At 42.7% G+C, this 144179-nt stretch overlaps 3 protein-coding genes across 6 annotated transcripts; 2 read left to right on the forward strand and 1 right to left on the reverse strand.

The window, feature by feature from the left end:
* The first annotated feature begins 7425 nt into the window (after positions 1 to 7425).
* Positions 7426 to 27912, forward strand: CPA5 (carboxypeptidase A5). 2 transcript variants are annotated; one of them, XM_066366168.1, is made up of 11 exons: positions 7426 to 7541; positions 9410 to 9491; positions 10519 to 10653; positions 18443 to 18541; positions 19729 to 19830; positions 21006 to 21107; positions 21445 to 21555; positions 21963 to 22053; positions 26669 to 26868; positions 27152 to 27236; positions 27689 to 27912. In XM_066366168.1, exons 1-11 carry the CDS (start codon positions 7426 to 7428, stop codon positions 27874 to 27876), a joined length of 1311 nt encoding a protein of 436 aa, XP_066222265.1. In that variant the 3' UTR covers positions 27877 to 27912. The 2 variants fall into 2 exon arrangements, with proteins under 2 accessions (XP_066222265.1, XP_066222266.1); XM_066366169.1 differs by lacking the exon at positions 27152 to 27236.
* A 12023-nt stretch (positions 27913 to 39935) lies between these two features.
* CPA1 (carboxypeptidase A1) lies at positions 39936 to 46445 on the forward strand. The gene is made up of 10 exons (XM_066362671.1): positions 39936 to 40093; positions 40561 to 40642; positions 41093 to 41326; positions 41564 to 41665; positions 42177 to 42278; positions 42405 to 42515; positions 43201 to 43291; positions 43808 to 44007; positions 44471 to 44555; positions 46187 to 46445. Exons 1-10 carry the CDS (start codon positions 40029 to 40031, stop codon positions 46372 to 46374), a joined length of 1260 nt encoding a protein of 419 aa, XP_066218768.1. The 5' UTR covers positions 39936 to 40028; the 3' UTR covers positions 46375 to 46445.
* Positions 46446 to 55607: 9162 nt separating this feature from the next.
* CEP41 (centrosomal protein 41) lies at positions 55608 to 99018 on the reverse strand. Of its 3 annotated transcripts, none has more exons than XM_066362673.1 (11): positions 98838 to 99018; positions 86696 to 86759; positions 73688 to 73735; positions 69462 to 69523; positions 68153 to 68222; positions 62783 to 62906; positions 60979 to 61130; positions 60494 to 60561; positions 59015 to 59129; positions 57774 to 57989; positions 55608 to 57124 (listed from the first exon to the last, which is right to left on the reverse strand). In XM_066362673.1, the coding sequence occupies exons 1-11, from the start codon at positions 98868 to 98870 to the stop codon at positions 56976 to 56978; spliced, it is 1101 nt and encodes a 366-aa protein (XP_066218770.1). In that variant the 5' UTR covers positions 98871 to 99018; the 3' UTR covers positions 55608 to 56975. The 3 variants fall into 3 exon arrangements, with proteins under 3 accessions (XP_066218770.1, XP_066218769.1, XP_066218771.1); XM_066362672.1 differs by having other exon boundaries at positions 62783 to 62927; positions 98838 to 99016; XM_066362674.1 differs by lacking the exon at positions 73688 to 73735 and having other exon boundaries at positions 62783 to 62927.
* Between the last annotated feature and the right edge of the window lie 45161 nt (positions 99019 to 144179).

The following is a 144179-nucleotide window of genomic DNA, read 5'->3' on the forward strand; positions in this document are numbered from 1 at the left end:
TGTCACTCTCTTTCTCTGAGCTTTATTTTTAAAATTTATTTGGCGTGGTAAAGTATATGCAACATCAGCTTCGCCACTTTCTTCATTTTAAGTGTACAGTTTAGCGATGTTAATTACATTCACGTGGTTATACAAGCATCAGCACCATTCATCACCAGAACTGTTTCATCCCCTCCCCCCCAAAAAACACACTGAAACACTGTCCCCATTAGACACTAATCCCCTTCTGAATGGCCTTTCATGTTTCACCTCTCCCCACCAGCCCCCTGGCCACCACCGTGCTATTGTCTGTCTCTGTGCATTGGACTGCTACTCTAGGTATCAGACACCACTTTTTAAACTTCACTTTTATTTTAAGCAGTTATACAGATAAATTGTTTAAAGAGTTATATCTTTCTACAAGATGGTATAAAAAGCGGTGGAGTCTGGCTCCTCTTCCTTTTCCTCACGTCTTGCTCTCCAGCAATAACCTTACTGAATTCTTTTTAGCCTTGACATTCACATCCATAAACCTAGATAAGGTGCTTCTATCGCGACTTCTTGGGGTTTTTTTTTTTGTTTTTTTTTTTAGGTTTAGGCATTTTCTATTGATTTTTTTAAAAATTGATTTTAGAGGGACACAGAAGGGAATGGAGGGGGAAGCGTCCATTTGTTCCACTCAATTGTGTGTTCATTGGTAACGTCCTAAGTGTGCCCTGATGGGGGTTCAAACCTGCAAACTTGGTGTTTCAGGAAGAGGCTCCCAATTGAGCTAAGTGGCCGGGGCCTCTATTGATTTTTCACTATGAAAAATAAGAATTTAGCTGTCCAATATTTTCTTTAAAATATAGTTTATTGTGAAGTGTATCAAACACTCAAGAGCCTGAATAAAACTTCCATATCCTGTTAAAAATAAAATTAACATCCTTTACCCATCCTTCAGCTTAAGAGCAAGAACAGAACTCCCATTTAGAAGCTTGCCCCTAAATTTCACATCCTTCCTTTCCCCAGATGAGACCATTGATCCATGCTAATAATTTCCTTCCTTTTCCTCATATTTATCATATGTGTACATATTCCTAAACTGTTGTTTATATTCCTACCTATTGTACATATAAACTATTGTTTATATTCCTAAACTATTGTGTATTCCAATCTATTGTTTAGTCTTACCTGTCTTTGAACATATATAGATGGAAACATACAATGCGTATTCTGATTTTGTTTACTCCACTCAGCATTCTGGTTTCAAGGGTCATCCACCGGATGCATGTAGCTGTGGTTGACTCATTTTCTCTACTCTGTTGTATTTGGTAGGAGTACAACTCCATCTCCATTTATCCCAGTTTTGGTCCTGCATCTTGGTGTACATATGCAATTTTCCCTCCAGAACATATAGATGGGAGGGAAACAGTCAGGACACAGGGTGTAAGGTACATTTTTAACTTGGTGACAACTGTTTTCCAAAGTGATTTAATCAATTTACAAAGCTCTCCAAGGGGTGGATGAGAAATTCTACTGCCCCCTGTCCTTGCCAACAATAGATATAGACTGACTTTTTAAATTTTGCCAATTTGGTGGTGTGAGATGGTGATTTCATTCTAGTTTTAATTTGTTTTTCCCTGATTATTAACTACTAATTTTTGTATGTTTATGGATCATTCCTGAGTTCTCTTCTGTAAAATGGTCTTTCATGTTTTTTGCCCATTAAAAAAAATTTATTCATATATGTTCTTTATATGTCATGCATATTAATTGTTGACCAGTTTTATGTGTTGTTAATATGTCTTCTCCGCTTGAGATCTGCCTTCTTCTCTCTGTCAAGGGTCTGAAGGACAGAAGTTCTTAATTTGAATGTAATTGATTTCAACCATTTTTCCCTTTGGGGAAAACCTTATGCTTTTTGTGTGTGTGTGTGTGTGTGTGTATGTCTTATTTAGAAAAATGATTCTCTATCCCCATGTCATAAAAATATTCTCTATATTGTCTTCTAAGTGTGTTCCAGTTTTTTCTTTTTTGCCTTTTATATTAAAATATTTTAATCTACCTCAAATTGATTTTGGTATGTGGTGTGATAAGGATTTAATTCCATTTTCTCCATATAGATCTACAATCATCCCAGCAACACTTATTGAATTGTCAGTCTGCTCCACAATGATCTGCTGTGTCAAGTCTGCCCGAAATAAAATTTCCTGTGCTTGGTTTGTTTCTGTGTCATGTTCTATTTGTCTACCTGGGCCAATATTCTACTCTCTCAATTACTATAGCTTTATAATTAATGTCTATTTAAACATTTTTATTTATTTATTAATTTTAGTGAGAGAGGGAGGGAGAGACACACAGGAACATCGTTCTCTTCCTATATGTGCCCTGACCGGGGATCACACTGGCAACCTCTGCCCTTCGGGACAACGCTCTAACCAACCAAGCTATCTGGCCAGGGCTATAATATGTCTTAATGTCTCTCCAAGTGGGAGGAATTTCTATACCAACTCCCACTTCAGGATTGTCTTGACTCATCTGTATGCTTGTGTATATGTTTTTATTAACTTATGAAGTTATGTGGAAGCTTAGCATTTTTCAATAAGTTTTATAAGTGTTTCCTGGAAGAATTGCACATTATTTGGTAGAATTATTCTTGAATATTTTTATATGTTAAATATTCTTGGGAAATTGAAAGCAGTATCATTATGAAGTGACCCTCTTATTTCTAATAATGGCTTTAAGTTTATTTTTTATTAATAAATCTACAGATGCTTTCTTTTTGGTTAGCATTTACCTGGAACATCTTTTTTCCATTTTTAAGTTTCTCTTTGTTCTTATTCTTTAAGCATATCTTTTATGAATACATATAGCTAGATTTTTAAAAACTCTATTCTGATCATTTTTGTCTTTCACCTTTTATATTTGTATGATTGAAAATTGATTTAGGTGAGTTTCTTCTTTTTATGTCCTTTGTACTTGTCTTACTTTTAAAAATTCCCTTCTTAAACATTCCTTTCTCACTTTCTTTTGTTTTATTCCCCTGCCCCTATTTTCTCATTTCGTCTTCACCTTCTTCCTGTTTGGAGTCTTTTTGGTTCTTATTCCAGCAATTTGGACATTGCATACTCATCAAGATCTAGAAAATAATCAATATCTGCCTTTTTTCCAAACAATTTCAGGACCTTAAAACACTAATTCTGATTACCCACTTGAAAATAATATGTTACTATTGTCCAGGATTTAAAATCTTGGTGTTAGGTGGTTGGGAAGAAAACATCCTCTGAGAATTCATAACAACACATAAGCTGAGCTCCTGCACGTGTTTGTGATCTAAATTGGTGCTAACTATGCAGAAAGAAAGAAGAAAGAAAGAAAGAAAGAAAGAAAGAAAGAAAGAAAGAAAGAAAGACCTCAAACAAATATATATATTTTTAAATTGAATTTATTGGGGTGACACTGGTTAACAAAATTATACAGGTTTCAGGTGTCCAATTTTACAACACATCTTTGTATACTGTATTGCGTGTTCTCTCCCCACAGTCGTCTTTGTATATCACCTTTTATCGCCCACCTCATTCCCTCCTTCATGCCTCCCCGCCCTCGCAATCACCACACTTGTTGTCCATGTCCATGAGTTCTTTCTCTTTTTTTTATCCTTTTGTGCTCAATCCCCCAACCCTTTCACCCAGGAACCCTCCCCCACCACCACAGCTGTCAGCCTGCTCTCTATCTATGAGTCTGTCTCTATGTTGCTTGTTAGTTCATTTTGTTCATTAGATTCCACATATGAGTGAAATCAGATGGTACTTGTCTCAGGCAAGTAATTTAATTTAGACTGGTCTCAGGTTTACCAACCTGAGTTTACCCCCCAGGCGACTCACAAAAGTAAATGTAAATCCTCTCTGGAAGAAATCAACTTCAACTCAGGCCTCAAGAATTTCTACAGATAAAGGTCCAAAGGAAATGACTGATTCACAGATAAATGGCACAAGAAAACAATGCACTGTGAGTGAGAACCAGCACAAACAATATGCAACAGAAATAGACTTCTGATTTTGCAATTATCTGACATATAATATAAAATAATCATACTTTATAAATGAAGGAAATAAACAAGGAGCTCTAAAATAGATAAGAAATTTAAGTCATTTGGGCTTGAAAAAGAATCAACTAGAACGTATGAAAATGAACACCATATTGTGTTGACTATAAAACACAATTGACTGTAAGATGCACCGCAATTTTATGTGCCATCAGAAACATAGCCAATTATCATTGCAAGATGCCACTGATTAAAAGATGCACCCTGGTTTCAGAGATATTAAAATGTGAGAAAAATAATTGTTTCAGAATTGATGAACTGTAGAAATTAAAAATTTAAATTTAGCAGATTGATTAAATTACAGATTAAACTCAGCTGATGGGAGAATCAGTTAACAAGTATAAAGAAACAAATATTTGATACAAATAAATTATCCAGGATATAGTCTAGAGAGACAAAGAAATGGAAATATAACAGAATGATTAACAGATATGGAGAATAGAATGAAAAGACCTAACATAGCTAATCAAAAGTTTTAAAAGGTAATAAAGAGAGTGAAAAAGAGGCAAAGTGTGAAAATATAATGACTGAGAAATCTGTGAAAATAGTGGAAAGAAAGCCAACCTCAGACACAGGAATCTAAATGAATCTTAAGCAGAATAAAATCAAAGAAGTCTATACTTAGACACATTATGATGTATCTGAAGAATACACGAAGATAAAATTGCACAACATCAAAGACAAAGAGATCTTCAAAGCAACCAGGGCTAAGAAAAGATCACCTACTAAAGAACAGTAAATGGACCAATGATTACCTTTTAAAAGCAAAAAATGGAGTCTAGAAGACAGTGGGATGTTTTTAATGTGTCAAGAGAAAAATAATAATCAACCTAGAATTGAAAGCATGCAAAAGAAATACTTTTCAAGCAAATAAAAACAGAGAACTTCACTGAAAGAATGTTCTAAAATGTATACTTCACATTAAAGGTAAATGATATTACTACATCCAAGGAATATTATTCTAGGAGGAAGATCGGCAACTCCAGGGTTCAATGAACTCTTTAGGGAGAAAATTTGCCTACCTCTCAGATATCTGGGTTTGCTTCTTTTTGGGATCTGTAGAGTCTTACTATCATGCAACTGAGTGATAAAACTTAAAAACTTTTAAAAAATATTTTTTTACCAGCATTTTAGTTGCTTCATCTGAGCAGGAGATAAAAGTCCTCCAACAAACTTCTTTAGGGTAACTCTTCAGTCTATATGGAATCCATGCTACCTGTCCTCACAGCACATAGTAGCAAATATACTGGTTATATTTTTATATTTATCTGTATACTCTTCAAATTAATTTTCTACTTATCCTATTAGAAATCTAAGGGCTGGGTCCATATCACTGTTTTAATCCCAGAGTTTAGCAAGTGTCTGTCACATAGTAGGTATTCAGTAGACATTTATTGAATAAATGATTAGATGAGTAATGAATTTGAAAGGAGATGCCAATATTAGTTATTAGATCAGACACAGTTGTGTGTCTCTGCTCTAAATCCAGCTATTGGAGGCAGTGTTTTGGGGACGGTGAATTTCCATAGAACTATGCTGTGACTATGGTAGCTGTTACCATCTGTGGCTATTAAAATTAATTAAAATGAAATAAAAAAAAATTAATTCCTCAGTCGCACTAGCCACATTTCAAGTGGCTAGTGGCTATCTTATTGGTCAGTGAAGACACAGAACATTTCCATTATCACAAAGTTCTATTGGAAGTGCCATAGAATTCTTGAGAATTCTTAACTACTCCTCTCTCTCTCTTTTGCTCTTGCTCTTAAACTTTCTCTTTCTCTCTCCCCAACCCCAAACCAAGCACAGGGATAGTTGTCCTATGATTAGTGACTTAAAATGATGCGTTTGAATAAGAAGATGCTGGTGACTAGCACCATCCTTGCTTTTTTCTTTTAAATCCTTGTGCTATTGTATACTAATATATTTTTTTATTTCTATTTCTACTAATGCTGAATGTTACTCAGGTGGAAAGCGTAATTGCCTTTTTTATTTACGTCCTTAAACCCTTTGCTAATGTTTCTGTCTGGGAGTTCTCAAAGCCAGGGTTCTAGGAGAGTTTGGCGTGCCTGAACAGAGCTGACCCACGAAATAATGGAGTAGGTCCGGCAGGGTGTGGGAGCAGGGCATTCTGTCAATAAAAGAACTCTCCTCTCTGCACACATGGCCAGTTAATTGGCCATTCTGGGAAGGTACAAATGGGGAGTGGGGCTTCAAGAATCGCTTGTGACAGTTAAGTGACATCCTCTGCTGAGCAACTTTGTTGGATTTCATCTCGGCCTTGCCTCTACCTCCTGTGGATTTTCTGTTAGATTCATCTTTACCATTTGGGCATCATCTTGCGGTCTCTGCTTCCAATCTGACTGCTTTGTGTACTGGCCTCTGCTTTATTCCTACTGTTTCCAGACCTTAAATGGGGCTGTGTAGGGCTTTAGCAGGACCGAGCAATGGACTCAGCTCTCTGTTGAGAACTATACTATACTAACCACCACAAGGACTCCCTGTCCAGGAGTAAACTCACTACCTACCCCAGCATTATGGGGACCACCTGAAGATAGAGAAAGGGGACCCTTCATTGAATTCCTTCTCATGCAATATATTTCCTTTGTCCCCTTCTCCATTGCAACTGGAGTACTGACCTAAGATATAGTTGTGACTAAGAGTTAATGCGTTTGAAATAATAATACATTTTGAAGGATTTGCCAAGCCAATTCACCCAAGTTGTCTTACCTAAATACCCCCACAAGAAAAACCTATGAGGCAGGGAGGGCAGGTGTTAATAACCCCATTTGACCGATGAGTAAATGAGATTCAGAGAGGTTAGGTTAATTGCCCCAGATCTTTCAGACAGGAAGTAAGCACCTGGGTCTCTGATGCTAAACCCTGAGTTCTTTCAAAGGCGTCCACAGCATGTTGTGTAAAAAGGAAATGGCCCCAGGGGAAAGTGTGAGTGGATAGGGAAGGAGAAGGAGAGCAAAGAGCAAAGGATTAAGTGAGGAGGGAGGAAAGGAGTGATTTTCTTGGGTCTCTAGTTACTCTCATCTTTCTCCCAAGATGGAAGATTTGATGTTCACAAGACGCTGGCCTTATAAACCTCCAGGGAAGAAAGAAAGCTAAGGGCCTTGGTTTCTTCATTCTCTCTTTCTTCTCCTCTTTCTAGGAGAGGATCTGGCTAGAGGCAGGGAAGGGCGGCCTGAGCTGTCCCAAGGCCAGTGTGTGGGAGTCACAGACTGGGCCTCCCCAGACAGAGCCTAACGCCCATTCTTAGGCCGGGCCCTCACCTCTAGGTGCTGCACTGCCCTGAGGCCTGGGCCCTGCATGCGTGCGAGGAAAGCCCCTGAAGCTCACCTGGAAGAAGAAGCATGCTGGGCACCCTGGCAGGAGGCCTGGGCCTTGGGCCGGCTCTTGTGGACGGGCGGATGCTCCTGCTCTGCAGTTTCATCCTGGCAGCAGCTTTGGGCCAGATGAATTTCACAGGGTGAGTGGCTGCTCCACAGCAGAAAGGAGGACCACCAGGAGCTCAGGGACCGGGTGTCCTAGAGGGAAGGAGGCAGTCCTCCCAGGGCCTGCTCAGGGCGCAGAGTCAGGGCTTCGGTTCTCATCCTGAACCCACTTCCAATTCCCTAAAACCCCCACTCTCATGCTCCAGCGTAGGACATGCAACTGTATTACTGTTTCTCTCCAAACCCAGAATATTTTTTAAAATTTTTATTGATTAATTTTAGAGAAAGAGGAAGGGAGAGAGAAAGTGAGAGAGAGAGAGAGAGAGAGAGAGAGAGAGGGAGAGGGAGATCGATTTGTTGTTCCACTTATTTATGCACTCATTGGTTAATTCTTCTATGTGCCCTGACCAAGGATCTAACCTGCAACCTTGCTGTAACAGGATGGCTTTCTAAGCAACCCAGCCAAAATTCTTCTTCTTCTTTTTTAATGTTTATTTTATTGATTTTAGAAAGAGAGAGAGACAGGAATATCAATCTGTTCCTGTATGTGCCCTGACAGGGAATCTGCTCTTCCTGAGGATGCTCTAACCAACTGAGCTATATGGCCAGGCCCCAAATCCAGAATTATTAATTATTATTATTATTATTATTATTTTTGTATTTTTCCGAAGTTAGAAGCGGGGAGGCAGTCAGACAGACTCCCACATGTGCCGGACCAGGATCACCCGGCATGCCCACCAGGGGGTGATGCTCTGCCCGTCTGGGGTGTTGCTCTGCTGCTGTTGGAGCCATTCTAGCGCCTGAGACGGAGGCCATGGAGCCGTCCTCAGTGCCCGGGCCAACTTTGCTCCAAAGGAGCTTGGCTACAGGAGAGGAAGAGAGAGACAGAGAGAAAGGAGAAGGGGAGGGTGGAGAAGCAGATGGGTGCTTCTCCTGTGTGCCCTGGCTGGGAATTGAACCCAGGACTTCAACATGCCGGGCCGATGCTCTACCGCTGAGCCAACCTGCCAGGGCCCAAATCCAGAATTCTTAATCGGGGGTTCTTTGGTAAGCTTTCAGGGCTCTAAGAATCCCCTGAAATCATACATACATTATTTTGTGTATGTACTTTTTTTTCTAAGGGGCAGGGTAGGGTTCCTAGCTTTTCACAAAGTTAGTAACCTTCAAAAGACTATGCACCCTACCACAGATGGAGGTGGTATTGTACTCTTTTAAATAACAACAAGCACCTGTTGTCTTCTCAGTCTCCCAAAGTTTCTGCCATAGAGCTTAGAGAGCAGGTTCATCATCCATGGTCTCAGAACCAGTCAGAGACAGAGCTGATGCCATCTCAGGCATCAGACCCCAGTGGTCACACTGCAGGCTGCTCAGTTACACCGTCTCCCACCCCCTTCAGAGGGGCATGGTAGAGCTCAGCTTCACTGGAAGACAGAATGAGGCTGACCCCCCCTTCTTCCATGTCCTCAAACTCTTAGGAGAAAGCAGGTCAGGGCAATGAGCACTTGGGGCCACTGTTTGGCCCTGTAACCCCAGGATCAATTCCTCTCTCCCCTTAATTCCTTTTGTTCTCGCACGCTCCTCCCCACTCCACATTCCTTCCCTATCTTGCCCTCTCTTGTCCTTGGGTTCATTAGCAGTATTGGCAGGTTTGATTTAGTCCACTGGATGGTCTGTTCTCGGGGGTAAAGACATTGCTGGCCCCAGGATGAAGGACATGTGTGCTTCTCAGAGTGACAAGTCCTTCTGTTCAGGGGTCCCTCAGCCTCCCGGAACCAGGTGCCTCCTAGCCTTCCCACCAGATCTCCTCAGCCTGGTCTCTTCTCCACGCTGCCTCCTCCATGCAGCACAAGCTTCCAGGAATCAGTCTTAACGGCTCCCTCCGCCCCTCCCCGTTTCTTTCCAGAGACCAGGTTCTTCGAGTTCTGGCTAAAAATGAGAAGCAGCTTGCACTTCTCAGGGATCTGGAGGGCCGAAAGCCCCAGAAGGTGAGGACTCCTCAAGGCTTGGGGACATGTTCTCTACTCCCTCGCGGTGGCTTGTACCTTCGGCTCCCTGTCCTATTGCCCCCACCCCAAACCTGCTCTCTGAGGGCTCTGCCAAAGATCACAAAAGTAGGGGCAAATCAATGATGGCTTCTCAGGAAAGGTTGGGAACACCTGCCCAGAAGGTTGGGCGGTTCTTGTTGGCTTTCCCCTCTGTCCTGGATAGGGGGATGCAAAGGAGACCCTGGCATCGGGAAATGTGAAATGTCCTAAAGCCACATGGGAGGAGGGGGACATATGTCTCTGGGTGGGATGCCTTGCAGCACGCAGACTGGACACATCTATCTGCCAATTGAAAGAATCAAACAGGCTTAGCTTGGCAACCCTGTGTTTTATTTGGGCTTGTCTCCATCAGCCTGAGAATTGTTTTCCAAGAACATTTGTCCTCAGCAAGTATTCCACAATGGAAAACATTTTCTTCAACTATTATAATGGAAGGGATTTTGTGTGAGGGCTGTTAAAACAACCAGATATTTCTGGATGTGGCCCAAAGTCCCTGTTCCTATTTGTATAAGTGCCTGTATTGTGAGTCTTTCCATTTTATAAACTGGGAAATGGGCATGGCATTCTGATAACCTGGGAATCCAGATTAGGCATCTCCTACTTCGGCAGGTTCAGGGCAGTGATGTCTTTCTCTTCTGTCCAGGGTTCTTCTCCATGTTAATGTCCCAGATGATGAGCAGACTCACTTTTAGCAACTTTTTTGGGCTCTTTGGATCAGGCAAAGTTGTACTGTGAGCCTGGGTGATGAAGGTGCCTGAAATTAGGGACAGAAACTCAATGACTTGGAAAATTTTTTTTTTTTTTTTGCTTTTGCCTATCCTTCTGCTTGACTGTAGGGTTTTCAGTATGGAACTGGGGCCCTTTTATCTCTGTGAAAGAAGATTACTTGTTTCTCCAGGGTCCCTCCAGGGTTGTGTGTGTCAGGACACGTGATGAACACAACTGTTTTTCTTTTCTTTGTGAACAGGTGGACTTCTGGCGCGGCCCAGCCAGGCCCAGCCTCCCTGTTGACATGAGAGTTCCTTCCTCTGAACTGAAAGATATCAAATCTTATCTGAAGTCTCACAGCCTTGCTTACAGCATCATGATAAAGGATGTTCAGGTGGGGTCCTCTCCCCACCCCAGCATTGCCTTTCTGGTTTGGGCTCAACTTGGATGGAAAAGACCCAGGGCTAAACACGGATAGGAGGAAATAGCTTGGGCGTTAAAAAACTTTTTAGTTTATTTATTGATTGGAAAGAGAGGGAGAGAAGCATCAACTCGTTGTTCCACTTAGTTGTTCCATTTAGTTGTGCACTCATTGATTGCTTCTCCTACCTGCGGACAGGTTGGATCCTGACCTGGGATTGAACCGGTGATATCAGTGCGCTAGGATGGTGCTTTATCCATTGAGCAACCTGACCATGGCTGGCATGGTCTTTTTTAAAGCATTGTGGGGAGGCAGCTCTGGAGGACCCCTTTTGCCCTCTAACTGCTCCCTCCTGTCCCTTTTGTGACAGCCATCCATAACCAGGGACTTCCTTCATTCCAGAGAAGCCCAGGGTGAACTCTGCTGTGGCTTCCCTGCCCTTATCCCCATCGCAGCGTGCAGGGTGCTGGACACTTCTCCCAGACAGGATTCTCCTAGAGAAACTGCTTTGGGAGAAGTGGTTGCAGACCTGCGCTTGGGTAGGGCGGAGGGAGACTTTATCTTGGGGACCCCTTTCCCCCTGGCCCCCTGGTTGCTGGCTGCCCCTGATAGTGTCTTTTCTGAACACTGTGGAATTCTATTTCAATTGTTTTGTCTTCAAGGAGCCTGCTTCCTCCAGCGATTTTTGGGGGGCGCCCCTCTGCAGACAATATAGTGTACCTGTAGCATGGTATCCACAGAGGTTCATTCCCAACCACGATGAGCTGCTGCTAATCTGGTCTCTGGGCCGCAGTGTGGGAACACAGTCTCCCGGAGCGCACACACTTGACACCACATGGCGAGGGATAAACGCATTAGGCGGCATTCCTTTCCCATGCAAGCGCGGGGTCGGGGCACTTAGGTTCATTCAAAGACTTTTATCCTCATCAGGCACATCTGTTTCCCGCTCTGCATGTGGGGGGTGGGCTATTTCTCTAATTAAATCCCCACAAACAAAAATGGGGAAACTCCCACAGACAAGAGGGGCCGCCACATCAAAAGAAAGAGCACTCCGTTCTCATTGTAGCCCAGGCCTGCATTTTGAAGTTTGCATGTCCCTGCTCCTGCTCCGTCCAGGAAACCCCGTCGCATTTGGCAAACAGACATGAAAAGGTCTCTAAAAAGTTTCTGTTGATTTCTGCACATCAGGAATGGCTCCAGAGGCACCTCCGACCCTCCCCCTGGCTCCACTGGAGCTGAACATCCTCATTCTCCATTCTCATCCGCATCTCCTCCCCCCACCGGGGTCCCCAGCTCTGGAATCCTTGGAGGTGGGGGTTGGGGGAGGAAGGGGGCGGGGTTTACTCTCAGTAAATGCTCTGTACTGCCAGAGCTAACCCAGCCAGGCAGGATTTTCACCAACTCGCTCTGTCTGCAACGCATCAAGTTCTGATTGTCAGATTTGAGATCCGATGTGGGTTTGGAGAGAGCTGGGACGGGGGCGTCTGCTGTGTTGAGTTGATTTGTGGTGATGATGGGGAAAGGTGTCCAGCAGGAGGACAGCTCAGAGGCGCTAACTGGAGGGGAAGGGACTTGCACCATTCGGGTTTTTGGCCTCTGGTCTGATGTTTTAGCTATTAACGCGTAGGCCTGGTTTCTCCCTGTCTTCTGGATCTTCTCAGCCCCAATTTTTGGCATCGCCTTTCCTACACGGTGGGCCCTCAACTGTCCTCTGAATTACTCCGGCAGGTTCAGGATGAGCATGCGCAGAGAGACACCTCTCCCCTTGGGCCTCTCAAGGTTCAGCGTCATGCCCCTTTCCCATCTTTATACCCCAGCACCTACTGTAGAAACTGCCACTTAGCTGGGGCTTAATAAATGTTCGTTGAGTTAATGGATGTGAGAAGGAAAGGAAAGAGGGTGCTAGGCTGGGACAGGGCAGGAATCCCAGGGGCACTGGAAAGTTTTGAGGCGGGATGTGTCCCACCCTCCATCCCTCCATGATCGGAGGGATACTAGAGATAGAAGAAGTGGGTTCATTCGTTCTACCCACAGAGACAGAGATGCCTACTGTGTGCTGGGTATCGGGTAAGGTGCTGGAATACAAAGATGAGAAATTGGTCTTGTATCCAGGGGAGCTGCGTGGTGGGAGCGGGGAGTGGAGGGAGCGCACCAATGATGACAATGGAGTGGATGAGCGCACTGAGGGAGGGGGCAGGTTGCTATGGGAGCGAGGACAAGAGGCCTGGCAAATCTCTCTGAAAAGGTTGTAATTATGGTGTGGCTGAAGAGGGGAAAGCCCCCCGCCTCCACTGGCTGTGGGGCCCAGCCACCTCTTCAGGGTGAAGGGGTCAAGATTTTATCCTGAACCCCGTGGGGGAGCCAGTGGGGGTCTCTGACACGATCAGATTTGCATTTAAGAAAAATTCCTCTAAAATTGACAATGTTGAGTTGGGGACAGGAGCCTGGAGAGGCTGACAGGCGGGAAGGTGGTGAGGAAATTGCAGTGGGCCAGGCAAGAAATTATCTGATTCCAAGTGAGCTCTATTTGCATTTAATTTTTGTTCACCTCGTCATTCTTTTCAGCCTTTTGGTTTCTTTCTTTCTTTCTTTTTTTTTTTTTCCTTAGGATGAGTCACCGTGGAAAAGCTTCACTTGAGCAATCAGCTCTGTGGATTTTAATGGCTTTTTTTCTGATTACAAAATTAATAAATATTCATGTTAAGTAATTTGGAAAATAGAGGAAAAGCACAAAGGAGAAAACAAAAATCACTCGTGCTCTGAGCCTCCACAGCAAAATACAATTTAGGGTAAATATTGCTTGACCAATCTCCCTTCTCTACTGAACCACTCCCATTAGCATACAAATATAGAGTTATTTCTCCCATCTTCAAAAAAAATCCTCTTGTGATCCCTTTCCCCTCACCTCCCGCTATCACTCCATTCCTCCGCTTCCCTGTAGAGCAAACCCAGAGATCTGCGCTCGCCTGGGGTGCCCCCCATCTTACTGGCCACTCCTTTGCATGTTGTCCTCCTGTTTCCCAGCTCTGTTCCTTGACCTCTTTTCTGTCCCCTCATCCAGGATCATGGAATTGAATACTTTCAACCTCCTGACCACACCCATATTTACATGTCTGGCCAGACTCACCTATCTACCCCGAACTCCAGGCTCTTGTAGCTTACTACCTACTCAGCATTTCCACCTGATGTCTCATGGGCATCTCTAACTTCACAGGTCCAAACTGAGCTTCCCAGCCCCCCAGCCTCTAATCTCTTCCGCAGCCTTCTTCATCTCTGGAAATGGCAATGCCAGGCAAGAAACCTGGAGTCATCTTGACTTCTTGATCACATCCCATATCCAATCCATCAGCAAATCCATCAGATCACCTGTCAACCTGTATATTGCCACACTCTCTTCTACCACCTAGGCTGACACTCCATCAGCCTTCACCTGGATTATTCCAGTAGTTTTCTAACTGCCCTCCCTGATTCCATCCTTGCCTTCTTATTGCCTGGTCTTACAAAGCCGCCAGAGGGGTCCTTTAAAAATACACAAATCTGACTATATCAATTTTTTGCTTAAAACTCTCAATGCCTTCCCAAATTGGTGTAAAAGCCAAACCCCTTATGATCTATGTCCCAACCCACATCGCTGACTATTTCCCCCTTGCTTGCTCTGCTTCAGACACCTGGACCTCCTTGTTGTTCCTCAAACTTGCCTGACCCAGTCCTGCCTCAGGGCCTTTGCCCATGCTGGTCCCCACAGCTGGAATGCTATTTCTGCAGATATCTGCATGGCTTATTCCCTCGCTGCTGTCAAAATCTTATTAGCACACCACCTTTTCACCTTATGATATTTACTGAGTTTTATTTTTATTTTATTTAGAAAATTTTTAATTGAATTTACTGGGCTGATACTGATTAATAAAATGATATAGATTTCAGGTGTACAATTCTATGATACATCATCTGTATATTGTATTGTGTGTTTACCACGCAAAATCACGTCTCCTTCTACCACTATTTCACCTTATTTTATTTTGTAATTTTTAAAAAGTTTATTTATTGATTTTTAGAGAGAGAGAGAGAGAAGAGAGGCAGACAGAAACATCAGCCTGTATGTGCCCTGACGGGGACCCAAACGTGCAACCCTTATGTGTCTGGAGTGGACAATGCTCTACCAACCAGCCACCCAGCCAGGGCTCCACTTCACCTTTATTTAAATTGTACCCTTCTTCCCCACACAGTTCCCTCCCTCCTTCCTCTGAATCACTTCTCTCCTTGGCACTTCCTGCCTTCTAATACCCTATGTAAAATAACTGACTTAGTTATCTCGTTTATTGTCCATCTCCCCTGCTAGACTATAAACTTCATGAGGGCGGGCTGTTTTGTTTTGTTGGCTGCCGTGTCTCTAGTGCCCCATGTGTGCTCAGCAAACACTTGTTTGGAAGAGATTCAGAAGTGGAATGCTCTTGCCTTGGGAGGGGGGCAGCTCTAAAGAGGAGAGGAGGCTAGTTTGGGATGAGTGCAGGAGAAGACAAGGGAAGGAGGAGGCCATCGTGGGTGAGGCTATTGTGGGCAAGGCCCCGAGGAGGGAGAGGCCGAGTCTGGCTGCACCCAGGGGACAGGGACAGAAGAAGGGGCAGGTTCTCACTGACTCACCCGAGTGACCATTAATAAGGGCAATCTGCCATCCCAGGTCCTACTCACACCACTTCCCTCTGCAGGAACCCAGACTTCCTGGTCATGCCTTGCAAGGACTAGTCCACCAGCAAGTCCAGAGTCATCCCAACAGTTACGATTGTTGTCCTGTCACTGTCACCATCACCCTCATCATGGCTAGTATTTACTGCATGTTAGGCAATGTTCTAAGCATTTTACATGCACTAACCCATCTAATGTTTATGAGAACATGTGCTAGAGTATGTGATAACATGACATTTTATGAAGACACAGAGAAATGAGTAATTTTTCCAAGTTAGTGACAGTGTCTCAGTTTCATCTGAGACAGTCTGGCTCCAGGCCTGGCACCCTGTGCTCTTGTGCCATCTGCCTCCTCAGAGGTTGTCCCTGTTGCTGGTGCGGCGTTTTAAGTTTCTCTTTTGGGCACTGAAGTCACAGTTCAGCCTTCCTCTCTGAGGGGAGTCCATTCTGACACCTCCGATCTGTAGGCATGGACTGTAGCCGCCACTGGTCATGTAGCTGCTGTTGCAAATGTTAGGCCTAGAAGAGAAGGCTGGGGACAAAGGAGGAGAGGTACTCCTGTTGTCCTGGGGTGGGCGTGGGGGTGGAGCTGATCTCTTACACGGCGCCCACTGTTTCTGTGAACTGTGTGCTTTATGTCTGTGGTTGGAGTTCCTCTGCCCAGCATGAGTTCCCTCAGGTGGCAACTTCTTTTTCTGGGACCCTCAGTCTCCTCCCCTCCCCCTTCCTGGAGGTGCTGTTCTTTGCTTAATGTCCCCATCCTTCCTTACTCCTGTCATAAATCAATTCACACCCAAGTATTACTTTCCCTGTCAGGTTATGGCTTCCAGGGAGGCAAATGGCTTGCTTCTGAGATTTGCTTTTTTTTTCTTCTTCTCCTTCCTTTTCTTCTCTGAGAAGCCTGACAAGGCTGTAATTAGGCATTCCTGAGCCTGTGGCAAGACTGCATTCTTAGTTCTCCCAACCCCTTTCCTCAGCCCTGTGAGGGGAGCAAACATCTGTGTCTTTTTCAGGCCAGGGTAGATTAATGTTCCTGGAATTGGGGCCCAGCTGCGAGGACTGAGCATTCCCAATTTGTAAGCGGGTGTCATATCCATTCACAAGGCTGTGAGGGTGTTTGGAAAGATATTTGCAGTGTGGTGCCGACTTCCCATTTGCCTCCAAGCTGTTGTGTGGAACAAAGGACAGGCTTAATGGGAGCTGTCTTCCTGTGGGTGTCCCTGAGCTGTGTGGGAAGTGCTGGCCCCACTGCGCCTTTCCTCCCAGTTTCTCCTCCCTGGCCCGTACCTCCAACCCACTGCCTCAGGCCCTCCGACGGACCCCAGGAAGTTAGACTCGTGGACCTTTGGCTTCATTCTGGTGCGACCAGAGCCGGATCACATGGGCCCTGACTCTGGGTGCCCCGGACTCTGTCCCCTGCAGCTTGCACCATAGCTGGCAGTGACAGGCACACATCGGTGGGCTGCTGAGACTTCCACTGATTTTCTTGGGAGAAGACACATTCCTTTTGTTAGAGCTTCCCAGGGTGGTGCCCGTGCCAGCGAGGGTCAGGACTCTTCCGGCCATCCTTCGCTCCACCAGCAACCCAGCTTCGCCCAAGGGGGACCGTCTTCAGCCGGGCTAGTTCCGTTACAAAACACTGCCAGTACAATGGCCTCATGTGTTGTCGGGTGTTCAAAAAGAAAATAAAAAGAGCCCCAAACATGGATTTCCATTCCTATTTTAAAACCCGTGCGCTTGAGCAAGACTGTGGGTGAGCCGACTGGGGCAGCCATGCCAGGTGGGCCGGAGGCGGGCGTGGAACTGCAGACTCCATGGCTGCTCCCGTCTTGTCGCCATTGGGGCTTTTGTTTTTGTTTTAGTATTATTTATCCATTTCGGAGATTCTGCTTAAAGGGGTAGTAGAACGATGTAGCCAAAAATGTAAAAGCAGAGATGAGAAAAAAAAAAAAAAGTGTCAAATCATAATCCTTCCATCCTCACAGGCGTCGTTAGCATTTTGGTATATTTCTTTTGGCATTTTAGTATCTTGTTCTTGGCTTAGGGTATTGCTCTTTAATTATGTTACAACACTTTTTAATTGCAAGAATAAGAGGACAGGCTTTTCACCTGTTGTTAACGTTCTACACATTTGCTTACTCTCTGTGTGTACACACAGACACAGAGATGTATCTATATACATAGTATATCTGTATATCTATGTGTGTATATCTGTATTTATATCCATATCTCTCTAGATATAATTCTTGTTAGCTTGGATAGCGAGCTAGCCTCAAGGAACCCAAGGCTGGGAATAAGGATATGTGGTTTCTTATCTCCACTCTGCCCCTTGTTAATTTTGCCATCAAGTTTCTTCACCTCTTTAACTAGCTTTATCTCTAAAACATGACTCATTCATTCTTGCCCAGTCCTCTGGTCACCTGACCAGATCAAATGACATAACTGAGGTTAGAGAAGCCCAGTAAACCAGTCGGCTCCGGCTGAAGCAAGCCATCAGCAGGACTTACTTGCAGGCCACACGCTGGGGACTCTGGGCTGAGGTCCTCAGCTTTCCCAGCAGCCTCTGTGGTGAAGGGGCTCAGGCCCTCCTCCAGCCGCAGTCCGTGCTGAGTCCTAGGCTGCCTTGGTCCCCGGATGCCAATGGAAGGGTATATAAACGTGTGGGGAAGGGCACCTGCTCACCTCACAGGGTCCCAAGATGGGAAAAATGTTCCAGGATAATGTGGGAGGTCAATCCAACCCAGGCACGATGCTGCCCTCTCTGTGGTCAGTGGGAAGTGGCAACTGAGGATAGAGTGCCAATGCCAAATTGAGAGCCAAGGGCATTGCTTTCCACTCGCCTACACTTGTGCTTGAGGAGCAGTTAAGATGGTGAGTGAAAGTCTGTTGTGTTGGTACTATAATCATATTGATTTGGGCTGGCTTTCCAAATGGCTTGGATGCCAATTGTCTAGGCCACTTCCTGGGGGGAAAGTGGGTGACGTGGGTCGGGAGCCCTCTGTTCCCCCCGGGGGTCAGTGTTCACAGCTCAGTGTCCCAGCCCACCCCTTCCCGTCTGACCCGAGCTCCTGTCACCTAGGTGCTGCTGGATGCGGAGAGGGAAGCCATGGTGAGATCGCGCCGGCTGGAGCGCAGTGCCAGCAGCTTCAGTTACTCCTCTTACCACACCCTGGAGGAGGTAGGGCTGCCCGGTGAAGCTCTGGGCTCGATTTTCCCTTTGGGTCCTTAGGGAATCCAGATTCAGAACTCGGGGGTCCCTGGGAGACTGTGAACTGACGCTGGGGAGTGCGGAGCGGACAAGGGAGGAACATCTGTCAGGTAGACAGGTCTGCTGCAGAGACCCAGAAGCCAGGATTCAGATAGAGGGGACCACTGTCAGCCTACGGCAGGTACGGAGCCAGAGTGACAGGCCTGCTCTGTGGAATGCTGAGGCAGGGTCTGTCACTGGCCAGAACAGAGCATGTAGAGGCACCTTCATATCTAATGCTCTGCCCAGGGATCCAGGGGTCTTGACCTCCCCACAACCACTCCTGGTGTTAAGTGGCCCCAGCTGTGGGTACCGGAGTGTCGAAAGGGCAGGAAGCCAGGCACACTGGAGAACTATTTTGTAGAACAAACAGAGTTGCCTTCAGTTGGAGAAAATTCATGGTCACAGTTACAGCCAATTAGGGCAGGCATGACTGATTGTGACTTGTCCATGAAGGAGAACATGCAAAGGGAGACAGAGACATCCAGCCCAGAAAGAAACTCAAGGAGCAACTCCCATGCCTTGATGGGACAGCTAGGCATTGTCCACTTTATCATATCATCTCCACTCTTCCCATTTCACAAGGCCCATAATAGAGGACCTATTCTCTTCCATAATTAATTAATTCAATGATATGTATTGGAAGAATAAGAGAATAAATTAATATAGCCTGTCAGTATTTATTGATATCGGAGATAAATAACCCTGCTTTCAAGTGGCTTAGAATCTAAAAGGAGCAAGAAGACCAAAAACGACACTGTGAAGTCTATGAGATCTGTCAAATGTCTTAAATGGAAATAAGAGAAACTTCCATCCTGAGAGCATCTTGCAGGTCAACCCTAGGCACTGATAGGCTGAGCACATGCAGTTCTTGCAGGCAAAGGCTTAGTTAGCTCCGCATGATAGAGAGAAGCCTGGGAACCCAGGTCTATCACTGCTTGTTGCCTTAAGCCTGGAGGTTGTCTTCTTGTGGTTTTGATCTGGGTTCTTTCAGGTCCTTATGGGAGGTGGGAAAGCACTAAGGAGGGTAGGGTGGGAGAAGGAGACTATTCCAAGAGGTCCTGGGGCCCACCCTCTTCTTGCTTCACTGCCCATCTGATAAACTTCATTGCTTTCAGATATATAGCTGGATTGACAGCTTTGTAACTGAGCATGCAGATATTGTCTCAAAAATTCAGATTGGCCACAGCTTTGAAAATCGGTCCATTCTTGTACTGAAGGTAAAAGCTATCAGTGTTGACCACTGGACTCTATAAGGAGAGCCCCTGGCATAAGATTGAGCTCATGTTGGGTCGCAGCTAGGTGGGAGTTTTAAGGAAAGACAAGATGTGTATGCTCCTGTCCTGAGGTGACCCATACACATTGGGATCATGGAGATCAGGGACTCACCCTTGTAGGCATGGGCATGCCTGGGTCAGGAAGTAGGTGGGAGGGTTGCTATGAAGATGGAACATAGAATGCCAGTCGTCACCCTGAACTTGGAGTGTGAGTGTGGGTGAGTCAGCATTCTTTCTGTTTCTTCCATTGCTGCATCTGTTAGATGGGAAGAGAGGTGCATAGAGGCCTCGATTACAAATGATGGAGGTCATCTGGCTCAGGCAGCCCCACAGATAGGTCTGAGTCTGTGGGGAGACCTCCCAGCTCTTTACAAGGACCAATGAAAACAGAGTTTGAGCAAACTTGGCAGCAGTGGTGCCCTTGGTCATGAAGGAGGCCGGATAGAATGTGGAACCCCTTGAGACAATTCTTAGGATGTGCCCCAAAGGGCACTCCGCAGTATAGACTGTGCAGGGCATTGATATCCAGCAATCAGAGAAGATAGCACTGCTGTGCCTGCTACAATGTCCGGGGACCTTTCCGGAGGGCCAAGATCTCACCAAACTAGGGACCTGACTTTGCCTGTCCTGGTGGTGATTTCCCCAAGGGGTCGACCATGTTCTCTCTTTAATGTTGTCTCAGACCTTGTTACTCAGAGTGTGGTCCTTGCACCCGCAGCAGCGGTATCCCCGGGAAATTGTTAGAAATGCCCAATCTCAAACCCCTCCCCAGACCGACTGGATCAGCACCTGCATTTTAGTAGGGTGCCCGGGGGATTCCTGTGCCCTTTAAAGTTTGAGAAGGACTAGAAGTATCTCAGAGACTTTCAAACCTGGGAGATTCTATGCTTCTAGCTGGATCTCTTTGCTCTCTGGGAGCACCACTGTGTTGGTAGGGCTCCAACACATGCACCCTTCACGGGTTCACGCATAGGTACCTGCATGTACAGCTTCCCTTTTGGGCACCAAGGGCCACCCCGAGCAGTGAGGAGACACCCAGGGCTCCTTCCAGGCAGCCTAAGGACAGCACAGTGGCTGTCTTGGTTCAAACCTGTTTGGCTCCTGCTGTTCTTCCCCAGTTCAGCACTGGAGGCTCCCAGCGCCAGGCCATCTGGATCGACGCTGGAATTCACTCCCGGGAATGGATCACCCATGCTACCGGCATCTGGACTGCCAAGGAGGTCAGCATGGCAGTGGGGGCGGGGGCTGCTTGACGGTGTAAGGGTTCCTCCAGTTGAAATATTATACTTGGTTTTTTTAAACTCAGGATGCTCTCTGCCCTCCTGCCCTTTGGAACAGCTGCCAGCTGGTCTTGTGCAGCACAGAGCTCACATCTAGCCTCTGCCTTCTAGTTGCTTAAAATCCAAGCCCTCGGTTCTGTGTGAAGGATGCACCTAATGGCCAGATGTCCCCTCTGCCTGTAGCCACTGGCTGTGCAAATGTCCTGCTCCACCGTGGAGGAGAGCCCTGTAGGGCCTCCCAGCCCTCACCCTCCACCCATTCTGTCCTTTCTTGCAGATTGTCAGTGAATATGGCAAAGACCGCATCCTGACAAACATCCTGAACGCCATGGACATCTTTCTGGAGATCGTCTCCAACCCTGATGGGTTTGCTTTCACCCACAGCATGGTGAGGGCACCTGGGAGGGAGGGGTCAGGGGCCAGGGGTCCCATTGGGTGGAGGGAAGAAAGGTTACTTTGGCTTTGGGAAGCTGGGAGGAGGTTCCCTGGGGGTCAGCCCCTTGGGTTCCTTGCCAAGCCTCACTAAGGCCGATGGGCTGCTCAGTCCTGAAGTCGTGGTTCTTGTCTGCGACCTCCCGCCTGCTGCCCAGAGGAGACCACTGCTGGCCGCCTGTGCTCAGGCATCTGCCCTCACCCCGGCTTTAACCACCAAGAGTCTGATCCAGCCTTGGTCCAGCCCCATGGCAGCCCCATATGCCCTAGAGAATCCCTCCCTCACCAGACCCCCCAGCCAATCCGCCTTCCTAGGCCAGGACTGGGCCCGGCAATGAGATCATCCGTCCTGGGCTTTCTCAGAACCGCTTGTGGCGGAAGAACAAGTCCAGCAGACCTGGGATCCCCTGCCTTGGTGTGGATCTGAACAGGAACTGGAGGTCAGGCTTTGGAGGTATGACAACCTGCCGGACGCAGGGGTAGGGCTGGCGAAGGGCTTTCCCCTGGACGCGTCTCCCACACAGTAGAGTTATGCTGCCTCTTAACTTAGGAGGCACCACAGTTAACTCTCACAAGTGAGCCACGGCCAGGGACAGGCACGCACGTGCCTAGGTTGGCCGTGGGATCTGGAGACAGGCTGCACACATGTGTGAAATGTATATACATGCTAAGCCTTCATGAGAAACATGGAAACAGCGTCTTGCGTGGGGACTAACTGCCAGGGTCAAATCTGAACTATGGCAGAGAAGGGCTTAAGGAGGTACACAGTAATCTTGTTGGTTATTTAAAACCCAGAGTTTATAAGGCCCCTCAAATGCCTCTAGCCCTTCCCTGAAGAGAGCAGGCCACAAGAAAATACCTCCAAACTCATTTCCTGAGAGCTGTGACCTGAAACGTGCCCTCTGGGGAGGCCAGAGCAATACTTCAAATATAGAATAAGCCAATTCCTTATCATCAACACCACTTGAGCCTGGTTTTGATTTTGACCCAATTACTTTGTAACCCTGGGCTGACAGGATGGGGGGAGGGTATCTGCCGGGCTGTGTGACTCCTGGGAGGGGTAGTAGTGGTGGTGGGGAGTATCTGCCGGGCTGTGTGACTCCTGGGAGGGGTAGTAGTGGTGGTGGGGAGTATCTGCCGGGCTGTGTGACTCCTGGGAGGGGTAGTAGTGGTGGTGGGGAGTATCTGCCGGGCTGTGTGATTCCTGGGAGGGGTAGTAGTGGTGGTGGGGAGTATCTGCCGGGCTGTGTGATTCCTGGGAGGGGTAGTAGTGGTGGTGGGGAGTATCTGCCGGGCTGTGTGACTCCTGGGAGGGGTAGTAGTGGTGGTGGGGAGTATCTGCCGGGCTGTGTGATTCCTGGGAGGGGTAGTAGTGGTGGTGGGGAGTATCTGCCGGGCTGTGTGACTCCTGGGAGGGGTAGTAGTGGTGGTGGGGAGTATCTGCCGGGCTGTGTGAATCCTGGGAGGGGTAGTAGTGGTGGTGGGGAGTATCTGCCGGGCTGTGTGACTCCTGGGAGGGGTAGTAGTGGTGGTGGGGAGTATCTGCCGGGCTGTGTGAATCCTGGGAGGTGTGGGCAACTTCCTCCCCAGTCCCTGTTCATCCTGATTGTCTCCTTTACTGCGCCAGGGGCATGGAGACTAGTTGAGGAAACTGAGGCCTCCAGGAAGCCCAGAGATAAATGCGCAGACCTGGAAATGCAGCACTTTAATGGGCGGGATGCTGGGCCTCAATGAGCCATTGTCTAGAGGAGAGAGTTGTACGGGCAAAGCCCTTGGCCTCCGGATATGGCACCATCACTCTGTTGGGGGATCGGGGTTTGGCTCCAGAGGAGACAGTTGCCTTGCTGTTGCAAAGCAGATCCACAGATGGGTGGCTAAACCAATGAGGTAGAACATTCTAGAGCTGGATGCCCGTCACTTTGAAAATCTGGCTTCTTTGAGTCTGTTCTTATTGAAAAATACAAACGGCTCTGAAGCATCCAGAGAACAGTGTGACCCCACCCCCTCAGACCACAATGTAGAGTTTCCTGAAATTCCGAGGCTGTGTGACGAGCCGCTTCTGTTAGGGAACACAACTGTGTAAAATCAGGCATTTCCACCTCCAAATGACCAGACAGCTGCCCCAAGTGATCATCTGGGTGGGCCCCTCGGAACTGGCTGCAGTGCGTACCCACAGACCCTGGGGCGGACTGGCTAGTGAAAAGACAAATTAGTTCTTAAAGAAAATAATGTTTGGGGTTTCACCACAGGAAAAAACATCAGTATACACACCTTGTAAAAAAAATATGGAAAAGAAAGCCCAGAGGGGACAAAAAGCTCCCATAATCCCACTACCCCAAGATTACAGGTTTTAATAATTTACCATGTCCTTCCAGAGATCTCCCCTTGCTCCAAATTACATTTTTAGAGAAGGAAAAATAAATAGCTAATGAATCCATTAGCAGCTACTTGGGAAACAGACGGACTCAGAGGGCTTTGTGAACGTCAGAGAAAGGCAGGCAGCTAATTCCTATTTGGTCAGGGCAAGATTGGTTTATTCTGCTTAGCTCAAACCAGAACTAATGGCCTGAAGTGTTCCTCCATATTTGGGCAAAGCCACCTGGTCCTTGGCAGGGGGGCCGCTTTCCATGCGTAGGCTGCAAACACAGACAAGGCTTTCAGCCTCCCCCACTCTGCTCATCTGTTGCTATTTGTCATTCATCAAGTGTAGCAGGTGCAGAAACTTGGGCAGACACAACAGTCAGGGCCACTGTTCACTGGGCTGACTCCAGCCATCGGACTGCTCCTCACCCCTTTGCTCCTTGAAGGCACATCCCCTTCTAACCAGAGTCCTCTACCCCAGGTGAGGACCTGCACACCAAAAGGGGATGTTCTTTCAGGGGACAGGATTGCCTCTGGCTGGGAATAATGAGTGTCTGGGTTGGTGACTCAGGCAGGAAGATTTTGTTTATGGTTTTATTCTTGCCTTAATTTAATTGCTGTGCAATGAGTAATCTGTAGATCATCCCACCCACCTGAGCTGCCCTTACCTGCGCTCTCAGGGAGGAGTGGTTTGCTCCAGCTCTCTGGCCAGTCCACTGCCCTGGGGGTCAAGAGGGGTGCTCTGGCACCCCTCAGGAAGCTTCAGAAATTGGGGTGACCCCTGGCCTCTGGACCAGGCTTGTTTGCAGTCATTTCAAGAGGAGGAACTGGAATGGCTCTTTGCAAATGTGACCAGCCAGCCCGGCCCTCCACAACATGGCCCTTGGGGAGGAGAGAAAGACGGAATAGGAGGGAAAGAGGAAGGAAAGAGATGGGGAGCAAGAAATTTAGGAGGAGATGGGAACAAATTAAATTTGTGAACAAAATGGAGGCACAGCTCCTCTTGGCCCTCTCCCCCAGTGTAGGTCCCAGAGAAGAATTTTCAAAGACTTGTACCTGGGTTCCCAGACCAGCCTTGGGCAACCATGGAGATCGGTTCTATTCTCCTGGCCCCCAGTCCACGTGGCTTCTGGGGCTGTGGCTGTGGCATGGCTGGAGCAGACACTGAGTTCGAGCATTCAACTGACCCAAGCCCTCCCCATAGTAGTGGAGGGTCGGCAATGAAGGGGCAGCTCAAAGAGGTCTCTGCTCATAGGGGAAGCCGGGTTTGGAGACCTAGAGTTTTCTCTGGAGGCAACTGCTGAGGCAGGATCACCTCTCTAATGGAGCCACAGTTAGGACTTAACCAAAGGACAGGCCCAGGGAGCTCCTTATGGGGCCCTAGGGTTGCTGAGTCACAGTGTAGCTACGCTCCCCTGGTATATTAGACTAGGGCAGTGGTTCTCAAACTTTTTGAAGTCCAGGCGCATTTAAAATCCTACAAATAATTGTAGGCGCACTACATACAAATTTCTGAGAAATATGTTATAATAATTAAGTCAAATATTAAAGAAAAAATATAAAGTCCAAGCGTGCTTTTATGGTAATTAAACAAAATAAATACGACAAAATTCAATTTATTCTGACATTAAAAAACATTTTTATGTTACATTTTTTGAGTTATGCTGTTTAGAATTCATACAAAAAGAGGGGTTAAAAATTAAAAAATGACCAAAAAGTTATCTTTTTATATATATAGATACATTTTTAGTAAGATTTAGTAAATTTGGCAGGTCCCAGAGCAAATGTGTTAAGTTTTTTCATTCTTGTGTTTATGAGAAACATGAGCCTGATGTGTCCTAGCGATTTCTTCAATGTTTGGGCATATATTTGAAAGGCAAATTCTCATTTCTTCATCAATACATTGAAGAATTCCTCTCTTTTTACTCTTAATTGTGTTGAGTGCAGAAAACCCCCACCATATATATCATCTTAACTTTACACCAAACAAAGGATAGAAGAAACTTGCCTCCAGTCTTTCTAGGGAACATGGAGGGTAGTGTAAACAACCCAGCACCACAGCTTAACAGCCTTTTGCAACCTAATCAGGCAAGTGAGGTGGGGGGTTGGGCAGACTGTCAGCTTAGAGCCAATTCCCCACACCTCTGTCCCCCAAAAATCTAAACTCCAAAAACCCTGTTGGTGGTTTGGTCCCCAACAGGCACATATTTCTCTGGAATGAATGCCATAGGGCACACCTGGAAATCTTCTAGGGTGCACCAGTACACCCTGGTGCACACTTTGAGAACTACTGGACTAGGGTATGTGGCAGTAACATACACCCCTCCCAATCTCAGTGTCTCAACACAATAAAAGTTTGTTTTCATGCACACAAAGTCCAATGTGGGCAGGTGACTCTCTTCGGCAGGTCTTTTCCAATGGTGACAGAGGGATCCAGGACAATTCTTCCATCTAGAGTTTTTTTGCTGCCGACCACACAGATAGAAGAGAGTGTGGAGGAGCCATGTTTACTCTTAACAGCCTTGAGCTAGAGGTGGTGAGTCATTACTGTACACATTCTTATTGGTCAGGAGTAGTCATATGGCCTCAACCAAACTGCAAAGGAGGCTGGGAAATGTAGAGGAATATACATGGATATTTTGTGAGCACTAAGTATCTCTCCCAAACCTGGGAATCTGAACAGTTTGGTGGTTTTATTTTACTTCTAGGAAATGGTTCTAATGACAACCCATGCTCAGAGACTTATCGTGGGCCCTACCCTCACTCGGAGCCAGAGGTGGCTGCTATAGTGAACTTCATCACAGCCCATGGGAACATCAAGGCTGTGATCTCCATCCACAGCTACTCTCAGATACTCATGTACCCTTATGGCCAGTCACTGGAGCCTGTTTCAAACCAAGAGGAGTTGGTGAGATTGGCTGCTTAGGGCTTGGGGGAGGCATCTGGCAGATGGTTCAAGCCCTCACTCTGAAACAAGGGTCTGCACCGAGTGAGCCTATGGTAGGGAGGAGGGGGGAGGTTGTTTTCATATGTGACCAAGTCCAAAGCTGCAGGTGCTATGTTCCCTTCTCACTGAAAGCCATCTACACATGCAACCTCTAGGTCTCCTAACTCCCTGCTTCTGAGCAGCTGGTGGGGGTGTGGGGCTGAGGGGTGACCCGGCCTCTCAGCCTCTGGATGTCATCTTGCAGCACAGTCTTGCCAAGAGAGCAGTGCAGGCCCTGTATGAGGTCCACGGGATCAAGTATACTTACGGCAGCATCAGCACCACCCTCTGTGAGCGAGCCTTCCCCTGGCTGCTTCTCCAGGCACCGCGTCCACCTGGGCTGGGACAGGTGCAGGCGTGCTGCGGACTGGCAGGCCTGCATTGCCAAGGGCAGTGTCATGGTCTAGCTGGGCTGAGCCCGATCTGATTTCCTCACCAGGGAATGGCTTCTTTGTAGCACTCATCAGTGCATGGTGCCCAGTGCCTGGCTTTCTGCAGCATTCCTGGAGGGCAAAGATACTGCACCTAGTGTCTTCAAAGAACTTTCTTTTTGCTGGGGCAGAGGATGGGCTGAGTGGGCAGGCTGTGGCCTGGGTTAAGGCCTGGTGGGGAGGCTTGGTGTGGTCTGGGGTGGGCAGGGGTTTGGCTTCCAGGGTTCACTTTCCACTCAGGATATCCCTGTACTGTGTGGCCACACCCTGTTCTTCCATTCAGGGACATTTCTGTGCCCTTTTGTATCCAGATGTGGCCAGTGGGATCACTATCGACTGGGCCTATGACAATGGGATCAAATACTCCTTCAGCTTTGAGCTCCGGGACACAGGGAACTACGGCTTCCTGCTGCCTGCCGCACAAATCATCCCCACGGCCCAGGAGACGTGGATGGCGATTCGGACGATTATGAAGCACACCCTGAATCACCCCTACTAGCGGCACAGCCGAGGGCAGAGCAGGACAGTTCATCCTCTTCTCCACGGCCTGGGGCTCCTCCTGAACCCTAAGTTATACACCCCCTCCCCAAACCCCTGCTCCAACCCCTTAGAAAATAAAAGCAAGTTTGAATAGTCTTGGCAGCTTCTTGTACATGGCCACCTCCCTTTTGGGCTCAGCATTGAGTGATAGCTCGAAATACCTTTTCTCTCTGCAGGGATTCAGGAGGAGGAGGGGCCTGCAGGCCTTACTTTTCTTCCTCCTGTGGCATTCTCAGGGCCCAGAACAGACAACTCACCCCCTGGGAGCTGCTGACATACACATTGTCCCCTTGGTGGTATTTACATCTTAAGATGACCGGGGAGGGAACGATGTTTGATGGAAGAGAGGGTCTCCGGTGTTGGCACTTCCAGCCCCTTGAGGGAGAGGTGGGCACAGAGAGGCAGCCTCCTTCTCTTCCTGCTTCATGCCGCACACTCGTTGGGGACCAGGGCACATTTCAGAGACCCCCACTCAGTAGATCCCACTTACCCCATAAATGGAAGATCACCAGCCATTGGATGTGACCTGCTCTTCCTGGGCACCCTCATGACTTCCCTAGCTAGACTTGGGACCACAGTCACAGCCCCCCATAGCCCGTGCAGCAGGGCGCCACACAGTCAAAGAGAAGGAATTCTTTTTTTCATCCTCTTCACTGTGGTCATCCTGGTGGTCACACACTGAGTTGTTAGTCTAGGCCAGGTCATGTGCTGAGTAGACACTTTCTCAAAGGGAGAGAAAGTGGTGATATTTTGAGATGCAAATGAGGTGTCTTCCCCTCATCCTTGGGCTTCCTTGTACTGGTTGACTTCCCTCACCACTAGGGAGCAGAATAATAAGTCTATTTGCCCTTTCCTCAGGGGAAGGCAGATACCCCCAAGCAGCAAGAGATCAACTGGAGAGCCGAATGATTTTGTGTAAGGCTGAAGCAGAAAGCACGACTTTTATCACAAGAGTCAGACTTTTGTTGTTGCTGTAAAAGAAAAGAATTGTGGGTATCCATGAGTTGGCCCCTGCAGGACGCTGAGCACAGGATTTTGTTATAAACCAGACAAGGAAGAAAGCAGGGTGAAATCAGAACAAGTCCCCCTTCCTACCCAACCTGTAAAAGAACACAGAGGTTGGACTAGTTAACGGAAGGTGGAGATCAGTAGTGATTAAAACTCTAGGTGAGACCCATTCCAATATAGTGCCTGAGCAACAGATTAACAGTGGTTGAGTAAGGGGACTGGGCAGGTGATTAGAGGAAGCCCTGAGCCTGGGTACACCTTAGCAGAGCAGCTGCTGAGAGCTCTGAGCAGAGAAATGAGAAGGTTCCAGGTAAGGAGGCAAGAAGGCCAAGCCCAGGGAAGATGGCCATGCCTAGGGCCAGCAGTGCCACGTGGGAGGCCTGAGGAAGTCAGGGAAATGAACCCCCGAAGAACCCTGATCATCTCGAGGGGATGAGCCAGCAACATAGGAGGAGAGACTCTCAATTCGGGCTGCAGTTTCCTAAAAGAGACGTAGTGGGGTTTTTTTAGCTGGAAGTTGTGTGAGCGATCTAGGATTTCAAAGCTGAAGTTCTCTGCTGTGAGCGGAAGTACGAGGTTATGGGCTAAGTTAATATAAACTGTGGATAAATAAAGCAAGTTTTACCTGCACACACTGGAGCCTGTGATTATAACTTTTATGCCCTCTGCATAAATATTTTTATTTCATCCTCATGGGGAGGATATTATTGGTATTAATAAGCTCATTTTTTTTCAGATAAGAAAAGCACAATTTGGAGAGGTTTTAAAAGCCATGCAAGCCCACACGGATGGAAAGTTGTTGAAGGATCTTTGAACATGGGTTTGTCTAAAAACAAAACCACTGTCACAAAACCACCATTTGGCCACACCTGCAGCAGAATCCATAAGGAGTTATTTCACATGAATAATTTTGGGTTCCACACCCAGGCTGAAATAGAATCTCCAGTCTGCACTTCTACCATCTGTGGCAGGAGTTCTGAGGTCCCTCAAAGCCTGAGTACCACCGATCCCTGCTTTTCTGTCTCCCAGAAGGAACACGTTTGCATCTTCCAGGGAGAGTTGGGGTTTTGGGTAGCCCACCCTCTGCCATGGCCCATTAGGGCAGTCTAAGGTGGGCAGTTCAGGCTCGTTCAGTGCTTCCTTCATGCCCTGGGGACCCAGACCCCTCTGGATTATTCCGTGATGCCATTCTGTCATTGCTTTGACCCTGAGTCTACCTCCACCATGGGACTGAATTCCTGAAAGGAAAAGTAAGGGTCAAAAATGTAAACCAGGTGAGCAGGCCCACCCCTGGATTTAAAATCACATCTTATTGGCTGGGAGTTTGTTTGGGTGACCACGCCCAGATGCAAAGGAGGCTGGGAGATTGTTTTGTAGCTGGGCACCTTGCTGCCCCCCATAAGAATTGGAGTTCTGCTGGGGAGAAGGATGGGGAGCATGGATGTCGGAAGGCAGTCAGCAGCATCTGCTGCAACTTCTCTGAAGGGGCCTCCAAATCCATTCCTTTGCTGTAATTTATTAAGTGACTGACTTAATTATAAAGCCACTGAACTCTCCAGATGAAAGGGTCTTTTAAAGCTTCCAGTCCAGCTCCTCCCCTCACCCCTCACCCACTTTGTAGTTATAAAGACTGGGTGCGCCCTGGCCGGATAATTCCGTTGTTAGAGTGTAGACCCATGCACAAAAGTTGCCTGTTTGATCCTTAGTCAGAGCACATACAGCAGGGGTCAGGATCCTTTTTGGCTGAGAGAGCCATGAACACCACATATTTTAAAATGTAATTCCGTGAGAGCCATACAATATGTTTAACACTAAATACAAGTAAATGTGTGCATTTTATGTAAGACCAACACTTATAAAGTACAATAACTCTCTGAATTTTTTTAATAATGTTGTTATGCTGTTGCTAACCAATGATGAATAAAGTACTTCTTACCATTAATGTGACTTCTGGTGCTACATGGTTTTGCTGATGGCTTTGTAGTCTGGTTGATACATGGTGAGGTTAAGCTTCATGCAGGCGTTGAGACTTCCATCCATTAAACGTGATCGTAGGTTGGTCTTAACGTTCTTTAGATGTGAGAAAGACTGCTCACATGCATACGTAGAGCCAAACATTGTCAGTACAGCAATACTCACACGCTGCAGTGTGTGGCATGTGACAGGAAGTGCATTCCAAGTTTTGACAATCAGCTGGTCCGTGGGTTGAAGTTTTTTCATTTCTCCCCACTTGTGTTTGCTCGCCAACTCTGCTTGCTGTCGTGAAAGTCTTCCCAAATCTTCATTCAGTGACTTGAACTTATTCACCCACATGTCTGAGGCCTTTGGGTCAGCAGCTTGTAGCTCAAAATCTCTGACGGAGACACCGGGGATGTAACTCAGGTCGGCGCTGTCCACTGCACACTGGTGTGGATGGGTGATGAACTTAAAAAGACGAGTGCGCTCACGAAATTCTCCAGTGTGCGCTTTGAATGACTGCAGGAGTTTAGATGTGAAGCCCACTAGCTGCTGGAGATCAAGATGTTGAGCAGGGTCACTTGCTGTGCATGCATCTTTAAACTCTCCCAGTTTTTCAAAGTGTACTAAATGACCTGTTTCAATGTCAGCGATGAAGAGTTCCAGCTTGTTTTCAAATGCAAACACTGCTTGTTGAAGGGATAAGACTGTATTTCCAACGCCTTGCATTTTCACATTGAGCTGGTTCAGATGTTCAGTCATGTCCACGAGATAGTAGAACTTCAGGAGCCACTCAGTGTTAGCTAACTCAGGATGTTTGACGTTTTTCATTTAAAGAAAAGTCTGGATTTCGCTCAGACAAGCCGTGAAATGGCCGAGCACCTTCCCTCTTGACAACCAACGCACATTGCTGTGTAGAAGCAGACCAGGATAATTATTCCCAACTTCATCCAGCAGTGTTTTTTAAACTGGCAATCATTTAAAGCTCGGGCAACAATAAAGTTGACCACCTGAATGACCAGCGACATCACCTCACCAAGCTGCTCGCCATACATCTGGGCACAAGGCGCCTCCTGATGTAGGATGCAGTGAAAACTTAGGATGGGTCTCTTTTCATGTTCACTAAGAAATGCTATGAATCCTCTGTTTTTCCCCACCATGCACGGAGCACCATCAATACACACTGATATAAGTTTATCCATTGGTAGATTTTTTTCTTTAGCGAACTCAGTGAAAGACTTGAAAAATCCTTTTCTCGTTGTCTCTTTCATAGGCAAAACAGCAAGACTTTCCTCACATAGAGTGTCACCAACAGCATACCTTGCAATCACGCTGAACTGGGATAAATGGCTTACGTCTGTTGACTCATCCAAAGCAAGAGAAAAGAATGGTGCTGCATTTATGTTCTTCACTTGTGTTGCCTCAATTTGATTTGCCATCATGATGGTACTATCGTGAACAGTTCTTGCCGACAGAGGCATGTCTTTTATTCGTTTGATTATCTTGTCTTTATCAGAAAAGTCGTCAAAAAGTTCATTGGCAACATCAAGCATGAATGTTTTGGCATACTTCCCATCTGTGAATGGCTTTCCGTTTCTCACAATTGCTAAAGCACCAGCAAAGCTAGCCGAATTCCAGTCACCTTGTTGGGTCTAAACACGGAGTTGCTGCTGACTAGCTTGCACTCTGCACAGTAGCTCTTGACATGTTTTCTTCCTGCTGTCCCCTGCTGGATATTTCGATGCAAATGTAGTATGGTGTGTGTTGAAGTGCTGCTTTATATTTGACCATTTCATCGATGCAATTTTATCATTGCATATTAGAAACACTGCAGAACCTGCTCTCTCCACAAAGACGAATTCCTCTGTCCATTCCTGCTGAAAAGTACAATACTCCTCATCTTTTTTTCTTTTAGCCATCTTCTTTGTCAAAAGGGTTTCTGCAATTAGCTAGCTACTTGATTAAAAGGAGGGAAGTTTACTTCCTGACCTCACAACGACCTGTGTACGTTATGCATTATCCCATAAAAATTTGTTGTTGTCCCAGAGGACAGCTGTGATTGGCTCCAGCCACCTGCAACCATGAACATGAGTGGTAGGAAATGAATGGATTATAATACATGAGAATGTTTTATATTTTTAACGTTATTATTTTTATTAAAGATTTGTCTATGAGCCAGATACAGCCATCAAAAGAGCCACATCTGACTCGTGAGCCATAGATTCCCGACCCCTGACATACAGAAACTCTTTCTCTCTCTCTCTTTTTCTCTCTGTCTCCTTCCTCTCTCTCTCTCAAATCAATAAATCTGGTGTAAATGAAAAGAAAAAAAGATTGGGGGCCTCCAGAGCATCCAACTACACAAGGTCCAACATGAACCTAATGGCTGAGAGAAATAAAACCGGGGGTCTTCTTGGGGGAGGGGGTCTCCCAGGAAGCCCAGGGAGGTGATGGCTGGGGGGATTTAAGTTCATCAGATAAAAGTTCAAGACTTAGATATGCAAGTTTTAAAGATAACGACAGCATAATCTCTTTTTTTTTATAACTTAAAATTTTTTTATTTCTTAGGTATCTAGTGCTAAACAGGAGTTCAGTTTCTCTTCATTCAGCTTAGTTTTTAATGTTTTTTTTTCTCTCCCAACAAAGTGCTCTTTTAGGTATGTTTTTTCATCCTTTTCACCAGTAAAATTTATGAGCATTTATTTAAAAGAAAAAAAAACACACTGGAAAAACTGAAGAGAGAAAGAGCGATTATACATATGGAAAGCCCTAAAGAACCGCAGTGAATGTGCTGCGGTGATTGCTTTCTTAAAAAAACAAACCCGGTCGGCCCTTTGGAATGTGAAAGGGCCCTGTGTGAGCGCAGGGCGGGCAGGGGAGGGGTAGGGGTGGGGGGATGGGCCCGGGCCCGGGGCCAGGGCAGTTGGATGGCCTCACCCCCACCATCCTCCTCTGTTTCCTCTCTGACAGCCCCCGACCGGGCCAGAGAGAAAATAACTTTACAAAAAAATTTTTTTAAATTTAAAAAAGCGTCCTATTAAAAAAAAAAAAAAAAAAGCTTTAGAAACATAAGACCCAGGCAGCCATTTATGTAGTTCAAGCTGAGACTCCAGCGAACGCAGGGCCTGTGGGTGCGTCACAAGCTGGTGAAGCCTCAGCACGTCTGGAGCTTGGGGGTGGAGGGGACAGATAATGTCTTCTGGGGAGGGGTGGTGTCTTGAAGAACAACTCCAGCCTGTTGAGCCTTCGGGGGTTGCCCTTCCCTGAGTACTTGGGACAATTCTTGGGACTGAGGCCACGTCTGCAAATTCATTCCGCGGGCTCGCCCCTCCTTGGCTCCTTGCGCCGGCGTCTGGAGTGGGCCTCCCGCTCTCCCCTAACCAGCGTCGCCAAGCTCTGCGGCTCTGCACCCACTCTCCAGTCCCCAAAGCACAGCTAAGCCACAGAGTGACATTTCACAACAGTTTACTGGGAATACAGAAGGGAAGGACGGCGTAGAAAGTGGAACACGTGGACTGGACCGTGGTGCTGGAGCGGGTCACTGGCCTTTCGTGAGGCATGCCCTCCCTGTGGCCGTCATTCTCCTTGACCCTCCGCCTGCTCCAGTGTCTCAGGGGCAACGCATCCTGCCCCCCACGTCCAGGAGCAACCGGTCCTCCCCAGTTCCTCTCTCAGGCCTGTAGGAAGCGAACTTCCCCTCCCCCTCTTTTCCTTCCCGTCTCGTGGGACATCCCTGCTTAGTTCCTCTCACTGCCAGAGCTCTGTTCAGGGGTTTGGGCTCTGACTTGACATTTCCTAAGGACCCACCGGAACACTTCTCTCCCTTCAGGTGACTCTTCCTTCAACGGAGAAATCTGGCTCTCTGGCTCGGTTCTGGTTCTGGAAGACGAACACCACTGGCCACTTTAAAGCGACTGTGCTGCAGCTTCAAAGGAAACAGTAAAAACAGGCTCTGGGCACTCAGGAAAGCAAAACTCAAAGAGGCCCCTGTCCCTCCACACTTCCTCCCCCAGCCCTCCAAGCCCCCCCCCCCCCCCCCACTGATCTCAGCAGGATGTGGCCCCTCTTGACCTCCACTGCCCTGGGAACACTTATCATGCCAGCAGGCCGCAGGGCCCCTGTGGCTCTGCTCTGATCTCCCCACAAACCAGTAACCGCAGCTGTTAATTTGTTTGAGGGTAAAAAATACAAATGTCCTAGAATCATAAAGTGTCACTGCTGGAAGGGATCATGGAGATCATTCTGACCAACTTCCTCATCGCACAGATGAGGAAACTGAGGCCTGGGGTTGGGGGGGGGGGAGGTGCTGTTCCTTGCCCAAAATCATGTGATGGGTTTGTGGCAAACTAGTTTTAGGAGGCATTCCTTCTCAGACTTTATTCTCTTCGGAAGTTAGAGACTGTTTTCATATTAGCAGTTGTAATGCCAGTATCTGCAGCCGCCATCAAAGCTGCCTGGCCAAGGCAGGTTCAGGTTTGATTCGGACGGTAAGGAGTCAACAGAGCCAAAACCTGGTGTTCCATTTTCCTTTAATCCTAGCTTGCACCCAGTGGGTAAGAAAGTACACACAGTGGGAAATACTTCCCTTTTCATTCAGGGCTCCCAAAGCCACTGACTCATCCGAGTTTTCCTAGAATCAAAGGCTTCCACCTCACCAGTCTTATTCACCTCTGTTCCCCCTCTCCTTCTCCTGCGTAAACTGGCTTCTCCTTCAGCATTCCGCCATTTTGACTGCCTCCTCCACGTGGCTTCCCTGCCCTGCTACACCATGGGCTCTTCCTCTCTACAAGAACAGGATCACTCTCCCTCAAATGGCCTCCTAGCTCCTCCTTTTAAAACTTTTTGGTGCGGAAAGCCCTCCCCCAACACACATTAGTATAACCACGCCCCTTCTCAAGCAAGAAGGGCATTAATATTATCACTTGGGCGATGGGCAGCACCATCTTTAACAAAAACAGTGAACAAAACCAGAAAATACAGATTTTATCATTCATTTGCCCAACAGCAGTGTATTTTTTCAGTCACATGGGACAGAAAACCAACTTGAAAATGCTTGAGGAAAATAAAAAGGAATTTGTTGGCTTTTCCCTAGAGCTGGGGTGGAGGTGGGTGGGTAGGTCCGTCTGAATCACATGGCCTCAGAGTAAAGGAAAATGGAGGGACTGTTATCAGCAGGAGGAGGGGGGAATGAGATGTCCCTGACAGCCCACCTCTTGGCTGCCCTAAATTCTTCTAGATGTTTCTATACAAAAATGAGTCACACTTGCCTTAAACACACTTGCCAGAGGGAGACACCTGGAGTCCCGCCCAGTTACCGGCTCCGGCCGTCCTGACTGGTCCGTCTGTGCTCTGTGGGAGGATCACCCTTGTATATGGTTCCCCTTCATGGTCACCCTAACATGGACACGGGGGATCGGTTCTTCTTCTGACTCTTTCACAGCCTAGTCTCTAGGTTTTGGTTTGAGGGTCTCCGAGCATTGTCTTGGAGCCTCTGTTCACCGTGCCTGGGCATTCTCTGGCCACAGGGCTGTCACGGACAGTTGTCCAGTTTGGGCACTTGAGCAAAGGCATTCTGCTGAGAGGGTGAGGGACTGTTCCCAGAGGGCAAGGGGTCTTCCCCATTCACAGAAAGGTTCTGTAGGCGTAAAGCGGTATCATCTTCCGACAATACAAGTACTTAACAAGCTTACTAAGTGCATCAGCTGGGATATTTTTTACAGCAAAAATGAAAACTTCAATGAGTAAAAAGAACATCTATTTCTTTTCTATTATATAGTCCAAAGGAGGGGCAACAGACTTGACAATATCTAGAGAAAGGTGTCCCTTTCTCAAGAGTGAGGAAATGCTTTCTAGAAACTTCCTTGCTGGCCTCCCCTCACATCTCATTGGCAAAACTGGGCCACATGCCCCACCGCTAAACCAATCACTCGCAAAAGAGAACAGGATTCTTTGACTGTCTTAGACAGATCTTGGGGACAGATCTTGGAGTTAGTCCCTGAGCTGGGAATGGGGTGACTTTCCTGAGAGGTGACGCCAGCACACAATTGGGTTTGTTCAGCCAGGAAGAAGGGAGGAACACTGTGGACACTGGTCAGTGTGGCCTCTGTCTATTTGCATTCAGGCACTTGCCAGGTCACGTGTCCTTGAATCTCGATGCCAGCCTAGTGGGTTCTTTCTTGTGCTCATAGGTCCTGGTTCTCTGCCTGTTCCCCAGCTTTCAGCCTAGTGCCCTTCATCTTCGTTCTTGCTTTGGGCCAGTGTGAGACAAGCCCATGGGATGGGAAGGCGGAGCTGTGGCCCTCTGTCCCGGGTTCCGTTCTAAGCCAACTGCTGTTTACCAAGAGGTGAATTCCAGCTTCCTGAGGTGCTTCGGGAAAAACAGGGGTATTAAGCTTAGCCTCTACCAGAGACCCAAATTCCTCGGCTTCCTGCCAGTGCACGCCCTCATTTCAGCTTGCAGCATTGAATTCATTTTCTGCAACTTTGCAGGAAAATAGATCATATGACTCCTGGATATCTCCGATTGCTGGCTGGAGGCTGCAAGAGGCCCTCTTGTGGGGGCTGCGCCCTTTCTCACCCCTCCCCTTTCTCCCCTGGGCTTATCTTTTCTGGAATTCACAGAAGGCTCAAGAATTAGCCAACACCCAAACACGTGCAGTGTGCATGAAACAGAGTCAAAATTATAGGACTGCTTTAAGCTTAGACATAGAAAAAGAAATGTTTTTATAATGTAGACCAAAGAAGGGCTCTATACAACCTTTGTTCCTGGTGGGGAACAGATTAGAAAGCCCCAGGAGACTCCAGGGCACTAAGAGATGACGAGAATATGAGGAACAGGTAAGAGGTTTCTGATCTGAGGAGATTTTATTTATTTACTTTTTTAGATTTTATTTATTCATTTTTTAGAAAGAGAGGAGAGAGAGTGAGAAAGAGAGATAGAAAGAGAGTGAAGGGGGGAGGAGCAGGAAGCATCAACTCCCATATGTGCCTTGATCAGGCAAGCCCAGGGTTTTGAACCAGCGACCTCAGTGTTCCAGGTGATCTGAGGAAATTTATAGCCTCCCTGGAGAGCTAGGATTAACACTATACCAATGATTAAAGAGAAATAAGTGTGTGTTGGTGTTCAAGCACTGATTAGTGTGATAAGCACCCCCTTTTCTTCCCTGCCTGGCAAAATCCTGTCGTGAAGACACAGGTAAAATGTCACCTTGGTTAAGTTCTCCCCGGACCCTCCTGTATGGACCCATAGTGCGTGCCACATCCCAGGTGTGCAGCGAGGAGAGCAGCTCCAGGAAGTCGCTTGCACGTCTAACTCTGTCTTGTCGACAGCTTCTTATAAGACCTGTTAGAGAACCAGCACGCTAGTTGAGGACTTCTGTCATTTCCCATCAGACCATGAGCTCTCTGATATCAGGGACCAGTTGGTGGGGAGCAGATTTGATTGATGGCTGTGTTGTGATGAGGCCACACTTCCCACGGCTGTTCCCAGCTGGCGACTGAGTGTGATGCACACTAGTGCCAATGTTCCCGTGGAACGCAGGACTCCCTTGATTACAGTGTTGGCTCAAAGATTTCTCATCAGCCCTGCCGAAATGCTGTCAGAACTGTGCTGTCGTCTGAGTTTTTCCTGCCTGATCCTCCTTCCTTCCCCCTCTCCGTTCCCAGGTGTCAGACCTGGCACCTGCTGAGGGCTCTCCCGCCTTCTCCTGATCCCTGCCTTTTATCCTTTGTGGGCGTTTCTCCCCATGAATCTCTGGTATGTCTAATCTTGTCTCGGTGATGGCTTTTTGGGGGACCTGTGGGAACAGAGTTGGTCACTTCTGTCTTCCCTGCAAGACCGTGAGCTCCCTGAGGTCAGGGACCAGTCTGTCTTGGGCAGCATCCCACAGCAGAGCATGGTACCTGGCCCAGAAAGATGAATGAACAAAGGGAGGAGACTTTAGAGAAGGGGCAGATAAGTGAGAGACAAGCCAAAGGAAGCTTCAGGGAGGAAGTGAGCCTTGCCTGGGGCCTGTCTTCATGGAGGCTCAACCTCTACGGAGGATGAGTTTAGTGTTTCACCATTTCCCAGAGCTGGGTTCAGGAGAGAGCTGTGGGTAAATATCATGGGTCATACTGCCCTGGCATAGGAGGGTTGGCCAGTTAGGGGTGGGGCCGGGAGGCAGAGGGAACAGATGGAAACCAGAAAGAGGGCCACCTTGGCTGTTGTCAGCACCCAAGCTTGAGCTCTGACACAGAGCAGGGCCCCCAGATGGTGCTGGGAACCCCGGGGGCCCTGGTGGATTAGGGAGGATTTTCGTTAGATGTCTCCACAATGAGATCAGCCTCCAGAGCTGGAGCAAATCCCCCTGTGAGTTCCAGTGTCTCCTGTACACTGTGCAGCCCCAGCGGGCCTGGCCCTGGTTCCCACCACCACACCGTCTGCTCAGATGACATCTGTTTACAGTTCCCATCAAGGGCAATTCTGCTTCCAGTGGTGGGGGTGGAGGGAAATGCTGGGAAGAGTTGGGCTCCTGTCTCAGCTGCTAGGAATGGGGCTGGGAGGCGCCCTTCAAAGGGCCGTATCCCAGAGGAGGGTGCGCCATGCGCATGGCACGGAGAGCCCAGGACAAAGCCAGTGTGGCGAGGAGCCAGCAGGTGCAAGAGCTGGGTGGAGTAGAGGACCCCAGCTTGCTCTGTCAGAAGAACAAAGGAGCTGGTGCTCAGAGGCACAGAAGAAGGGGACGCTTCGCACGAGGCCCCAGCTGGTGTAGCTACTCTAGAGTCCTGGCTCCTTCTCCTCTGCCCAGGCCAGCACGGGTGCCCAGGGGTGTGGGCTGCAGCACTGCGGGCTGTGGGCGAGCAGGGTTCCAGATTGGGGGGGGTGCCTTTAAGCCCCAGCTGAGCGTCAGGCTCAGCTTGGCCCTTCAGGCCAAGGGATGGAGACCCAGCTTATCTCACCAGCTGCCCGGTTCCCTGCTGCTTTATCAGGAAGGGTGAGAAGGTCCCAGCGCTCAGAACCCCCACTCCTCCCTCCCCGTGGGACAGTGCCCAGGTGCAACGGGGAGGACAACTCTTGGGCACAGCCAGGGGACCTCTGTCCTGGGAGTTTAAAAAGGCCCCGGGACCTTTTCTTAGTCTCAGTTGACCTTCCCAATTGGCTGCAGTATGCGGGGTCTGCTGATTTTGAGTGCCCTGCTGGGGGCTGTCCTTGGCAAAGAGGACTTTGTGGGGTAAGGGTGTGGGCAGGAGGAAGAGGTGCTCAGTGGGGAGAAAGGGAGGACTCAGCCTCCAGCCACTGTCTGGAGGGGATGGACAGACAGACACATGGGAAATGGCCAGTAAGGAGCAGACTAGCACCTACCCCGGGAGTCAGGCTGACTGGGGACCAGGGCTCGGACCAAGACTGTCTCTCAGGACAGCTTCCTGAGTCCTGGAGATGTCTGAGCTCAGAGGAGGAATTTCCAGGGAGGAGGAGACCTGGCTTTGGAGAAAGACATAGGGTCTAAACTGGGGACAGCGACAGGGTCCAGACGGTTCTAAGGAGCCCAGACCATCTCTTGCTAGACTTCCTGTGCTTACCTGCTCAGCCCAGAGAACTGAAGGTTTCTAGACCCTCCACCACCCCCCTCCCACCTGGGGAAGGTGCATGGCCAATGGGGGCTTCTCAGACCCTCAATCTCCCCTTCCCCTCTGCCAGGCACCAGGTGCTCCGAATCTTTGCAGCTGATGAACCTGAGGTCCAGAAGGTGACAGAGCTGGAGGATCTGGAGCACCTGCAGGTCAGAGGACAAAGGAGCTCTCCCCCCCACCGTGAAGCCCCCCCCCCCCCATACCTCTCAGACCAGCTGGGCCCACTCTTGGCCCCACCAAACCCTGGAGCCTGGGCTCTCTCTCCCACGCAACCCAGAAAGGAGTCAGGGGACTGATCCTTGTTAGGAAGTGATTAAACCCCCAGTTCCTGAACCTTGGTCCCCTGAGCATCTGAGCAAAGGGGGAACCCCCATTCCAATACTGTTTCCTCCCTGGCTGTCTCACAGTACCCCCCAACCCCCACTCCGCTTCCTGGGCCATTTCTCCGGCTGCACTGGACTTTGCCCTGCACCTAGGGGTTCCTTTCGCCCTCTGCCCCTAACATTCTCAGTTATACAGGAAATTCTGGCCCCAGCACCCCCTCCCAGGCCGGCCCTCCTCCAGTCCGCTGTGACAGTGCTGGCTCTTGTCTTCTCCAGCTGGACTTCTGGCGGGGCCCTGCCCAGCCCGGCTCCCCCATCGATGTCCGAGTGCCCTTCCCCAGCGTCCAGGCTGTCAAAGTCTTCCTGGAGGCCCATGGCATCAAGTACACGATCATGATTGAGGACCTGCAGTCACTGCTGGACGAGGAGCAGGAGCAGATGTTCGCTTTCCAGGCCCGGGCCGCCTCCACCGACACCTTCAACTACGCCACGTACCACAACCTGGATGAGGTGAGGGACTTCTGGGACCACACCCCACAGGCAGTCGCTCTTCATCAGGCTGGTGGGGTTTGTCCAGAGCCTGGGGTGTGCGTGGTACCTGCTCCATCTCCACGTGGCCTGGGTGGTCTGGTCCGTGGCCCTTCCACGTTGTAGGGCTAAGAGCTGGCTGGTTAATGGAGCTGTTAAGGGAGGCATCTGGACACCTGGAAGCCATTAAAACTGGTCTCCTATCCTCTCCCTTCACAGATCTACGGCTTCATGGACATGCTGGTGGCTGAGAACCCACAGCTTGTCAGCAAGCTCCACATTGGCAACACCTATGAAGGCCGTCCCATCTACGTCCTGAAGGTAATGGCCCCCTGTATATGGGTGTACATGGGCACACAGGAAGAGTGGACACCCACATTGTGTGTAGGGTGAGCCTCTGGTCACAGGGAACCCACTGCTTACCCACTCCCTGAGTCAACATCTGGGAAGGTCTGAATTTCCATGTGAGTCTAGGTGTGCGCCTACCTGTCCACACAATTAAAACTTTTATGTGACCCAAGTGTTTCTAACCAAGTGTCACATTGTGAAAAGTATTCTGGAATTGGGGTAATCCAGAAAACACATTTTGTTTGTGACCCCCAACAGAGGAACAGGGCGGGGGCTGGAAACCTGGCTGAATCACATTTGCCCCAAGCCTGGGCTGAGAGCAAGAGGTCCCTGTCCAGCCCTGTACCCCGCCGGAGAGATGGCCCCATACACAGAGCCCCAGCCTGTGACACCCAGAGAGCAGGGGACCCCTGGCCCGGGGGTCTCCCTTGGAGGAGGCGAGACCGGGCCCCAAGTGGACCATGTTTCTGCTCTTCTTGTCCAGTTCAGCACGGGGGGCAACAACCGTCCGGCCATCTGGATTGACACGGGCATCCACTCCCGGGAGTGGGTCACTCAGGCCAGCGGGATCTGGTTTGCAAAGAAGGTAAGCCTGTGGAGCCTTCCCATGCCCAAACAGTGACCACAGAGGGGCCGGCAGGTGTCTATTGCTCCAACCTGGTGGGTGCCTGACGTGGCCCACAGTGCCTTTCTGCCCCCAACACCCCACCAGATCACGCAAGACTACGGCCAAGATCCAGCTTTCACTGCCGTTCTTGACAACATGGATATCTTCCTGGAGATTGTCACCAACCCTGATGGCTTTGCCTTCACCCACAGCACGGTACATGTTGTCTCTTATTCTGGGGGAAAGCAGGGTGGGCCTCTGAGACCAACAAATTATTCACCCATATGCCCAACCCCCCAGAAGTCAAGGGAAGGGCAAATAGACCTGACCCCTCGATCGGTGTTCTTGCCATTTGGAGCAGATGACTCTTTGTGTGGGGAGCTGTCCTTTGTATGCAGTGTTTACCACTTCTAGACAAGTACTCACTAGATGCCAGTAGCAACCCCCCAGCTGAGACCACCAGAAAGGGCTTCAGACATCCTCAAATGTCTGTGTGTGGGGGGAGAAAACTGTCTGCAGTGAAGACCCACTGCCCCAGACCTTACTTCTTGGTTGTATTCTATTTTTATGGCTGGTACAGCATGCTGCCAATCAAATGTGTGTGTGGGTGGGGGCACCTCGTGATTTTTTCACTTCCCACCAGCAGAAACCCCTGGTCAAATGTCATCCATTGTCTCTTCCATTTTCCTTTATCCAAGAGCTAGCTAGCTCCAATTCTAGATCTTCCTCCCTGACAACTAGTTGAAAGTGGTTTCTGATCTCGCACTGTGTCCACACCCAAGCTCCAGGTGGGGGTGCTGTGCGTCGATTGAGGCCGCACCAGCCCACGCTGCTCCCTGTGGGCCCTGAGACCCAGGCTAACCAGTGATGGTGATGGACAAGGGTCTGATTCTTTCTCTAGAACCGCTTGTGGCGCAAGACGAGATCCATCTCTGCCGGCTCTGCCTGTGTGGGCGTGGACCCCAACCGGAACTGGGACGCTGGATTTGGGAGTAAGGCCCAGTGTGATCTGAGGAGCGGGGATGGGACAACTTCTTCCCCTCCTTTGGCCTGTTACCCCTGTCCCTGTCCTGCCTCAACAATGAGGGCTGGGGTGGGGGTGGAGGGGGTCAGGGGTCGGAAGGGCAGCCCCTCCTCCTTTGAGGCTCTCAGGGCAGAAGGTAGCACTCGAGGCTTGCGTGACCCTTGTCGGTGACAGGAAAGCTCCTCCCATTGGGAATAAGGTCTGAAACCTACCTAGGGGTTCTCAGCTTCTTCCCTCTGTGGTCACTTTCCTGCAAGAACAGGTCTGGCTGGAAGAGACTTCTCACCTCCCTGGGCAGGTCCATCATCTGTGCCTAAGCCTGGCTGGGGAGGGAGCTGGGGCCCCAGGGTATAGGAGGCCTCTGGTTCTTCCTTAATCTGAGGGTGGGGGTGAGCCCTCCTGTGTCCTACCTCACCCACATTTCCATGCAAGGGCACACTGCTTTGCTGTAAGGAATGCCAACTAACCCTCTCTCCTCCTACAGTGGCCGGAGCCAGCAAGAACCCCTGCTCAGAGACTTACCATGGCAAGTTTGCCAATTCTGAATCGGAGGTCAAGTCCATCGTGGACTTTGTGAAGAACCATGGGAACATCAAGGCCTTCATCTCCATCCACAGCTACTCCCAGCTCCTCCTCTATCCCTATGGCTACAAGTCCGAACCCACGGCTGACCAGGCTGAGCTGGTGCGTGCTGATCGCGGCTTGCCCTTCTAACCCAAGGGCAGCTCTGGGCAGGCCTATCGTTTCACCCGTCAGCCCTGCTTAGGGCACGAGGCCTACACAGTGCCTGGTACCCTCTTCCTCCCTGGACCCCTGATGACTTGGGAAGACTGGCAAGACAGACTAACTAGCCTTACTTTTTGTTTGGGAAACTGAGGCACAGAGTAGCTGAGTCCCATCTGTCATACTTGGAGCTGCAGTGTGACCAAAAGGCAGCAAAGTGCCAGCCAGACATCCTGCAGGGTCAGAGGCTCACGGGGCTGCTGAGCTTCAGTGCTGACCCTGTAGGACCCGGCAGGCCCCGCGCTCTCTGCTGGGTACCTGCTTCTGTAGGGTGCATGCTCCTGGGTCACCCTGCCAGCCCCCGGATGACCCTGGCCCAGCTGTGCTGGCCATGACAGGTGGTCTTGCTTGGCATTTTCTCCAGGATCAGCTGGCCAAGTCTGCAGTGACAGCCCTGGCCTCTCTGTATGGGACCAAGTTCAAGTACGGCAGCATCATCACGACCATTTGTAAGTAGGGGGAGGGTCTCTGCAGGTGGCCCCAGAAGGAATCTCAGTTGGTTTTTCCTACCCCAGCAAGTGTCCCTCCTGGAGGAGGTGCCCAGATTGGGGGACATGGGCAAGGAGAATGCCCCCTGACCCAGCCTGATAACTGTGGGCTCAGAGGGCAATGCTACCCTTTCTCTGCCTTCTTTGATACCTTCAGACGGAAATGTCAGTTCCTCTGAGAATTCTTGTTCCTTGCCTTGGGGTTCTGCTGGCATTCGTAGATCACTGAGAAATTCAACTTAGAAAGTACTCCTCCCACAACGACCTTTAACTGGAGAATACATCCTCTTGTCCCAGCTTACTTGTATATGCAATGCCCATGGCCGGAACACTGCTACACAGAATGGGAATCAAGTCAACACGTGTTTATTGAGCATTTATTATGCCCTGGACTTGGTTTTACATACTTGGGAATAAATAAGCGTAGATTTACAAAACGGATATTCTAGCCAGGGATGAAGAGGAGTCAGTGATACAGTATGTTAGGTGACAAGTACTAGGGAGAAAGAGGAAAACTGGGACAGGGTGAGGGACTCAGGAATGCTGGGGGCGGGAATGGGTGGGTGGGTTGAAGGGAAGGCTTCAATGAGAGAGTGAATGGTGGACAAGTGCTGAAGGAAATAAGGGAGGGAGCCAAGAGGCTATCTATCTGGGGAAGAGCTTCCAGACAGAAGAACCTTCTAGAGCAAAGGCCTTTCTGTGTGCCTGGCCCAGTGTTGCGGGAACAGCAGGAATAGCGCGGAGACCCTCAGGGCCGTGGCCGAATGAGAGCACAGAGCTGTAGAGACAAATGGGGTGCAGGCAGGCAGATCTGTGGGGTCCTGAGGGGTCGCACCATGTTTGCCAGCTGACAGGAGGCAGGGCCACTGGAAAAGCAGGGGACAGGGACAGAGGTGGGAGGGAGGGTGGCTCATACTTTGCACATGCTTTCTATGTGGGGGGGGGGGGGCTGGCAGGTTTTGTGGGTCACAGTCTTCTCCAATGCTTGCTGTGCTTTTGGATTCCAGGCCTTCTTTGGAAACTGTTTCAACCTGGAGTCAAAGGTTTTTGCTTTGTTCAGTGTTGTCAAGTTAAATTCTGACCTGCAGACCCCGCCCCCCCTTCCCTGCCCAGTTCAAAAGCAGCTTCCTAACTTGCTTGGTCATTGCAAATCGGTACAAAGTTTCTTCTGAACACAGACAAGGAGTTTTTGCTTTGACTCGGGCCCTTTGCACTTTGCCCTGCAGACCACAGCCCTGGGGGACAAATCCTGGTCACCCAAGTGGGTAACTCTAGTATATTTGGAGGCTTGACCAAGTGGCCCCATGGGGACCGAGGTGGTTTTCAGTTGGGCTTTTGCAATCACAGGAACTTTCTTGCATCCCCCAGGGAGAGAACCACTACTGGTCCACCTTTCTGGGCCCTGGAGGCTGAGAACCTTCAGGGGAATCTCTGGGGTGGAAGCCAGGCTGCTTGGTCAACAGCAGCACTGAGTAGCTGCTGACTCCAACCAGCACTGCAGAGGCTGTGAGCTTTGGACTGTCAGCTTGGACCATAGAAATAAATGCTTTCCTGTTTCAAAGTTCGCTCTCCCGTTTCTGTTCCCGCCGCAGACCGAGCCAGTGGAGGTACCATTGACTGGACCTACGACCAGGGCATCAAGTACTCCTACACCTTCGAGCTCCGGGACACTGGGCGCTACGGCTTCCTGCTGCCTGCCTCCCAGATCATCCCCACGGCCCAGGAGACATGGCTGGCGCTCCAGACCATTATGGAGCACACCCTGAAGCACCCCTACTGAGCCCGCCCTTTGCCTCTCTCCCTCTGGGCTTTCTGGCAACCAAATAAAGTTCGCGCGTGCGCAGAACAGAATCTTGGGACGTGCGTGTGGGAATGCATGTGGCGCACCTGCCTTTTCAAGCTGAGGCAGGAGTGATTTAATTCCTGCAGGCCTCACTGCAAATGTGTGGGTGGTTGGACTAGATGACCCCTAAATCCCCCCGCATTCCAAGGTCCTGTGAAGTTGTATCCAAGTGGCATCTGTTTTAATTAGACCACCCTGAGCTCAGCTCGTCAGTGGGGTGGTTTGTTCATACCTTCCTAGCAAGCAGCAGTCACAGCTGCTAACCAAATGCCTGGCACCCCGCTGTGGCGAGGAATTTCGCTTGTACAATAGTCTAGCTGGTTGGACCCATTCATCTACAACAACAGTAACTTCAAGTATGAAACAGAATAATCGTGGTGGCCACTGCTGTCCCAAATAGATGCTGCAGCCAGGCAAAGCAGATTTCTAAAAAGCAAATATGGTCTCTCCACCACCCCACGTATGATATTAGAAGAGAGCAACTAGGTAAAACGGAATCATTTTCTGAAGATGAAGAGCACCAATCCCAGGACATTTTATTAATTGTCGTTTATCGTGAATACCTTGGCCCTAGGGATGAAAGTGGAGTTTCCTTTAAGTACCTGCATCCTGTCCTGCATTTTTTTGTCTTTTGGTCATGGTCTTGGCTCCCTCTCCTGCCCCACCCACCACCGCTCCCTATCATTTGCAAAGCGTCTCAAACACAAGGCTCCCCTTTTCATACCCTCCACAGAGCCTAGAGTTTGCATTCCCTCCCTTGGCGTGGTGATTCTAATGGCTGTGATGTCACATTAGTGGCTAGCACAACGATACACAGGGTATCTCAATGTTTTTCAGAGCAAGAATCTACCTTGTTTTTTCCAAATCTCTTAAGCTGCGACTGTAGAGCAGGGGGTTCCTCCCACCTCCCCACTGAAGCCAAGGCTTTCAAGTGGCCACCATTTCTACCCACCTAAGATGGAGGGACTCTCACCGAAGTCACTGGGGAGTGGGCGGGGGTGGATGGGTGGCTCCCCAAGCAGAGGAAAAGGGGATGGAGTGGCAGCCTTTTCCTATGTCAGCCAGGTTGGGATGTCACCATGCATGCAGCTCCACTGACTTCAAAGTCTTATCTTTCCCACATGAAAGGGCCTGAAGTTCAAATGCTGTGGGGTTTTTTTTAAGGGACTCTTGGTGAATTTTCATGTTCAAGTTTTATTTTCACTGCCAAACATTAAAAAACAAACAAAACAAAAAGAATGAAGCTGACTATACATATAATACATACACTTACATGAGGCAAACTAAAATAACATTTCAGTCTTTATAGAAACATGATGTAAAGATTTTAAAACACTTCCTTCGAGTTATCATTTGGGAAACATTTCCCTTCAATCTATGAAGATAAGCTGAAATCTATTTTAATGGTTCCATCTGGGCATGTAAAAAGCTGATCTTATTTTTTGTTTACTAAAGGCTGGTAGGAGAAGAAATACTATTAGCAAGAAACTATATCATTTTACAAAACTGAATTACTTATCCAGTTTTATTTTGTAGATGTCAAGGGGTTAAATTGCTTAATTTAAAATAAATGGCGCTCCCTGATAGTGGGAAACCACTTTGTTTGATGCTCAGTCTCCAAAAACATCAATAGCTCTTGACACGCAGATGCCCAATAAATATTTGTTGAATGGACGTTCTCCACTTTCACTAATGAACTTATGAATTTTATAATCTGTAGGTGGTAGGCTCACAAATTATATTGAATTCCCCATGTTGTGGTTTAGAAAATAAGGCTCTGAGCAAGTTAACAGTCAAGAGGGCAGGGACGACACTGTTCTCTTTAGCACTTAATCGCTACTGGTGGCCAATACAGAGCACACAGTAGGCACTTCATAAATGCCTGTTACATGGAGACAAGGAAGTCATTAACACTTTCCTTTTGTCTTTTCTAATGTAGGAAAAGCATTACATTTTCTGTCCAGATACATAATTTAAAATAAATCTATTGCTAAACATATTTTATTTTTGTTTTAGAAATGAAAACACAAAAGCTAAAGGAAGCAATAATTTTAAAAGGATTGTAGCGTATATGAAAAAAATATTAATAACCTGAAGGGGAAAAGAGCTCTCATAAGTAAAAAAGGTGTAAAAAAAGTAGACGAACATTTTAAAAGAAAAACAGGCAAAGGAAGAAACACAAAAAGCCAAGAAAAGTATGAAAGATACCGACCCTCTGAGTGATCTTTTTGTAAACTAACAAAAAACAAATATATATCATTTTTCTCCCATCAGATTGACAAAGAATAAAAAGACCGACAAGGGAATGAAGTAGGACTATCATATCCTACTGATGGGAGGATAAATTTGCACCACCTTTCTGGAGGGCAATTGGCAATGTACAGAAAAATTTCCAATGTATTGCCCCTTTGACGCAGAGTCTACTTGAAAGGATTTATTTTATTAAAATATTCAGATAAGTTCAAATATATGTATGTACATGGTCATAATGATAAAAATTTAAATACAGAGGAAAAAAACCTAAGTAGATACCAGTATTGATACTGATATGACATGTTTGCACAATGGAGTATTGTGACCTCACTGAGATCTACTGTATTCCCCCATGTATAAGATGCACATTATTTTGGGGGTCTGAAATTTGAAAAAAAATTTATTACATAAAGTTATTGATCTCAAGTTTTATTCATCATAAAATTCATACAACTCCTCATCCACTCAAAAAAAGTAGAAAATGCAAGTAAAAAATTCTACAACCACTGTATAAGATGCACCCAGTTTTTAGACCCTCAATTTTTTGAAAAAGGGCGCATCTTATACATGAGGAAATACTGTATGTTGACATGGCAAAGTGGTCACAATATCCTAAGTGAAGGAGGCTGGACCCTATGATGGAAAATGTTCTACAACAGGATTGTAGTGATGATTGTACAACTCTGTAAATTTACTACAATATTGAGTTGTATATTTAAAGTGGGTGAATTTTATTATGATTTATGCTTCCACACAGCTGTTAAAAAACAAAAAAGCTAGTTACAAAATAGTATGTTGAACATGAATCCATTTTTGTCTGAAACACACACACACACACACACACACACACAAAATGCTTAGAAGGATATATTCCCCAACAATAATCATGGTCACCCTGAGTAGTAGTGATCATTTTCCTCTTTAAATTTTTCTGAATTTCTTGCAATGAACTTTAATAATTGGGGTTGGTGGGGGGAAGCTGCTTCAAACACCCCATATAACCTGTGGGTAAAGTTATCCAGTATCAACTTATAGTATTTTCAACATCAAACATCTACAATGTGTCTGTAAAGTCATGGTGCACTTTTGACCGGTCACAGGAAAGCAACAGAAGACGATAGAAATGTGAAATCTGCACCAAATAAAAGGAAAACCCTCCCAGTTTCTGTAGGATGATGTGGCAGCATGTGTGCATGCGCAGATGATTACGTAACACCGTGTATACAGTGGAGCAGCCCACGGCCATGCCAGTCGAGATGTGGACGGGACAGAGGAAAGTTCAGTGTGTTCTGTGGCTCGCTAAATTCGAATCCGTGACCAAAGTGTGACGTGAATATCGGTGCGTTTATAACAAAGCGCCACCACATAGGAATAACATTACTTGGTGGGATAAGCAGTTGAAGGAAACCGGCAGTTTGGTGGAGAAACCCCGTTCTGGTAGGCCATCAGTCAGTGACGAGTCTGTGGAGGCTATACGAGATAGCTACCTAAGGAGCCCTAAAAAAATCTGTGCGTGAGCCCACATCAAACTGCTCTAAATAGGTATGAAACTGGGAGAGTTTTCCTTTTACTTGGTGCAGATTTCACATTTCTATTGTCTTGTGTTGCTTTCCTGTGACCGGTCAAAAGTGCACCATGACTTTACGGACACACTGTAGATATCCATCTCAATTGGAGCCCCAGTCATTTTTATAATTTGTCATGTCTTCTGCTCTGGCATCATATTTCACCATCAGTTGCCCAGAACAATGCAATTGTCTTATGTTTGGAAAACTTGACACTCCAGATAGAGCTGGAAGCAGCAATGTTTCTACCCAGGGAAGAGGTTTACTCATGCGCCCTGGCTGGGGATCATTCCCTAAGCACTATGCCACAGCTCAGACGAGAATTCCCGAGTCCTTTCTGCTCAGATTCTGTTCCCCTAGTAATCTGGGGAATTGACTATGCTCATTGATTATACATGTTCTCCAGGGTTTTTCACAAATCCCTATTTTTCAAAGAACTCATATTACTTTTTTTCTTAGACCATTATATATGGCCTGTGGGCCACTCATGGTCTATGAAAATCCTTTGGGTGGTCTCTTGTATTAACACTCGGATATGCACGTCTAGCTTTCTGGCTTTGGCCTGAAGTTAAAATTGAAATGTCATTGAATAGAATCCAGATATGACCTCACTGGTCCCCCATCCAGCGCAGGGCTATTCATCATTTCAGCAATTGTTTTGCGAGGGTGAGTGGGATGAGGTGGATTTGAAGATGCAGATGAACCTTGCCCTGAGGACTCTGAGGACAGAAACGTCATTCCATGAGCACACTGAGACATCCAGACGCTACTTTCGGGAAACTGATATGACAACTACAATGTTCAGATTGGCCAGATGACGGAAGAGCTCTGAGAAAAAAGCCCAGAGCACCCGTCAACTCGGAGAAACTGTCAAAGGGTAAGGAATTCTCCCCAGAGCTTTCAGGATCCACATTAAATTGGGAACTTAAACTGTGAGCATCACCTAACAACCCCGGAGACTGAGGCTGCCGTGTTTCTTGCCAAACTAAAGGGAGAAAATGAAAAGTCCTCTGCTTAACCACAGCAGTGGTGTTCAGCCGCAGTTCAGAAGAACGCAGGGGAAAGAGACCGCTGGCAATGCCCGCCCAGCCCATGAGGCCGCTTCCTCCCACCTGGGCCCAAGGCCATGAGCCAATTCACCCAACTTGTGTCTCAGCCTAAATCAGACACATCACCACAAAGGGGAGAAAAGACCAGACACAAATCATGTCCATATCATTTATTGAATGAATCATTCCACCTCTCGGGAGAACTGCCTACATTCTTCCCTACAATCTAATGAAAAGATTGTATTTCATTCCTTAAGTGAAACCTTAGTAGGAGTTCTCCAAGAAACATAACAAATCCCGGAAACCTTGTAACACCTGTCGTCAAGATAGGGCCCCAGACATGTAAGTGAGGATGCGGACATCCATGGTCCCAGGAGCAGATGTTACGGTCCCAGAATTTCTGTTGCCTCTTGTGCAGGCAGAGCAAGCTTCCCGTGGAATCTCAGGTGACGAGGGGGAAAGCCAATGGCTGAGGCAAAGTTACATTTCTGCTGGTGAATCAGAGGCATCACCAAGGGAGAGTGTGGCCATGCCCACCCAAAGGGGGCAACATGGAGCCCAGCGGCTGATCAAACTTGCTCTGGAGCCACAATTCTTGAGTTGTGTTCTGGCTTCTCGGTGACTTAGGGCAAGTTGCTGCATCGTCACCGGGCCCTCAGTCTCCCCACCTGAAAATGAGGGTGCCTACCCCGGAGGACTGCTCTGAGAATTAAATGAGTCAAAGCGTCAAACACAGAAAGCTGGAAACACTGCCTAACACATAGTAAGCTCTCCATCGATGTTTGCTAGTATAATTATCTGGACATCTTCAACATTTGAAACAAAAGAGAAAAAAATGACCCACTCTCAGATGGGGATGGTGTTGCAACCTGTATTTGGTGGATTCTGAAGGCTACTTTCAGGCTGACAAGACCCTGGAAACAGCCCTAGCAGCTCTCTGGGTGGGTAATCTACAAACCTGCAGAGGCTACAACAGGGCTGTGAATGCCTCTCCCACAAAAGCAGGGCTGTGAATGCCTCTCCCACAAAAGCAGGACGCAGTGCAAGAGGACAAAAGCTAAAGAGCTTTCGAATGTCCAGTGTGTCAGGCCAGCATTTAGTAGCCACCACAATGGTGGCTAAATCATACCCTAGACTTCAGTCTTTACACTTAATTCATTTAGTCACACATCCTTATTTTGGGCCACTGTCATACAGTTGGTGATTTTCACCCTCTAAGACAGAGGTCCCCAGACTACAGCCGGCGGGCCGCATGCAGCCCCCCTGAGGCCATTTATCCGGCCCCCACCACACTTCCTGAAGGGGCACCTCTTTCATTGGTGGTCAGTGAGAGGATGCATCTGCATCCTGTGCTCCTGGAGTACTGTATATGGCAGCGCCACAAAGTGTGGGGTCACTCACGTACAGTACTACTTCCAGTGACACGTGATGCACGCGTCACGGCTCCGGAAGCGCGTCATATCACTTCTTACGGCTAGCAGTCACAAATATGGAACCGGACATTGACCATCTCATTAGCCAAAAGCAGGCCCGTAGTTCCCATTTAAATCAGTTTGTTGATTTAAATTTACTTGTTCTTTATTTTAAATATTGTATTTGTTCCTGTTTTGTTTTTTTACTTTAAAATAAGATATGTGCAGTGTGCATAGGGATTTGTTCATAGTTTTTTTTTATAGTCCGGCCATCCAACAGTCTGAGGGACAGTGAACTGGCCCCCTGTATAAAAAGTTTGGGGACCCTTGGGCTCTAAGAGCTTAGAGTCAAAATAAAATTTCAAATAATTGAAAAAAAGAAAAAACATAGTCTACCTGGGAATAGCATTTGACAAGCGAGCCCCGCTTGGTGCCTGGCGAAGTTACACCCACGGTAAGAGTCTGCCCCTGCGTTTAGAACAAAGAGGATCAGCCTCAGAGGGGGACGTCAGGATGGGGGTGAGAGCAACACAAGTTTGTCAACACACATAAAACCAGGTGCTGCATCCTGTTCAGTCAGAATTCAATGCCGAGACATTTTCATTACGTATTTTGTACTGTAATTGACCTGTGTACCAATTTGAGGACACCACGGCAGACAATTTCAGTAATTGCTACAATTGTGGGTAAGTGTGTTCTGGAGGGACGTACTCTGAACACTTTAGAAGCACAGTGTTTGTTAATCACAAAAGTAATTGAACTGCATGTAAGCGTATCATCAAGCTCACATAATTAAAACAGATAAATTAGAATCTGTGTTTCTGATGTTACTTGGGGAAAAAAAAGTATGATGGGAGTTACATCTTGAAAAGAATTGTGAAGAAAATAAAAGCACATTAAAGGTGCTGAGAACATTCTGGAACCGGGGCAAGGAAAGGTTCTTAATGATTATCTTCAGGGCTAAGCAAGAAGGGGAGACGTGGGTTTAACTCCAGGTGGACAGAAATTAATTATCCCCCTAAAAAAGTCAGCATAAAAGACAGAATCTATAACCCATATATATAACATGACAGAAACCAAAACCAAACAAGAAAAATTACCTACATACTTCTTCCTAGCCTAGGACTCCAATTTCACTTCTATTCCATGAGGGAGTTAGAGAAAAGGTTTTTGTTTTGTTCTGTGGTCTTGGTGAGTAACAGTGTCTTGAGAATTTTTGTCTGGTCTTAATAGCGCTGTAGGAGAAATCTCACACCAACTAATGAATGTTATTAGTTCTCTTTTAATTCTGATTTACACCAAGTCCAGTGTGATGGTGCTGGTTCTTATTTTCCCACACAAAGTAAAAAATAAAACAACTTTAAGGTCATTTGAATCATTCTTTACCTTTCAATGGATTAAACATGACATGATTATAGCCCAAGACGTTCTTTTGGTTTTCGAATGAGTGAAGTAGCTTTTCCCTCCCTCCCCACTTCTTGTCTTTGTGCCTCTCCTCTTCCTTCCCTCCTTTGTTTCTTAAACATATACGCCATTAGGCCACTGAACGTATTATATGGATGGTGGCCATCACCGCTACGTAGACGGGGTTGAAGCTGTACATCAATAAAGCACCTTCCATTTAGGGGGTCCCAAGGCAAGGGCATCTCGTCAACCCCTGAAACACTGTCAAGAAAGCCCTGCTGTAAAGTGTGTAAGGAGGCGATTAGTCTCAACGTGAGCATCAAGGGAGACCCAGGTCTTCTGACTAGAGAGCAAAGGTCCCGTGCCTGAACTGGAACGATTTCCTGACTGGGAGATGCAGCAGGAAGAGGTACTCTTTCAAATCACCCCCAGTCTCACGTGGCTCCCCCAAATCATCTCACCCCAGAAGAAGAGAGAAGTTGGCAGATCTCAGCATATTAGTAGCAAATAACAAAGTAATAACTATGTAATTTAATCTTCAACAATTATAATCGCACAAAGTATCACTGATCACTTAAATAATACTTGTCAGTTAATCTAAGGAAGAAACGAGCAAAGTCGAACATTCAGAGCAATACGTTGAGCATGTAACACCTCTGTGAGTGATATTTAACACCCATAGCAAAGAATCAGAACAGGTCTTTGAGTTGTTTAAAATACTTACTATGCACTACAGAGAAAGATACATAAATACACTCACTGACCAGATTGCTCAGCTACATGTATAACAATTCTAACAGGTCTGGCTAACCTGACTTTTCACATATATACAGTACTTTCTAACACTCAAGTGTCGTCTGATGATGGGGACACAGAATGGGAAGAAAGGAAACTACCATTTACTCTCAAAACAGAATCGAGTGGGAAAATCTAAACCCCTGACTAGTCAACATTAAAACAGCATAACCAGAACTCTGTTACAGGGAAAACATTTTTCCCCCCTTAAAAATGTATAGGAGTAAAAAAAAAAAAAAAAAAAAAACGGCTGAAAAATCTTGTCCAGGCGAGAGGAAAGTTGAGTGTGGAAAAATTTGCATTTTAAAAAATTTATGTTGTAAAGAAAATAAAAAGCCAGAACATTTTGGCATTTAGCAAAAGGCTGAGCTGAATTCTCAGGCAATAAATTTATGGGGAAACATGACAGGCTCCTCATTAAAGTTCTGTGTACGTTGGCTGCATTTTATACAAGATTCTTGAATCTTGTGGAAAATTGGGCACGGCTTGACATCTGAACAATGTCGCTGGTTGGTTTGATTTCTAAAGCATCGGAAAATGTTGTACTTTGGAAATCAAGTAGAGAGGAATAAACACAGTAAAGGGGAACTGGGCCGAATCTGCAAGTTATTTTTCCATATGTCTCTATGAGATATTTATTACCTTCACTTCTCTTACAAGCACAACCCCCTGCGCTAGAAATACTGTCGTACTTTTCTTCTTCTTCTTTTTTTTTTTTTTGATGGCGAGAAAATAGTGCCGTTAAGGCAAATCTTACCCAGCAGTAGTAACCACCTAAGGATAGGCAATTTTCAGTTGGCTTTTCAGAAGCTGGTTGCCATGACAAAGAGCGCAATTTATTTCTCAGTTCCTTATCACAGCTTCAGATCACAGACCATAAAAATTAACAAGGTTCCTTTCCTTTTCCTGATGGTTTCTGAGCCCCTCGTCCTCACCTGAGGTCTTCTGGCTCCCCAATTAAATGGAATGAATGTCAGTCATCTAGCAACTCAATTAACGCTGATTCAAAATCCTGACCCAAACCAGAATCTATAATCACAACCTCCTAATCACAGCTTAGTCATGAGAATTGAAAAGTAAGCAGGAAATTGCACTAATTACTCAATTAGACTAATACTGTGTTTTAAGTAAGGGCTTAAGAGGCTGTCAGCTCTGACAGAGGACCGTGGAATCGTGGCGGTGTCCTCACCTGTGTGCCCCCAGTGGCCCACCTGAAGCTGATGTGTTCAAGTGGCCCTCACGTCTACCCTACGGTGGCTGGGCCCGCGCTGGGGAATGGACATTCATAGCTGAGCCACCAGTGAGGGACAGCTCAGGGGATGGCTCTCGGCAGCCCTGTATGATGGACGGGGACTTTCCGTGAGGCTCTGCCCTGGGTGAGGGCAGCTGAGCACTGTCATCACCGGTGCCAGCTCCAGGAAACCTCTAGTGAGGAGGAATGTTCCGGAAGTGTGACAGCTGCTCTACTGAATCTTAAAATTGAGCGACACTCGCAGGTACCAGCCTCCAAACTCACAGCAGCACCTGTGTTGTGGGCTGGGAGGGGCACCTCAGCCAGCGGGCCCACACCTGGGGCTCTGGGGAGGCTGGAAGCCGAGAACCACCGGCTCCCCCAGGACCAGCTTCTCAGGCTGCAAAGCTGACCTGGAGAACCTTCGTGAACACAAGAATGTGAGTGAAAGAGAACTGTTCAGGAAGAACACGCCAGATGTGACTGAAGGATTTACAAAACAACACGGACCGAGACCAAGCTGGACCTTAAGTGAAACATGGAAGCCCCCCCAAGCCCAAAATGAGACTCTTCTCCACTCAGGGTCGGAGGCTTAAACGTTCGGTAGGAACAGGGAGGACACTGGAGCTGGCTCTGCCTCTGGTCTGGGTACACACCCTTCCCGAGCTGGACGAGGGTGGGGAGCGGAGACAGGAAGAGGGCAGGGGGCCTAGCACACGTGTCGTGGTCTTTCCTCTGCAGCAGCTCCTGAAAATGACCAGCTGGGGAGCTGCTCAGGGGTTCCAAAAGGAGAGAAAACATTTATTGGACTGAGACGGACAAAGAGTCTTTACTTCCAGGGTTTGCTTTGCAGGTGGCTGCTGCCTTGCGAGCGGGGGTTCAGGTGGCTGGTTGGGCCCCCGGTGGGCAGGTTCTGACTGCTGCGGGCGCCTGGAACCTTCGAGTCTCTTCCCGAGGCATTAGCTGGGCTCAGGCGGCCTGGAGGGGGCAGAGGGCAGAGCTGCAGGAATGATCCCAGGGACAACTTGCCAAGTGCACTTTTAGGCTAATGAAGTCTTAGGCTACAACCACTTTTAAGCTAATAAAGTCCTATTCAACATTTTCTTAAGGCTAAAACCTCCTCTTTATCCTTGAGATCAACTTAACAGTGGGGAAAAGGGCAGGGAGGAAAGGAACTCCAGACAGCTTTTCTTTCTCCTCTCCATTGTTCCCAACTAGCCTAGCCTGTCCCCTCTTCCTTCCTGGTAGAGAAGGGGGTGGGAGAGATCAGAGGACAGCACAGAAGACATCGTGTGCAAAGAAAAGGCCAGACATGGTTGAAATGTGCCCAGAAGCAACAGAAGGAAATGAAGACTTCCCAAGAAAGAATCTGAGGCCTTAGCTTAGCCTCTCAACTCTGCCTGACATACACACTTTGATAAATTCTCTTTTCTTCTAAGACTATGCGCGAGGCCTAATTCTTGCCACAAGCTAGGATCACCTTCCTTGCACTCCCTCCCCCACCAATATTTTAAGACTGAATATATTCTAAGAGATCAAACAAATTTTCATAGGATGAAGTGATGTTCAAAACTACAAATCTCAGGTCCTACAGAAGACATTATCTCTAACGGTCAGAACATCTTACTGGGATTAGCTGTAGGCCCCTGCTCCTCTTCCAGGTAATATTCTATCTTTTTGAGGTCTTCCAGGGTAAATCTCCACTTATTTTCCGCTGGTAGGGGCGGTGCTTTGGGGCTGGATCGTTTCCGGGCAGAACCAGGAGGGAGGGCTTGCTGGCAAGAGGCCGGCAGGGAACCCGTGATCAGTCCTTCCGGGAACTTCTGAGCTAAGACTTTCAGACCTAGGTGTGGAAGACCATCAGAATAAGGGAACATGCACGTTGGGAGGCCAAGGCAAAACCTGAAGAGGGGCCTACATGTCTGCTGATCTTTGGTCTCCAAGTTGAGGCCAATATGAGGACATGACAGCTTTCCGAAGTGCTTCCCTATTAAGTAAATCACACCAGAAAAATGTCACTTTTTTTTTATGTGGGATTCTGAGAATTCCACCAGAAAACCCTTTTGCTTAAGTCTTCAGCATCAAGGCGTCTTTACAGAGCCCTGATACGATGTCAGCATTTCAAAAATTTAGAACATGTGCTGATAAAAGCTAACCAGAGTATCACAGGCCTCCGCCTCCTTTCAGCAGGCTGTGGTTCACTCTTTCCAAACACAGGCCGACCTCGCTTTATTGCGCTGCACCTCACTGCGCATGTCAGATTTTTTTTTTTTTTTTACAAATTGAAGACAAGACCCTCCACCAGCAAAAAAAAAGATCATGCTTCGCTTTACTGTAATCCAGGGGTCCCCAAATTTTCTACACAGGGGGCCAGTTCACTGTCCCTCAGACCATTGGAGGGCCGGACTATAAAAAAAACTATGAACAAATCCCTATGCACACTGCACATATCTTATTTTAAAGTAAAAAAACAAAACGGGAACAAATACAATATTTAAAATAAAAAACAAGTAAATTTAAATCAAGAAACTGACCAGTATTTCAATGGGAACTATGGGCCTGCTTTTGGCTAATGAGATGGTCAATGTGCTCCTTTCATTGACCACCAATGAAAGAGGTGCCCCTTCCGGAAGTGCAGCGGGGCCGGATAAATGGCCTCAGGGGGCCGCATGTGGCCCGCGGGCCAGGCTGTAGTTTGGGGACCCCTGCTGTAATCCTTGCTTTGTGGGGGAGGTCTGCAGCATCTCCGTGGTGCGCCTACACTAAATTCTGACTGCTCCCAAGGAAAAAGATGATGGAGTAGAACTGAAGGATTGTGACTCCAGATACTGGTCGTTCAGATCCTAGGCACAATAGAGCCCCGCTCACCTCCGGAAAGCATGAAGAGGTTTTCAAATCCCCGCTCGCACATGGTGGTGGCCGCCTGGCTGGCCAGCCTCTCGTCGTCGTCATACAGAATGATGATCTTGCCGTGGGCATTTTTCTAAGAGTTAGATGAGTTAAGGTTCAACCACACTGACTTAGGGCTCCTAGACTATAAGAAACCCCCAAGGAACAAGGAGCTGTTCAAGTTTCCCCTTTCTGAGTCCAGGGAAATATCAGACAAACCCTCTCGTTACCCATCACAACAACAGGAACTAAATTTCTTCTTGTTGTGGGAACCACACAGACTGGTGTTCTTTTCCTTTATAAATGAACCGAGACAGCACCAGGTACATACACCCTGTCCATGCTTTAGTTATGTTATCATCACCACCCTGGGAAGTACGTACTACAAGCTCCATTTTACAAGCAGGGAAATAGAAAAACTTTTAAGTCCAATGTGTTCTAGTGTAGCCTTGTTTATAATAGTAAAAAAAAAAAAAAAAAGGGATCATCTAAAACAGGGTCCCCAACCCCCAGGCCACAGACTGGTACCGGTCCGTGAGCCATTTGGTACCAGTTCTCAGAGAAAGAATAAATAACTTACATCATTTCCATTTTATTTATATTTAAGTCTGAACGATGTTTATTTTTTAAAAATGACCAGATTCCCTCTGTTACATCTGTCTAAGACTCATTCTTGACACCTGTCTCGGTCACGTGATACATTTATCTGTCCCACCCTAAGGGCCGGTCCGTGAAAATATTTTCTGACATTAAACCGGTCCGTGGCCCAAAAAAGGTTGGGGACCACTGATCTAAAAGAACAATAGAAAGGAAACACTGAGTAAATTATAGTGAATCTGAAGATACTTACACTGTATCAAAATGGAATTTATAAAGAGTGTGTGTTAATGTGGGAAATTACATTGCAATATTAACTGGGGAAAAGCAAGATACTAAATTATATACAGTATGATTTCTACTTTGTTAAAAAGAGCTGTTCAAATGGGTGATTATGGAAGATTTCTATCCTTTCTTACGTATTATGGTATTTAAATCATTTTCTATTTGTATAATATTTATGAGCAAAAAAAAAAAAAAACTTAAAGAAGAAAAAATTAAAATGGAAGGACATTTACTTTGTACATTTTACTTGGGAAAGCTTTCTGGGGGAAAGAAGTCTCAGCACTAACTTCAGCGTGACGTGTTGCCGAGGAGAATGCATCATCACACAGGACTGACTCCTAATGGACCAGAACCCTTAATCTGATGTCCTCTGGCCTGGATAGCCTGGCTCAGGGGCATCTGCCATTGTAATTGGCCTTAGTCACAGCGAGAAACCCCAATTCTAAAATACGCAGAGTGAGCTAATTATTATCAAATGTCTTTCAGAGTTTTCTTACTAGGATCACAATTCATGATTAAGTTTGATTCTTACAATCCTCATTATCACCCCACTCCTTAAAATGCAGCAAAGGATACGTATTCAAGAATATCATTTGAATAAGGGTTCATTGTTCTAGACAGAGTTGCAATTGGGTAACTGTAAGCTGCAAAGAAAGGAAAATTAGGACGTTTGTAGCTCTTCTAGTACAACTTGGCCCCGATCCCTGATCTCCAGTTGGTTTAAAGTCTAACCAAAAGTTAAGAGAAATATTATTTTCGGAATCCGCAAGCCATAAACCTAAATACTTTTGTGAAAGAAAAGAAACAGGACACTCAAAACAAAATGGGAAGCTTCCCTGGACTGTTTTTGACATTTAGCACTGGGCCCCTGAGCTATCAGAGAATGTCACCAGCCTGTCTCCGAGCGTTAGGGCGAAGCCAACTCCCAGGCTCCCACAATGGCTCAGGCTAATACGTATATGGTTCCTTAACTGCTGGCCAGGGGATGTGGTTCAGGCTGTGGAACGCCAGAACAGGCTCCATCCCAGGCGGGGCACCACTGTCAGTGGCCTCTCTCTTACCTCCGACAATGTGGCACTGCTGGTAAGAGTCTCTATCGCGCACATCTAGCAGCAGGAAGGGGCAGTCGGGATAAGGCTTGTCTTTGGCGTTGGGCTCTGCTTTTTTCACAAGCCCTTTGTCTAGATCCAGCTCCCCAACACCGCTGATGACGCTGCAAGGGGGGAAAAGTAGGTCAGCAGATACTAGTCAGGGGTTGGCGGCTGAAAGGTCAAACGTGTTTCTTCAGAATAATGAGAGAGTGCACAGTGTTGTTTCAAAAGACGCTTCCACAAAAAAGGAGAATGGGTCTAGTGTCTTGGTTCTGCCTCTGAATACAAGGCCCTATGGATTCCTCGTCTATCTCACTGGGCCCCAAGAAGGGATCCACAGGTCCATACATACCTTCAGACAATGTACGTTAGCTCATTAGCATGGCTGGGGGAGTAGAAACTGTGGGCGCATGCCGCCTCCAGCAACCAGGGCAGAGTTCAGAGAAAGAAAGAGGCGAACGATTAATCCAATGGACTTTCAAGAGGTACAAGAGAGCACAGGGGCCAAGGAGAGAACAAGGTTGACAGCGCAGGAAAAATGAAGGCGCTTCTGTGTGTGCTGTGTGTAACAAAATAGCAGCAGTGCTTTAATAGATTCCTATAGTGACCTATCCAGAATGGGCTCTGAACCTTAACATTTTCAGTAGTTCTCTGTACTTGCTTCCATTATTACAGGTTACAGTGTTGAGGTGGAAGAGGTTTTTAGATTTGGTGACATTCATATAATCAGACACAGGAAAAGCTGGATTAAAATGAAGATGTTCACCTGACAGTTCTATTCCTAAGGTTATAAAATCACTAAACTTCATCGCCATATTAACATCATAGGCAAAATGTGGGTAAAACACAAATGAAAGGAATAAGAAGAGTAGGTGTTAGGAACAAAATGGCAGGTAGTGAAATGTCTCTTAGAGGATTACTTTCCTAGGCAAGTATGAAGATACATACGCCAACCTACAGATTGGCATGTAGTATATAGCTCCTCTCCCATCACGTAAATCAAATTCTGCATTTAAATCTCATGGACACTATAATGATATGTCACATAGGGCATATTTTGTTGAATCAAAGGAGAAGAAACTCGATCCTAAATGCAAGTCTCATTGGCCTACTGTCTTGTTCTGAATTGCAACTTAAGAGCCGTGCAGAAAGGTCGTTATAAAAATCCTAACAGTGGTATGGATGATAGCAATTCTTTCTCTAGCTGAACTAAGGGATGGATGTGTGCTGAAAATTAGCACTGCATTATAATCGACAGTTAATACGTGTGAGAAAGCGCTGCGCCACAGTGTACAGAAGGCGTGCGAGCGCGTGCAGCCTGAGATCCACACCGAGGGCTGCCTGCGGCTTCCCGGCACCTGTTTACGGTGGGAGCACCGTGTGTGGCGCTCTGTTTCGCCTTCGACTCTAGTTAGGGTAATCACGAGCTGCAGCAGACAGAAAAGGCAGAGAAAAGCAGGCTCTCTGAGTCAAAAAACAGGCATTGTAACGCAAGGCCTTAAGAACAAACGTGTGTACAGGAAGGCTGAGAAGAATGGAAATGAGGAGTGAAAATGAATGCCCTTTTTATCAGTGGATTTTCACAAGAACCAATGGAGAATGCTGTGAAAAGAGTCAGGAGGAGGCATTTACATAAAGAGAGAGCAGAAGGGTGGGTGAAAACGTGGGGCTTCACCGTTGCCAATCTGTTCATAAGGTAATTAAGTCCCCGAAACCGCTGTTGAGACTAATCTGAAGGTAAGACACAGTGACCGCGTGAGTTCGATAGGCTCACCTCTGGAGGGTGGAGCGGCTGGAGTCCCCCGCTCCCACACTGTTTAGGAACTGGACAGGGCTGGGCGACTGCTCACCAGGGCTCCCCTTCCCGTTGGTCCTGCCAGTGACTTCAGTATCGGGGTCTGAAGTTGCAGAATCATTATCTAAGATTTGCAAATGAGTAAAGAAGGCACATTTAACTGTAGAATTTGCAATTTCCTGTTGGGCAGTGCCATTGAAATTAGGTCAAGGAAAGGAACTCACTTGTCACCTTACTTAAATTGTTCTATAAATTCTAGCATATAGGTTCTCAAAATGTCGTCTGTGGACCCCAGGAGTCCCCAAGGCCCTTTCAGGGGATCTGCAAGGTAAAAAAGCTGTTTCCATAATAACACTAAGATGTTATCTGTCTTTTGTACTGTGTTGCCATTTGCCCTGATGGTGCAAATGAAACGGTGGATAAAACTGCTAGTGCCTTTGCAAGAACTAGGTTTGTGGCCTCAAGTTTCATGAGTAATCATTCTATTCTCATCAGTCTGGCAATCAAAGCGAATATGGCAGTCTCACACACAAAAAACCCCTGATGACGCAGACATAATTAATAATTTTATTAAATCTCACTCTTAGGTACTCACCTTTTTAATATTCTGTGTGGTGGCATGGGGAATTGTGTACGGTCAGTTTGCTATGTACCATGGCTGTCTCAAGGAAAAGCATTTAGTGTGATTATTGCTGCTTTTCCATGAACACCATTCTTACTTAGAAGGGAAACTGAGAAAAACAGTGGTTACTTAGACGTGTGCATTTGGCAGACATTGTCCTCAAAAATGACCTAAGTGAAAAGTGAACTTGCCATTTCAAGCAAAACTGATGCATTTGTTGCAATGATTACATTTTGAACAAAAATCATTTTGGCAACTGTGTGTCATCAGCTTGACTGTTTCCACACACTTAATGCCTTTTCTGATAAGGTAGGCAGTGAGATTGATACATGTGATTTTTTTGATACTTTGTAATGAAATTTGTCAACATTTGTAAGATCATAATAACTCAGTGAACCAATAATTTCCACATGACCAATACACAATGTTATAAAATTATACATGGATAAAAGGTCCATTCAAAATGCAAGCCAGACCAATGGGTTTTTCAAGTGATAGAGGATAAAAAGTTCATTAATATGGTTTCAGATTCCACATTAAAAGTAACCTTCAGGAAACAACCAGTTGTCAGGTTTCGGTGCCGTATCAAAGAAAAATACCCACAATAACTGAAAGGGCTATTAACCCCTCCACCCTTTTCTTCTTATACTTTAACTCAAAGAGCATACCGCAACACAATGAACACGGTTGACAGGAGTATCAGCTGTCTTCTATTAAATCAGAGATTAATGAGATTTACAGAAAAAGTAAGACAAATCCGTTCTCAGCACATTTTTTTTTGTTTTAGAACTATAGCTAGTTTGCATAAAAATGTTTTATTTATATTTGTTATTTTTATGTGAAATAGTAAGCAAATACTTTAAGTTCTCAGTTAAATTTTTTAATAGCTTAAATATTAATAGGTATAATTTACATAAATGCAAACTTTGAGGTCCTCAATAATTTTTATAGTGTGGAGGGAGACTGATATCAAAAAGTTTGAGAATTTGCTGTTCTACCCAGTCTAATTAGAGAATAAATAGAAATGAGATCTTAATTTGCATATGATATAATATACAGAGAAACTTCATGAAAATCCTATAAGAATAAAGGCAAATAAATATGTGGTTACATAATAAAAAATACTAACAAAGAAATTATTTTTCCTATATACCAATTAGAAAATAATATGAAGATCTCATTTACAGATATACAATACACTCTCCTAGGAAATAAACCTAATAAGATATGTATGGGTCCTATTAAAAAGTCCTTTCTAGGTCTTATAAACATTTCCCGGAGGGACATTACAGATCTGGGTGAAGAGAGTGACATACCTTGCAAATTCCTGACTGGGTGACTAAAAGTTAAATGATGCTAATTATTTCCAGATTTAATTTAATTTTTAGCTTTCATACAAATCTCAGTGGGATTAAAATAGCTTAAAAGGATTTAAACTATAAGGGCAAAAAATACAATAATAATTATACATACATATATAAAAATCTGGAGAACCTAACTCGACAAATAGTAGCATATTGAAAAGTAAATGATCAAAACAATGCAGAATTACAAGCAGAACAGAATACAATAGAGAACACAGAAACAAACCCTAGAATATATATACAAAAAGTGAATATACGTTTAAGGTAGTATCACAAATCATTCTGATGAAGGGAGAAGTGCTAAATAAATGGTGTTGGAATCTAGAAAAATCAAATTTAGATAACCCCTTCATATCCTACACCAAAATATATAACAGATGGGTTGATATTTAAGAAACAAACAAACAAGCAAGCTAACAGAAGAAAATAGAAGTAATTTATCTTATTTTAGAATTTATGAGGCTAAAGCAATAAAACAAAACATGAAAGTCTGATAGATCTAATCATATAAAAATGCAAACCTCATATATGGCAAAAACCAACACAAAGAAGATCAAAAGGTGAATAACAAATTAGGAAAAATATACCTGTAACATATAGAGATGAGAAAAGGTTAGTATACTTAATTTATAGAGCTTTAGAAAAACGTTAACTAACTCTCTACCTATAAAAAGACCACGTGTACAAGGGAGAAATGCAAACAAGATAAATTAATGTGGAAAGGAAGCCGCCTTCTGATTCCAGACCCACTGCCCCCGGGCCTCTTCCCCCAGGGAACCAGCTTCACATATTTCTGTCTCCTTCCAGAAACCAAACAACTACATACTTTTGCATATATTTTATTTCCTCCCCCTTTTCCCGTCCAGGAGAATGCCATTCATACTGCTCTGCACTTTGGTTTTTGTTTTGCTGTTATATTTTTACTTAACAATACAGCTTAGAATTTGTTCCAAATCATCATGTAGAGATTTTTCTCATTTATTTCCAAGGCTGTATTGGTTTCCAAAGTAAAAAGGTACCACGAGGATGTCGCGCTTTCATAAATCAGTAAGGAAAAGATGAACATTCCATTGGAAAAAAATGAGAAAGGACCTGTAATGTCCTCAAAAGAAGAAATACGTCTGAGCAATAAACACACACACACACAAAGCTCACTCTCAGAAACATTAAAAATAAAGCTATTACATACCATTCTTCCAGCTCTCAGACTGGCAAATATTTACAAAAATGATAATTATTCGGCATGTCCTCTCATTCACTCAGCGGGAAGGCAGAGGGGTAGGACCACTCAGGAGTGAACATGGAATCAGCACTGAGCATCTCAGATTGGTTCTCCCCTTTGTCCACCTGCAGCGATCCAGCTTCAGGAAATTACCAACGCCACGCTAACACTTAGGTATTCACACTGCAGCACTATTTTATAAAAGTGGAAAATTAGAGAAACTGTAATGCCCCAGCAATAGGGGGATAATTAGATAAATTATGGTACGTCCAAAGTACAGACATTATATGACTGCACAACCTTTACACCGAAGCTTTGGAAATCTGTTTAATGACAAAGGAAAGTGTGCATGATAAAATGCTAATTGAAAACAGCATAATACAAAATTATGTACAAAGAGTACGGACTTGGGTGGGAGTTTGAGGCAGGGAAAACAGACCAAAATGTTAACAGGGATTATTAGTTATTTTAATTTTCTTCTTTATATATATTTTTGCAGTTTCCTAATTTTCTAAAAATATACTTTTAAGTCAGGAAAAAACAATAAACACTATAAAAGGGGATTTTGTAATCCTTTAAAGATAGCCAATATGCAAACAGATACAATCTGTTCTACAGGCATTCCTGAGTGAGTTATTATTCTGTGTAGAGCACTAGAAAAACACTAATATTACTCACACATTATGGTGTCCTATTTTATAAGAGCCTATTTTGCTGTGCAAATCCATCTCAGAAAAGAAAATTGCATGTGCCCATATGTCCTGGTGCTGCAATCTTTCTAATAAATGTAAAGACCCAATCCAGGTACTTATATAACCAGGTTAAAATTGGGAGTATTTGTATGAAGAGACTCAATTATCTCTGTTACAAAGAGCCCTTCTTTCTCTGCTGTGTGAGAGGCATCTGTCAAAGATACTGTGTGAGAGGCATCTGTCAAAGATAAATTCCTGGCTTTTTCAGATTCTCTTTATCCTCGCTAACAAAAACAAGCCCAGGGAAATGACAGTTCTGTTGCACAAACCCACTGTTCAGACTTCCTGAGAAACTTGTCTTGAAATCAGAAGTCAAATTCCTGGCCTACATCAACCTTAACAAAACACATTCCTTTCAATAAACAGCTACACATTGATTGGTGAGTACTTCAGGATGAAATAAAAACCTTAACTCTGTATTCCTTTCATGAGCGTACAACTAAGAGGTTTTATGTTGTCTCGATATTTAAGAAAGGACACCTGGAGTCTACCTATCTCTGTGGCCTTATCTCCTACCAGGCACCTAGCCCTCCCTCGGACCACAGCCAGACTGAACTACACGATTCCCCAGACACACTGTGAGCTCTCTCTCCTCCGTGCCTCAGCTTGGGCTGCTTCTCAGCCAGCAACGGCCTCACCCATCAGGTCTAGTTCAAAAGCCTACAGAAAGCCTACCTGTTTTACCTGTTTTCTAACTGTAAATTACCATCCCTTCCTTGGAACTCCCACAGCAAAGACTCTGGTTGCTATGGAGACACACAGAGTTGTACCTTTGGTCCACTCCTTACTGTTCAGCAAGTTACTAAACCTCTGGGCTTGGGCTTCTCGTCCGTAAAGTGTACCTGCCTTCCAGAGTTTCTGAGAAAATTAAATCAGAGCTCTCATATGGAGTACCTAGCGATATACATAGATTCAACAGATGATTGCTTCCTTTCAGAATTTCTGCCATGTTAGTGATTTTGTGTTTCTGTTATCGTTCTCCTCACCCAACATACACATGAGCAGGTAGATGCACTCACGGGACGACAAACTCCACGTATGTGGAGCTATGTATTTTTTATTCCTCTTTGCAGTCTCATAGCACCAATTCTGTGGCCTGTGCAAACATAGACAACACTAAAAATATTTGTTGAAAAAAAGTCATTAGTATATTAAACACATGTAAAACACTTAAAACTACAAATGCTAGAGCCAGGAACCCAGATGGCTTTTTTAAAGAAATGAGAAGAATTAACAATTAAAGCACCAGAGAGCATTTCTCAGAGAGTAACAGTCTAATCACAAATAGATAGATCAAAGCCCCGCGTCCCTGGGAACACAGCAGCAGAGGGCGAGGACTTCAGTCAAATGGTCAACCCCTGATGTGCAGGCGTCCTCAACGCTCATTACCTTCTAGCCTTTGAATCTCCTCAGCTGTCACCTCCAGTGTTTGATCAGACAAGGAAGCAACTTGGATGACCTGAGAGCAAAAAAGAATGCAATGTGTAGATGTATGTATGTTTGTTTGTCTTTAAACAGAGGCAACCCTGTCTTTTACAAAAGACAGAGAACATCAAAGATCTCTTGTCTTAAGAAACTGTCAGGGTCCTCGGCTAGAGACTAAATCTCAGGTCTCCCCACTTTGGGAGTGGTAACTGCAGTACAGATGATCAGCTCAGGAGAAAAAGGGTCATTTAAAACATCACACACAATAAACTTAAAAGGCCAAAAGGATAATTTAGGACAAGAAACATGAATAAGAGTCTAAAACTGCATCCATATATATTCTAGCCCTAACATAACAGGTTATTTCTTGAAAATGCAATACTTACAATAACAGAATTGTATCAGCAATTCTTCATGCAAGGAAGAAATAAATGTAATTATGAGTATATTGATTATAACACTGTATACCTACATATAGGTTTTAAAGCACTTTTTTTACAACCTAGCTTATAAAACCCAAGATTCATCATTTTTTTTCCAAGATTCATCTTGAGTTACATCAATGGAACTCTTGTTTGGGGGTCACAAAGACACTTGGTCCATAATTTTCAAATGAAAGAAGGAAGGGACTTTCCCAGAGTAACAAAATAGCACAAGAAAGAAAAAAAAAAAAGAAAAAAAGAACTCAGTCATTGAAGGGAGATCAGTTGGTTAGAACACTGTCCTGAGATGCCAAGGTTGTGGATTCAATCCCCAGTCAGGGTACATACAAGAATCAACCAATGAATGCATAAATAAGTGGTATAATTAAAAAAAAAGTGGTATAATAAATTGATGTTTCTTTGTCTATCTCTCCCCCACCTTCCTTTCTCTCTAAAATCAATAAAAAAATTTTTTAAAAAAGGAGATCATCTAGTTTACACAGAGAAAAATGTCCCAACAACCCAGAGTCCAGAACTCTAGATTCTAAATATTAAATTAAATGGAAACAGAAAAAATACAAAACAAGTCCTGAACCACAGATTTGATGATTTAAAAGTAGAATGCATATCTCTTTTACTTACTAAAATTCTTATCAAAGAAAAGACAACAATTTCACACTACCCTTGAGTGAATATACACTCCATGTACCGATTAATTCTCTCATAGGTGAACTAGAGAGAAGCAGAAAAAAACCCTCCAGAAGTATTACCTAGAGTCTAATTCAGAGATACTCACATAAAGCAGCACAAATTGGACAGTACTAACTCCAATGGAAGATCATTCAACTTACCAGCTGGGCAAAGGTGGTAACTTTCAGTCTCTTGAAAAGCTCATCTTTTTTGTATCTATAATCTGAAAAGAAGGATAGGACAAATATTTTCCTAGGTTTATTTTGCTTTCTTAGAGGTATTCATTCTTTCTAATCATTAAGTGATATGGTATATTTTCCAAGTTATTTAAATGCATTACCTCATTGGAACCTCATGATATCTTCAAAATTAAAAGTGGCTGGTCTTACATCATCTCTTCAGTTTTCCCCTTTGCTTTGGCCAGTAGAAATCCTATAGTTGAATATACTATAAGACTATAAGCCGCCTTTGTTCCTATGGACTTTATTCCTTGCCTTTATTTTATTTGTCTACCGTTTTCCTTTGACTATGCCACCTCTACTTTGACTGTATTGTACCACATTTTTGTAAGCTACTTTACATCGTTTTCTGAACAAAGCAGGACAAAAATGACTGCATTTTATAAACAGGGACAAGAAGCTCAGGCTGAGCTGCCCCAGGTCAACTGGTGAGATGTATTTACACCCCACTATTCCAGCTTGCCCTGAGAAGAGAACAGTTACATTTCTGCGGTCACAAACTGTGCTAATGACAAGGGACAGTCATTTTCTTCCCCCTGGGCACAAAGTTATGACTGGTCATGACAATCTTTTGTGTCAGTTTCTCCTCAATTCTACTTTAATAAGAAGCAACCTATTCAGTTTTGCCAGATGAGAAAGTTCTGGAGGGCTATTGTACAACAATGCGGATATACTTAACATTACTGAATCAAACACTTAAAATGGTTAAGATAGTAAATTTTATGGTATGTGTTTAAATCAACCTAAAACGTCAATATCTATTCAGTGCTATCTTTACAGTTCTGAGACCTAATTCCAATGAGGATACTTCTGCAATTCTTGGTGTTAATAATTCTTCATATCACATTAAACAGCTTTTTAAACATTTTGGCCAATCTCACTTTATCTAACCCTTGTCCCATAGAGGCATGTTAAAAGTGAGCTTCCTTATGCTTTTCTGAAAATGATAGCCAATTTTGAAGTTTCCAGCACTGAACTCCCTCCCACGCTTACCCTTTACTCTTCCTCTAGGTTTTTATATTGGAGCCCATGACTCCTTACACACTGTTTCATGATTTCAGAATCACTAAAGGTAAGCCGAATAATTACTATGGCCTTCACAGCATAAGTGTCTCGTAAGCTAATATTCCTAGCAACAAAGGAAAGGATTAAGGTATTTAAGACTGTTTATCTGGTGTACTAATCATTTCCATGAATTTTCCAAAAACCAGCACAAATCAGATAGTTATTTTGGAAGATAATTCTTGCTTGATTTACCAAACACCTTATGACTCAGAGTCAGGAAATTATATTACCTTATAAACTAGCATTTGTAAAATATATCAAGACTCTTACAGGGAATTAAAGCTTCTCTGTTCTAAAATTCGGCTAATAACTGACCATTACGTTAGAAAATTCTTAGAACAGCTCCTTCTGGCTACAACAAGGTAACAAACCTAGATGCAAAGAAGCTTCTAAAACCCCCAGGATGCAGACCCAAGTAGGCTGAGTATAAGCTAGTAAAATAAAGTGCAATCAAATAACTTAAGTATTCCTCTCAAGTTCCACCAACCTCTCCACCAAGTCATTTATTTAAATCAAAATGGCAATAAATCAGCCAATGAAACCAGTCAATAGCTTTCAACTAGTTTGCACGGTGCCATTTATCCATTGATATTCCTTTGGTATAGTTGCATAGTCTGAAATACTTTGCCAATTATTCACATCCTAAGTACAAAATGTACACACCAAAACCCCCTTTAACTAAGTAGAAATTACCTCAGACAAAAAACCCAGCTCTTCTATGTTCTAATGATTGACATCTCTAGTGTCATCTCACAAGCACTAGAAAGCCCACTGCACATTTGAGCCTCAACTCTACGTACCTGGTTCTGGTTTAGAAGGACAGCCATCATTAGGACTTTCTGACATTATTACTCAGAGATAAAAAAAAAAAAAAGCTCAAACTAGACGTTGTACAGTAAGTTTGAAAGTTTATAAAAGAGGATGACTTGGAAAGCTCTGTCAGTCTGTCCTCGCAAGGGTGCTCAGAGCTTTAAGAATGGACCTTCTGCTCCTGCAGCATCTCCCAAGCTCTGTGATGGAGACAATTAACCCTAGTTTCAGATACACAATCAAGTTTTGCTTCTCCAGTGAGTCTGGAGTCTAAGTCTGTCTCTCTCGAGTTACTGGAAGGACAGAGACCTAACTATCTAGGATGTTTCACACTGGGTCCAACCAGTGTCATCTAACCACCGCAAGCCAAGAATAGGCTTTGTAAATGGTCAATGGACACAGAGCATCTATTTTCCCCAGGCGGAGTTGAAAGAATATTCAGATTACAAAGGAATCCTGCGTTTTCAGGGTTCTCTTAAAACACGTTATTAGCAAAGGGAAGTTGGGCTCCCAGTGGAAGACAAATCAAAGGAAGTCACAGAACAAGGTTTGTGATTTCACAGAAAGACGTGGCGTCTCAGGTAATCTGAGAAAAGTGACGGGTCTAGGGTGTCATGAAACAAGGCAATGTTCTCCTCCCTTTGACCCAAAAGAACACCTACAACACAAAATGGGAAAAGAGAAGGAAATATCTTCCAAAATGTATATCCCAAACCAGAGTCTGAAGTAATTCTAGTCAGGGAGTCGGTGCAAAGTGTGTGAAAGCAGGTGAGAAGAACCTCCTGTCTCATTGAAAGGAAGCTCACAGCTTCCAAAGAGGAAAGCGAGCATTTTCAAGGACTCTGTTCCACAGGCGTTCCTCTGCGGGGAGGGAGGGGGGATCAGCTCCACTTAAAGTTTAGATATTAAAGGGAGCACATTGTGCTTTTAAGAAATGTTTTAAACAGGGTTTCAGCAATCGGGGTGGAACGAGACATTTTTATGGGACAAATTTTAGAGAGGAAACGTGAGCTTTTATACTCAGCAACAAGTGGGTAGGAGGTGAAAGAGGCTACAACCCGAATTTGAAGCAGGCCAGCTGGGTTTTCCTGCCGTGGGTGAATGAAGGACGACAACTGGGAAGCCCAGGTGAGTAAACAAGACTTTTTCATAGTTTAAGACTTCAATACATACTTAAAATATATACTTACATTTAAAAATGCAATATAATGTGTAAAATATATTCTAGACCATATAAGAAGAAAAGAAAAGGCTACTGTGACATGACACATTAAAAAACAAATATATATAGCAATAGCCCTTATAGCGCAAGGGGGCAAAGAACAGAGTCAGCAGAAAGCTGCTCCCAAGGCCACATCCATTACCTGGGGTTTCTCAGCAAGTCAAAGGGAACAGAAACATTATCATTTAAATTAAAAGTCCTGCTGTGTAAAAACATAAGTTCTTGTGAATTCTGGATTTACAGTAATCTTTTCCCAGAAGATGTATATTACCAGTGCCAAATTCTGAGGTGCTGTCTGAGTAACTCTTTACGACCGTTAGCTAAACAGTCCCCTAGCACTGTGTTCTCCTTCTGAAGATAGAAACAGATCCATCTTAGAAAATAGATGTTTCTGTTGCTTCTCTAATTCTGGCCTGGATGTGTACATTTTACATCTGTTTTGGACACAGATTGAAAAATTATGATTTTGTGCAAGAGCAATATGCCCAATGACTAGTAGCATATCTTTGCAGATTAGTTTTTTAAAAGAATGTGCATGAAATATGATTTTTAATTAAAAGAAACCAGACTGCAATGAATTTATAATGCATAACATTGCTTTTAAGAATTAGCTTTTTCTCACATCTCTAAGTCTTCCAGGAATGCTGTCTAATTTATACTCAAAAGAATGTTATAAAATAAGAGCAAGATTATTCCTCCTACCTCAGGAATAGAGAAAATAAGAAAATGGGAAAGATTAAGTCTCTTGACAAAGGCCACAAAGACTGCGGTATTATGAAACCAGCTCAGGTTCTACTGCTCATTCTCCTTTCCAACATTAACATCTCCCATGGAGCTGGAGTCAGGCACAGCTCGAGCCACAAGCCACCATCCTAGCAGCTAATCAGGATGGTTCAGTGTTTCCCACATCTCTCTAGGTACCTGCCAGGCTCTGTGGACTCCAGGAGATCTCCACATGTGTGTCAGCTGTAGCTGCTGGTTAGGGCTAATAACCAACTCACAGAACTACTCCAGGGTTCCATTATGCCAACCCGTCAATAGAGTTACTCACTTTTTTTTATCTCTTCTAGCTTCTCAATGTATTTAGTCATACTGTTACCTACAAAAGAGAATAAGGATTTTAGATCTGCTTTGAAAGGAAGAAAATTAGTGACACTGTGACAACAGAATGCAGTACAAGTATTCCCTGAGCCTTCCTACCCTGTTCTTGCAGAATTACAGGAGGCAAATGGGCCACACACAGTAATAATCTTTTGGATTATACAGAATCATTAAAAGATGAGAAATCATGGGAAATGTTTTAGTCAAATGTGTTTAAGTTGGTGTGTACACCCAACAAACATTAAGAAGTCCCAGGCAGTACAGATGATAATTTCATGTAATTTCTTTTTCCTTTTTAAGACTTTCTTCCTCTTTTTATCTCCCCATAATCTTCTCTTTTTTTTGTGGGAAAGATATACAGAGGAGAAAGAAAGAAGCAATGATCTTCCAATGTCTAAAATGTGCCCTTGTGGCTACCCAGGCAACCCTTTCCTCTCCGCTTAGTCTGTGGTTTCCCTCTTTCCTGAACTTGGCCTTCCAGCATTCGTGCTGATGGTGCAGCCTGAACTAGACCACACAGTTTGTACGTGAGGATTCACCGTAGATTTAATTTGCTGAGAAATAACAGCAGATTCCCACAATGCACAGAGTCCCCAGCTCTCACGTTTAATAGCCTGGTTCTGCAATACGAGATTCCAGCCAAGGTGGGCTGGAGAGTTTTCGTACATTAAAACGGAGCCAGGATCGTTCTGGTTTCTGAATGAACTACAGTCTAGTTCTCAAGCCAGGGGTGATTATTTTTTATTGAACATGCTACAATTTGATCCAAGTCAACACAGCAAGCTCAATCTGGCACCTAAAAGGTACAGCAAAGAGGGGAACCATTCAAAATAATTTCTCATTTCTAAAATTGTGCTCCCCAACTTTTAAGCCTTGGGAGAAGCTAGTCTGATTCAGTCCCAACTATAGATTAAAGACATGCTTTCAATTAATGGCAGGGACTGCCGTTTTTGAGGATTACTTTGAGTGTTTCTTCATGTTTAAGTCAGAAGCAGAGAAAGAAGTCTTGCTCTGAAACCCAAAATACATTCTCAAAAACAACACATCATCTGTTATTACTACATCTTTACCATGGAGTGAAATTACACTGAGTTAAAAAAAAAGATTTTTAAATTTTCGTCTCAAGACACAGACCCTCTCTGGGATCAGGACGCAGGCTGCAGTCCCAGAGCCAGAATCTCTCCTTGCAAACGCTGGGGACTGACTGCCTGAGCCTTCTCACAAGAACCACCGAGAATGTCTCAGAAGAGGTCCACAGAGCCTCAAAGATCAAGATTAGAACCAAATGTGATCTTTTCTAGATTCTTCAGGCTGGAATTGCCTCGAGATGTGACCAGATCTCTAGCATGGAAACTGAATTCTTCCTAGACACGTACCCCTCCCCCCTGCGCCTCTGAACTCAGGTGAGGACTCGTGGCCAGCGCGGTGGGGCCAGAAGGCGGGGCAGACAGTGTGCCTTCTGCACCCAGGTCTTTTCCTTAAACTGTTTGACGTGACTGCTTTGGGTGACATGTCCCTGAGTCCCCGGCGGCTGCACATTGTTCATATGGCGGTTCCTTCTGGCAGGGACAGTTTCAGACAGTTCAGAAAACGGAGATACAAAAATAGAGAAATGCTCCCCATCTTGTCCAGCGACCCAGCCAGTGAGTAACCGAGCCGGGATTCGTACTCCCAACCTCTGGTTCCTAACATGGCTCACAGAAACACCCCGCTTCTCCGTGGTGCTGTTTTAAAAACATGATTTGCTGGGAGGTAAATATGGAGGAGGTGTCCCTTCCTTCCTGGTAGCAGGTGGGAAGCGTTTCAGGCTTTTCAAGTCCCCGAGGCACACTACACCCAAGGAAAACAATAGCCAACCTTACTAGATAGCCTTTATTATTCAAACACAGCCCTGCCACTAACAAAGTGTCTAAAACCCACTTCTCCATCAATTATCAACATTCTCAGAGTATTTACACTGCCATTCATCCCTGCCTCAGCGGAGCCTTACAACTGCCCCGCGGGGCGGGCTGCACCCCACAATTTGTTTTTCCCACTGAAGGGGAGGCAGGGAAACAAAGCCTTTTGGACAGGTATACAAATATTTGGCAAAATTAGGAACGAACCTAAGAGGTCTATTGATAAGAAGCTCTCTCCATTAAAGATAGTCATTTCTCTTCAAGTAAGGAGGACAAAAGAAACTGGAGGATTTCTGCATTGTTTCAATTGGGGAAATGAGACAGGAGGGCAGCTGACTCAACGAAGCGAAATTTTCTACAAGTGATTTTACAAAGTATGAAAAGTCATGTTTTACCTTACTTTGTAGAATGCTTATATCTTAACTAAGCAGCTTATCTTACCAGAGCTAACTTCACCTGAAAATAGTCTTTTGACTACCTTTTAAAGAGACTAGGAATGAATCAATTCTACAATTGACTAATTTATAAACACATCATTGTTTTATATAAAAGAAAGGAGACTAAAGGATGAGCAGCAAACCAATTTTTAAAAAAATTAAAATGACATATTATTGTGAGATAAAACTTCTTAGATAAGGCTTTGATTTAAAAAAGCCAGTTGCTCCTCGTTGTCTACTGGTTAAAATTTAAACTCTTTGCTCTAGTGCTAGAGGTACCAACATGTCATCTATGTCTTAATGACCAAACTTGACAAAAATCTCTTAGTCTTGGGTTCTCTAACATGTCACCTTATCCATGTAATCATAATAGCTCACCTTGCTGGGACTGATCCTTCCATTCTTTGAATGTCCACAATGTTTGGCTTAACCACTCACAACACATTTATCATTGTATAGCCTTATTTGTGTGCAAGTCTTATATACCTTATTATTGGGCAAGCCCAAGGCTACCCCCCCCCCCCCACACACACACAATATCTCTTCTACTGTCTAGCATAGGAGGCACTCAACAATGGTTGTGCAATGAAGAGCTCTTATATGAAGAATCCTCACAATGAGTTATTTTTCTAATGAAAATAATCATATACCAATTTGGTTTGAGTTGTTGCACACCTAATTTTCTTTAAGTTATGTCCAACCTGATTTATATGCAGTACATATTATATATTACCTATATGACCCATATTGTTTCAGGAGTCAGGTAATCTAGGAATGTATAAGGAGCTATTTAGTGTCTACTTAGTTTATAACTTACATTATAAAGATATATGAAAGGGTGTATAAAAGATATCTGAAAAAAGTTTTACAATTTCAATCAAGAAAAAAAGAAAACCCAACTCTATCGATAGTGTTATTATGCAAAGATATAGCACAGACGATGACCTGAGTGACTTGTTCAGTGGGTTTTTCCCTTTGTTTTCTTATAATTTAATAACATTATTTGTACTAAGCCCGTAAGAAAAGCAAGTGATTTTGAGCAGCAGTAATCTAAAGTAAGATTTATAAGGCACGGACTCGGTTGCTAAGAGACAACTCCATTGCTTTATTTTTCTTCAGTACTCCCTCCTCTGTGGAGAAGTTCTTTTGGCTCAGAAGGAGCAGAAAGCGTGAAAAGAGGCACAGTGGTCCTTTGTTAATCTCAATACATTATACGAGTGTATAGTGCTTTCTGGTTTGTAAAAGGCTTTCACATACATTTCTTCTTTTGACATAAGAAACAGAATTAAACACTGAAAGAAAATGAAGAGTACCTAGTCTGTAATGAGTTTGACTGCTAAAGATCAAGGCTATTAGCAAAAATTCAGGAAAAGTAAAGACTAAAGAAAAAAAAAGAATGACTAGTTTGTGTAGAGATAATAAAAGTGAGGTGAATTAAAAGAAAATAAGGCTAGAGAAAGAGTGAGTCTATAGAATTTTAGAAAGCTACAGAAATTTTAAATTAGACTGAGAAGAGAGTGAAATGAGTGGATAATACAGGCCAGGGTACTAACAAAGGGAAAGGCCTGTGGTTTGGAAAGTGCTCCTTAATCAGCCTGCACCGCTGAGGACAGAAACCCAGAGAGGGTGCTTGAGAAAACACGAGACCCCACAGTGGAAACGGCACAAAACGTGGCCAGGGGTTTCGTCAGAGGCACAGTCTGTTCATGGCACAGTTTGGCAAAGCTGGGAGGCTGGTGAGATACACCCTGGCACCTAGGGGACAAAGGAAATATTTGAAGTTCAAAATTATCCTGCTTTTTCTCGCCACAGCTATACATTGGTGTGTGAGTTTATAAGAGAAACAGAATCAGCAGTATAGAAGTAAAAAATCGTCTTTACCCAAGAATAAGGGAGCAGTCTTTGGAGAACTCAGTAGAAGGTGATTGGGGTGAAGATAGGAGATTCCATGGAATCTTGATTTCTTGTGATTAATTCTGAATTACACACTGTTTGGTGAGAAAAGATTAAAGGCCCATCTAGTTTGCCTAGAAATGGAAAATGCTCACTCATTCCTGTACCTGTTTCTACTGCATTGAAAGCAGAGCTTCAAATCATACCACAGATGTGAACTCGACTCTCATTTGGGCTACAAGGTCATTCTTGTGTTTTCTTAACCAGGACCCCTCACTGTTTTCACCTTAGGGAATACATACCAGTGATCATCTCTGAACAGAACACAGTTTTGCATTGTCTCAGGCCCTGCGGCTGCCCAGAGGACCGAAGGGATCTTGGCATATAACACATAGGCCACTGTACCAAACATGAGGGAGGGAAGTAAGTCATAAAAATGCATAAAAAAAATTAAAAATTTCCCCTAAATTGGCTTTAAAATAATTTAAATTTAAAACAACAAAAGAAATTGAACACCAGAATAAGATTTCTCTCCCACACTGATTTTAACATAAACTCTGAGTTTTAAGCAATGAAGCACACTTTGGCTCTTCCAAGACGATTACAAACTAGTCTGGGAGACATCTACTTCCAGGAATGTAAAGTAAATGTATTTTTCTCTACTCCTCCAGCTGCATACAACAAAAGCCCTGTACAACCCACAAAATAGGAGAAAATATTTGCAAGTCATATTTTTGATGAGGGTCAAGTATCCAGAGCAGGGGTCCCCAAACTTTTTACACAGGGGGCCAGTTCACTGTCCCTCAGACCATTGGAGGGCCGGACTATAAAAAAAACTATGAACAAATCCCTGTGCACACTGCACATATCTTATTTTAAAGTAAAAAACCAAAACGGGAACAAATACAATATTTAAAATAAAGAACAAGTAAATTTAAATCAACAAACTGACCAGTATTTCCATGGGAACTATGCTCCTCTCACTGACCACCAATGAAAGAGGTGCCCCTTCCGGAAGTGCGGCGGGGGGCCGGATAAATGGCCTCAGGGAACCGCATGCGGCCCGTGGGCCATAGTTTGGGAACCCCTGATCCAGAGTATAGAAAAGAACACTTATAACTCAACAATAAAGAGAAAAATAACTCAGAAAAAAAACAGGCCAATGGTTTCAACAGCCATTTCTCCACAAGAGATATACAAATGCCAATAAGCCCATAGAAAGGTGCTCAATATCATTAGTCATTAGGGAAATGCAAAGTGAAACCACAATGAGATACCACTTCACACCTACAATGATGACTATGATCAAAATGATAGACGATCAAAAGCATTGTTGAAGATGTGGAGGAAACTGAGCTCTCCTATATTGCTGGTGGGAATGGAAAGTGGTGTGGCCACTTCAGAAAACGGTTTGGCATTTCCTCAAAAAAGTAAACAGAGAGTTAACATATGACCAGCTAATCAACTCCTGGGGATATAACCAAGAGAATTGAAAACATATGTTCACACAACAACTTGCACACTAATGTCTATAGCAGCATTAAGGCCAAAAAGTGTAAATGAACCAAATGTCCATTATTGATGAATGGATAAGCAAAATGTGGGATATCTACACAGAAGAATACTGTTTGGCAACAGAAAGGAACAAAGCATTGATACACGCTACAACAATGAACCTTGAAAACCTCATGTTAAGTGAACAAAGTCCTGCACGAAAGGTCACATACTGTATGATTCCACTTACAGGAAATGTTCAGTACAGGTAAACTCACAGATCCTGAAAGTAGATTAGTGGTTACCAGGGACTGGTAACAGTTTTTTTTATGGGGTGATAAAAATGTTCTGCAATTAGACAGTGGTGATGTTTTCACAACCTTGTGAATGTATTAAAAAACTCTGAATTGTACACTTTAATGGGTACATTTTATGGCATATAAATTATATCTCGATTTAAGAAAATAACACACCAATTAGAAAAAAAAAGATTGAATTTAAAAAACTAAACAAAAACCCTGGATATTATGTATATAAAATAAGAAGACTTTGGTGAAGAGAGGAAGACAGACTGGCTAGGAGCCTCAGGAATCAAGGAAAGATATGATAGTTGAGATACCTAGGGTTTTTGTTTATTTGTTTGTTTGTTTGTTTGTTTTGCTTCATATGCCCTAGACTTGGAGCTAAAGAAGCTAGAAACACAGAAATAACAATAAACAGACAGAAAAAAATATCCCCAATGAAAGCCTACTGTCTCCAGCCAAAGAACCAGGAAAGGAGCAACCTAGCAAGACAGAATACCATCAGACCATAACTGCCTCATTCCAGACAAACCTCATTTAAACACTGTGGCCTCACTTGTCAGCAAAGGTCAAGTGGCAAGCCTCAGTTTCCATCCTTGTTGAGTCATGATGAGATGCCATCAAAGTGGCAGAAAGAGAAGACAGAGGGCAGGGTTGAAAAAGTACTCAAAGATATAATAGTTGAAAAGAAGATAATAATTGAAAACTTCCCAAATCTGGTAAGTGACAGAACCCTACCGATTTATATAGAAGCTGAGTAAATGTCAAACAGGACAACCCCCTCATCCCTAAAACCCAAACCAAGGCACATAATAATTAAACTTCTGAAAACTAAAAAAGCGAAATCTTGACAGCAGCAAGAGGAAAAAATGACAGCTCACCTATATAGCAAAAACAGTTTGAATAACAGCCAATTTCCCATCAGAAATCATGGCGGCCAGAAGGACGTGGCACAATACTTTTAAGTGCTGAAAGAAAAGAATTGCCAACACAGAATCCTATACCTAGAGAAATTATTCTTTAGGAATGAAGGGAAATCAAGACATTCTTACATGAAAGAAAAATAAGAGAATCTGTTACCAGCTAAAGGAAGTCTAAAGGAAGTTCTCTATTGATAATTAGAAATGGAGAGAAAATTTTAAAAAAAGGAGCCTCATAACACTAGGAGAGAAGAAAGAATACAGTAATCAAAAGTATGGGGCCCTGGCCAACTGGCTCAGTGGTAGAGCGTCGGCCTGGTGTGTGGAAAGCCCAGGTTTGATTCCCAGTCAGGGCACACAGGAGAAGTGCCCATCTGTTTCTCCATCCCTCCCCCTCTCCATTTCCCCCATCCTTTCCCTCCAGCAGCCAAGGCTCCATTGGAGCAAAGTTGGCCCGGGCGCTGAGAACGGCTCCATGGCATCTGCTTCAGGCACTGGAATGGCTCCAGCCGCAATAGAGTGCCGCCCCAGATGGGCCAAGCATCACCCCCTGGTGGGCATGCCGGGTGGATCCCGGTCGGGTGCTTTCAGGAGTCTGTCTCTCTGCTTCCCCGCTTCTAACTTCAGAAAAATACAAAAAAAAAGAGGCATATATAATATATTCTTTTCAAATGTCCACTGAAATATGCCAAGATAAACCATATCTTGCATAATAAAATGAACATCAATACATATTTAAAAATTAAAATATACAGAGTACGTTCTGAACCACAATGAAATCAAACTGGAAATCAATAACAGAAATTTAACAATAACAGAATCTTAACAGAAACATCACCAAACACTTGCAAACTAAACAACATACTACTAAATAATTCATGGGCCAAAGAGGAAGTCTTAGGAAAATAAAAAGATACATTAAACTGAATAAAAATTTGTGGTACTCACGCAGTACAGGGAGAAATCTATAGCACTAACTACATAGATTAAAATAAAGAGGAAAAGCCTTAAATCAATAATCTAACCTCCCATCTCAAGAATCTAGAAACAGTAGAATAAAATAAACCCAAAGTAAGCAGAAGGAAGGAAATAATAAAGATAAAAGCAAAAATCAATGATATTTAAAACAGAAAAGCAATAGAGAAAATGGATGAAACCAACAGCTGGTTCTTTGAAAGGGTCAATAAAATGGACAAACCTGTAGTGAAGGAAAAAAGAGAGAGAGAAAGAGAAGACACAAATGACCAATATCAGGAATGAAAGGGGCTACCACTTTATACACTACAGGCAACAGAAGGGTAGTGAGAGAACACTAAAAACAACTTCACACATATAAATCTGAGAGCTTTGATAAATGTACTAATTCCTCAAAAAATAAGACTACCACAACTCACTCAATTATGACATAAAATAATTTGAATATGCGTATAACTATTAAAAAATTGAATCCAAATTTAAATACTCTTATAAAAGAAATTTCCAGACTCAGATGGTTTTACTGGAGAATTCTTCCAAATGTTTAAGCAAGAATTAACATCAATAATACACAACTCTTCCAGAAAACAGAACAGGCGAAAACACTTCTCAACTCATTTTATGAGTCAGTATTAATTACCTGGGTACAAAACCCAGATGAAGACAATCAAACAAAACAAAGAAACTATAAAGCAATGTGCCTCATGAAGAGTATAGACATAGAGATCTTTAACAAAATAATAAATAGAATCTAGCAATACTTAGAAAGAACTATACACCATGAACAAGTGAGGTTTATTCCATGGATATAACACTACTACAATAATTGAAAATCCACTATATTAACAAGTTAAAGAAAAAAACCCACATGATTATATTACCTGATGCAGTAAAAGCATTTAATAAAATTCAACATTCATTCATGACAGAAACTCTCAGAAAAATAGCAGTAGGAGGAAACTTCCTCAGCCTGATATAACTAACATTATACTTAATTATGAAAGACAATATGTTCCCCCAAAGCTGGGAAAAAGACAAGGATGTTCACTCTCTTCACTTTTATTTGCCATAGTTATGGAAGTTCCAGCCGGTGTGATAAGTCAATAAAAGAAAATAAAAAGCATACAGACTGGAAAGGAAGAAATAAAACTGTTCTTTTTTTGTAGATGACATGACTGTCTATATTGGAAAGCCCAAGGAATCTACAGAAAAACCCAAAACACCTCCTGCAACTAAAAAGTGAGTTTAGCAAGGTCCTGGATACAAAATAAATGTACAAAATTAAGCTGTATTTCTATATACTAGCAATAAACACATAGGCACCAAAATTTAAAATACTGTAACATTTACAATTGCTCAAGAAAGTAAATACTTAGGTGTAAACTAACAGAACCTGTACAAGACTTATAGCCTAAAAACTATACAATGCTAATAATAAATCGAAGAAGATATAAATGGAGAGATATAGTATGTTAATGAATTGGAAGACTCAATATTCTCCCTAAACAGATAGACAGGTTTAATGCAACTACTATCAAAATCATAGTAATATTTTTTTGTAGATGTAAATAAGATTATTCTAAAATTTATATGGAAAAGAAAAAGAATTTTCAGTATATTTATCAGTATATTTTACTGATCCAGATCAGTAAAATATACAGCTCACAAAAATTAGGGGATATTCCAAAATGAATATGAAGTGATAAAAAAAAGCATTTGGTTTTTTTATTATTAAATAAGAACATCAGAAAAACAAACAAGTCAGAAAGTTGTTTGGTTATGCAAATGAGATGCAAAACCAACTTTTAATTCATTGGTGAAAATGCACTATACAAAAGGCTGGAGGTACTGGAGTATCTGCATGTTCCCTGATCCCCTAATTTTTGTGAGCAGTGTAATTTTGTAAAGAAAAGTAAAGTGTGAGTAATCAGTCTAACCAAGTTTAAGTAAGTCATTTACAATATAGTTACAGTAATCAAGTCTGTGTGGTGCTGGCAGAGGAACAGACACACAAATCAATGGGACAGAATGGAGAACCCAGAAATAGAGCCACATAAATATGCCCAACTGGTTTTTGACAAAGATGAACATGCAGTTCAATGAGGCAAGGCCATCTTTTGAGCACATGGTGCTAGAGCAACTGAACACACATAAACAAAAAGTTAATCTCAATCTCTGACATTTTACACAGAAATTACCTTAACACGTATCATTGGCTTAAATGCAAAACTTAAAACTTTTAGAAAATAGCATGAAAGAAGCTCTTTGAGATCTAGGCTAGGCAAAAAGTTCTTAGACTTGACAACAAAGCATGATCCATAAAAGGGAACTGTAAAACTGGACTTGACCAAACACTAAAACTTGCATTTTGAAAGACCCTGTTGGGAGGACAAAAGGACAGGGTACAGAGTGGAAGAAAATATTTGTAAATCATGTATCGAACAATGGACTAGTAGCTAGGATATAAGGAAGACTCAGAATTCAATTAAAAAGCAAACAATTCAATTAGAATATAGGCAAAAGACAGGAACAGACATTGCACGGAAGAGAGATATATATATAAATGGCAAATAAGCACACAAAAAGAGGGTCAACATCATTGGTCATTAGGACAATGCAAATCGCTGCTGCACTGATATGCCACTATGTGTCTATCAGAATGGCTAAAATAAAAATGGCCACACCACTAAAGAAATCCAGTGAGGATGTGGAGGAAGTGGGTCACTCACACGTTGCTGGTGGGAATATAACACGGTCCAGCCACTCTGGAAAAGAGTTTGGCAGTTTCTTAAAAAAACACAGCAGTTGTACTTCTGGGCATTTATCCCAGCGAAATGAAGACTTATATCTACACAAAAGTCTGTACACAAATGTATACAGCAACTTTATTTGTAATAGTTAAGAAGTGGAGACATTCCAGATGTCCTTCAACAGGCAGCTGGTTACACTGCAGTCTCCCATGGTAGTTACTCAGTAATAAAAAGGAATACACTACTAATACACACCAACAGCTTGGATAGATCTTTAGAGAATTATGCTGAGTGAAAAATCCAATCCACAAAGTTGCATACTGTGTGATTGTATTTATATACCACTTGTGAAATGACCAAGTTATAGAAACGGAGAACAGATTAGTGGTTGCCAGGGTTAAGAAGGGGGTGGAGGTGGAAAGCGGATGTGGCCTTATGAGTGAGCATGAGGGATGCTTGTGGTCATGGAAATGTTCCGTATCCAGACTGCATGCATCAATGTCAGTATCATGGTTGTGATGCTGCAGTATCGTTTCACAAGACGTTACCATGGGAAACTGGGTAAAGGGTACATGGAATCTGTCTATATCATTCCTTACAATACCATGTGAATCTATAATTACCTCAAAATAAAAAAAATTAATTAGCAAAACACTAGCTTAAAAAAAAATCTCAGGATATAAAAGGATAGAGATAATTAGTATGAATTTTAAAAAGGAGTATCTCAAGTAAAAAAAAAACAACACGAAAATTAATTTCAGGTACCATTATATTGAGTCAAACTTTGGTTATGAACTAAGAAACTGAAAAGAAAGAAATTTTCATTCACAAATCCCAACTCAATTTCCAGGAGATGAATATATGAAGTGATAAACAAATCTATATATTTGAGAAAAAACCTCCAGCTCTAAAAGTGTTTTTTTTTTTTTTTTTAATTTTAAGAAGTTTCCAAAAGAAATGTATTCCTTCATAGTAGTTTTTAAAACGTTATCTGGACTTCTCAGAGAAAATATGGCATTTTTCATCAAAGTGCTTCCCTCATGGAACAGCTTATTCTAGAAAAGTGGGTCACAGTGGCAATGAAGGGGGACATAGGGAGAGTCGGATGGGTGGGAGGCATCTGTGGAAGATGAGGCTAGGGAAATGTTAGGACAGCACACAGAACTGTGCTGGGTCCCCAACGCTGCCTTCCTCATCCTGCATACAAACCCCAGCCCTGTCTCCTTTATTGAACATCAAGTAAATCATATAATCTCTCTGCCACAATTTCCTCCTTCTCAAAAACAGATAATATTTTTTTTTACCTCCCATTAAACAGGATATTTGCAAGGAAATAAAGATCTGTACAGCACAGATATATTTGAAAGAAAGGTCCCCAGAAATTGTATCTGCCAAGTATGGTTCATTTAGAACACTTCAGTCTATTTCATACTATTTTATAAGAGGAAACACATATAGTGGAAAATAATGATTTCAAAGGAGACTGGAGAAAGACAAAATGAACGAGATTTAGACAAAGTCAGCATCCCAATTTATTTTCTCAGTTGTCCTCAGGTTCCTGGTGGAATATCCAGTATTGCTAAAGGCACGCCATACCCCAATCTCTGAGCGAAATCACCTTAATAGGATAGGTTTTCCACAGCAGGCTTTAGAAGTTTTGGGGAAAAAAACCCTAAATAAATAACCAACCAAAATTTCACAAGGTTGCAAATCCACTAGGGGCCAGGTGAAAAATGTTAACAGCATGGAAACAAGCAGTAATGCACGCAAATTTCATTTCACCTGAAATGTGGCACTAATTTAATTTTGTCTGGTATTTCAGTTACTCATTCAAGTCTGTCTGCCTCCACTTGATTTTAAGCTCTTCGATTGCAGAAATCAAGATTCACACTCATCTTTGTAGTCCCACAGGCTTTGCATGTTGCTGAGTTTCTGCAAATACCAAATAGAACAAACGTCCACAGCATAATCTATTGCTCCCGGTTTAAAGAAATACACTTAAGGTGTCCCCAGATAGAGGCTGACCACCTGATATTTATTAGCTTCAGCCCTGCAACTTACTGAACAATGTTTTCTCCAGTTTATAATACGCTAATTATGTGAACAGAAATTTTAACTGATAATTTGAAATACGAGTTTCAAAGATAGGTCCCTGAGCCCAGAAAGACATCAAACAAGACAGTGAGAAACTTTTAGCTGTGACTTATACCACACACGCCATGCTGTTGCTTGTTAGTAATTAGCTACTGGATTTCTGTAAAAAGTTTTAATGTGCTAATGTTTACTCACCAGTGTCCAGTCTTGACTTGACATGCTGATACTTTGGGTTCTGTGGTATCCGTTTGGTCAGATACTAAAAAAAAAAAAAAAAAAAGGAAAGAAAATGCACAATAAATTAGATTAATGTATGGATAAGTGGCCAAGTGGGAAACGAGTCTGGTACTTAAAAAAAAGAACAACGCTAAAATGTCAGCAGATTTAAAGAAGGAAAGGGCAAGAGGTCCAGCCATCCCCTCGGGACAGGGCTGTTTGCTACCTGCATCTCTGCAGGTGAAGATGGTTCTCTTGTTTCTGTCAAAACATGTCCGTATTTTGTCAAAACAATCTCACAGCATATGGAAGAAAAGGATTAGGAAAAAAGGTCTGAAAAATTATTCAGAATTTGTCGCTGATGTCCGTCTGGTCCATAGCTGCAAGCCGGAATAAGCCAGCCCACGCTGCCTCCAGAAATCAGTGAAAATAACTCATGGCTGCTCGCCTGTTCTTTTCTATTTCACTCTTCAGCTGATGGTTGGTGTGCCATCACCTCTGGAGAGCCTCGAGAGTTTATCCACATCTCCCCTAACACAGTGGCACGTGGATCTGAACCTGAGAACTGTGGCCCAATGTTGGCAGGCCAGGACGGGTTTGGCGGCCCTCTGCCACTGCTGCCTGGAGGCTGAGGCTCCCAGATGTTACTACGATGGCACCTGCTCTCGGGGCAGCTGGGACACATCATAGGCTCAGGGTCAGTTTATGGTCAGCAAAAACGCTTATCTTGGGGCTCCCTCGTCCTGTACCGTGGCAGTGAACTCTGAATCTGAGCTCAAGACATTTACCCGTATTAAGTTCTAGTGTTATTTTCAAAAGCCAATAAAGTGAGGGCAGGCTCATGAATAGACATCACAAAATACTACAGCAGCTCTCTTGCTTAGGCTTCTTTCTTGCCTGCACATATGAAAACCGGATGTTCAGTCGCAGGTAGCAGTGGAATAGGACATTAAAATGGGGAACACCTTTCCAGCTTTGTCTCTGCCACTCACCCACATGTTTCCAAGGTGAAGTTGCCCAAATGTTCCCTGAACATGCCGTATTCATTCAGCTCTCCAGTCTTCGCACATTTGCCTAGAATTCCTTTTCTCAACATGTGCTTGGGCAGAACTTCACTTCCTCTATAAGCTGCCCCAGGTGGAATTAGGCACTTTCTCCCCGGCTCCCAGAATATGGACGCCTGGACCACTGTGTACACCTCAACCTTCTTCCCTAGTCTAGGACCTCCCTGAAGGCAGGGGCAATAGCTTACTCAAGTTTGTATTCACCCAGGATTTAGTGCTTGGTAAGTACCTTTTATGGACAGTTAATCAATAAGTGGATATCTAGAATGAGGACTGTATTAGAGCAACTACCCAGGAGTTCCTTAGACAAGAACATCAAACTTTAAAATCTGTATTACTTGCCCTTGAAAACACAGCTAACGACAGCGTTTAGTTAACTACTCACAACTACCATCTGCCATTTTAATAGCTAAAAAAAAAAATCTCAAAATAAAACGATCAGCACCCTGGCTAGTTAAGCTCGGTTGGTTAGAGTGTCATCACAAAACACCAAGGTTGTGGATTCGATCCTCAGACAGAGCACTATGGGAATGACCAATGAATGCACAACTAAAGTGGAACAACAGATGAATGCTTCCCTCTCCGTCTTTCTCTCTCCCTTCCTCTCTCTGTCTAAAATCAACCATTAAAAACAAAACAAAACAACAAACAAAAAATAGGTCTGTACTTTAGTATTATTAAAAAACTCATTGACATTACCTATGTTTTTCATTTCACCCCAGGTAAGTATAGCCTTTGCCATGGATGCTTAGCATTGATCCTCAGCTGTGTCTGTGGGACCCCTGAGTTATTTTATCCCGAGAGAAAGCTTTCTCCATCTGACCAGTAACCTGCTTTCGAGAAGAGAAAGTGACTGTAATGCCAATTTCAACTCCTTCTTAGAAAGAGGGAGAAGATTCCTTTTTCCCTACTGATTTGAGAGAGGGAGAGAGAGAAGAACGGCGAGAGAGAAAGGGGAAGGAAGAGAGAAAGAGACAGCGAGCGAGAGAGAAGCATCAATTTGTTCCACTTAGTTCCATTTTAGTTGTGCACTCATTGAATGCTTCTTCAATGAGCCCTGACTGGGGATCAAGCCTGTGACCTTGGCACGCTGGGACAACACTTTATCCACTGAGCCACCTAGCCAGAGCCTAGAGCAGACTCTTAAGTGAAAGAAAATATTCAAAGAATAAAAAGGGGAACTTTAGGAGGGTTTCCCCAGAGGCAGAAATTATCACAGCAAAACAAAATGAAAAACCAGGGGAAACATGGTAAATTGAGTCAAGAAAAGCTAATACCAGAATTCTGTTATCTTAGGTTAGAAACTTTCTTTTCCTTTTTTTCTGTTTTGCTCTCTGTATTTTTTTTTTATAATTTCTATATGCTATTTCCTGTTTTTACTTTTTTTTAATAGTTGCCTAGCAAAGCTCCTTTTGAAAAATTCCAGGCTAGTCTCTGCTGAACCAAGGGGATATTTGTCCATACCTAAGCCAACATAGCTAAGAAGTGAGGGTGTCTCTGGGGACCAGGTGTGGTGGCAGCAGGGGGGGGGGAGGAGCGCGGACAGCTGCAGGCGCTGAGCCCTCCCCACCCCCGGTTTCCCCTTACATCCTCTAATGAGAAGTCCATATGCCGCAGGAGGAAAATGTAGTGTTTCTTTCCCATTTTGGTCCAACTTCTCGTTCTCGACTTTCTAGTACCAACCGCAACGTAAAATTATTTGTCCTCTGCTCTAAGCAGAGCGCCGTAGGTTTTAAGGAACTGACATACTTTTTTCATTAAAATTCTTGCTGTGGGGTGACTGTTTCTTGACCTACTGACCAACTGGCTTTTTTTTTTTTCTTTTCCTTTTTCAATTACATAAACAGGACGGGATTGTGGAAAGTGAAAGAACTGAGAAAGAAGCTGTTTCAAGGAAAACCATTCAACAAAAGCTCATTGGGCGTCAACCATCCACGCGGTCGGCATTCACTGGGTGCCTTCTAGGAGTGAGCCACTGTGCTGAGGATGCAGAGGGAAAAGACACAATGTTAGCCAGCCAGCTCTTGCTGATGCTGGAAAGAAAGGCAAGTGAACGGACAGATGCCACACTGCATGACAAACAAGGAGAGGAAGGCAGAGGGTGCATCAGGGGCATGTAAGACTGGCCCCTAATCCAGACCAAAAGAGTCAAGAACTGTTTCCTGAGGGTGACTTCTAAGCTGAAATCTGAGAGCTGAATAGTGGGTGGGAGCTACAGCGTTCCCACTGTTAGAGAAGCTGAGATGGTTCAGGTCTGTGACATCATTACAAGCTCTTTCAGGGCAACCATAGGTGGCAATATGAGGCTGGAGAGACAGACGAGGCAGATCATAAAAGGTGTCATATCCATGCTAAAAAAAAATCTAGATTCTACCTTATAGATAACTGGTCCTCAAACAAGGGCAATTTTTTCCACTTATCCCTGGGACAACTGTCAATGTTTAGAGACATTTTAGGCTGTCAGAACTGGGTGGTAGGGGGGCTACTGTCATGCAGTGAGGAGAGGCCAGGGACGTCGCTAGACATCCTACAATGACAGCAAAGTCCTCACAGCAAAAGAAGTAGCTGGCTCAAAATGTCAATGGTGCTGAAGTTGAAAAACCCTTGTGTAGATGATGGGAAGTCATTGAAGACAGTTTGAGGAGGAATGATAGGCTTGTATTTACGTTTTAGAAAGATCTCTCTGGAGAACAGGGTTATAGTCAAGAATGGGCGCACAAATAGCAGTCAAGAGGCAGTTGTGCTAAGAGGATCTGTGGTCCTAAGGAAGTAGCAAGCGAGATGGGGAGGAAGAGACAGTTTCAAGAAATCTTTAGGATGTACAGTCAATATGACTTGAAATGAGCAAGTGTAATAGGGGGAGGACAGTGATCCTATGCCCCCAAAGGGACTTAAGGAGAAAACATATTGAGAAACATGATGTGTTCCATTTGGGGCGCGTTGAGGATGAAGTCTCCATGGGTTACCCACAGTGGAAGTGGTGAGCTGGCTGTTTGGGTGGATCAAGAGAGACCTGGGCTAGAAAAAAAACATTTGGAGGTTGTCACCATATAGGCAGCAGGGGAAGCCACTGGAAAGGACACATTGCTGTCAGACAGTGTGCAGCCTGAGAATGGAAACCCCACCATGTAAGGTCAGGTGAAGAAAATGTCGTGGATGAGACTCACTAGAAGGAAGCGGGTCATGAAACTGAAGAGTTTCAGGAAGAAGGGAGTAGCCAACGTGATGGGTGCTGTCAAGCTAGCGAACAAGAATGCAGATCAAGTAAGAGAAAAACAGAAAAGTGAATTTGGATTACTGAGTCAACTGGGACATGTGGACGCCCCTGGTAGATGTGTCACAGTAATTGACAGGCACAGAAGCAAAAACAGCAGGTTGAGTGAGTGAGTGTGTGTGTGTGTGTGGGGGGGGGGAAGTAGGAAAGAAGAGGACAGTAGCCAGATGGTTTTTTGTTTTTTTTTTTGCCTTGAGAGTTGCTACGGAATAGTTTTCGTTGTTATTTTCTTCTCTTTTGGAAGAAAGGAGATTTGAGAATGTTTACAGGCTAATGGGCTAGATAAAGAGCTTGACAGTGAGGCAGGAAGGTATGGTAACAGGGAGTGGGAAAGGATGAGAGCCCGCTGGAAGGGATAGCTTCGATACACTATATTGAAGATAAAGATATAAGATAGGTGGTCATAATGGAGTTCTCATCGGGAGAGAAGAACTGAGAAAGATCATGTTTGGGGTAGTATATCACAGGCTCTTTGAGGGCAACCAAAAATGCCAAAGATCTTCTGAGAGCGCACACTCTAGGAGGGTCAAAAAATTATGCCCTGAGTACCCACTGCATCCTGGCTATTTAATTTCTATTCAATTTTCAAGACCTGGCACCAACATATCTTCCAGGGAGACAGCTAGGGAGGCCCCAGTCAGATAGAAACAGCACTTTATACTATTCACGCCCCTCACTTCCCGTACTTGGGACTGGGGCTCCAGCTTTTGTAGATCGCTGTGAGCTGCCCAAGGCCTTGCCCTAGTGCAGTGGTTCTCAAAGGGTGTGCCCTGTGGTATTCTAGAGAAATATGTGTCTGTTGGAGTTTAGATTTTGGGGGGCAGAGGTGTGGGGAATTGGCTGTAAGCTGACAGTCTGCCCAACCCCCCACCTCACTTGCCTGATTAGGTTGTAAACAGCTGTTAAGCTGTGGTGCTGGATTGTTTACACTGCCCCCCATGCTCCCCGGAAAGAGTGGAGGCAAGTTTCTTGTATCCTTTGGTGTAAAGTTCAGATTTGCTAATGGCCTCACTTTGCCCTATAAATAAAGCAAGATGCGGTTTTGGGGTATGCTTTGTTCTTGCCTGAGCAATTACAGGGCCTTCCTGACCGGTATTTTCTTAATTCTATACCGTTCCCACTTCGGACCTGGAATTACAAACTGTGCTGGTTCGCAGCATGTGCCCAGATATAAAAATATAGTTACTCTATTATACCATTTCATTATGGAAATACCACTCTTTTTGTTAACACATCATTATTATATTTATTATTAACACATCATTATATTATTTTTTAGATAAATACATCCAAATAAAATGGATAGATTTCTCAAAAAGAAGCGGGATATTGAAGAATCTGATTCTGGAAGTGAGCAAAAGTTAAGTGTAAATAAAATAGGACTTGAAAGCTGATGGTCAGAATTTAATTTATAGCATTTTCTATCACTTAACACTGAACAATACAATTGGATTAGAAACCCATTCATGGAAGCTTCAAGTGATTTTGGTTTAACATTAACAGAAGAAGAACTGGCAGCTATATCCACTGATCGTGGATTGATGATTAAACATAAGGAATTGTCTCCTGAAGCCTTTAGAATTTCTATAAAAGAAGAAAATGTGGCAATATCTAAAAAAGCTTTGAACACTTTACTACAATTTTCAACATCCTATTTATGTGAATTAGGATTTTCTACCCTCAACACAATTCAGAGTAAAAAGAGAAGAATTCTTCAATGTATTAACGAGGAAATGAGAGTTTACCTTTCAAGCATATGCCCAAACATTGAAGAAATCGCTAGGACACATCAGGCTCATGCTTCTCGTAAACACAAGAATGAAAAAACTAACACATTCACACCAGGACCTGCTGAATTTACTAAATCTTACTAAGAATGTATCTATATATATAAAAAGATAACATTTTTTTTTTAACCCCTCTTTTTTAACAAATTCTAAAAAGCATAATTCAAAAAATGTAATATAAAAATGTTTTTTAATGTCAGAAGAAATGTAATTTTGTCGTATTTATTTAATTTAATTACCATAAAAGCATGCTTGGACTTAATATTTTTTCTTTAATATTTGACTTAATTATTATAACATATTTCTCAGAAATTTGTATATAGTACATCTACAATTATTTGTAGGAGTTTAAATGCGCCCCGACTTCAAAATGTTTGAGAACCACTGCCCTAGAGTGACAGCAGTAAGGACTGCCAAATGGGAAGAAGGTTCGGAGACCCAAGCAACTTGCAGTGCACATGCTGGTGCCACATGAGCAGTGCAAACATCGGGGCTCTAGGAAGGTGAAACAAAGAAACAGCTCTCACACTGGGGGTGACAAGGGCGAATTCACCGAAGAAATGGCACTGGAACTGTGTTTAAGGGCTGAGCTTTTATGGACAAAAAGATGGGGGAAAGGAGGAAAAAGTATTCCACGTGGAGAAAATTTTCATAGCAAAGCATTTTTAAAAGCATGTGTTAAGAACGCAAATTTGCTGTTCTATCAGCTGGAGAAGGTCCAAGAACAGCAACAATAACAAAGGTAATTGCTGCCAACATTTACTGAGCACTTAACTATGTTGTCAGGCACTCCATAAGCATTATGCTTCCATTATCTCATTTAATCTCCATCACTGCCTGGGAGGTAAACATTATTATCCTCATGTTACATATCCGGAAACAGAGGCATAGAAAGGCAGAGTAACTTCCTGAGGCCACTGAGTGACTTATGGAGGTTAAAAGGGATGGGACCAGCCTGACCTGTTGTGGCGCAGTGGATAAAGCTGGAAATGCTGAGGTCGCTGGTTTGAAACCCTGGGCTTGCCCGGTCAAGGCACATATGGGAGTTGATGCTTCCTGCTCCTCCCCCCTTCTCTCTCTCTGTCTCTCCTCTCTCTCTCTCTCTCTCTCTCTCGCTCTCTCTCTCTCTCCCTCTCCTCTCTAAAATGAATAAATAAAAAAATAATAAAAAAAAAAGCTTATAGTTAAAAAAAAAAAAAGTGATGGGACCTGGATTTAAACTGGGCAGTCTGGCTCTGGAGCTTGAGCCCTTACACACTCTACTGCAGCCTCATTCTGGCAAGAGTTCTGACTATGGAGTTCACTGATGGGTTTGAGGAGGTCCATGAGTCCTATGAAACTGTATGTAAATTTGTGCATGTGCATTTCTCTGGAGAAAGGTCCCTTGGCTTTCACCAAATTTTCAAAGGAGTTTATAACCTGAAAAGGGTTAAGAACCACAGGTGTATGGAACCCTGTGGTATAAGGTTGGGCATGGATAAGTCAACTCCAAGTGGAGAATCCTGAATGGACTGCATCCTGAAGACAATGGCAGGTACTAACAACGCTGAGCTGTGAGCCACACAGTCAGAAGAGGATTTTGGCAGGTTGGTAACATATGCAAATAAGACAAGGATATTGGAGAAGGAGGGAGAAAATGAGAAGTCAGCAATGGAATTTTTCTGAAAGAAAATCACAAAAAAATGAGTGAGATGGTCTGAATCACAAATCATTCAAAAAAAATGAATGAGCTTTTCCCCCTTTTAAAATGGGACTCACGTTGTTGCATTTCAACTACAACATATGTAATAAGATTTACGTGTAAAAGATTTTTTAAAATACCATTACACATTTTGTTTAGAATTTTTCTACGTATCTCCTTATAGTGAAGAAGTCCATAAAATGAAGGGAGTGGGTATCAATTTAAAAAGTTTCATTTAAGGCAATCTCATATTTAAAATAGGTCTTTTAAAGAACTTATTTTTTTAATGAGAGTTTTAATCTGGTCCAATTTAGTAATAAAAAAAGTCTGAGAACATTGTTATAGACAGAATTGTGTCCCCCAAAATGCATGCATTGAAGCCCCAATCCCCAATGTAACTGTATTTGGAGACAGGGCTGTTAGGAAGTAATTAAAGTTAAATAGGTCAGGAGGGTGGGACACAAGTCCAATAGGATTAATTTTCTTACAAAAACAGACCCGAAGAGCCTGTTCTTCTTCCACACGTGAACACAGAAAGAAGTTATGTGAGCACATCTGCAAGCCAGGAGAGCTCTCACCAGAAACCAGATTGGCCAGCACTTTGATCTTGACCTTCCCAGCCTCCCAAACCCAGGAGAAAAAAATTTCTCTTGTGCAAGCCACCCTATCTGTGGTATTTTGTTATGGCGGCTCAAACTTACTAATACAAATATCACCAACAAAACACAAAGAAAAAAAGCAATATAGAGGAAACTGAGACTATGCAGGGGAAAAGATATTTAAAAACACTATTAGAGAAATGAAAATACACATCCACACAAAAACTTGTACAGCCATATGCCACTTAACAAGGATATATTGAGAAATGCAGCCAGGCGATTTCATCATTGTACAAGCATCATATAGTGCACTTACACAAACCTAGATGATACAATGGAAGGAGGCGCTAACCTATTACATACCCAGACTATAGGGTATATAGTATATACCATCATTGTATAAGGTCTACCGGAAAGTTCTGTCCGTTTTTGGAATAAAATACAAATTTTTCTTATCGTCAATAAACTTTATTAAATAATATAATTGCCATTATTAATGATTTCTTGCCAGTGTGAGGGCAATTTGTATATCCCATTTTTGAAAAATGTTTTATCTTTTGATGCGAAAAATTGAACCAGTACTTGTTTGATATCTTCTTCATTTTTGAATTTTTTGCCCTTCAAAAAATTTTGTAAGGACAAAAACATGTGATAGTCGGAGGGTGCTAAATCCGGGGAATATGGTGGATGCGACAGACATGCTTCTGTAGCATTCTTCCTTGTTAAAATTCGTAAAAATTACAGTGGCGTAAATGAAATTTATCAGTAGCCATGGATACACTATCGCTTCACACATAAGACTAACGTGAATCAACTTTGTTTTAGTTAATTTGCTACGTGAGTATGTATACATTAAGTGATAAAAATAGAGAGGCACACATGCGTCAAATAAACGTGCTTACGTGTCGAAACTTGTGATAGAAACGGACAGAACTTTCCGGTAGACCTTATATATACTGAGTTTCTAAAAAACCTAAAATGTAAGCTTACCATACAACCCAGCAACTGTATTTACAGGCATCTATCCCAGAGAAGTGAAAATTAACATCACACAAAGAACTGTACCCAAAAGTTCATATCTTTATTTGTAACAGTCCAACATTGAAAGCAACCAAACATCCTGCAATGGTTAAATAAACTGTTATACATCCATCCACAGAATACTAATTATCAATAAAAAGGAATGAACTATTGTTACACACAATACCTTGGAGCATCTCAAAGGACATTATTCTAGTGAGAAAAAGCCAATCTCAGGTCATATACTGCTTGATACCATTTATGTAATATTCTCAAAAGTGATATAATTACAGAAATGAAGAACTCATTAGTGGTTACCAGGGGTTAGGATAATGAAGGGAAGAAAGTGGATGTGATTAGGAAGGGGTAGTATCAGAGAGATATTATAGTGATAGAATAGTTCTGTACTGTATCTTGATTGTAAAGCCTATACATGTGCTAATCTTGATTATATTAAATATACACATGTGATAAAAAGGCCTAGAACTATACACACACTGTACAAATGCCAGTTTTCTGGTTTAGTATTGGGAAAAACTGGGTGAAAGACATATGGGACTACTTTGGACTATTTTTGCAAATTCCAGTGAATCTAGATTTATTTCAAAATAAGAGATTTTTAATTTTTATTAAGAATTAAAAACATGATGGCATAAATTAAAAACTCAATAGAAGGATTGAAAGATGACGTTAAATCTCCCAAACAGAGCAAAAAGATAAAGATGTAGAAAACAAGAGATACAATTTTTTAAAATTAGAGAATCAGTCATACAGAAGCAACATCAGAATAATGAATTCAAGAAAGAGAGGAGGGAGAAAAGTCAACAACAACCTAATTCAAGAACAATTTTACACAACAGAGACATGAGTTTCTGGTGTCCACCAATATGGATGAAAACAGACTCAGAGCAAAGAATATCTCTGTGAAAGATTTTAACACTGGGGACTAAGAGAAGATCTTACAAGCTTCCAGAAAGGAAAAATCAAGTTGCATACAAAAGAACAGAATGGCTTTGGACTTCTCCACAGCAACGCTGGATGATAGAAGACCACAATGCAGTATTTTCAAAATGCTGATGATTTCCAACCAAGAATTATATACTCAACCAAACTCTCAGGCAAATACATATATGTGAAAGCTGAATAATAACATTTTTAGACATGACTAACATTTTATACATAAATAAAAAGTTTTTCTTACGCATTTTCTTAAGAAACTACAGGAACCTGAGTGCCACTAAAACAAGAGAGTGAGCTGGACATCTCCATTTAGGACACAACTGTATAATCACACATCCCTGCTCCTCCCTGTAATCTTCTTTTCAACCATATTTCCTGATGTCATTAGCATGGCATCCTCATCAATGAGTAGCCCAAGTTGGGAACCTAAGCCATCTATCACTCTCCTATTTCTCAAAGCTAATCATGAAGTCTTGATGATTTTACCTCTTAACTATTTCTCAATTCTGTCCGTCCTCCCGTGGCCTTATTTTAGATCTCTAACATAATAACCACCCAACCAATTTCCCTATCCTGTTTGGGCTCCTCATAACCATTCTCCACAATGTATCACAACCATGTGCCTAAAATGCAGATGTAATCGTGTCACTCTTTCCTTAAAACTTCTCAAAAGCTCCTCAAATTCTGACCAGAATACAAGATAAATATGGGGCAGCCTGACTGCCACTCTCCGCACCTACCTTCCCCACCTACCTTCCCCACCTCCATGGTGGAGATTATAATCCATCATGAAACTCTCCCGCAGAGCCTAAACTCAGCCTCGCAGCTTTCTTAACATAGCTATCCGCAGTCACCATGACATGAAACAATCTGCAACTCCTGTCCAGTAGAAAGGCCCTTCCTGACTTTACTCCTGCCACTCTACAGGGAGCTGCCCGCTCTCAGGGTTCACACCTCCTTAACTTGACTCCTGTTGTCCTACCTATTGTGCTTGTCACCGGGTTCATGACCTTGGCCATCTCTAGGGCCCTTCTCTTGAGTCCTATCTTTTCTCTGTGCCCTTTTAACATCTTGTTCCCACCACATCGCATTGAAATTCTGTTTACAAATGCCCCTCCTTAGACTGAGTTTACTAAAGAACCAAGGCCTTGACTTACTGGCTTTGCGTTTCTAGCACCTACTGCAAGGTGGGGGTGTCCGATAAACACTAGTTGAAATTGAATGAACACAAATGCAGCAGGGCACTAGGGGTGGAAAAGACAAGAAAGTAAAAGGTCCAACGGGAAGGAGTGAGGGGAACGATACTAATGTCATATTCTGCGTCCTGTCCAAAAGGCTTGGTCTGCTTAGTCCTGATCTTTCTGCTCCACAGTAAGAAAGGATGGCTCCTTTTGATTTTGTTCCTTTAGTGTTCGGGGGGCTTCAACCGTATGTTCCTTATGTTTTGTATCTGCTGCTCCAAGGCTGTAAGCCCGTTGAGGGAAGGGTCTGTGTCTTTATGCACTTCGCTCGTCTCAGTGACAAATATGCGCGTGCAGGCCAACAGCCCCCAGCCCAAACTGAAGGGCTTCAGTCCCCCGGCTGCCCGCCCCGCCCCCCTGTCCCTCAGACCCTGCTCAGGCCGCCGCTTCCCGCCTTCCGGGCGGCGGAAGTCGCCGGCTGGTTTCCCTGGCCGCGTAGAGCCTTTTCCGGTGCGCCCGCCCCCTCCGCCTCTCCGATCCGGACCTGGCCCTCACCTCAGGATTCCCAATGTGCCTCCGGACAGACATATTTTCTCCAACCGACCACGCTCAGGGTTCTAGCCTCACCGGTTGCCTCTAACCCTAACTTCCTACCCCAGTAACCGCGTTCAGCCGCCTCCCTACAACCTCCTCTTCGATTGGCCTACCTTCCCCGGCCAGCCAATGAAGGCCCCGCTTACTATCACTCGGCAGGGTCAAGGTAGAGAGACAGTCGGCTCAATGGTTGCCAAGGGCAACGTGAGACGCCGGCTGCCGAGGCCTTTTGTGCTCTCGGCGGGGCCCCACTGGCTGTAGCATTAGCGCGGGAAGAGGGGTACGGGGGAGGGGCAGCCCGGCGCCAGCGAGTGGGCGGCTGCGCGGGTCCCCATGGGGGAGGGACTCGAGAGGGGAGGGGGCTGGTGGTGGTGGTGGGTAAGGGAAACAAGTGTGGTAGCAAATGTGGAGGAACAAACACGGTATAGGGCACATATACACACCACCACCACCACCACCCCTCCGCCTCCCGTTAAGGCTATTTGCAACATCTGAACTACTTCTTCCACCATAGGGAACAGACATATGACAGGATTGTTCAGCAGGGATGGGAATTTGTAGCTTATTATTTTCAGGTTAAGTTAATATGCAAATTATGTAAAATATCATGTGTAAATACAGTAATTAGTGATGCTTTAAAAGCTTTTAGCTAGCTAGAGAACGGCAGCCTTAATTGCAAAGTACACACACCATTCTGTGATTCATCATTCGTTTAACAAATATTTAATAAGCACCTTATGAGAAAAGCTGCAGAAGGTTTTGTGGAGGATGGGAGGAGGACTAAAACCCAGTCCCGTTGTCATAGAAACCATTGTAACTCCTGCCATCAGCCACCACCTGTTCTTATTCCAGATCTGAAAATTAAGTCCTAGCACCTTTACAAAACAATCACACACACGCAGTTTGACTTGGCTCCAAAATGTCCCACCAAATCCATCAAAATTATTGTTTCTTTTTACACAGGAGGAACAACACAGTAACCCTTTGTTCTTTGCTCTAAGTTGTTTTTCCAGGGAGGGAGAAAAGTTCCTCTGAGTTGTTCATGTTCCTGGCTCTCTGTGAATAACAGCATATATCTGAGCATATATTTAGTGTCTGTGCAAATGACCCATTCAACAACATGCTCATGTGCCCTGTCTTAGACACTGCAGCATCCCAAGTTTAGGACCACACCTTGGATTGTGTTACCACTTACAACTGCTTGACCTCCAGGATCTTACACTGACCACATCTGTCTCTTGCCCTTTCAAACCTGCTTAGTGGGCTTTGTTTGTACTTTCCTAGTGTTCTGTAGTCCTCGGACCTCTCTCAAATCCTAATTCTTACCTCTCCAGTAGAAAAAGGAAGAGTTTAGGGGCTTCCAAATATTAGAAGGGGAGTACTGGGGAGTATATTTATCCAGAACCTTGTGCATAGGGAGCAGGAGCATCTAGACACATTACTACTTAGAATGTATGTTTGCCCTTATTCCCTGTGCTGTGAGGATGGGGTAATGATAGAGATTGTGGGTAGAATAAACATAAGAAAAGAAAAAAGAGAGGAAGGTAATAAGCGACTAAACTATTAATAAGAGGCAGTGAGAAGGAGAGGAAAAGAGATTAAAAGATTTGTTGGTAAAATTAAGTTATTGTATACATGGGAAGAGGTAAGGGATGCAAGGAATAGAATAGCTATACTTTTTCTAAATCGGGGGACTGAGAAGATGAGTGATAATTAATTAAGTTCAGGAACAATGGAACCCACATGGAGATTATGGACCTGTGGGTCCAACTGTCAGAGATGTCAATTTTGTGTTTCTGTGATGGGGTTTAAGAATCTGTAATTTAGGCCCTGGCCGGTTGGCTCAGCGGTAGAGCGTCGGCCTGGCGTGCGGGGGACCCAGGTTCGATTCCCGGTCAGGGCACATAGGAGAAGCGCCCATTTGCTTCTCCACCCCCCCCCCTCCTTCCTCTCTGTCTCTCTCTTCCCCTCCCGCAGCCAAGGCTCCATTGGAGCAAAGATGGCCCAGGCGCTGGGGATGGCTCCTTGGCCTCTGCCCCAGGCGCTGGAGTGGCTCTGGTCACGGCAGAGCGATGCCCCGGCGGGCAGAGCATCGCCCCCTGGTGGGCAGAGCGTCACCCCTGGTGGGCGTGCCGGGTGGATCCCGGTAGGGCGCATGTGGGAGTCTGTCTGACTGTCTCTCCCCGTTTCCAGCTTCAGAAAAATACAAAAAAAAAAAAAAAAAGAATCTGTAATTTAAATATTATACATATTGCCCCTCTTCTACTCCTTGATTCTGATGCACAGAGTCCAAGGGCCACACCTTGAGAGACCGCTCTAGAAAAACCTCCCATTTCCTTTACATTCTGCCTCAGTGGAATCCTTGGAAAGCTTAGAGCTGTGATGGCCAACCTTTTTATAAAAACCGCCCACTTTTGCAGTGCTGGTTAACCTGCTCCCTCCCGCCCACTAGTGGGCGGTCCAGCTTTCATGGTGGCCCAATCGCAGCACCGTTTGGTTGCTCCGCTACCACCCACCATGAAAGCTGGAACGCCCACTAGTGGGTGGGAGGGACCAAGTTGACCAGCACTGCAAAAGTGGGCGGTTTTTATAAAAAGGTTCGGCATCAGGGGCTTAGAGTTATAAATCAAGAGGCTTTTAGCATCATGAGTTTCTTTTTAGGATTCCCTTTGGATCCTGCTATAGCAAATTGCATCAAACTTAAAGCAAGTTGCTTACTCTGAATATGAAAAACAGTAAATGGCACAAAAAGATGATTCATAGAAGAAAAACATTTGATAAACATATGAAGAAATGTCCAACTAATGATTAATGAAGGAAATGCAAAACCAAACAGCTAGATCCCATTTTTCAACTAGCAAGTGGGTGGACAAAGGTTTCTTTTTGTTTTCTCCCGTTTTTAATGATAATGCTCATTGCCATCCATGCTTATTCACACATTGTTAATGTGAATAAAAAGAACTGTGACCGTTTGGAAAAGTAATTTGAAAATGAATATTGAGAAGCTCTTAAATCTTAATATTCTGAGAATTCCTCCAAAGGAAATAATCAGAGAAATGTACAAAGATGACAGCTACAGATATTTACTGGAATTGTATTTAAAATGATAAGAAATGGAAATAACCTAATTGATTGTCAGTTAAAAAATGATTAAAATAAATGATTGCATATCTATGAAATGTAATATTATCGAACAATATTAAAAAGGATGTTTTGAGGAATAATTAAGGCAATGAAGAACTGTTTCTGAAATAGTAAATGGAAAGACCTGGAAACGGTTTTAATCTAATAGAATTTTGATGTGTGAGGGAAAAAAACAGGTATCCACAAAGTTTTTTTTCCTTATTTTAATACTTAAGATGTAAACCATCTTTGGATTATGGAGTGTGGATATTTGTTTTAGTCTTTATACTTTTGTGTGTTTTGCAGATTTCTTCAGTGACTATAAATTAATTTTATACCTTAGTTAAAACATTCACCCCCTAAGAAACAAAAAACCTGATTCTGACATCAGCCCGAAAATTGTCGGTGGCATTTGTCTGAGCCGATTTAGACCTGAACCGAATTCTGTGTAATTCCGCTATGTGAAGTGCAGTTCGCTCATTCTTGGCAGTAAAAGACCCTTCAAACACTTGAGTAAGATCCTTGCAATCAGAGCTGTAATTGCTAAGAGGTTCAAGCTTTGTTTGTAAGAGAAGAAGTTCTGATTCTTTTCTTTCAAAGTTCCTACTTCCACTGATTAATCTTATTTTTTCGTGAACTTAGAAGTGCTCTTGTGAACTTCCATTTGCTTGATGTCTTCTTTTTAACCCTGTATGTGTTCCAGAAGCTTTTAATTTCTGCAGAGTTGGCGGGGGTTCCAGATAGGTCAGTGTGGTTGGTTTAAGGACAGTTAGTGTTTCAAATGCTCCTGTGCATGGATGGTGGACATGCAGGTGTCTAGCAGTCTGGCCCTCTTCTGAGTCTAAAACCCTCTGGACTCTTCTTCACACCGAATCCATCTTCTTGTCCGGCACATGCCATCCCTTAGCTCTCCATCCCCTCACCTTCAGCTCCCAACCGGCTTTCCTGACCAGAGCCCAGCACCCTCCTCTGAGACCTGGCTCAAGATGTTGCTTCTCCAGGATGAGCCTTGGCTCTCTTTCTTGGCTTTGTTTACATTCATCCTCTAAAATGACATACTGTATTTTCCCGTTTATAAGACACGTCATTTTTTGAAAAATTTGGGTCTAAAAACTGGGTGCGTCTTATACAGTGGTTGTAGACTTTTTTACTTGCATTTCCTGCTTTTTTGCGTTTGTTTTTGCGCTCATTGTTGAAGACAGTGATTTGTCTTCAGAGGACAAGCTAATGGATGGAAGTTTTGACAGTGATGAGGAGTTGTATGAATTTTATGATGAATAAAACTTGAGTTCAATAACTTTATGTAATAAATTTTTTCCAAATTTCGGGCCCCAAAATTAAAGTGAGTCTTATGCATGGGAGCGTCTTATACATGGGAAAATACAGTACACTTTCAGATGCCTAAGGAAACAGTTCTACCCAATTCAGGCCAGGTTTCAGTTGTCAGGTGCCACATTCTGTTTCTGGCATAGAACAATACCCTGTCACAGACCCAGTTTCAAGGGGACTCTGAGTAGCCAACCTGGATCCCAGAATGGTCTGCCCTGAGGGGATGGAGGGGGAGTCAGTGTTGGGAGGAACTGTCACTCCGGGTTGCTCTGGACAGCTGAGGAGCCCTTGCCCCATGAAAAGGCCAGTAAATGCAGCTTACGTGTGTCAAATGTTCACATTTCTCAGTCATCTAGAAATATAGGTTTTAATGTGAAATCTGTAGGCCACTCACTTGCAACCCCTGTGCTAGACTCAGCAAATGTAATTCCTGCCCTTCATGATTTTGACATAATCAAGATCACACCCATGGTAAAAAACAACGGGAGCTCTGCCTCCACTTAGCAGGGAGACAGCGGTGAGGGCTATCACTTCCCTCCTACCAATGAGAAAAAAATGAACAATCCACAGAATCGTAAGTTTTCTTAAATCCTTTAGGAATCTGAGATCACAAAACAATCACATGACCAAATTCCCCAAAGTGTCAGGCCCTGCCGAGGAGAGTGGAAGCACACAGACTGTCCTGCACGTGGCAAAGCACTGAAGAAAAGGTGACTACCATGGAAGTGGGTAAGAAAAATCAGCTAAAATTGTCACTACTTCTTAAAGGCTGAGTTTGGGTTAGTGGATCAGTTTAGAATACCTGTAATTGGGAGCCTGTGAAGGTTAATTTCATGAGTCAACTTGGCTAGGCATGGTACCATTTGGTCAAACACTATTCTAGGTGTTTCTGTGAGGGTGTTCTTTATTTTTTTATTATTTTTAAATTTTTATTTATTGATTTTTACCTAGGGAGGAAGGGAAAGAGACAGAAACATCAATCTGTTGCTGGATGTGCCCAGACTGAGGATCAAACCAGCAACTTCTGCACTTTGGACCCATGCTCTAACCCAGTGGTAGTCAACCTGGTCCCTACCGCCCACTAGTGGGTGTTCCAGCTTTCATGGTGGGCGGTAGCAGAGCAACCAAAGTATAAATAAAAAGATAGATTTAACTATAGTAAGTTGTTTTATAAAGACTTATTCTGCCAAACTTAGTGAAAATCTGACATAAAGTACTTGGTAAGTAATTATTATTATATGCTTTAACTTGCTGTAACTCTGCTTTATAAATTTTATAAAGTAAAGTTACTTCCCTACTTTATAAATCACCATTACTGTGGAACCGGTGGGCGGTTAGAAAATTTTACTGCTAACAGAGATACAAAAATGGGCGGTAGGTATAAAAAGTTGACTACCCCTGCTCTAACCAATGGAGCTATCCGGCCAAGGCTGTGAGGGCGTGATTTAGATGAGAGTAGTATTTAGATCAGTAGACTTGGAATAAAGCAGATTATCTTCCATCATGTAGGTGGGATTTATCCAATCAGTTGAAGGCTTTCGAGAAAAAGACTGAGGTACCCTGAAGAGGACGGAATTCTGCCAGCAGACTGCCCTTGGACTTGAACTGCAGCAACAGTTCTTCTTGGGTTTCCAGTCTGCTAGCCTACAGATTTTGAATTTGCCAGCCTCCATAATTGCACAAGCCAGTTCTTTAAAAAAACAAATCACAAAGTGGATAGCTAGACAGAAAGTGTCTACTGATAGCTATGTCATCTATATTTATATATCTCTATATCTATATCTATATCTCTTTCTATGGTTCTGTTTCTCTGGAGAACCCTAACAGAGTCCCTGACACAAGGGGAGTTTATGTTCATGTACAAGTTCTCCACGGGTGTCCAGATCTCTGCAATAAGGACCTATCAGATAGAAACTGCTAAATAACTATGACTAATATATTAAAAGATGTAGTAGAAAGGTGTATGTGAACATATGGGGTATTTTGGCAGGTAGATGGGAAACTATAAAAAGGAAAGGTGATTTTAAAAATAAAATATCAAAGAAGAATCCTTCTAATGGGATCAGCAGCAGCAGACTGGCTTCCACTAATAAAAGTATCTGTGAAATGGGAGACAGTACATTAGAAATGATCTAAGATGGAAACCCAAAGAGAAAAGGGTGGGGGGAGAAGGGTGCAGAAGATAGAATTTGTAAACTGTGGGAGAATATCAAGAAGACAGAGAATGGGGCAGAAGATACAATGACCAAGAGTTTTCCAAAATTAACAAACAACAACAAACCACAGATCCGAGAAGTTGAGAGAACCTCAAACAGCATAAATAAAACTGAACCCAAACAAAATCAAAGTAAAACACACCTATATACTCATCATGGTCATTCTGCTGAAAACCAAAGATTTCTCTCCTTTGAGAAAAATCTCAAAATCAGCCGAAGGGGGAGGGGGGGATTTTACTTATAAAAGACGAAAGATAAAATTGCATCAAACTTTTTGTCAATAACTATACAAAACAGAAGACAATGGAGGGAAATTTTTTAAGTGTGGAAAAGGAAAAAAGTCACCCTAGCATTCTACAGTCAGTGTAAATATTGTTTAAAAATGATGATTATATGGACTTTCCCAGACAAAACAAAACTGAAGGAATTCATTGCCAATAAATCCAAATTACACAAAGCTTAAAGGAAGTTCTCGGCAGATGAGTGTGATAGGAGGTCAAGTTTTGACATACATTGATGAAGAGCAATGGAAATGATAAAACAAGGACAAATATAAAAGATACACCTTTTTATTTTTATTCCCCTTGAAAGAAAATTTACTGTTTCAGTACAAATAATAATAATGTATTATGGAATTTCTACCACGTAGAATTAAAATGCATGGTGACAATAGCACAAAGGGTAGGAGAGGAAATGGAGGTGTACTATTGTAAGGTTCTTAAACTATACATGAAGTGGGAAATTATTTCAAGGTAGCCTATAATAAATTTAGTATGTACATTATACACCCTAGAGAGCAACAACTTTAAAAAAATGAGTCATAACTAATAAGCAACAGTGGAGTTAAAAAGGATTAATAAAAAGACTCAGCTATTCCAAGGACAAACAGAAACCAAATAGCAAGATATTCAGATGAAATCAAACCATATCAGTAGTTAAATATAAATGGTCTAAACCAGGGGCGTAAATTATGGCTCCCAGTTCAACTCTAGCCTGCAGTCTGTGGTTTTTTGTTTTTTTTTAATATTTTATTTATTGATTTTTTTTAGAGAGGAGAGAGAGAGAGAGAGAAAAGAGGGGGGAGCAGGAAGCATCAACTCCCCTATGTGCCTTGACCAGGGAAGCCCAGGGTTTCGAACCGGCGACCTCAGCATTTCCAGGTCAACGCTTTATCCACAGCGCCACCACAGGTTAGGCAGTCTGTTTTTATAAAATAAATTTTATTGGAATTAAATCATTATGTATATGCGTAAGACTAATACAATTCTATATATCAATTTTATCTCAATTTTAGGAAAAGAAACATGAGAAGAAGAAAAAAAAAGCAAAGAAGCATCCAGTGGAGTCTCAATTGAAAGAATTGTGAAAATAATAGTTGTTATAAGCTAAAAGGAAAAAGAGTTATTGAAACACAGTCACCCCCATTGGTTTATGTACTGTCTGTGGCTTCCTTCTCATTACCATGCAGAGCTGAGCAGTCGCAGCAGAAACGAAATGACTTACAAAGCCTAAAATATTTACTATCTGCCCCTTTACAGAAAAACTGTGTCAACTTCTGGTATAAACACCTCAATTAAAAGGCAGAGATTGTCAGATTGGATAAAGAAAACCAACTCTTGGTTATCAGTAAGAAATATACTTTAAATATAAAACTACTGATTGGTTAAAAGTAAAAGAATATAAAAACCTACGAACAGGAAATGAAAGAAGCTGGATGAGGTAGAGCACAGTCTGTTCAGCAAATGTTTGAAAACTGGATACACACATGAAATAATGAGCTTGGACCTTACACTGTATACAAAAATTAACTCCAAGTGGATCAAAAACCTAAACATAAGAGATGAAACTATAAAACTCTTAAAAGAAACATGGGGGGAGATCTTCATTCTCTCTCTTTTCTCTTTCTTTCAATTATCAATGCAACTTATTAATATGATTTCTCAAGAAAAGCTCATAGCCCAATGCAAATTGTAAAAACAATTGCAACATTCAAATATCTCTATATTCCCCAAAGCTCAGGCAACAACAAACAATAATAAATTGGACTTCTTCAAAATTAAAAACGTCTGTGCTTTGAAGGACACTCTCACGGGAGTGAAAAGATAACATGCAGAATAGGAGAAAATATTTCCAAATTATATGTCTGATATGGAATTGATATCCAGAATATATATATATTTCTAAAACTCAACAACAAAAAGCCCACTTCAAAAAATTTGCAAGGGACTTGAATAGTAATTTTTCCAAAGAAAGTATACAAATGGCCAATAAGCCCATGAATAGATGCTCATTAGAGAAATGCAAATCAAAACTTCAATGAGCTACCACTTCATACACAATAGGATGGCTATTATGTACAAATAATAACATCCACCAGATACAAAGTACTGGTGAAGATGTAGAGGAATTGGAACCCTTGTGCACTGAATGTAAATGGTGTTGATGTTGTAGAAAACAGTTTAGTGGGTCCTCAAAAACATAAACATAGAATTACCACTTCTCAATACATATCCATGAGAATTGAAAACAGGTACTCAAACAAATACTTGTATACCAGTATTCATAGCAGCGTTATTCACACTAGCTAAAAGGTGGAAATAACCCAAGTGTTTATCAACTGATGAATGGATAAACAAAATAGGGTATATATTATACATACTTAGAAATGTTCAAAATGGTAAACTTCATGTTATGTATATTTTACTACAATAAAAACAAAACAAAAGCTGGACTGGCTGTTTTAATTTTAGACAAAGTAGACATTAGAACTCTTCAGTGATTCTCCATAGTCTTATGGTCAGTCTCCTTTAGCACAACAGACAAAATCTTTTGAAATTCTGGTTTCTGCCTACCATTTCAACTCAGTCTCTTACCATAGCAAGTGCGTAGCTGTTCTGAGTACAGAATTGCATGCTGTGTTATCTCTTGTCTCTGAGTCTCTGCCTGCTATTCTTTCTGGGACAAAAGTCACTTGCCCACTCTTCACCTTGCTGCCGTTTGAGATAAAGGCGAAAATCACTTCTTTCTGGGAGCCTGCTCTAACTAACCCCTCTCCCATCCCAGGCTTGTGGAGGTATTCTTTCTAAATGTCTCCGTGGCACCTGGTGTCTATTGTGCTGTGCTGTGATGGGCGATTTCTTTGCCTGCTTCCTTCACTACCATACTCTTTACCATCCTAGTGCCTAGTATGGTGCCTGGCATATGGTATGCACACAATAAATATTTGTCAAATGAGTCACATTCTGTGACTGCGTTCATGAAGGCATAAGAAAGGCCAAAACAACAGGAATCTCCCTCTTTATCACTCTGGTTATTTCAACTTTCTTTCCCTCCTGCTGTCTAGTGTGTCAGAACATAGGGAACAATAGTGAGATATTCCCCAAACTGATAAATAATATTATCCTGTGATTGTTAAACTAGTAAAATCTATACACACAATAGATATGATTAAATGTCTGCAAATGTCATCCTAAGAAACAGGATGTAGCGGTGCCTGGAAATTTAATCAAGGCATGACGGAATGTGGAGGAAAGCTGTAACCCAATCAATGGCCTTAACAGCTGAAGAAAGATTATGTGAGCAGAAGGGGGGGGGGGTGTCTGCAGGGAGTGCTGAAAAGTGGAGCCAAGGAACAAACATTTGTCATTATGTTTCCAGCCCTGTCAAGGGACAGAGTTATTTTTTGACCATTGACACAAATATGCAGTCCACCCTATATCCCTATGGATGCCACAGAGCTCATCCAATTCCCTCCCTTTGTTCTGATTTCATGCTCACAAACAATCTCTTGATTATAATTTGGCTTTCCACATAGATTTTCCAACAGGAGAGAATGCGCTGACCAGTCAACATGAACATCTGGTCCATTTGGCAAGGAGTGTCCTCTTTGTATATGAATGCACTTGTGTTCTGGTTTATATATCAGTCAGTTCATACACCCCAGAGGCTGCCGAGGTGCTCACTCTCCCAGCTTTCACTGAGCCTGCCATGAGGTTCTGTTCCCCTTTGTTTGCATCCTCCCCCAGCACGGGCTGAGGACAGAGTATCACAAGTCAGCCACAGCTCCTTCAGAGATGAGCCCATCTTGCTTTGGACTTATGTCTTCCTTGTAAAGGAAAAGGGCTTTGGAGACCCACAACTGGTGCTGTTGTGCAAATCTTTCCTTTGGACTTACTTTCCTTTTCAGAAATTTACCCTCAGCTATTGATACAGTGCTCATTTTTCCATACCATGATTCCTTGGCAATGTGTTTATTTACCTTAGCAATCCCGTACAAAGGTCAGGGATCAGGAGAGAACAAGGCTGGAGTTGAGATGGGTCTGACAAGGGCTCCGGTTCAACTCGAATGGAAGAAAAAGGAGACCAGCCTCGACCTGTTTGAGTTAGTTCATCTTGTTGAAATGGTTGCTCAGATGATTCCCTAAGACCTCAACTAATGATTTTGGTGGTTCTATGAGTGGTCTATGGGTACTTTGCCTTAATGGGCTGTTGAGTTCCAAGAAAAGTTAGGGGCTACATTAATGGGAATGGGTCAATGCTGGGCTGCAGAAGAGCCCTGAATACATTTTCAGGCTGAAAGGAAGGTCCGTAGAAAGTAGAGGGAAGGAAGATGGGGTTGGTGAACCTACTTTAATTAAAAAACAAAACAAAACAAACAAACCTAAAAATTTGCAATTAAATAAAATGAATTAAGCATTTATCTATCCTCCCCTTCTTGTAGGAACTGTTTTCAGGGTAAGCAAATAGTCCTAGTTGATGAGGAAAAGTCTGCCAGAAGAATGCAGGCAAACAATAGTGGAAGGAATTATACAGTGAAGAAAACAATCATTTAGAAACTAAGAAAACATTTCTCCAGACAAGGTGCTTCACTTGGTGTTAAAAAGCTGTTTGGTGAATGGTTGTTGGGAGGTTGACACTTGCATAGTACCAAAGCAACAGGTCGTGACAGCTTTCCAGGGCCAAGGTGGAAAACCAGACGGGTCAGGCTGATATGTCTCATATCCTGGGGTCAATCATAGTGTTTCTAAGAGAGAATCAACCAGATATTATGTGTCCTCCAATGTAACCCAATATGGCGCATACAGTATAACCTACGATATGCTCTAGCCAAATATATTTAACTTGAATGTATAGTTTAGATATAACTTTTATTTCATAGGACAAACAGGAGGTGTAGGAACAAGCTGAACAGTCTCATCAGGAAGTGACTAAATTCGGAGGGGAGTACATTCTGCAAGACAACTGACCTGGCCTCTCCAACAGTCAGTGTTATGGAAAAGGGTAAAACAAACAAACAAACAAAACAAAAACAGGCTCATAGAAACAAAGACCAAAAGGATGGTTGCCAGAGGGGGGCGGGAGAAGGGAGATGAAAAGGGGGAGTGGTATACAGTCAATAATTACATAGAGAGGTTTGCATGGTGATAGATGATTACTAGAATCAGCGGAGTGGTCACATTGTAAGGTATAAAAATATCAAATCACTAGATAGTACAACTGAAACCAATATAACTAATACTGTAAGGATTGTATATCAACTATACTCAAATATTAGAGAAACTTAAGGTACATCAAAACAGGATGTCTACTAGACTTATTGATGTATACTAGATCACATTGTAAAGTATATAAATGTCAAATCACTATGTTCTACATCTGAAACTAAAATAATATTGTATGTCCGTTATGCTTTTTTGAAATAGAAAGAAAAACAAACAAGAAAAACCACAACAATGGAAAAGACGTAATGTATGATCCTGCATTGGATACTGATTTGGGCAAAAGAGTTGTAAAGAACATTTTTTTTAACAAATGAAGAAATTTGAATATGGATTGAGTTCATAGATGAAATGAAACTTGTAGATATGGCAAGGTGAATGAAAAAGAAGGTTTCAAAGTATATTTAGTAATATGTCATTTTGGTTAAAACATTACATATTACATATAAACATAGAACGATCCAAAAAGGTATTATTAGTTGCCTATCTCTTATTTTGAGATATAATTCACATACCATAAAATTCACTCTTTTAGAGTGTACAATTCAGAGAATTTTAGTATAGTCACAAGGTTGTGCCATCATCATAACTATATTGTCCCAAAATATTTTTATCACCCCAAAAAGAAGCCCCGTATCCATTAGTACATAGTTACTCGCCATGTCCCCCTTTCCCCATCCCTGGCAAGCACAAATCTACTCTCTGTCCAAATGAATTTACCTATTATGAATATTGAATATACATGGACTCAATCATATGCGGCCTTTTGTGATTAGCTTCCTTCACTTAACAGAATGTCCATCCGTATCACAGCATGCATCAGCACTTCTCTTTTTATGGCTGAATAGTATTCCATTGTATGGGTATACCACATTTTCTTTATGCATCAGTTGATGAAATACTTGGGTTGTTTTCACCTTTTGGTTATTATGAATAATGCTGTTATGAATATCGATGTGCAAGTTTTTCTGTGAATATGTTTTCAATTCTTTTTGATATATATGTAAGAGTAGAATTGTTGGTCATATGGTAACTTTATGTTTAACTTTTTGGGAAGTTGCTGAACTGTTTTCCAAAGGGGCTGTATCATTTTACATTACTACCAGCAAGGTAGGAGGATTCTAAATTCTCCACATCCTTGCCAATGCTAGCTGTTTTACACGTTATTTTATTTTATTATTTTATTGTTTATTAGAGCTATCCTACCCGGTGTGAAGTGGTATCTCATTGTGGTTTTGATTTCTATTTCCCTGATAGCTAATGATGTTGAGCCTCTTTTCATGTGTTTATTGGTTATTTGTAAACCTTTTATAGAAATGTCTATTCAAGTCCCTTGCCAATTTAAAACTTAGGTTGTCTTTTTATGGCTGAGCTGTAAGATTTATTTTATGTATTTTGGATGAGACCCTCATCATACATGTGATTTGAAGATATTTTCTCCCACTCTGTGAGTTGTTTTACTTACTTTTTTTAAAAAAAAGTGCTTTGAAGCACAGATGATGAAGTTCAACTTATCTATTTTTTCTTTTATTGCTTGTGCTTTGGGTGTCATACCTAAAAAATCACACCTAATCTAAATTCATGAAAATTTACTCCTATATTTTTTTCTAAGTGTTTTCTAGTTTTAATTCATACAGTTAGGTCCTTGATCCATTTTGTACATAGTTATGCGATATGTATGTGAATATGTATTATGTATATAGGATGAGATAAGGGTCCAACTTTATTCTTTTACAGGTGGTTAACCAGTTGCCCTGGAAACATTTGTTGAAAGGATTATTTTTTTCTCTGCTAAATTGCCTTGGCACCCTTGTCAAAAATCAGTTGATCACAATTGATTTTTCTGCACTCTCAAATTCTATTCTGTTCATCTATATGTCTGTCCTTTAGGCAGAATCACACGGTCTTGAATATTGTAGCTCTGTCATAAGTTTTGAAATTAGGAAGTGTGAATCCTCCAACTTTGTTCTTCTTTTTCAAAATTGTTTGGTTCTTCTGAGTTCCTTGCATTTCCATTTGAATTTTAGGATCACCTTGTCAATTTGTGAAAAAAAAAAAAAAAAAAAAAAAAAAGAAAAAGAAAAAAAAAGAAAGAAAGAAAAGAAAGGTATTTGGGGATTTGTATAGGGATTGCACTGAATCTGTAGATCAATTTGGGGTCTGCTGTCATTTTAGCGATAATAAATCTTCCACTCATTTAACAGAATGTTTCTCAATTTACGTAGGTCTTCTTTAATTTGTTCCAACAATGTGTAGTTTTCACTGTATATAGGACTTGCACTTTTGTTAAGTTCATTCTTATGTGTTTTTTGAAGCTATTATAAAAACATTATTTCCCTATTTTTATTTTTGAATTGTTCATTGTATGTATATTTTCCATACTGTCTTCCTATGTTCTGTTTCATTAATTTTGCTCTAATCTTTACTATTTCTGTCTTTCTGTTTGTTTTGGGTTCAGATTGCCCTTCTTTACTAGTATTAACATGTGGGGTCACATTATTGCCATGAAAACGTTTTTCTTTTTAAATATAGCTTTTTAAAGCTGTAACTTCCCAGCACTGCTTTTGTGGCCTCTCATAGGATTTGGTATGTTGTGTTTTCATTTTTATTCATTTCAAAGCATGTTCAAATTTCCCTTGTGACATTTTCTTTTTTGACCCAGTGGATATTTTAGGAGTATGTTGTTTAATTTCCATATATTTGTGAATTGCCCAAATTTGCTTCTTCTAGTGACTTATAACTGTAACCCATTGAAAACATACCTTGTATGATTTTAATCCTTTTAAATTTATTGACTTCTACAATCTGACTTTGGGTGATGGGTATGCAACATAATTGAATGACAAGATAACCTGGACATGTTTTCTTTGAACATATGTACCCTGATTTATTGATGTCATCCCATTAAAACTAATAAAAATTAAAAAAAATTTATTGACTTCTTCTATGGCCTAATGTTTATTCTGGAGACTGTTCCATGTGCATTTTTTTATTTTGAGAGTAGGGGAGATATGGAGACAGACTCCTGCATTCTCCATGTGCATTTGAGAAGAGTGTTTATTGTGATGCTGGGTTGAGTGTTCTATAGATGCTTATTAGATCTAGTTGGTTAGTAGTGCTGTCTTCTGTTTCCCTGCTAATCTGTTTAGTTGTTTTACCCATTATGGAAAGTGGGTTATTGATGTTTCCAGCTGGTATTGAATTGTTGATGGTGTCCCACATGTTTCTGAGATTCATTTCATTTTTCCTTATTTATTTATTTTTCTTTCTATTCCTCAGACTGGGTAAACTCAACTGAACTATTTTCAAGTCTGAAAACTCTTTCTTCAGCCTGCTCACATCTGTTTTAGGGCCCTGCTAGTGAATTTTAAATTTCCATTATAGAACTTTTCAACCACAGGATTTTTGTTTAGTTCTTTTTTAGAAATATAAAGTAGACTTCAGTCTACTACTTTATGAATATTTTCTATTTGATGGGACATTGTTCTTATACTTTCCTTTAGTTTTTGTTTTTTTAAGATATAGTTCCTTCATACTTTGAACATATTTATAATAGGGGCTTTAAAATTTGTCCTTTCAATCCAACATCTGGGCTTCCTTAGTGAGTTTCTATTGATTGCTCCCCCACTGCCCATGTATTGACCATATTTCTGACTTCTTTTTATGTGCCATAGCTTTTTACTGAAAACTGAGCATTTTCAGCAATACATAGTAATCTAGAATTCAGATTGGCACTCTGGAATATAATCTGTAACTCAGATTCTCTCTCCTCCCCAAGGTTCACCATTGCTGCTGTTCCTTGTTGTTTGTTTAGTGACTTTTCTGAACAAATGCAGTAAAGCCGATACTTTTGGTTGTATATGACCATTGAAGTCTCTGCTCCATTAGCTTCATGGTCAGCTAATAATAGGGCAGAGATTTCCTTAAATGCTTAGAACCAATAAGTCTCCCAGTCTTTGCAGAGGAGTTCACCTTCAGCACTCAGCCACGTGGTTGAACATTCTTCCTTAGCCTTCAGCTTCCTGCTTGGGCAGAGGCTCAGGGTCAGTAAAGCGAGTCTGGGGGTCTTTGCTGATTATGCACAGACCCCTGAGCACGAGTGCAGCCCCACATATGTAGTGCCTTTCTAAATATGTAGTTCCCAGGAATGTGCAGATCCTTTTAAAGTCCCAATGGACATCTCATTTCCAGATTTTTTCTTTTAAATTTTTTGATAAGTCTATTATTTGCCCCAACTCTTATCCAAATACTCAGACAGCTGTGAGGTTAAACAATTGCCTCTTATTGTTTTAGACAAATGTTCTGGGGAAAGGTTTTCTGCCCTGGATGAAGCCCGAGTCAGTCAAACAAAACCAGCCTTGTAAATGGAGTCTCCCGGCAAACCACCAGATGGGTCAAATAATGAAAATTTTTTATGAACAAGGCTTTGAAGGAGCTCCAATTCCATTCTTTCCTCTCCAGGGGCTGCCAGGCTGTTGGTTTTCACTGTAATTGTGGGCTTTTGGTTTTCAAGGCTGCCATGGAGCTGGAAAGAGGTACTTAGGAATAGAGCAAGTTAAATTTTCACAAAATACATAGTTCTGAGATTCAGATGCTTTTCTTGAGTAAATGACTTCTTTGGACTGCTGTAAGCCTTTAATTTCCAGAATTCTAGTAAAGATGATCCTGATGATATTTGCTTTTTTTTTTCATTGCTTTTATGGAGGGGAGTATTTGAAGATCCACTATGTTTGCTAACACCATTCAGTGGTGATAATCTTTGGTGATAGGCATGTAGTGTACTATTTTGTAGTTTTAGTTTGTCTGTATTTTCTAATTTTCCACAATATATGTGATATGTCTGCAATAAATGTTCATTTACATAAAGAAAAAGAATAAAATCTAGAACTAAAATCCATGAAATTTTAGTTTGCCGTCTCAGTGAATTCAACTGTTCAGGCCAGGGACCTTAAGTTAGGAATGCTATATATAATATATTTTTAAACTTTCCCTGATTGGTTTTTTCCATTACACTGGGGAACCTTTTTTTTTTTTTCATTTTCTGTTGCATGAGGTTTTAGAACTGTTTCTATATATTTCTGCATCGCTAATTCCAAATCTGAAATCTGTTTTTGGGTGCATGCTCTAGTTTTTATGCAATTTTAATTTCTTTTTGTTACAGTTAATGGCATGCATTGGTGTTTAAATTGGAGTTAAAGGGCAACGACTCTTGGATTGAGCATAACCACAAGGCAATTAATATTTTACAAACATCTCTTTTACATAATTATAGTTGTTTTTAAATGTAAAAAATTATCTGATAAAAACACCCTCTTATTTTGTTTTAAGATTGAATCATGGCTTCTTCGAGAAGGCATAAATGTAAGAATAGTCCTGACACCTTCTGTTATATATGTGGCTGTTACACACTTCAATGTCAAAGGTGCAATATTTCATCATTTGTGACATGTGCATATATTGCCTATTTTCAAGTTCCCCTTGGTGATCAAGACAAGAATTGGGCTCCTCATATTGTGTGTCATAATTGTGAGGAAATGCTTCGTGACTGGACAAAAGGAAAACACAAAGGAATGACTTTTGGTATTCCTATGGTTTGGTGTTAACCTAAGGATCACAGCAGTGACTGTTATTTCTGTCTGATCCATACAAAGGGCATCGGTAAGAAAAAAATGGCATAGATCGCATATCCTAATATTCCTTCAGCAATACGACCTATCCCACACTCTGAGACACTCCCGGTTCTAGTTTTCAATGGTTTTATTTCTTCTAAGGATGAAGAAAGTGAACATGATGGTCAAGTATATTTTGATAAGATGCATGAGGAAATGGTTGTAGATCTGAAGGGTCTTCTTCTTCTGATGCCAAGCAGTCATTAACCCCTCAGCAGTTTAGTCAACCCGAACTGAATGACTTAGTAAGAGATTTGGGCCTATCAAAGAAAGCAGCTGAGTTATTAGCCTCCAGGCTTCAAGAAAAGAATGTACTTCACCGGTCAGCTAAAGTATCCCATTTCAGGAAGCGTGAACAAATTTTTGTGGACTTTTTTTCCGAAGACAAACACTTTGTTTACTGTCATGGCCTGACCTGTGGTGGCGCAGTGGATAAAGCGTCAACCTGGAATGTTTACTGTCATGATATCAGTAATCTTCTCAGCCAGCTAGGTGTTACCACTTATAGTACAACAGAATGGCGGCTATTTCTTGACAGCTCTAAATGGAGTCTGGAATGTGTTCTCCTACACAATGGTAATGTTTATGCAGAGGTTCCAATTGTTTATTCAACTCATCTGTGAGAAGATTATAATGACATGAAAATTGTCCTGACTTTCTGAAGTATAAGGAGCATAACTGGATCATTTGTGTAGATCTTAAAATGGTAAATTTCCTGCTAGGACAACAGAGAGGTTTCATGAAGTATCCTTGCTTTCTGTGTTTGTGGGACAGCCGAGCTCAGGAGAAACACTGGACACAGAAGGAGTGGCTGAAATGTGAAGCTCTGGAAGTAGGGATGCAAAGTATTGTGAATGAACCTGTAGTTAATCGAGACAGGATCATTCTTCCCCCACTTCACATCAAACTTGGCTTAATGAAGCAGTTTGTTCAGGCTTTGAATAGAGAAAGTGAATGTTTTCAACATATTATTTCTGCTTTTCCTGCCTTATCTTTCAAGAAGATAAAAGCAGGTGTATTCGATGGACCTCAAATTCGAACCCTCATACGTGAGGAAGAATTGCCAGGAAGATGAATAAGGAGGAGAAAGCAGCATGGCAGTCTTTTGTGGCAGTTACAAAGAACTTCCTTGGCAACAAAAAGCAGAAAACTATGAACTTCTGGTTCAAAGGATGCTGTTGGCTTTCCACAACATTGGATGTAACATGAGCATTAAGATTCACTTCCTGGGTGGGAAGCACGTGGGGGCGAGGGGTAGGGGCTGCTCAGGAAGCACGGGGCGACGAACACCGGTGGCCCCTCAATACAAAACAGCCCACTAAGTGTTAAGTCACAGGATACCAGATCAACACACAAAAGTCAGTTGTATTTCTATAGATGAGCAATGAATAAGCGGAAAATGAAACTTAAAACCTAGTACTATTTACATTCGCTCAATAATGAAATATTTATATATAAATTAAACAATAAATATGCATGACTCGTGTGATGAAAACTATACAACTTTTATGAAAAATTCAAACCGAGATGTGTAGATGGAGGAGTGTACCAGTTTGATAGATTGGAAGATTCAACATAATAAGGTCATTTTCTACAAATTTAAAAAAAAAAAATTCACTTCTTGAACAGTCACCTTGATAAGTTTCCCAAAAATCTTTGAGCTGTTAGTGATGAGCAGACTACTGCTGGAGCATCAAATGAGATTGTCCTCAACAAGTACACAAATACAGAAGCTACAAACGCAAATTTTTGCCTGAATAGAATTTAAATAAGTTTTGCATAGATTTTATGATTAAAATAAGTGTTTTAATATGTTCTATTTTGAAACTGTAGACAAATTTTGATGCAATCATATCTTTTAGTGTATTAGTGTATTTATTGCATTATATAAATTATTATATTTTCACAAAGATGATGCCCAAGAAGACATTCTACTTCATTATGTTAAACTAAATGTTGAAAATTTTACAATAAGATAAAAACCTAAAATCTTGAATTGCAAAAAAAACTGTAGTTTACAGAGAAAAACTAATGTCAGATTTGAGATCAGCACACTTGAATTAGGTAAGAACAAGTGTTTTTGTGGATGCAACAAAATTTTGTTCCCCAGTGTTATCATTGGTCAATTTATCTCTACTGACTAGAAAGAAAGCCTTTAAAATGAAAATTCTGTCTGCATTTTTGTGGGGACAGCAAAGAGAATGGAGTGGTGACTGTGACTCTCCAGTTAGTTCTGAGAGAGACAGAGAGAGACCTCCTTGGAATGGAGGGGTCATTGTTAGAGTGACCATGAATCCTGGTTTTCCTGGAACAACCCCAGTTTATACCTGTTGTCACACTGTAATAATGATTAACACCCATTTTCCACTCTCAAAAGTGTCCCAGTCAGGATGACAAATTTTAGAGCCACCCTGATTACTGACAGCAGAAGGGGACAAGGAAGCCGGCAGGTGACCCAGGGACTGCTATGAGAACGGAAAACCTAGGAAGCTCGTCTGAGATCCAAATGGACCTGGGAATGAACAGTTGAAGGGTTTGAGCATGGCTCCCTGTAATGCCGGTGGCCGAGGCCAGGCAGGAATGCATTGAATTCAGGCAGATGGTAGAGGAACTGCGTAGTCAGGCCATACACATCAGACGCTCACAGAGAGGGGAGTGAATAAACAAAGGAAAACTGCTTTTCGCAGTGGAGGGCAAGGGATCAGGAAAACCGGCCCTCATGGCAGCAGCAGCGGTGGCAGCTAAGGGAATCAGGGACCTGCACCTTACAGTGGCAGGAGAAGGACCTGGGAGAATGGCCACCACGGGAAAGCACCCAGAGCTTTTCATAGAGACACACACGTGGCTTTCTGCCACTTGCTCACACACTAATCGTGCAAAGTGCTTACAGCCAGGAAGGCAGCGAGCAAGCCTAACATAGCTGTTTCCCCTGCACTCCCTAATAAAGGTACAGAGGTATCCACCACAGTTTCCCAGGTACCTCTTAAACCCCAGCCTGGGTGAGTTTCTCCTTCAAGCAGATTCCTGTTGAGTTACCATAAGGCAATCACTAGATCCTTGTCCCACCTGCTTTGGCTAACAAGGGAACTGAGGCCACCTCCAGGTTCTTGTGGCCACTTCCCATTTATCACTGGCGAGAGCAGCCTCAGGGTAGTTCCAATCCGGGCTCCTTGAGCCCAAGTATGACTTGGGATTTGTGAGGCTGAAAAATCCATCTATAATGGTCTTTCTGGTGTCCGTGGCTTGGCTGAAATGTCTTTGGCAGTTCAGGGAAAGAGACTCAGGTGGGTGGCAAGGACCCAGGTAAGTGACCGTGTGTGGAAGCACAGGAGCTGAGTCCTGTTGCCTAGGGATGGAGAGCAGGTTCCTGGGATTCGAGGTGGCTGTAACATTCAGAATTTGGCCGTGCGACAGTCTCCTTTAAATGCTTCTAGGTTGTGGGCAGGCAGCACCTTTCGCTGGCTTAAGGTTTTGGAGGCTAGGAGCACCAGACAGGAATTCTGGTCTGGGGTCAATATCTGAGTACTCCTCACTGAGAAAAGAAAATGCAACAAATTCCAGAATCCAGTTTGATGGCTACAGCATAGAAGTCCGGAAACAAGGGGGATGCCATGTCTGAAAACCCGGTCTGACCCCCACAGGCAATCACGCAGGCGTGAGCCTGAGCTGTTGATAATGCAAAGTTGTTTTCAAATAAGAGCTAGTGTTCAGGTGTGGGGCAGATTGGCAGGTGGTGGCAATCATTCCACTCACATGATATTACCCCTGATTGACAAAATTTTAGGTGGAGGAAGGATTGTTTAAAATTGGTATAGTACCTACGACTTGCCTAATTTCTATATTTTTTATTCAACTTTATTGAGTTATAATTTTTGTGCAGTAAAATGCACCCATTTTAAGCATACAATTCAGTGAATTTGGACAATGTATGTATCCATGTAACCATACCTGCAATCAATTCCATTGCCCTCAACGAAAGGTTTTCCTACACCTCGGGCCAGGTGCTACACCTTACCCTTGTCTAGGGAGGCTACCACAGGTCTGCGTTCTGTCATTAGAGGTTAGATTTGCATTTTGTAGAATTTCATCAAGTGGAATCATATGGCATGGTTCTTCTTGTCCATTGCACTGTTTTTTTGAGATTATCCATGTTGCTGTAGGTATCAGTATTTAGTTCCTGTTTACTGCTGAGTGAAGATACACCACAGTTTGTGTATTTGTTCACTTGTTGTCATTTGGGTTGGTTTTCAGATTTTAGCTATTATGAATAAAGCTGCTAAGAATGTTCGTGTGGAAGCCTTTGTGTGAACGTATATTTCATTTTCCTTGGGTAAATAGGAGTTGAATTGCTGGGTTGTATAGTAAGGGCATGTCTAACATTATAAGGAACTGCCAAATTGTGTTTGAAAGAGGTTGTACCATTTTACATTTGCACCTACAAAGTGAAAGTCCCAATTCCCTCACATCTCCTTCAACACTTAGGATGATCACTTTTTTTTCTTTTAACATAGTCAGAGAGAGGGATAGATAAGGACAGACAGACAGAAACGAAGAGAGATGAGAAGCATCAATTATCAGTTTTTTGTTGCGACACCTTAGTTGTTCATTGATTGCTTTCTCATAGGTACCTTGACCGCGGGTCTTCAGCAGACCAAGTAACCCCTTGCTCGAGCCAGCGACCTTGGGTCCAAGCTGGTGAGCTTTGCTCAAACCAGATGAGCCCGTGCTCAAGCTGGCAACCTCAGGGTCTCGAACCTGGGTCCTCCTCATCCCAGTCCGACGCTCTATCCACTGCGCCACTGCCTGGTCAGGCTAGAATGATAACTTTTTAAAAGTATAATAATTCTAGTGGGTGTGTAGAGGTAAATTATTGTAGTTTTAGTTTGCAATTCCTTAATGACTAATTACATTGTATATCTTTTTATGTGCTTATTGGCTAATTATAAATCATTTTTGTGAAGGTCTCTTTAAATTCTTTGCCCTTTTATATCGGACAATTTTTTTCTTATTAATGAGTTGTAAGATTATATATCTATATCTATGTCTATATATAAATATACATAGGTAGATTCTAGATACAGGCCCTTTGATATATGTGTTGGGAATACTTGCTTTTGGGGGGTATTGGTTATTAATAATTGTATTTTCTAAGAGGTTTCTACATATTTCATCTAGGTTGTCAAATTTGTTGGTATAAAATTATTCAAAATATTATTATCCTTTTAATGTCGATGGGATCTGTGGTGATGACACCTGTCATTCCTGCTATTGGTGATTCATGTTCTTTTCTCCTGGGTCAGTGTCTCAGTTCTGTTAAAACTTTCAAAGAAGTTACTTGGTTAATTTTCCCATCATCTATCACCTTTCTCCTGTTAATTTCTGCTCTTATATTTATTATTTCTTTCCTTTTGTGCCTTATGGACGTACTTTGCTCTCTTATTCCAGTTTCTTAAGGTCTTTCTCTTTTCAACCGGGTAAAATTTTCTCTCTAAGCACCAAGTTAGCTGCCTCCCAGAAACTTTCATGTATTGCATTTTCATTGTCTTTCAGTCCCTCACATCTACTCACTTCTCCCGTGGTTTCGTCTTTGACTCATAAATTATTTGTAAGTTTGTTGTTCAATTTCCTTTGATTTGGGGTTATAGTAGCCATATAAAAAAATCTTATTTTTTAAAAAACTACCATGGGCCTTTGATTGGGTGCTAGACAGCTTTAAGCCTCATTGCCTGCCTGCCCTTGTGGCCTCCTGCAGCCTCCTGAGAGAGCTTACCACCCAGAGGCCCACAAGCACACGTGCCCTCTTGCTTTCAAATATTATACGGGCAGGGTTGTCCTTTTGTAAACTGTCACACACTTGTCACCCTCTGTTTTAGGCTTTCTCCAGAGAAAGCAACTGTCCCCACCACTCACCTAGGGACTTTCACTTTTGTGGGAGTGATGAATATTTCTTTGATCATACTGAAGGATTACTGTCATGATATCATTAGTTTCCCCCACATATATCCTGAAGCTCTGTTATTAGATGCGGACACATTTAGTTTTGCTACGTCTAGGAGAGTCAATTATTTTATCATTATGTCATGTCCTTGTGGCCAGAAGACTTCTAAGATGATCCTCCCCCTCCTGTATGTATCACCTGAATAATCTCTGGAACTGTTAATAGGATGGGTTTTAGCTCCCAGGATTAGGGGGCGTTTCATCGGCCCTATTGACCTTTTTTATTTATTTATTTATTTATTTATTTATTTATTTATTTATTTATTCATTTTAGAGAGGAGAGAGAGGGAGACAGAGAGAGAGAGAGGAGAGAGAGACAGGGGGGAGGAGCTGGAAGCATCAACTCCCATATGTGCCTTGACCAGGCAAGCCCAGGGTTTCGAACCGGCGACCTCAGCATTTCCAGGTCGATGCTTTATCCACTGCGCCACCATAGGTCAGCCTATTGACCTTAAACTAGGGGCATTATCTAGGTTGACCTGATAATGAAAACAGTTTTCTACAACTGATCACAGAAGCAGAGTCAGAACTTTAAAGGATTCAGTATGCTGACAGCCAGCAAAGAAATGAGGAAGTCAGTTATTCAATCACAAGGAGTTGAATTCTTCCAAGAACGGACTTGAAAGCAGGTTCTTCTCCCAGAGTTTCAAGATGAAGACAACCTGGCTGATTTCAGTCTTGTGAGACCCCCTGACTGGACAGCCCAGTCATGCCACACCAGACTTCTTATGCATGAAATGCGAACTAGTCCATGGGTGCTGGTGTAAGCTGTCAGGCTTGTGGTAATTCATTATGCAGCTATAGAAAACTGATGCAGTACTTCTTTGTCTCTGCCAATATTCCTTATTCTGAAGCCTTACTTTCTCTGATATTATACAGTCACTCCAGGTGTCTTATGATTAGGGTTTGCACACCATCTCTTTCCATATTTTTATTTTAGTCTGTTCCTTCATATAGCAAGTGTCTCTCTTATAGTCCTTGTATAGTTGTGCTTATTTTGTAAATCACTCTTACGATCTGCCTTGTAATTGAATATTTTTATTCTGTTTAATCACCGATATGGTCTGGCTTGTGTCTACATATAGCTATTACTTTTCTATTTGTTTCATCTGATTTTTGTTCTTTTTTTTTCTTCTCCTTTTCTTCTGTCTTTTGCTTTAATGGTGTCTCTTTTTTAGCATTTCATTTCACTTTCTCTATTGCATTACTCATTATGGCTCTTTATTTTTCTTCACTTGTTCTATGTATTCTAATATTCATCTTTAAGTTATTCCATTGTACTTTCAAATAGTATTTTATTTAATATTAACTATGAAACTGTATATGTCGCCTCTATAGAACCTGCTGGGCACTTGTGTTCTTGTCATAATTTTATATAAATCTCATCTATTGGTCTTAATATTTTAATTTAAAGAGTCAATTATACTTCAAAGAAATTACAAAAGTGAGAAAATTTATTTATGTTAACCCAGATATTTGCCATTTCTAATGCATGTGTGTGTGTGTGTATGTGTGTGTGTGTGTGTGTGTGTGTGTCTGACTATCAGGTTCTTTTAAGGAGGAATAATTTTCCTTCAGGTAACATTTTTCTTCAGAGTAAAAAATTTCATTTAACATGTCTTGTAGTATAGTCATACCGGAGACAAGTTAATTCAGCTATGTGTTTGTCTGAGAATGCCTTTATTTCAGCTTAATTTAAAACAATAATCTTTTTATTTGGAATTAACTTACATTTACAGAATAGTTGCAAAGGTAACAGGGAATTATCATAAGTCTTTTCGCATTTTCTCTATTACTGCACCTTTGTCAAAACTCAGAAACCAACACTGGTCTGTTGTTAGTAACGGCACTCCAGAACTCTTGCCATTCTAGAACCCTCTTCAGGGTGCCGCATCGCACTCAGTCATCATGCATCTTTAGTCTCCTCTGGTCTGTCACAGTTTCTTTGTCTTTCCTTGTTTTTCATGACCTCGACCATTTTGAAGAGTACTTGTCAGGTATTTTATATAATGTTCTTCAGTTTGCGTTTTCCTAATGTTTTCTCGTGGTTATACTGGCATTCTGGGTTTTTGGAAGGAAGACCACAGAGGGTGAGGTGCCCTTCTCATCACATCCTCTTAGAAGGCACATGATATCCACATAATATCACTGGTGATGTTAGCCTTGATCATTTGGTTAAGATGGTATTGGCCAGGTTTCTCCATGGTATAGTTAATATTTCCATACTTTATACTTTAGAAATGAGACTAAGTCAAGGGAGGAAGGAATTAAATTTCACCTGTTGTTGTGGAGAATATCTGTATAGATCTATATTATTTGGAATTCTTATCTAGAGAAGATCTGTTCCTTCACTTTAATTTCATTCATTCATAAATTCAGTGAATTATTGATTCATATAAGTCTGGACTCAGGTATATTTACTTTGTATGTTGGGTTTTAATCCAATACTGCTATTTATTTTGTTGCTCAGATTGTTCCGCTTTGGCAGTTGGGGAATTTTTCAGGTTCTTTCCTGTGTCCCCTGGCTGTGTTCCTGGTCTGTCATTTTGTGAGCAGTTTCTTACTTTCTGGTACTACCAGATGCTTCTTTCTTGTTTTTTTCCCCACAGCAGTTTTAGAATCAACCATGTCTCCAAGAAGCATAAAAGTCAAAATGTGGACACTGGGTTTGTTCATAACTACTGGGATGTCATTGCTTTTAGGCCCTCTCAACAGACAGACCTAGGTGATATATGTATGTATACTAACTCATAAATATATCTGTAGTTGTTTCTGCATCTATGTGTGTATGTATATGTACATCACAGACATGAGTTCATATATATAATGCACACATAATTTCTTATCAATGCCTCTGACTCTGAATCAGTTCCACAAAGGTCATTTTAACTTTCCCATCTTCTCGATCACTTCCCTCTCCTATAGTGAGAAACCAGCTCCCATCACCCATTTATTTATTATTCATCCCCTATCCACCTGTGAAGTAATTTCAGAATTGCAAACCTGCATCCAATGAGAAACCAGTTTACGATAGAATCCAGTTCTTATGTATGGTTTCTTTTGTCTTTAACCTTAAAGCTTCCAGTTCAATGGAGTTTCCAAAGTTACTTAGGTCAGTGCCTTCTTTCTTTAGATCCTCAAGTGTGGTGTGTCATACATTTATAATAATAGGTAGATTTCTTTGTCACATCTCATCCTGGGATTATCCCTGTCTAATCTGGCTAATCTACATCTGATGTGATTATGTAGTGTTCTAGTAATAGTAAATCTTGAAATAAGGTAATGTGTTCTTTTTCAAAATTGTTTGGCTATTCCAATTCCTTTGTCTTTCCATGTGAATTTTAAAATATGCTTATAAAAAGCTACAAAAAAAAATTTGGCTGAGATTTTGATTGGGATTGCATTGAACCTATAGACCATATTTGGTAGAATTAACACTTAACAATATTGAGTCTTCCAATCCAGGAACATGCTATATATCTTTCAGTTTATTTAGCTCTTCTTTTATTTTTTTCACCATTGTTGTTTAGTTTCCCACATACAGATCTTGCATGTATTTTGTTAGATTTATATTTGTGCTTTTTGAGGATGGTGCTATTGTGAATGGTATTTTATTTTGTCTTAATTTCAGGTTCCAATTGTTCATTGCTTGTATATAGAAACATAATTAACTCCTGTATGTTAATCTTATATCTCGCAATCTTGCTAAACTCACTTTTTAGTTGTAAGACTTTTTTGTGTATGTGATAGATTCTGTGTATGTGATTTTCTACATGTTGCCTATGACTAAAGGTAGTTTATTCCTTTCTAATCTACGTACTTTTTATATCTCTTTCTTGTTGTATTAGCTAGGAATTCAAGTACAGTGTTGAATAGAAGTGGTAAAGAGGACAGCTTTGCTTTGTTTCAGACCTTAGAAGGAAAGCGTCTAATTTCTCACCATTAAGTATGATGGTAGCTATAGGTATTTTTGTTTGTCTTTAGCAGTTTGTTTGGGGTTTATCAGTTTATAGTTTTCTTCTAATTTTAGTTTCCTGAGTGTTCTTTTTTTTTTTTAAATCATGAATTGATGTTGAATTTTGTCAAAAGCTTTTTCTGCATTTACTGATATGGTTGTATAAGTTTTCTCAATTAACATGGTAAATTATATGATTAAGTTTCCTTCCCAGCTTTATTGAGATATTACTGACATATAACACATAAGTTTAAGGTATACAGTATAATGATTACATACATGTGTATATTGCAAAATGATTGTCACAATAAAGTTAGTTAATGTCTTCATCCCTTCACAAAATTACAAGTGTGTGTGTGTGTGTGTGTTGATAATATCTAAGGTCTACTTCCTTAAAAACTTTCAAATATAAAATACAGTATTGATAATTATAGTCACCATTATATTGATTGATTTTTAAATGTTGGTCCAGCCTTATGTTCCTAACAGGAACCCCATGGAGTCATGTGTATTTTTCTTTTATAATGGATGGATTCAATTTGCTAATATTTTAAAAGGATTTTAGTGTCTAATTTATGACAGAGATTAGTCTATAGTTTTCTTGAATGTCTTCGATTTTTGTACCTAGGGTAATGCTGAGCTTACTGTATAAACTAAGTTGGGAAGTATTCTTTTTGAATTTTGTGTAAGAAAATGTGCAGAGTTAGTGTTATTTCTTCCTTAAATATTTAATAGAATGAACAGAAACCATCTTGTCATAGAGGGTTTTTTTGGGGGGGTAGTTTTTAACTACAAATTTAATTCCTTTAATAGATATACACTTAGAGATATTTTTATCTCTTTCTTATATAGTAAGTTTTGGCAATTGATGTCTTTTAAGAAATTGGTCCATTTTATCAAAGCTTTTGTATGTTGAGGCATAGAGTTATTTTTAACATTGCCTTTTTTTTTCTTTAATAATGGTGGGGGGGTCTCTCTTCTTTTATTCCTAATATTGGTCATTTTTGTCTTCTTTTTTTTTTCTTGGTTAGCCGTGCCAAGCTTTGGGTCTTAATTGGCAGAGCATCCCCAGAGCACCTGCGTACCTAGAAAATCACGGTATACATAACTCTCACGCTGGTTTAGGAATACCTGGGGATTTTTGACTCTCGGAGAAAAATTGAATTTCTTGTTATCAGGAAAGCTACTCTGTTGATCCCAATGGGACCTCTGTATTGAGATGGATGGTGAATTTATATTTAAGCTTCATTCTTTGAAAATCCGAGTTACTTTATTTGCACCAATAAATGAGTGCTTTAAACATGGGTCCAGATTGTTCTTATGAGAATGTATTCATTAATGCCTCAAGGTCCTGAGGACTTGCTTAGGAGATCATTCTCTGAGATAGTAAAAAGCTGGTTCTCTGGGCATATTTATAAAGTAAATAAGTGAGTAGCCATACTGATGGGGGGGGGGGGGGAGGAAAGAAGACACAAACTACCATTATCAGGAATAAGTGAGGGGTATCACTATAGCTCCAACAGACATTAAAAAGATAAGATTTATGAAAAACGTATGCCAATAAATTTGACAATGATACAAACTACCAAAGCTTTCTCAAAAAGAAACAGGTAACCTGAAGAGTCCTATATCTATTAAAGAAATTGAATTTGTAAAAATGTTCTAATGTACTAACCAGCAAAAACCCCTCCAGGCCAAGACAGCTTTCGTTGTAAATTTTAGCAACAATTTAAGGAAGAAAAATGCCCAGTCTACGAAAACATTTCCAAGAAAACGGAAGAAGAAGAAACATTTCTCAACTCGTCTTATTAGATCAATATTACCTTGAAGGCAGAAGTGGACAAAGACATTATAAGAAAAGAAAATAGAGGCCAATATCTTTCATGAACATAGTCACAAAAATTCTTAATGGTTTAGTAAATTAAGCCCAAATCAAATAATACGTTATCAGCATGTACCTGAGAAATGGATCCACACAAAATCTTGCCCATGGATGTTTATAATAGCTAAATTTATAATATCCCCCAAATGGAAACAATCCAAATGTCCATCTACAGATGACTAGATGAATTAATAAATGAATTGATAGTTGATGGCTAGATACTAGAGTCCACATAATGATATACTATTCAGCAATAAAAAGAAGTGTCAATGTACACAACAATGTGGGTGGATCTCATCCAAAAAAGAAAGTCATCAGAAAAAGAGTACATGCTGCATTTGTATCAAATTCTCAAAGTCTAACCAGCAGAAATGGACAGAAATCGGATCAGTGATTGCTTGGGGACAGGAGTGGTAGAAAGGAGTTCAGGGAAGGGAAAGGAACGGATGACAAAGAGGCTGGAGGAAACTGTGGGTGGAGGAGTGACAAAACGTGCATGATCATCATCTTGATTATGGTGTTGATTTCAGGGGTGTAGTCGTATGTCACAATTTACGAAATGATGTGCTCTAAAAGTTTGTGTTTGTTATACATCAGTTAGAGTTCCATAAAGCTGTTAAAAACTAAGCAAAGAGAAAAAGAAAGGAAAGAACGGAGAGAGGACTGATGAATTGTAGAAGGGGACAAGCTCCCTGGCAGTCCTGCACCTCGGGCTTACCAACAGGCATAGTACGCATTCCTGGATTCCCCGGTGCCTTGATCCTCTCTCATTTTGACTGTGTATCTTATCTTTTATTTCCTATTGCTGCATCAGCAGCTTGTGAGGTTAGAACTTGGAGCAGGTTCTGGTCTTATCATTCCATCTTTTAAGCCGCTTTTATGTCCCTAGTTTGTCTTCTGTCTTTTCCAAATTCCGACAGTGTCCAGAGCAACAGGTCCTGCTCCCTCTATACATCTTGTGGGAGAGCCGCTTCTCGCGTCGGCTCAGGCCCTCCCTCCTCCTCTCCCTAACATCAAAAGTTTCCGTAAAACCAAAAGTTTCATGGTAGCAAGAATTAGTGCCCTTGGGTTTCTAGTTTCAAAACTCCATCCTTTGATGACAAAAACACGAAGACAGTCTCACCTCTGAAGATGGTCCAGATCCCTAGATCCAGGGCTGTGGGCCCCATCTCTTTTGAAGAGTGGCAGAAGACCTCTTATCCATCATATTCAATTTTCTTTCTTTTTTCCCCAGGAATAATTTTAACCAATTCCACAGCCTCCAGCTGCTTCATCTTGAGAGCAGAGAGTGCTACACTAATTGCAGGCAGTCCTTGCCATGCAATTTATGGCTTCACAGCTCTGAAAATTACAGCCATTTACAGTCTCCCCCATTAGTGCCCTGACCCCATCTAGTTATTTCTGCATGTGTTTTGTTCCTGAGGTCTAAAGCTTCTTGTTGCTTTACTACCTGATGTCTCCAAGCTGGAAACTCTCCTTCCCCATTTCCTGGGCGCCTTCTCATCTGGAGACCTCTTCAATATTAGGTTCCCAGGATTATCTTTGTTTGTTTTCTGTTACTGAGTTCACTGAGTTTTCTGTTGCAAACCTGTAGTTTCCCAGATGTATACAGCTCACAAAAAGTAGGGGATATTTCAAAATGAATATGAAGCAATAAAAAAAAGAAGCATTTGGGGTTTTTTTTATTATTAAACAAGAATATCAGGAAAGCAAATGACAAGTCAAAGAAAGTTGTTCAGTTATGCAAATGAGATGCAAAACCAACTTTTATTTCATTGCTGAAAATGCACCATACAAAAGGCTGAAAGTACTGGAGTATCTGCACGTTCCCTGATCCCTTGAGTTTTGTGAGCAGTGTAGTGCTCCGACAAGGAGAGATTACTAGGGAATTCTGATTCTTTCCAAAGTCCTATTACTTAAACTACTTTGTCTATCTCTCTTCTGGGAGCTAGCTAATTTTGCTTAAAATCTCTCCCGCCGTCAGTCTGTCCACCCCGAGAGGTGGCATCCTGTGGCTTCCCTTCAGTGAGTCCCACCATGGTTCTGCCTGTCTAGGCTGACCTGAAGGTTTGAAGGGAGCCCTGCTCAACTAGCGAGTTAGCACTCAGCAGCCGTTAAAGGCGGGTCAGGGGTGTCTTAGTAGGATTGTTCTCAAATTGTCATGTGCGTCACTATCTCTTTGCTGCAATGCAGAATGCAAGGCTCCAACTCAAAAGTTGCTGATTCTGGTGGAATGAGCATTTGCTAATTTTTGCCAAATCCCAGGTGGTGCTGATGCTGCTGGTCAGGGGGACCCCACTTTGAGAACCACAGTATAACTGTTCTCAGCAACTGTCGAGGACCTGCCTTGCTATAATAGCCAGCTGCCCCCCGTTCTTCTTCCCTTGTTGCTGGCTACTGCTTTTAGCTCCACAGCTGTCCTCTGCACTCACCCTGGTCCTCCCAGCTGTCTGCTCATGCTGGGCCCTTTGACCTATGTCTCTGGGCTCTTCGTACTCCAGGGCACCCGGGTGGGGAGCCCTTTCTCTCGTCCAGCCCTTCAGTGTTTCAAGTGTGGTACCAAATCACTTAGCCATCTTGCAGAGGGGTGTCCAGACCAACGTTTACCAAGTCCTAACACTGAAACCTCCTGGCCGTAGTTGCCGAAGTCATGTCTCCTCCACCATCACCTTGTCTTGAAACTAGCCAATTAATATCTGCGGATTTCCTGCTAACAGCTCTCAGACTTCCCCCTCTTAAATCTGCCACCTCGAGTTATTACCATGGACAACGAGGACGTCGTTCCCCGAATTTACTTATTATTTCTCTACCAGTGGCTCTCTGAAAGCACATTTGGGCAGTACTCTCTGGGACAGAGACTAGGAGACAGGCAGATGTATCCTAGTTTCTGTTCCTAAAAAATTTCCCTCGTCCCCTCTCTTAAATCTCTTTGAGTGTCTGATTACCCACCCTAACCTAGAAACAAACTAGCTTCCTTCTTCCTATCTTTGCTTTTCAACAACAGTTACATCTGTATTTGTCTTTTTAAAAATACATTTCTTCTTTCAAGTCCTGGTCTGGTTTCTAAGATTTCAACCACCCTAAGTAGGGCCCTTTTTTCTTCTCTCTCCCTTAAGCCCCTGTTATTTTCCTATTTGCCATTTCTGAGCTGAGACTGTCTCCAGGGCAACGGCCCTCTCTGTTCACCAGCGAGGCCGCAGCTCCTGCTCCCCTCTGCGGAGGCCCCTCTGCTCTCTCTCTGTGCAAATTGGATTTCCAGAACATAAGGCTCCAGGTTCAGGCTGATTGTTTTCTGTTTCTTTTGTTTGGCCTTTGGGTTTATAATTATTTAATTTCTTCATCCTCCTCAGTCCAAGAATCTATATTGCCAATTTGATTCTCCTATTCCATTCCCCCCCGCCCTAGTTTTCTCCAGTCGCTAACATCTATGGTGAGAGCTGAGACTTACTGATTAAGATTTCAGAGGGGCCCCTGCCCTGGAGAGACAGAAGCAGCCGTGTCCCTGGCTACCCTGCACTCAGGCTGTGGCCGTCCAGCTGATTGCCATGAGCTGGTCTTTCCTCGGTCTTTTTTTTTTTTTTTAAATGAGATCTAATTGACATATAACGCTGTGTAAGTTTAAGGTGTCTAACATGTAGGTTTGATGCATTTATATATTGCAATGCAGTGACTACAGGAGTGTTAGCTGATCTTTCTGTCTTTTAATTAAATTCCCCTGGAGGTAATTTTCATGTCATCCCATGAAAGGCAGGACCCATCGAGTCCATTCCTAGTGCCCAAAGCCTCAGAATGATGTGATCAGTGATAAAAGTTTTTTTCTGTTTTGTAATGAAAGGGTTTGGGGTGGGGAGGGGGGGCCAAGACCAGGTGCCCGCTATTGGTCCTTTTCTAGGGAAAGGACTGTCATTTCCATTTTGTCCTTCCTTTTATGGGGTTAAAATGTCTTTTTACTTGTATGACCGTTTGTTGAGCTCCCATATTTTATGAAACCTGGGAACTCAAAACCTCTGGGCTCCATCTCTCTCTCCCACCAATTCCGAAGCTGAAAGCTGGCTCGCTAGAGCTTGTTGTTTTGCGATGAACTTCCCCTGACCCCAGAAATGTATCTGCCTCTCCAAGAACACTAGATTCCTACTCCTACCAAGAGACACTAACCCAGACCCCAAGCCAGCTCAGGGTCCCATACTTTCCATATGAGATGTTACTCAGGAATGCAGCTGTTCTCAGGGTTTGCGTGAGCGGCCCCAAACCTCAGTCCCTGATGCATATATATTTTTATCAGCTCTGCCAACCCCTCCAGATGTTAGCCCTGTCCTCAAAATCCCATATCTCTAGATTCTAAATCCTTGCCTGGTTTCTTCTTCTGGCAAATGTGTCTGGACATTGTAAAAATCCCAAGAACATCCCTTATTCCCAGCCCTTATTCCTTAAAGAAATACTTCTCAAATTTCCACCAAAGTAGTTTTTAATGGCAGAAGAGATGAACTCACATGAAGGAGATAGTGAGAGGCAGCCTGGAGGGGTTATTATAAGCAAGAAATGTGTGTTTTATCTTTAATATTCACGTAATCCTTGCATCCTACTTTATAATGCATTCCTATTTCTATTTAGTATAAAAGCGCTTGAAATTATTTACCATAAGTCAAATTGGCCCAGCACTTAGACATCCACTATCTTTATCTGGGGCTCGAGGGCTGGCGGTGCGTGGACCCCACAAGAGTTTTGGCCGTCCCCATGCCCCAGGATGGCTGCATGGTGCAATCTAACCCACCCTTGCGTGACTTGGAAATCCTATTTTTTTTTAATCCTTATTCAATTCCCTATGCCATTTCCTGCAAAGGACTACACCTCTCCCCTCCAAGCTCAATCTTGCCTCCATCTCTTTTTACAAATTACCTTCTGTTTCAGCCAGGATAGGGTTCACTTGGATGGCAGCTTCCTTAGCTCCCCTCCCATCTGTCTCAGAGTGAGGCAGGCTAGCAAGAAGCCAGTACAATTCCTTGGCAAGTGGAACAGGGAAACTGACACAGATAACAGATTCAAACTGGCTTTGCTGTGCTGGGATGTTGCTCTAGCCCCTGAACCACCAAGCCAGAACCTCGTCCCCATTATTATGAATTTAATGTACATTCTTCCAGACTTTTTCTAGACTTGCACTAAATATTATTTTATATCCTTTTATTTTTTTATTTTTCAATTTTTATTGAATTTATTGGGGTTATATTAGTTAATAAAATAATATAGGCTTCAGGTATACAATTCAGTAACACATCATCTGTATATTGTATTGTGTGTTCACCATCCAATATCATTTTATAAATTAGTTTCATTGAAATATTAAGTCTATATAAATTGTATAAAGTATATTTTAAATATATAAAGTACATTTTGTATATAGCCATTTCTCCACATCATATTCATGATATGTAGAATATTTCTACCATCCCAAAATGTTCCCTGAGCTCCTCTGCATCTAATTCCTTAACCCCACCCCTGACCTTTGGCCACCATTGACCTGCTTTCTATCTATAGATACTGCAGTTTTGCCCTTTTTTGGAATTTTATGTGAATGGAGTCATATAGTTTGTAGTCTTTTGTGTCAGGCTTCTTTCATTTAGAATAGTGCTTTAAAGAAACATCTACATTGTTACACATATCAGTAATTTTTTCCTTTTTATGGCTGAGTATTATTCAATGGAAGGGATGTTATATAATGTATCCACTTACAAGCTGAAGGATACATTATACAATTTGAGTTCCTTCTAGATTTGACTGTTACAAACAAAACTGCTCTGAACATTCAGTAATTCTTGTGTGAACATATATTTTCATTTCTCTTGGATAAATAAATACTCAGCCTCAGAGTAGTCAGTCATATAGTAAGAATATGTTTACTTTATAACAAACAACCTGTTTTCCAAAGGGGTTATATTATTTTGTGTTTTAGCAATGTATGAGCATTTTAATTGTTCTATCTTTGTGTCTTTGATGACACTTGGTATTGTCAATATTTTTATATTTAGTCACTTGCTATGTCTGAAGTAGTATTGCACTGTGACTTCAGTGTCTATTTTCCTAATGGTGAATGGTGGTAGACATCTTTTATTGTGCTTATTTGCCATTCAGATTTCTTCTTTGGTGAAGTGTCTGAATCTGTTTGTCATTTTAAAATTGGGTTGTCTTTTTATTGACTTGCAGGATTCTTTATATATGTTTGATGCAAGTTCTTTATAAGTTATATGTATTGTGAACACTGTCAGTGTGTGGTTTTCCATTTTTATCACAGTAACTTTTGATTTTGATAAGTCCAAGTTATTGCTTTTCCTATTATATTTTACATTCTTATGTCCTGGTTAAGAAATCTTTGCCTAACCAAAGCCCACTAAGAGTTTCTCCTATGTTTTCTTCCAGAACTATTAGTCATAATTCTTTTTTGGTCATAATTATTATAATGTTTATATTTGTAATCCATTTTGAATACATTTTTAATGTGGGCTATGATTCATTTTGATTTAAATTTTGTATGTGATGTGAGGTGAGAGTCCAGGGTATTTTCCCGTGTATGTGTGTGTGTGTGTGTGTGTGTGTGTGTGTGTGTGTATTTGTGGCATGTGGATATCCATTTGTTCCAGTACTATTTTCTGAAAACATTATCCTTTCACTACTGAACTTCTCTGGCAACATTACAGACAATCAAATTCATGACATACCTATGTGGGTCTATTCTAGACTCTCCATTCTGCTATGTTGCGGTACCTGTCTATATTTACATTAATATCACCTTGTCTTGATTACCATAGCTTTATAATAAGCCTTGAAATAAAATAATGGAAGTCCTATAATTTTATTCTTTATTTAAAAAAGATTGTTTTGGGCAAGTCTAGGTCCTTTGTATTTCTACATACACCATAAAATCAGCTTGTTATTATCTATACAACACACACACACACACAAACACTTGTTTGGTTTTTTATTGTGATTGTGTCAAATCATAGATCAATTTTGGGAGAATTGGTATTTTAACAACATTTGGCTTCTATCCGTGAATGTGATATATGTCTTCACTTATTTTAGATCTCAATTTCCTTCAGTAATGTTTTCAGAGTACAGATGATATATTTTATGTAATTTATCCCCAAGTAGTTCATAGTTTTGGATGTTACAGTAAATAGTATTATTTTAAAGTTCAATTCATAATTATTCATTGCTAGTAAGTAGACAAAGAATTGATTCTGTGCATGAATGTTCTAGAGTCTTACTAAACTCACTTCTTGTTCTGGTAGCTTTTTGGTAGATGCTTGAACATTTTCAAAATATACAGTCATGTTGTATATAAATAGAGGCAGTTTACTTTTCCCCCCAACATGTATAACTTTTATCTTCTTCCCAAATAAAATAATTTCTTTCCAAAATGACTTGAGAAGTGTCTCTTCTCTATTTCTAGAGACTTTGTGAAACTGGGATTATTTTGTTCTGAAATATTTGGTAGCATTCATCCGTGAAGTAACCCAGGCTCGGACTTTTCTTTGTGCAAAGGTGTTTAACCATGAATCCAATTTATTTGGTAGATATAGGATTATTCGGTTTATCTTTTTCCTTCTTGAATGATTTTTGGTAATTTCAATTTCTCAAGGAATTTGTCTAGTTCATTTCAGTTGTTGGATTTATTGGCATAACATTGCACATAATACTCCCTTTTCATCCTTCCGGTGTCTGAGGACCTATATTTTCTCCTTTTTTATTCCCAATATTGGTAAGCTTTGTTTTTTTCTTTTCCCTGATTAGTAGTCTGGCTCAAGTTTTACTAATTTTATTCATCTTTTAAAAAGAATTAGCTTTTATTTTCATTAATTTTCTCTGTTGCTTTTCTATTTTACTGATCTTCCCTTTATTATTCCTTATATTTACTTGGGTTTGCTTTGTTCTTTTTTTTTTAAAAATCCCTTCCCAAGGTGGAAGAATAGATTTTTTGATTTGAGACATTTCTTGTTGAATATAAGCACTCATGGCTGTACGTTTCCTTCTTAGCACAGCGTTAGCTGGCGCTCACATATGTTGATATGCTATGTTTTTATTTCCATCCTGTTAAAATATTTAATAATTTCTCTTGTGATTTATTATTTGACCCATGGATTATTTAGAAGTTTCTTGTTTAATTTCCAAATATTTGAGGAGTTTCATATATTTTTCTGTTACTGACTTAAAATTTAATTTCGTTGTGGTTAGTGAACATATGTCATATGAGTTCAGTCCTTTTAAATTTATTGAGATCTGTTTTATGGTCCAGAATGTACTCTATCATGGTGAATATTCCACGTTCAGTGGAAAAGACTGTGTGTTCTACTTTTGTTGGGTGGAGTTTTCTTTAAATGGTGATTAGTTCAAGCTGATTGGTAGTACTGTTCAAGAGTTCTAGCTTCTCATTTTCTGTTTATTTCCTCTATAAATTATTGGGAGAGGAGTATTAAAAGCCCTGTTATATCATAGATTTGTCTATTTCTTCTCTAAGTTCCATCAGTTTTTGCTTCAGCCATTTTGAAACTCTCTTATCACATGCATATAGATATAGGATTAAAAAAAATGAATCGATCCCCTTTGCATTTTGAAATTCTTCTTTATTCAAAGTATTATTTCTTGTTCCAAAATCTTTTTTGAAAAATGTTATAAGCCTCTTCAGCGTTTTAAATTAATGTTTTCTTGGTATATATCTTTTCTTTCTTTTATTTTTTAATAACAACTTTATGAAATATACTTATCATACCATAGGATTCGTCTATTTAAATTATATTTGTCTATTTAAATTATAATTATATTTGTCTATTTAAATTATTCAATAGTTTTTAGTTTATTTACAGTTATGCAACCATTCCTACCATCAGTTTTAAAATATGTTCACCACCTCCTGCCCAGAACCCTATACCCGTTAGCAACCACTCCCCTTCCCCCCTTCCTGCCTCACCTCTAAACAACCACCAGTCTACTTTCTGTCTCTGTCGATTTGCCTGTTCTGAACATTTTGTAGACATAAAATCATGCAATATGTGGTCTTTGGTGTCTGGTTTCATTCACTTAGTATAATGTTTTCAAGGGTCATCTTGTTGCATCATGTATTAGAACCTCAATTCTTTTTATTGCCGAATAATATATATATATGTATTTTTTTGTATTTTTCTGAAGCTGGAAACCGGGAGAGACAGACAGACTCCCACATGCGCCCGACCAGGATCCACCCGGCACGCCCACCAGGGGCGACGCTCTGCCCACCAGGGGGAGATGCTCTGCTCCTCCGGGGGGTCGCTCTGCCATGACCAGAGCCACTCTAGCGCCTGGGGCAGAGGCCAAGGAGCCATCCCCAGCGCCCGGGCCATCTTTGCTCCAATGGAGCCTCGGCTGCGGGAGGGGAAGAGAGAGACAGAGAGGAAGGGGGGGGGGAGAAGCAAATGGGCGCTTCTCCTGTGTGCCCTGGCCGGGAATCGAACCCGGGTCCCCCACACGCCAGGCCGACGCTCTACCGCTGAACCAACCGGCCAGGGCCTCTTTCTCTTTCTCTATTTCTTTCTCTTTCTATTTCTCTCTCTCTGGATTGAACCCACCAAAGAGGTGAGTGAATCATGGGCCTACCTTTAATCATGACCTAATTTCCTCAATTTAGTACCATGCTCCATTCCCTGCTGCTCAGATCACAGAAGAGAAAGCCTCTGAAATACCAGCCTCAATTAAACTAAACTTTTTCAAATAAAATAATTTCATTCAACTGAAGAACTTCCAGCAGATGAAAGGGCATAGAGTGGCATCCAGGACTCACACTAGGCTGTCTTTAAGCTGCTGCCAAACACAGGGACTGTTGTGTTTGGAAACTTTCCTTGTTCTTATTTTAAGGCAAAGTTTTACCCTTAGGGTTTCCAACATTATCTCAAAGTTAACTGTGGAAATCACTGATCTACCAGGTAGACAACAAGGGCCAGGCCAGTACTATCTGGTAGATTTTGTCCAGGGACATCCACGTGTCTGTTGTACTTGGTGCCGAAGACTCCTGTCTTCTATACAGCTGGCGCCAACACAGTGAAGAGAAAGAAAATGCACTTGCACACACTGGAGGCTGAGACTCTCCAGGAGTGCTGTGGGCAGGGATGAATGCCACAGAGCCCAAAAGAGCCATGCCCAGTGAGCCGCTGGTGTGATAAACCAGGGGCTGCAATTATGCACCACAGGGAAAGAAGGAAGAAGAAAGAAGAGTCTACATTCTTTTAACTGCAGTAGATGATAAGGGATTTAAAATGAAGTTTCCAATTTGGGTGTCACCATTCATCCTTGCTGTTACTGGGTGGTTCAGACTCTCCTTGCTTCTTACCTAGACTGGAGCAATAGCTTCCAAATCAATGCCTCTTCTTTAAAGATTCTTATTTATCCAGTCCTTTTTCTCTCCCACACAGAAAGATGTCAGTCCCTACCTCCACTCTCCCTTAAGTCATAAAACTCATGTTTGCTTACAGTATAGAAGTGGAAAGTTAAAGCTAAAAACATTCCTCCAAGTACTCACACACATGACCATTTCTGTTCCTACTTGTATTAGGGACCAGACTCTGAAGGAAGAGCAGGGAGTAAGTACTAGGGAGAAAGGGTGACAGGGAGGGCCCTTCCTAAAAGACATGGAAATTAAAATTTAAAACAAACAGAAAACAATAAACAGATCTTCCCGTAGACCAAATTGTCCCAAAGCCAATTTGCCATATCTCTATCTTTGCAGGCATTTCGAATACATATACAAACATATCAATATTGTTAAATATAAATAATAGATATTTAGATGTATGGTATATGTATGATTTTACACAAGTAGAATGATAATATATATATTATTTTATTTGTTTTTAATTAATTAATTTTTAATTGATTTTTTTAAGAGAGAGAGAAAAGGGGAGAGGAAGGGAGAGAGAGAGAGAGAGAGAGAAACATTGATTCATTGTTTCATCCATTCATGCCACCATTGGTTGATTCTTGTATGTGCCCTGGCTGGGGATTGAACCCACAACCTTGACCTATTGGGATGTTGCTCTAACCAATTGAGTTTACCTGGCTAGGATCAACATTTGTTCTGAAACTTGTTTTTTCATGTGCATTGAGAAGCTTTACCTCATAACTAGCACCCTATAAATGGACATTTAGCTTGTTTTCAGTTAAAAAATTTTTCCCCGAATAATGCAGCATTGTTCATCTTTGGAATGTATCAGGAATGAGCATATAGGATAAATTTGGTAAAGTGGAATTATCTGGTCAATTTTGATAGTGTCTTCCAAAAAAAAGTTGTATCTATTTTATACTACCAACAGTGTTCCACTGTTTAATGTTTAATTTTTTTTTTCCTGTGTGTCTCATTAATTATTCCTATCAGAATAGCTGCTCTCATTTCACTGGCCCAGAGTGAGCTATCCAGGCAGTTTCCTCACTGTGTTCATTGAAGCACGGGAGGAACATAAATATGTTTTGCCTACATATAAAGTTAATGGCCTGTGGTAAAGAATGTAGACTTTTAAGCAGCCTTCCATGTCGTTTGGCTTGGGAAACACTGAGTTAGTGTGCTAGGCACCTGGCATGGCTTGGGAGGAAAGAGGTGAGCATTCTTGGGAAGTGCCCGCCGACTTGGATGCCGGCCTTGGCTGCGGAGCCCTTCCGGCTTACTCAGTGCACACATCACCCAGTCTGTGCCGGCTGTTTCTCCTCTGCAGCTGGGGGATGGGAACGTGTTTTCTCCTTTCAGTTGGACTTCTGGGTGGGGCTGGAACATCCTTTGAGTACTAGGCCACACCATCCTAAACTTCAGTCACCTTTGCGCCTTCCTCCCCCTCATTCACACTCTCGGGTCATCTTGGTGAAAGTCTTGTTGGTTTGCCCAGTGGCCACAGCCCCACTGCTTTGTCAGGGGCAAATGAATGCTTGGAATAAATAGTGAGGACACTTTAAACCAGAGGTCCCCAAACTACGGCCCCGCGGGCCGCATGCGGCCCCCTGAGGCCATTTATCCGGCCCCCCACCGCACTTCCGGAAGGGGCACCTCTTTCATTGGTGGTCAGTGAGAGGAGCATAGTTCCCATTGAAATACTAGTCATTTGTTTATTTAAATTTACTTGTTCTTTATTTTAAATATTGTATTTGTTCCCATTTTGTTTTTCTACTTTAAAATAAGATATGTACAGTGTGCATAGGGATTTGTTCATAGTTTTTTTTATAGTCCGGCCCTCCAATGGTCTGAGGGACAGTGAACTGGCCCCCTGTGTAAAAAGTTTGGGGACCCCTGCTTTAAACATTAGAGGTACTGAGAGATGGAGCCTTGAGTAGGAAATGATGCGCTAACAAACGTTTCTGCAGAAGTTAGGTGGTGTTGCTCTGTTCTAACAACATGCTTATTTCTCAGTTGTGTGACCTCTGGGGGCTATCTTGTTCCTGTGCCCCTTAGTCCCTGGCAGATCCACTCCCCTTCCCCCTTTGGGAACTCCAGAAACTTCTTTAGCTGTAGTATTCATTTGTAACATCGCTCATTATCAGCTTATGTATTTATCTCTACAACTCAATTGCGAGCTATTAAAGTAATTAACAATAACAACACCACCAGTAATAATGTAGTGCTTCCTTTGTGCCAGGTACTCTTCTAGGATGTTTATATTTATATACATCAACTCGTATAGCCTCACACAACTCTCACAATATCTTGGAATCCCAATCTCTGGGAGCTTCTTGAACATTCTGCGGTGATTCTTTCAGTTTAGATCTCTCTTTCCCCACTTATCCAGAAGGGGTTTTGAAAAGAAAAATCTACTTATTATTGCTTTACCATATATTTGTCTTTCAGCAAAAACAGTCTTACATTTACATAATAAGAACATATTATACAAGATAATAGCAGGATTGTCCTCTTATTTGACCTTCTATACTATTAATTTAAATTAGAACACTGTTTCCATTCACTGAAATAGAATAAGTATGTATTTTCCCGTTAAAAGATAAACGACCTCGTAAGCATTAATATTTTTAAGCAAATGATCTGTGATTTTTCAGATATTTTAATTTTTGATGAATAGATAAACCAAATCCTGGCCACACAATTTACTAGCTCGGCAACCTTGGGCAAACGCCTTCATCTTTCAATGCCTTAGTTTTCTCATTGGTAAAATTAGGATAATAGTTCTCTTATAGAGTTATCAGAATGAAATACTGTAATGTATACAAGGAGGTTGGCCCAGAGTCTGGCACACAGTGATCAACAAATGTGTGTTTTATTAATTTTTGTCATCATTATTAAAAAACGCTGGGTTGGAACACGGACTCAGAAGTGAATAAGATGCCACCCCTGTCCTCAAGGAGCTCAGCAATGTGGAAGGAGAGACAAGATAGGCAAATGTCATCACAATACAGTGGGGTATGTGCACCTTGGCCATTGTGTACAAGGGACAGAGACAGCACGAGAAGGGAGTGATTACTTCTGTGAGGAAGTTTCAGAGAAGACTTGCAAGAGGATGTGATAACTAAGTTGACTTTTTAAGAATGAATTTTTTAAGTAGCCAAAGTCGGGAATAACATATCAGATAGGGAGACGAACATGTGTAAAGGCAGAGAGAAAGGAAACTGCATGGTGTTTGGGGAGGAACTACAATTAGTAACATTCGGTCAGGTTATGAGGCTTTGGGGGTTGGGCAAGATCAGCTGGTAAGAAAGAAAATTCTTGATAATGGCAAGGACCAGGCTTTGAAATGTTCTGCAGGCCAAGCTAAAGAGCTTAAATTTAGCATTGGCAATAGGGAGTCAGTAAAGAGTTTCAAGAAGAGATGCGATCAATTTGCATTTTAGAAAATCACTTTGGCAGGTGTGTGAATGATGGATTAGAAAGGTGTGATGAGGAGACAGTGGTCCAGGTGAGAGATAATGAGGCCCGAACAGAGCAAATAGTAGCAGGAATGGAGCTGACGGAGATGAACTTAGGAGATACTGGAGAATTAAGATGAAAAGGAGGGGGAAGAAGGGAACTCGCTGGGTTTCATATCCACGGCTGCCTGGCTCTTTAGCTTTGTTCCATTCTGCCACAGGTATTGGCAGTTGTGTGTGGGAGAATGGAGAGGATGGGAATTACAATATAAGACAGAATATAGAAGGAAGCGCAGGTTCGCAGAGTGGGAAGAAGTTAGAGGAAGGGTAGCAAATTTAACATAGCCCTTGTTGAGTATGAGATGTGTGTGGGCCGTTCACATGAACGGAAAGAAGGTAAAAAGATCGTCTTAGGGTAGAGAGGGTAGGGTTAGAGAAGTGGGTTTGGGCACTTTTAGGGTAACTATGAAGTTAGGGGAATGGCTGAGATATAAAAGGCTCACCAAAGACCTCTACATAGTTAACTATCAAAATAACATTTCTTTGGTCTTCAGTTTTATCTTGTAAAAGTACTCAGATTACGTAGGCTGTATAAACGTTTATTCTTGGTTATCCAGATGCTGACTGGGGCACTGCCTACCATTTCAGGCCCTTTGCGACAGGTGGTGTTGACACCTGGCCAGGAGTAGGTGGTGCACCTGTTGGTGATGGGCTGGAGAGCAGAGGTGGTGATGCTCTAGCCCGGAGCCGGTGTTGGGTGGCTTGGCTGGGTCCTCCCTGGGCACCCGGGTGAGGCCTGTGACCTCTGGCTTTAGGCAGTGTGTGTGCAATGGGTTCCTGCAAACATGGAGTCTTGTAGTCCAGGTTTTACTGGAGTCAGGTAAGAGACCAGCAGGAAGGAGTCACCCTCCCAGTCCCCCGAAGAGTGGGTATGGATAAACTTGGGGGGGGTGTGGATAGTGTGCGTGAACCACACCAATCCTGGGGGCCATGTTGGGAGTGCTGATGGCCCAGGAGGGCATGCAGGACTATGCTAGGTTTGCAGGTGGTCACATGAGGTGGGAGGGCCACATGAGAGAGGTCCTCAGTCATCATCTCCCAGAACCTCGGGGTCAGACGAAAACACAAAAGTCTCCTAACCCATCCCCAAGGCTTGACTCTCCTCCAGCATTTAGTCATTCCATTAGTCGGCCTGACCACCTCTCCAGGGCAGGGGACTCGGGTTCCTGGGAGGCTGAGCCTTCCCACTTGGGTACAGCCTTGGGGGGGGGCTGGGAAGGTCACAGCCACAAGGTCCTGGGTGAGTGTAGGGGGAGAGGACGCAGGGCACCGGGGTTGAGAGTGGTTCTTCGCTGAGAGCTGAGGCGGCAGGTGCGAGTTGTGTCCACCAAGTGCGGTAGTAACGGATCCGGATCCGGATCTGGGAAGGAGCACAGCTCTAGCAGTGTGGTGGGGAGCCCTCAAGGGCGTGGGGCAGAGGACAGCTGAAGGTGTGAGGTGGTGATGATAGCAATCCAGGAAAAGGGGAACACCTGCTTCTGGGTTGACTCATCCAGGCTGGAGGAACAATCTAATCTGGAAAGTAGTTTTCTAACAAAAGTGAGTTGTGTCCCGGGCAGCTAGGAAATTGCTTGTCTGTTTTAAAGAAAGTAACTACAGTGTGTCCGTAAAGTCATGGTGCACTTTTGACCGGTCACAGGAAAGCAACAAAAGATGATAGAAATGAGAACTCTGCACCAAATAAAAGGAAAACCCTCCCAGTTTCTGTAGGATGATG

Source organism: Saccopteryx leptura, chromosome 2 (assembly GCF_036850995.1).
Source record: "Saccopteryx leptura isolate mSacLep1 chromosome 2, mSacLep1_pri_phased_curated, whole genome shotgun sequence".
Taxonomy (NCBI): Eukaryota; Metazoa; Chordata; class Mammalia; order Chiroptera; family Emballonuridae; genus Saccopteryx; species Saccopteryx leptura.

What these genes read in the sequence shown, in the direction of transcription:
- CPA5 (XM_066366168.1), top strand. Translation starts at nt 7,426, where the DNA reads ATGCTGGGCACCCTGGCAGGAGGCCTGGGCCTTGGGCCGGCTCTTGTG. An exon ending in TCATGATAAAGGATGTTCAG is followed by an intron (nt 10,654 to 18,442) that starts GTGGGGTCCTCT and finishes CCTGTCACCTAG; the next exon opens with GTGCTGCTGGATGCGGAGAG. An exon ending in GCATCTGGACTGCCAAGGAG is followed by an intron (nt 21,108 to 21,444) that starts GTCAGCATGGCA and finishes CCTTTCTTGCAG; the next exon opens with ATTGTCAGTGAATATGGCAA.
- CPA1 (XM_066362671.1), top strand. Translation starts at nt 40,029, where the DNA reads ATGCGGGGTCTGCTGATTTTGAGTGCCCTGCTGGGGGCTGTCCTTGGC. An exon ending in GGATCTGGTTTGCAAAGAAG is followed by an intron (nt 42,279 to 42,404) that starts GTAAGCCTGTGG and finishes ACACCCCACCAG; the next exon opens with ATCACGCAAGACTACGGCCA. An exon ending in TTGCCTTCACCCACAGCACG is followed by an intron (nt 42,516 to 43,200) that starts GTACATGTTGTC and finishes TTCTTTCTCTAG; the next exon opens with AACCGCTTGTGGCGCAAGAC.
- CEP41 (XM_066362672.1), bottom strand. Translation starts at nt 98,870, where the DNA reads ATGTCTGTCCGGAGGCACATTGGGAATCCTGAG. An exon ending in GCTAGAAGAGATAAAAAAAA is followed by an intron (nt 69,524 to 73,687) that starts GTGAGTAACTCT and finishes CCTTCTTTTCAG; the next exon opens with ATTATAGATACAAAAAAGAT. An exon ending in CAAATGATATTCTTGAATAC is followed by an intron (nt 59,130 to 60,493) that starts GTATCCTTTGCT and finishes TCTAACTCTTAG; the next exon opens with AAAAATGCCCACGGCAAGAT.